Source organism: Salmo salar, chromosome ssa10, assembly GCF_905237065.1.
Source record: "Salmo salar chromosome ssa10, Ssal_v3.1, whole genome shotgun sequence".
Lineage (NCBI taxonomy): Eukaryota > Metazoa > Chordata > Actinopteri > Salmoniformes > Salmonidae > Salmo > Salmo salar.
In genome coordinates, this window is record NC_059451.1 from 83423323 (window position 1) to 83556101 (window position 132779).

Genomic DNA, 132779 nt, shown 5'->3' on the forward strand with positions numbered 1-132779 from the left:
CAAGTTACCACCGGTTAAAGATATGATGTTGAAATGCCTATTTACTCTGTTCCATCTCACTGCGCAATCCACTGTCTCATCAGCCCAGCCAGGCAATTTATAAACTTGATCTCCACTATAAAAAGCATCCAGATATTATCTCCGATTTCTTTTAGACTAGCATTTGATTTAACAGCGGAGATTAATTTAAACCTTGCGGTCTGTCTCTGACATTTGAATTTCAATATTGAAACAATGTTGCAATCTCCAGCTGTCCCACAGTAATGAACGTGTTGGGACGAGACAGACAGGCGGGCAGGAAGCTTTTCTCAGCCAGTCGAAATCTTGAATCAGCTGGCATAATTTTTATGGATATATAGATATATATATACAAAGAAATGTCAATAGAAAACCGTTAAAAAGAAACAAAATGCAGCTAGTTGGCAGTCTTTCCAGCTTCAGTTTAAGGTGATTTGCCAGGTGTGCTCCATCTCCGGCCTCTAGGTCACCAGGCTGCTCCTTATGGCGCACACCTCTCACAATCGTTACGCGGACCTGCGCGTCGTCAGACTCACCTGGGCTCCATCACTTCCCTGATTACCGCCCCAGTTTCATGTCTGTGTGCTGTTAGTGTTTCTTGTTTCGTATTATGTTCCGTTTATTAAAACACTCACTCCCTGAACTTGCTTTCCGACTCTCAGCGCACATTGTTATATGATTGTATTAGCTGTGTTTTGGCTAGCTCCTCTGAACAAGTGTCCTGACGAGAGAGCAAACTTTCTATGCCAGGCAAAATCGTGCATCATTAGCTCAATGTTATTGTCGTATCCAAATAAATGTCACTAGAAAACAGCTTAAACAAACACAAATACAGCTACTTTGCTGTTATACTGTCTGTACTGTTTGACATGACTAAGTTAACTGTAGTTGGCCAGCTAGCAAGCAAGGGATAAGAACATTGCCAGCCAGGATGGCAATGGAACATTTAAAACGAACGACAGGGTCGCGTCTCTGGCATCCGAAACGATAGAACGACCAGCCAGCTTGGGTAGCAACCTTATAGTCCCGACACAAATCTATCTCTTGGAAGGATGAAATAGTATGAATATATTCATCAAAATAACATTTAAATGAAAATATGTCAATCATTATATGAATGTTAACCCATTGTATAAAAGTGATAATGCCCTTGAAGCCGGTGTTTGGGGGATATATTGGCACGGTTTGTCGGCCCAAGACGAACAACACCTGTGCCAATATATCCTCCAAATACCAGCTTCGAGGGCATTATCACTTAACTGTACTGGCTTTGCTGTCAGCATGGTCACTGCCCTTTAAATACATCACTCATTGTTTCAGGTCACACCCACCAAACAGAAAAGGTACCTCAGTCTGTTCAAGAGCATACACTTAATGTTTTGGAGAAATAGTGTCATTCAGTAGAAACCGTTCTGCAAAGTAGCAAACTTTAAAGCGAACTCAACACACCTCTGGTGTGGACTAACAGTGAAATGCTTACTTACTGGCCCTTCCCCACAATTCAGAGAGAAAGAAAATAGAGCAATAATAGAAAAATAAAACACAATAAAAGTAATAATAGATACACAATCAGAAAACAATAACTTGGTTATCTATATGGGTACCAGTACTGAAACGATGTGCAGGGGTACGAAGTTATTGAGGTAGATACTGTATGTACATATAACTAGGAAGAAATCGACAGATAGTAAACAGTAGTGGCAGCGTATGTGATGAGTCAAAGTTAGTGCAAAAAGGATCAATGCAAATTGTCCAGGTAGTTATTTGGTTAACTATTTAACTAACTATTTAGCAGTCTTATGGCTTGGGGGTAGAAGCTGTTCAGGGTCCTGTTTGGTTCATCAGTAACGCTTGCGGCAGCAGAGAGAACAGTCTATGACTTGGGTGGCTGGAGACTGACAATTCTTAAAGCCTTCCAACCTAAGCATAATGAAACTTATATTCAATCAAATAATTCTCACCTATCAAAATAGCAATTAACTTTTAATTTGACCAAAATCGACATTCATTATTGCCCCCATACAAAAAACTTCTCACTTGGTCTGCTTAACGCTATAAGCGTTAAAGAACAACTGCCCCTAAAAAAACAACAACCCATTTAAAAAACAGCCTATGCGGCATCAATATGAGTCAAACCCCAAAGATAGGCTATCCAAATTAAAACCATCTTTGCCACTGTCGCACACCAGCCTTCTAAAGCCAATTGGCGAAATAATTTAGAAACTATTCCCACCTGCGAATATATACGAGACACCCACTTCAAACCAGACCCTGAAACCAACTCAAGTTAGAATTCAGTCATGGTCGCTAGCATTTCTTAATGAACCAAATCTAAAATGAGGCCAAACAGGAAGTGGAGTCGCCCTTTAAGCAGACCAAGTCTGCTTAATCTGTGTGGACAATTCGGCAAAGTCGACCCTCTCACTTTACCTCTTCCTCTCTGTCTTTGTTGTACTTTTCTGAAAGGTGTGTTTTTTTTTTATTACACGATGTCATAATACACTATGAAAATCCAGCCTACTTCCTGGATCATGTCCCGTACTGTTTTTGAATGGAATTCAAGATTATATCATAAAATTCATAAAAATGTGCTAATTTAAGATATGTAAAATTATATTTGTGGATAAATTTACTTCTACCTGATGCCTTTCATTGACGTTTTCGATTGCATTTTCTTTTTCTAATCGAAAACCTTTATAAAAGTAAATTCAAAGTATAAGTAAATTAATCCACAAATACAAATATAATTTTACATACAGTGCCTATTCAGATTCCTTGACTTTTTCCACATTTTGTTATGCTAGCCTTATTTTAAAATGGATTAAATACAAAAGATTCCTCAGCAATCTGCACACAATACCCCATAATGACAAAGCGATGTTTCTGCAACTTGATTGGAAATGATTTAGAAAGGCACACACCTGTCTATATAAGGTCCCATAGTTGACAGTGCATGGCAGAGCAAAAACCAAGCCATGAGGTCAAAGGAATTGTCCATAGAGCTCCGAGACAGGATTCTCTAACCTTCATTTAACAAGGCAAGTCAGTTAAGAACAAATTCTTATTTACACTGATGGCCTACCCCGGCCAAACCCGGACGACGCTGGGCCAATTGTGCGCCACCCTATCGGACTCCCAATCACTACAGTTTTTAGTGTCGATTATGTCGAGGCACAGATCTGGGGAAGGGTACCAAAACATTTCTGCAGCATTGAAGGTCCCCAAGAACACAGTGGCCTCCATCATTCTTAAATGGAAAATGTTTTGAACCACCAAGACTCTTCCTAGAGCTAGCCGCCCAGCCAAACTGAGCAATTGGGGGAGAAGGGCCTTGGTCAGGGAGGTGACCAAGAACCCAATGGTCACTCTGACTGACCTCCAGAGTTCCTCTGTGGAGATGGGAGAAACTTCCAGAAGGACAACAATCTCTACAGCACTCCACCAATCAGGCCTTTATGGTAGAGTGACCAGATGGAAGCCCCTCCTCAGTAAAAGACACATGACAGCCCACTTGGAGTTTGCCAAAAAGCACCAAAAGACACTCAGACAGGGGCGAAAATCTGATATCAACTTTGGAGGGGACAATTACATGAAATTTTCTCAAGAGCAATTCCTGAGGGGGACACCAAAAGTAGTGCTGTAACACATAGCCTACATTGTAATATGGTAAATGTATATTGAGGAACCAAAGAAATAAGGTGTTTGCCGTACTCCTAACTACCGGCACCCAAAACTACACAACTAATCACAACAGCAATACCATTGCCTTTAACAAATCTTAGTTCAGTCACCAGTTTAAGTTGAGAGTGGGGGTATCCATGGCATTTTCCAATTATGTTCCTATTTTACAAGTCAAAAAAATTGAGAACCTTTCATAATGTTGCCAAACAAAGACTCAACAAACTTACCTGAGACTCCCTGTCTCTGCCAGTTTGTCCCTGCATATCTGTCCCAAACTCTGCTGTCTGTGTGCCATCTGTTGCCTGCTCTGCCTAATAACATCATTGTGAAACATTTCCATTAGAATTTCATTTCTTTCTTATGAACATTTTATCAACTAGTCTTTCAGATATTAGGCTACTAGGGTTCTTACTATGCGTTTTGGTGTATTGAAAAATACTCTGATGTCCGTCTTTTATTTTTCTGACATTTTTCTACCTGGCTGGCTGGCTACACACACAGTGTGTAGGTTATTTACAGTAGGAGATGGGCTTCTATCATCTTCAATCATTCTATTTGGGCTTCGATCTAAAAGGTAGCTAGCAAATGTGAAACGGATTAAAATGACAAGAGTTGACAGCTGTATGAGTTCACCATTTACACAACATATGCTGCAACCTTTTGTAATTTTAATAGTTTGTTTCATATTGGCTGGCTTCCAACAATAGCTGAATTTGCAAAGCTAGCGAGCACCAATTCCATTTCAGTGGTGTTTGCTATAATCTTTGCTACCCGGGTTAAATAAAGGTGAAATAAAATAAATAAATAAAAGTTCCCTTGCGACAATTTAGCTTTTGCAACGAGACCATTAAATATATTTAAGACAATGGTAGAAGAGAGTGTAGTTCTGTTCAGTTTGGATTTCAGTTTATCGCTAACCTTATCACAGGGACTTTGAAGCACTAACTTACAGTAGATACGACCTCTCTGTTACCTAGCAAGCTAAGGAACTGGCAGTGGATCAAACCATTGTGAGGCAAAGGGTGGGGGGGGTCGCAATCTTTTGAAACTTAAAAACGCGCTATTAAGTGCCTATAATCAGCACAATTGCTTTCATTGCGTATTATTAATATTATTTAAATTACATAGTTATGTTTCAGTGATATATTGGGGGGGACAAATCATATTTTTCCCAGGATTGGGGGGGTCGTGTGTCCCCCGTCCCCCCCGGGATTTCCGCCCCTGCACTCAGACCACGAGAAACAAGATTTTCTGATCTGATGAAACCAAGATTGAACTCTTTAGCTTCAATGCAAAGCGTCATGTCTGGAGGAAACCTGGCACCATCCCTACGGTGAAGCATGGTGGTGGCAGCATCATGCTGTGGGGATGTTTTTAAGCGGCATGGACTGGGAGACTAGTTAGGATCAAGGAAAAGATGAACAGAGCAAAGTACTGAGAGATCCTTGATGAAAACCTGCTCCAGAGCGCTCAGGACCTCAGACTGGGGAGCAGGTTCACCTTACAACAGGACAACGACCCTAAGCACATAGCCAAGACAACGCAGGAGTGGCTTCGGGACAAGTCTCTGAATGTTCTTGAGTGGCCAGCCAGAGTGCCAAGCTTGTAGCGTCATACCCAAGAAGACTCGATGCCAAAGGTGCTGCAGCAAATTACTGAGTAAAGGGTCTGAATAATTACGTAAATAAGATTTTTTTTATTTTTTATTTTTAAATTAGCAAACATTTCTAAAAACCCGTTTTTGCTTTGTCATTATGGGGTATTGTATGTAGATTGATGAGGGGATTTTTTTAGAATAAGGCGGTAACAGAACAAATGTGGAAAAGGTCAAGGGGTCTGAATACCTTCTGAAAGCACTGTATATCTTAAATTGGCCATCTTCAGTTGCCATATATATTTTTTGGACTTATAAATATGTGCCCGTTGATTATTGAAGAATATAACTTATAAATGCCTCATGGTGAAATTAGTTCAACTCTCATACCTCATCAGAGCCCAAAATATAGCTAATGTTTGTAAACAAAGTAAATGTAAACAAACACTATATAGCCTCAAAACGTACATTTTAATATCATGGATGATCAGTCTTTGCATCCATAGCTCTCTCTATGAATTTGAGTGGTTACATTTCTCCAGCCCCATCCCCTTAGCTTTTTTACCAAAACAAGCGCAGGGGGGACGCTTTGTTATGGTTTTAACTACTGATTTCGCTTTTCCATGAATTTGGTTATATAATCTTGAATCCCAAATAAAACAGTATTGGACATGATCCAGAAATTAGGTTGGGACTTGCAAAGCGCATAACAGCACAATACATCTGGCAGATGCATGCGCTACAATACATGCAGCACATACAGTTGAAGTCGGAGGTTTACATACTTAGGTTGAAGTCATTAAAACTCGTTTTTCAACCACTCCACAAATTTCTTGTTAACAAACTATAGTTTTGGCAAGTCGGTTAGGACACCTACTTTGTGCATGACACAAGTCATTTTTCCAAAAATTGTTTATAGACAGATTTCACTTATAATTCGCTGTATCACAATTCCAGTGGGTCAGAAGTTTACATACACTAAGTTGACTGTGCCTTTAAACAGCTTGGAAAATTCCAGAAAATGATGTCATGGCTTTAGAAGCTTCTGATAGGCTAATTGACATAATTTGAGTCAATTGGAGGTGTACCTGTGGATGTATTTCAAGGCCTACCTTCAAACTCAGTGCCTCTTTGCTTGACATCATGGGAAAATCAACAGAAATCAGCCAAGACCTCAGAAAAAAAATTGTAGACCTCCACAAGTCTGGTTCATCCTTGGGAGCAATTTCCAAACGCCTGAAGGTACCACGTTCATCTGTACAAACAATAGTACGGAAGTATAAACACCATGGGACCACGCAGCCGTCATACCGCTCAAGGAGACGCATTCTGTCTCCTAGAGATGAACGTACTTTGGTGCGAAAAGTGCAAATCAATCCTAGAACAACAGCAAAGGACCTTGTGAAGATGCTGGAGGAAACAGGTACAAAAGTATCTATATCCACAGTAAAACGAGTCCTATATTGACACAACCTATAGATAATTTGTGGGCAGAACTGAAAAAATCATGAGCAAGCAAGGAGGCCTACAAACCTGACTCAGTTACACCAGCTCTGTCAGGAGGAATGGGTCAAAATTCACCCAACTTATTGTGGGAAGCTTGTGAGAGGCTGCCCGAAACGTTTGACCCAAGTTAAACAATTTAAAGGCAATGCTACCAAATACTAATTGAGTGTATGTAAACGTCTGACCCACTGGGAATGTGATGAAAGAAATAAAAGCTGAAATAAATCACTCTTCTATTATTCTGACATTTCACATTCTTAAAATAAAGTGGTGATCCTAACTGACCTTAGACAGGTCATTTTTACTAGGACTAAATGTCAGGAATTGTGAACCTGAGTTTAAATGTATTTGGCTATGGTGTATGTAAACTTCCGACTTCAACTATATGGTAAAATGTACAGTGCTTTGTGTCTATAATAAAAATAGTAGTTTCCAATTGTGGTTGAGCACACAAATGCATCTTTACAAACAGCCCAAGTGTTATTTTCTGATTTAATGTAAATAATTGGATGAGGTTATTTTGCCTAACAGAGGTCTTGCAAATGTTATGCAAACGTTGTATTAGTACTTGACTGAGAATATGTTTAGCTAAAGCTCCTTAGGAATGGCATTATTGTAAACTTGCTTATGGCTTTGCAATTTTGTACTCCATTTAGGAGTGTCACTGACTGGGCTGAGATTACTCTTTTGGACTCTAATCCCTACACAAACACACTCACACACCTTGAATTATAAAATATTCGCTCAGAAAAAAAAAGGTTTTTCCTTGAGTCCTGGGACACCACATTGGAAGTGGAACACACAAAATACTATCTCAAGGTGAGAAGGACATTATGAAACATACTTGCTGTTCTGGAAAACATGGCTGTAAAAGTATCCAGTTGTAAATGCTATATAATGAGGTATTTTCTCCATCTGAACTCTTTATAAAGAACTGTGGCAAAAACAAGACATCACTTATTGTCAAACCAAAACCAAGCAATGAAAGGGCTTCACAGTTAAAAATGTGGTGTATCCAGTACAAAAACTGCAAAGTACTGAAGTTCCAAACACATTCAGTGCCTTCTGAAAGTATTCACACCCCTTGACTTTTTCCACATTTTGTCCCACTGAATTTAAAATGGATTAAACTGAGATTTGTTTGTCACTGGCCTGCACAAAGTGGAATTATGTATTTTCATTGTAAAAAAAATATATATATAAAAAAATGAAAAGCTGAAATATTTTGAGTCAATAAGTATTCAACCCCTTTGTTATGGCAAGCCTAAATAAGTTAAGGACTAAAATGTTGCTTAGTCACAGAATAAGTTGTATGGACATTGTGTGCAATAATAGTGTTTAACATGATTTCTGATCAACTACCTCATCTCTGTACCCCACACATACAATTATCTGTATGGTCCCTCAGTCGAGCAGTGAATTTAAAACACAGATTCAACCACAAAGACCAGGGAGGATTTCCAATGCACAACAATTAAAAAAATAAATTAAAAAATCACCCATTGATGGGTAAAAAATAAATAAAAGCAGACAAGAGAAAATATCCCTTTGAGCATGGTGAACTTATTATTTACACTTTGGATGGTGTATCAATACACCCAGTCACTACAAAGATACAGGTGTCCTTCCTAACTCAGTTGCCGGAGCGGAAGGAAACCGCTCAGGGATTTCACCAAGAGGCCAATGGTGACTTTAAAACAGCTGTAATAGTGGAAAACTGACGATGGATCAACATTGTAGTTACTCCACAAGTTGAGCTAAACACAGGCAAAATCCTGGAGGAAAATCTGGATCAGTCTGCTTTCCACCGGACACTGGGAGATAACGTCACCTTTCAGCAGGACAATAATATAAAACACAAAGCCAAATCTACACTGGATTTGTTTACCATTTTAGTTAGGCAGGACACCCATATCTTTGTGGTGACCGCAGCATACCACTGCTGGCTTCCTCTGAAGCCAAGCAGGGTTGGTTGTGGTTGATCCCTGGAAGGAGGCCAGATGAGGCTGGAAGTGGTGTTGGAGGGCCAGTAAGAGGCACTTTTTCCTCTGGTCTAAAAAAAATAGATATATATCCCAATGCGGCAGTGATTGGGCGCTTTTTCCTAGGTAGGGTACGGTCTTTCGAATGGTTAAATAGGTGTCTTGACTCTGTTGTCACTAAAGTGGTGTCCTAACTAAATTCCCAATCTGGCCCTCAAACCATCATGGCCACCTAATCATCCGCAGCTTACAATTGGCTCATTCACCCCCCTCTCGCCTGTAACAATTCCCCGGGTCGTTACTGTAAATGTGTTCTCAGTCAACTTACCTGGTAAAATATGGGATCAAATAAACCAAGACAGTGAATGTGGACAAATTACAGTTTTGATATAAATATTTCATTTTCAATAAATCTGCACAAATTTCTAAAAACATGTTTTCACTTTGTCATTATGGGGCATTGTGTGTAAATGGGTGAGAAAAAAAGTATATTTAATCAATTTTGAATTCAGGCTGTAATACAACAAAATGTGGAACAAGTCAAGGGTATGAATACTTTAAGGCACTGAATATACAGTACACTGTACTGGCCATCAGTGGTTGCGTTGACACAGGCAGCGCAATTCTGATTTTTTGTATACTAGTAATATGCTAAAGCTTAAGAAAATACGTTTTGGGTCATTAGATCTGTTCGCGTTTATTCTGTCGTTGCCTACTTGGTCCAAAGGGAGGTGTAGGCCTAGTTATGATGGATCAAACTATAAACCACATGAAAGACGAATGTATAAATAAAGTAACAAACATCAGTACAATACATTTTTGCAAGTGGTCAATGGTCAACAATTACAAAGAAAATTCAGTCAATGCTAGACCCAAAGAAATAATTGGGTTTGATTATATATATTTTTTACAATGATCTGGAGGAAATACCATGAAAACATTTGGTATTAAAGGTGCTACACAGGATTTAGGGTGGGGAAATGTTAGCATTGTAATTTCAGAAAATGTCCATCATATACAGTTGAAGTCGGAAGTTTACATACACCTTAGCCAAATACATTTAAACTCAGTTTTTCACAATTCCTGACATTTAATCATAGTAAAAATCCCTTAGGTCAGTTAGGATGAACACTTTATTTTAAGAATGTGAAATGTCAGAATAATAGAAGAGAGCATGATTTATTTCAGCTTATATTTCTTTCATCACATTCCCAGTGGGTCAGAAGTTTACACACTCAATTAGTATTTGGTAGTATTCCCTTTAAATTGTTTAACTTGGGTCAAATGTTTCACGTAGCCTTCCACAAGCTTTCCACAATAAGTTTGGTGAATTTTGGCCCATTCCTTCTGACAGATCAGGTGTAACTGAGTCAGGGTTGGAGGCCTCCTTGCTCGCACACAATTTTTCAGTTCTGCCTACAAATTCTCTATGGGATTGAGGTCAGAGCTTTGTGATGGCAATTCCAATACCTTGACTTTGTTGTCCTTAAGCCATTTTGCCACAACTTTGGGAGTATGCTTGGGGTCATTGTCCATTTGGAAGACCCATTTGCGACCAAGCTTAAACTTCCTGACTGATGTCTTGAGATGTTGCTTCAATATGTCAACATTATTTTCCTACTTCATGATGCTATCTATTTTGTGAAGTGCACCAGTCCCTCCTGCAGCAAAGCACCCCTACAACATGATGCTGCCACTCCCGTGCTTCACGGTTGGGATGGTGTTCTTCAGCTTGCAAGCGTCCCCCTTTTTCCTCCAAACATAATGATGGTCATTATGGCCAAACAGTTCAATTTTTGTTTCATCAGACCAGAGGACATTTCTCAAAAAAGTACAATCTTTGTCCCCATGTGCAGTTGCAAACCATAGTCTGGCTTTTTTATGACGGTTTTGGAGCAGTGGCATTCTTCCTTGCTGAGCGGCCTTTCAGGTTATGTCAATATAGGACTCATTTTACTGTGGATAGATACTTTTGTACCTGTTTCCTCCAGCATCTTCACAAGGTCCTTTGCTGTTGTTCGGGGATTGATTAGCATTTTTCGCACCAAAGTACATTCATCTCTAGGAGACAGAACGCATCTCCTTCCTGATCGGTATGACGGCTATGTGGTCCCATGGTGTTTATACTTGCGTACTATTATTTGTACAGATGAACGTGGTACCTTCAGACATTTTGGAAATTGCTCCCAAGGATGAACCAGACTTGTGGTCTACAATTCTTTTTCTGAGATATTGGCTGATTTCCCCATGATGTCAAGCAAAGAGGCACTGAGTTTGAAGGTAGGCCTTGAAATACATCCACAGGTACACCTCCTAATTGACTCAAATTATGTCAATTAGCCTATCAGAAGCTTCTAAAGCCATGACACCATTTTCTGGAATTTTACAAGCGGTTTAAAGGCACAGTCAACTTAATGTATGTAAACTTCTGACCCACTAGAATTGTGATACAGTGAATTATAAGTGAAATAATCTGTCTGTAAACAATTGTTGGAAAATTACTTGTGTCATGCACAAAGTAGAGGTCCTAACCGACATGCCAAAACTATAGTTTGTTAAGAAATGTGTGGAGTGGTTGAAAAACTAGTTTTAATGACTCCAACCTAAGTGCATGTAAACTTCCGACTAACTGTATCTGCAGTAATAGTGGAATGATAGAGTTTCACAGTATTACTTACTTGCCAGTGTTGTGATATTCACCTATTGATTACTCCCACCAGAGCAGTATCTGTTGTCAGAATGGGAAAGCTAATTTGACTTTGTGGCTGTGTTATCTAGGATGGGTCAATTGGCCAATGTAGAAATCGCTTTTCCAAGTTGCAAAAATTCTACACGGTTCGCTCAATTTCAGTTGATGTGAAAAAACAAGCACGGAATAGTGTAGGGAAGCATTGTACCAACAAAAAAAATATAACTTTTTATAGCTACTTGAAGCTGGTGTACTAAAACCGAAAGTAAAAGCCTCTCAGCTCACAATAGCAGCACCCAGCCATAGCACGTGCTCCAGCAGGTATATGTCACTGGTCACCCCCAAAGCCAATTCTTCCTTTGGCTGCCTTTCCTTCCAGTTCACTGCTGCCAACGACTGGAACGAACTGCAAAAATCATTTAAGCTGGAGACTCATATCCCCCTCACCAGCTGTCATAGCAGCTCACAGATCACTGCACATAGCCCATCTTTAAATAGCCCATCCAACTACCTCATCCCCATACTGTATTTATCTTGCTCCATTGCACCCCAGTATCTCTACTTGCACATTCATCTTCTGCACATCTATCACTCCAGTGTTTAATTGCTATATTGTAATTACTTCGTCACCATGGCCTATTTATTGCTTTACCTCCCTTACCCTACCTCATTTGCACACACTGTATATATACACTTTTTCTACTGTTTGTTTATTCCATGTGTAACTCTTGTTTTAGTATGTGTCGAACTGCTTTGCTTTATCTTAGCCAGGTCGCAGTTGTAAATGAGAACTTGTTCTCAACTAGCCTACCTGGTTAAATAAAAGGTGAAATAAAAAGCACGTTACTAATGCTATGGGGAAATGGGATGCATGGGAGGGGAGATTTGTTTTGAATGCCTATTGCAGTTGCAATTCACCTGCTTCCACATAGGGGACAAATTCTAGCTGTAGCACCTTTTAAAATTTTTCTTTCAGTCCCCCCCCCAAAAAACACACCCGACCTGTGACAAAACAAATACATTTTAAAAAATCGAAAATATTTTATCACAAATAGATTAAATATATCAAACTTTCTACTGTAAACAGTACTCTGACCCCAAATAATAACCAGAAAACTTAAGGTTTGTACATTATTATTTACAAATGTTTGGTAAGAGGAACAGCGTGAAAACAGTTCCCTTCTTCTAATGGGGGGGAGGGGGGGCATGCTAGTCCAGCGCAATGATGTCAATATCATCATCAGCTGAGGGTTGGCTCAGGTGTTGGCGCTTAGCTGAGGCCTCGCCTGTCTCTGCATCATGGAGCTTCCTCTTGTGGCCTCCTGACTCCATTCTGACAGCCATGGTGCTGGAGGACGGCTCCTCCTCGTCTGAATCAACTAGCAGAACGTCATTCTGTTCAGCAGGGGCTAAGAGGTGAAAGGAAAGCAAGAGGAAAACAAAGTCAGATTTACCTGTACCCCTTTAGAGTTTACATTCAGCTACAGAAGAAACATCGCCTCATTCTCAGCACTAAACAAATGGTTTAAGGACCGGACTGATTACTTACGACCAGGATTTGAATGATCAGATGTAGTCTAAAACTGTCCATTTCTGTAGACAATGTCAGTTTTGCTCACCTTTGGAAGAGGTGGACGGTTCTGCAGATTCTTTGTTGCCATTGGTAACGTTCTTTCCCTCTTGTGACCTGGTTGGGGTTGGGGCTTTGTCAGGGGCGTCACCCACCAACTCAAATTCCACATCCTTCTCCAAGTCTTCACTTTTTCAGCAGAAATATATTTACATTAGGGAAATACAAAGGCAAATACAAAGGCCTATACAGCACAGAGAGAAATACATCCTTCTCTTACCTGTGAATCACATTAACCAGGAGTGTGTAATCCTGCAGAAAGTCATCCACTTGCAGACGGCTGCCATTTCGAATCCCAAAGTCAGACAGGAACTTGCAGTTGTTTGCTATGAGAAGAGAATGGTGCATGAAAAGATTTGTATACTGATGATAAGAGAGTATACCGTTTAGGGGTGGGCACAGTTAATCGAATATCCCAACAGACGTTAGTATTGGATTATTTGCAAGAGTATTCATGTTGGTGATCGTGTGCCCACTGGAGCCGCTTGTTTTTAGCTGATAGAAGAAGTGCAACCCGGTGTGATCTGCTGCAATAGCCCTCTACAAGGTGTGCAAAACTTTCCACAGGGATGCTGGCCCATGTTGACTCCCAATGCTTCCCACAGTTGTGTCAAGTTGGCTGGATGTCCTTTGGGTGGTTGACCATTCTTGATACACACGGGAAACTATTGAGCGTGAAAAACCCAGCAGCGTTGCAAGTTCTTGACACAAACCAGTGCGCCTAGGCTGGCACCTGCTACCATACCCCTTTCAAAAGGCACTTAAATATTTTGTCTTGCCCATTCACCCTCTGAATGGCATACATACACAAGCCATGTCTCAATTGTTTCAAGGCTTAAAAAACATTATTTAACCTGTCTTCTCCTTGTTGTTCAGTCTGTTTAGGCTCTAAAGATCATATCACTCACCTATTTTAAGACACATAGGCTGTGAAAACTGGTAAGAACCAGTTTTTGTTTATGTTAATGCTTTAAATGAGTAGAGCTAAGAATCTCATCTCTCATGTAAGCCTCCCTCTTGGAGGGGTAAGCAGTTCAGGGAGTGCCTCAATTAGCCTTGCTAGCTAGCTACTTTGTCGATTTGACATACAGTGGCAAGAAAAAGTATGTGAACGCTTTGGAATTATCTGGATTTCTGCATAAATTGGTAACAAAATTAGATCTGATCTTCATCAAAGTCACAACAGACAAACAGTGTGCTTAAACTAATAACACACAAATTGTATTTCTCTTGTCTATACTGAATACATAATTTAAACATTCACAGTGTAGGTTGGAAAAAGTATGTGAACCCCTAGGCTAATGACTTCTCCAAAAGCTAATTGGAGTCAGGAGTCAGCTAACCTGGAGTCCAATAAATGAGACCAGATTGGAGATATTGGTTAGAGCTGCCCTGCCATATATATATATAAAAAGCTTTCAAAATGTGAGTTTGCTATTCACAAGAAGCATTGCCTGATGTTAACCATGCCTCGAACAAAAGATATCTCAGAAGACCCAAGATTAAGAAATCGCTGACTTGCATAAAGCTGGAAAGGGTTACAAAAGTATCTCTAAAAGCCTTGATGTTCATCAGTCCACAGTAACACAAGTTGTCTAAAGTTGTTGTTTGGAAGGAACACACAATGTGTGGAGAAAAAAAGGCACAGCACACCAACATCAAAACCTCATCCCAACTGTAAAGTATGGTGGAGGGAGCATCATGGTTTGGGTCTGCTTTGCTGCCTCAGGGCCTGGACACCTTGCTATCGTTGACGGAAAGATGAATACCCAAGTTTATCAAGACATTTTGCAGGAGAATGGAAGGCTCTGTCCACCAATTGAAGAAGCTAAACACCGAACTTGGGTGATGTAACAGGACAACGACCCAAAACACAGAAGTAAATCAACAACAGAATGGCTTCAACAGAAGAAAATACACCTTCTGGAGTGGTCCAGTCAGAGTCCTGACCTCAACCCAATTGAGATGCTGTGTCATGACCTCAAGAGAGCAGTTCACACCAGACATCCCAAGAATATTGCCGAACTGAAACTGTTTTGTAAAGAGGAATGGTCCAAAAATCCTCTTGACCGTTGTGCAGGTCTGATCCGCAACTACAGAAAACATTTGCTTGAGGTTATTGCTGCCAAAGTAGGGTCAACCAGTTATTAAAACCAAGGGTTTACATACTTTTCCCACCCTGATCTGTGAATGTTTACATGGTGTGTTCAATAAAGACATGAAAACATATAGTGTGTTATTAGTTTAAGCAGACTGTTTGTCTATTGTTATGACTTAGATCAGATCAAATTTTATGACCAATTTATGCAGAAGTCCAAGTAATTCCAAAGGGTTCACATACTTTTTCTTGCCACTGTAGTTAAAACAGGCACTACCAGATGGTATGATAGATAACCTATAGCAGCAAGTTTGTCAAAACTATGGCTACTTTCACTCTCTGTCTATCCATCTCATCTCACATATACCGGCCCCTGCCCTTCCCCCGCCCTGCTGCAGCTCTCCTGAGTCGCGCAGCAAACGAGCTGTTTTACAAAAAAACATACATTTCGACTATCCGAAAGAATGTCATGATATTATTCAAACAGTACAAATATTTTAAATGCAAACCCTTAACTATTGAGTGCAATATGCAGTCCTCTACTGATCTCCTTTGGGACAGTATGATAATATTCTGTGATTGTCTCATACCTTCTGTTTCACCCTCCTCAGAGGAGATAAGGATTGTCCCTTTCCCATCCTCGATCTGCACATCTGGCGCCACCATCCCAAACTTCTCCTTTAATATCTAACACAAAGAAACAAGAATCTTTAGCTGAACACATGGTTATGGGGCGGCAGGTAGCCTAGTGGTTAGAGCGTTGGACTAGTAACCGAAAGGTTGCAAGATCGAATCCCCGAGTCGACAAGGTAAAAATCTGTTGTTCCGCCCCTGAACAAGAGTTTTGTGCACACCCACTGTTCCTAGGCAGTCATTGAAAATAAGAATTTGTTCTTAACTCAGTTGCCTAGTAAAATAACGGTATTTAAAAATATATATATATGCTGATCACATTTCACTCTGTCATGATGTTTGCAACAACGAAACAAGATTGGTTTTGTTTAGATTTTACATGCAACCCTCTAGTCAATATCTACATTGCTTTATCTCTGCCTCCCTGGTCAAAAATGTCTATCAGTCTGTGCACTTGTCTGGCTTTATCAGTCTGATTGGAAGCATGGTTATATGCAAAAAGGAGACAGAGCCATGCATTACCTTGTCTTGAAGGGCCAGCACAAGAGTTTTGTGCACATTCAGTTTGACTGTGACTTCTGGCTTGCTGGCGCACACATAACAGTTGGCACTGGGTGGGTCCAAAGCACACGGAACCAGCAGCTTTTTCCTGGGGTTGGGCTGCTTGTTCAGGAAGATCTAGAAGACAATACAGGAATGGACAATAGGTTTCAGATCACTTTAGATATACACTAAACAGCCATAAGTTGCAATTAAAATTATTCACAACCACAGGGTATCTGCAGGTTCAATGACGTTACATTTTTAAATGGCACTTGGAATGCAATTTAATACCAACTTGGTGTCTGCAAGCACCACACACGCCAATATTCCTCTCCAGAAATGAGCACATATTAGCAAAAAGTTGTATTTTTGGGGGCTGACTCTTTCACCAAAAGGCTATAGCCTACATGGCTTATATTATCAGGCAGGTGTGCCATTTTAGGCTTACTGATGTAGCAGTGGCTAGGCTATAGATGGGTAAAACATGGAGATGCCCATCTGCATTTGTTTAGGTTACCCCGATGGGCTAATCATTTTTATAACCTTTATTTAACTAGGCAAGTCAGTTAAGAACAAATTCTTATTTACAACGACGGCCTACCCCGGACGACGCTGGGCCAATTGTGTGCCGCCCTATGGGACTCCCAATCACAGCCGATTGCGATACAGCCTAAAATCGAACCAGGGTCTGTAGTGACGCCTCTAGCACTGAGATGCAGTGTCTTAGACCGCTGTGCCACTCAGGAGCCCTTTCATTAGCTAGATCACAAACTAAGTGTTCAGAATTTTGGGTTCGATACCAAAACCAGCCTAGTATAATGATACTCAATATCATAATGATACCACTGTGAAAAAAATGCCTTAAAGTCAAATATCCTGCACTATTACTCTCCATCTGGAGAGCTAGGCCACACAGGAGTCAGATTAACAAGGTCCTGTTGAGCAGTGTGTTAGAGTAGAGCTGGAACAAGTCTACACTCAATAGCTCTCTCTGAGGTATTATGCTATAACAGCCTACAACCAAAAAGTTGAATAAATAATTCCTTCATTCCGTGAATCAGGTATAAATTGGCTATACTTCGAAGCAAGGTAGCTAAGAGAGAGCTCTAGACTGACCTTTTCCAGTGCCAAGTAAGACCTGACAGAAGTTAGATATTTCAACTAACATGTTCAGGGAACACATGACGGATATTTTTATGTGCAGCGTGTCAAAACAGGATCCAGAATAATCACACTTATTTTTGGCTCAGAGAGATTCATTTGCCTGCATTGTTTGTGCATATTGGCCTAGGCCATGCCTATATGCTACATAATTCAAATCAAATGTTATGGTCACATGTGCCAAATACAACAGGTGTAGAATTTACAGTGAAATGCTTGCTTATAATCCCTTTTCAACAATGCAGAGTTAAATTATAAAAATAGTAACAAGAGGAATGATCAATGCCAAGCATCGGCTGGATTGGTGTAAAGTTCACCGCCATTGGACTCTGGAAATGCATTCTCTGGGAGTGATGAATCACGCTCCACCATCCGGCAGTCTGACAGACGAATCTGCGATTGGTGGATGTCAGGAGAACACTACCTGCCGAATGCATCGTGCCAACTGTAAAGTTTGGTGGAGGAGGAATAATGGTCTGGGGCCATTTTCCATGGTTTGGGCTAGGCCCCTTAGTTTCAGTGAATGGAAATCTTAACGCTACTGCATTCAATTACATTCTAGACAATTATGTGCTTCCAACTTTGTGGCAACAGTTTGGGGAAGGCCCTATCCTGTTTCATGAAATTGCCCATGTACAAAGCGAGGTTCACACAGAAATGGTTTGGCGAGATCGGTGTGGAAGAAGTTGACTGGCCTGCCACGCCCTTGACTTTGTAATGACCCACAGTTACACTGCAACCATCACGGCTACTATTACAGGGAATGATACAAAATGACAGGCAGGTAAGAGGGCTACAACAAAACCGTTCCTCCCCAAATGTATTTTGAAATAAATGCTGTGTTGTGTACTTAAAATTATGAGTTTTGAAAATAGTTCTCCATACCTACTGTCAAACTTCCCGTGGTGTATTCATTAGTCGCACACCATATCAAAACGTTTAGCAACGGAAGCGGTTAGATCCAAACGGAAAGCGGTTTGCAACAAACAAGAGTTTCTATTGGACAAGTTCAGGTTTGTCCCGTTTGGTTCCATTTGGTTCCTAGTTAAGGACAAAATGTTTGAAGGCTTAGAACCACCCTTAGCAGAAAGGATCACTCCTGATTTCTCACCGTGCGACACTGCTCCACATCTCCTGAAAGAATCTTCAGTGCCTCCAGCACTATTAGGCCAGCAATGACTGCATTGGTCGTGGCAATTGCTGGGATGATGTTCCCTGCCATGGCTGCAAGGAACAATTTACAACACGTCAAAACAGCTTACTGGGAAACAGACCTAGCAAAATTGTAATCAAAAGTACAATCACTTGTATTAATATTTATTAATAATAAATCAAAATAATACTTAACATTTTTTCTTTAACAAATGCTAGACAGCTTTCACTCAAAAATACCCACACTTGATGTCAAAACGGCTCTTCATGTTCATGCTGAAAATATACATGCGCAGGTTGGCGGCTGCTGTCACAAAGTCCATCGCTGGAGGGTCATCCTAGCAACAAGAGGAGGAAGACAATCAAATGGACTGCCAAAAAACGTGCAATGCACCTTTAAGCTTAAACTATGAGAGCATCATCTTCTCCGGTCTGTTGTACCTTGATAATATATTGTGTTCCAGTTTAGACCCTGCACAGTTACCCATCCAAATCCATTCCCTGTGTGTCCTCACCTTGTCCCACACAAGCTCTGCTCCATCCCCTTTGTCAGCCAGCATGGAGCGCAGGGTTTCCACGCTGCGAGAGAAGAGCTGGCAGTAGCCTGCCACACCCAAAACCTGCTGGTCCTTCAATCCCGTCCCAGTCACCCTCTGGGGACACGCTATCACACAACCAGAGAGAAAGAGAGAATCACAAACATCAAAGCAACTATAACAAGACCAGAAAATGAATCAGAAAATCTTCAAATTCAATACGTAGAAGATTTTCTAATTCAATTTCTTTGAATCAGAGAGAGAGAAAAAAAAAGTCCAATTCAAATTGGAGCAATATAATATAGGATGCTTATATCTTACTAAGTTTCTGATGCTCAAGCCAATCCAGAGGCAGTGGGGCTTTCCTCTTCTTCCACAGCTTGTCCATGGTCAGGAGGTACTGGATGTCATCTTTAAAAAGCTGGAGGACCACAAATATAGTCCTGGACTAGTAGCTATTTCTATACATTTTAATACCCATAGCCTAGGGTAATAAGCTGCTTGACAACAAGACATGGGGCCACATTCAAGCAGTCCTCTAGTAAATGCTTGTTCACCCTTAAGCCTACAGTACCTTGTTGAAGAGTTTGACTGGGTCATAGCCAGTGGAACGTGCCCATTCCTTAGTGGACACACGTTTGATGTCTCCATCCTGGTCAGATGCTGTGGCTCGGGCTTCAGTGTCTGCAGGGTTCCCTGGGAATAGGCAACAAATATCCAATGGCATATATTATTATCCCAACAAAGCCCAGAGTACACACAACTCAGTCTCACTCCTCTGGTTCATGGAGGCCAGGCAGAGTGGCAGTTGGAGAACGTTCAAGTGTTTTGTTATACTCACATGAAAGCTCTGGGTCAGCTGTGTCAGGGGACACCTCTTGATCTGCATCTTCCTCTCCGAAAAGCTGGCTGAGGTGGAGATAGAACTGGATTGTCAATACCATGGACGTCAGCTCAACCAACCTGACAGCAATAACAGATCTCCGCCAGGAATCCCATCATTAACCCCCTATTGGGTAAAATGAAAAATCATGATCTACTTCTCAAATTGTTTACTACCAGAGAGATACAAGCACTTTTACTAGACTTACTTGAAGAGGTACTTGGCCCACACAATGCAATGTATGGGCTCAGATGGGGTGTTGCGAATGGTGCAGCCAGGGAATGTTTTCTGTGTGGGTTTGGGCTGGCACTCATAGCACTCAGTAAGACCCTGTAGTGTGTAAAAGCAAGAAGAGGGAGGTGGTTGTTATTATGTGTTATATTGGTGCTCAACATTAACAAATCGGATGAATGGTACTCACAGGTTGTGGTTGACAACTACGCACATGTGATTCACAATCAAACTGTCACACTCATCCGAGACACTCATCCTTTGAGATGTGTTTTAATCTGTGTCTTACCTTCTTAATAACAGTCACCTGCCCAAGGTAGCCAGCTGTGCCACTCTCAATAAGGGGAATGTCAGCTGCAAGACACATCCTGTTCACATGGTTACGAGCCGCTGCAAGGAAGAAAAGATTCAGCTGGCAGCAATGTTCCATACAATCACTCCCCTATTGCTGACTACAAATTATCTATAACTGGGCTAATAACTCACTACAAAAAAAAAAAAAGATATGAACAAAATGTGCACACCTGGCTACATGCAGCTCTTGCTTTGGTCTCAAAACAAGCGCATCTACTCAGGACCGCTCATGCTGTAAACACAGTTCAGTTTAAAGTAAATGCCACAGATCCATATATGGCATTGATCTATTTGCATATAGGCCTACTGCAGCTCTGATTGGTTATGCCGCACCGGTCTGTGTAGAGTACGGTCTGAGTAGTGTGTCAATGCAATAGAATCCTACTCCGATGCGTTCTGCATACAACAAAATCTCTTGCATAGTTCGTTTTGTTTCAGTGTGTTGCATTGAAAGGGGCTAATATTGCGTTGATTCAATCACAACTGCCAGAGTAATGGGAAACGTTGAGTGTTAACAGGGAAAACTCTAGAAAGTTGTGTGAAGTTCAATCTCGTGCTTCTCTCCATGGGCTTATATTTGTTCTGTGTGGCAGTCTACGGGAGCTGTACGGCAGTCTCGGGCTACTGCGCGCAGCTTAGAGGGAACGTTGGCTGGCGGTAAGACAAGGACCATAATAATTGTGAAAAGATACCAAATATACTCTACAAACAGACAAATTGACTGGGGATCAGTATTGAGGGTTTCATTAGGAAGGCATGAGATTCCACTATACCTCGATTGTCCAAGGCATTCATGACAAGCATGAAGTTCCTGAAGAATTCCACATTGTAATCTGGACTGGGAAGGACAAACAGACCAAGGACATCTCAGTTTTCCCATCAGCAACTCATGGTGACAAAAACACAATAAAATATCATATGCACAAACAACAACAACATGCACATAACTACAGTAGCTAGTTGACTTACTTCATGATGCTGTCATGGTAGGCCGTGATATTGGCAGTAGGACAGAATTGCAGCACACTCTCTTTGGCCACCTGTAAGACAGCCACAAGTTCATATATATAGCAGGGGTTGGCAACAGGCAGCCCCCAAGAGTTTTTAGTAACAAAATAAAAAATATATAATAAATAAAATAAATGTAGATTTGGGTCAAAAAGCTTAAAATCACCAGTTGTTCCGCTTAAAACTATTTTGATTTAGGAAATCTGCTCCCAGGTATTCTCACAAATCAAAAGAGACGTGATTGTGTCTCAATGTAATCAAGGAATAAAATTGTTATTTTCAAATACAATCTATTTTGGGGCTTAAATTGTGGTAATTTGCAATGTGCAAATTCTTACAATTATGTTCCGGCATCGTGACTATCGGCTCTGGGGGGAAACATTTTTAAAATCAGCCTGCGGCTGAATCTAGTTGCCTTCCCCTGACATAGTATTCTGGTTGTATAACTACATAGCCTACAGCAAAAGTGAGACTGGACCAAGAGGATCAAGCGGTAATGCATGTTTGTGAAAAGAAACATTGGGTCCCCTACCTGAGCCTTGGACTTCCCCACATGTTTCTTCTGGAACAGGAACTGTCTGTTCAGGTTGCTCACATCAATAACGTCCAGATCAATCTATAAGAAAACACAGATACAGCCAATTAAAATCCAAATCCAAGTTAACAAGACAATTACTAATAGCTACAAAAAAACATCTTGACAGGTTCACTAAAAGTGTGATTGTATGAAAGAACTTGCTACAAGCAGCAATGTATCTAGCTACCTAACAGAAATGCACATTATAAACACCTGAGGTGTAGAGTACAAAGCAAGATCAATGACTGACCAACCCTACAGCTAAGCTTATTTACACTGAGCTACATATTTTGGAATGGCAGTGTCAGCCAATCAGCTAATTTGTGGTTCAATGCGACATGCCATTCCATAATGGCTGTGGTGGCCACTGCCAGCTAGTAGGAGGACGAAAAGGGCAGTTTTCCAGGAAAAAGCAGTAGTATCTCAAACTTCGACGGAGCAGTGTCGATAAAGATAACATTTGGAGTGCAGGGGTATATCCCATCCCTGCATTGAGGTACGTTTTCAGACCCATATCTCACACCAGGTCTAAGGGTGCATTCGTAAATACTCTCTGGCGCTCTACTCAGACATCAGAGCACTCTCTTCTGAGTGTGCCAGAGTGCAGAATAACTGATGAATTTACAAACACAAAACATCCGTTGAATATGACTGGTGACAATAAACGCAAAAATGTTGAATTAAATTGTTTTCAACAGGACGGTTAATCACTAACAACCTAGATAACATGAACAGCCTAACCAGCTCTGCTAGGGCAAATCAAAATGTATTTGTAACGTCCTGAATACAACAGGTGTAGACCTTACCGTGAAATGCTTACTTACAAGCACTTAACTTTCTTGAACTGCATTGTTGGTTAAGAAAATATTTATTAAATAAAGTAAAAAATAAAAAAGTAACAATAAAATGACATAACAATAACGAGGCTATATGCAGGGGGTACTGATACCAAGTCGACGTGCGGGAGTACAGGTTATTTGAGGCAATTTGCACATTTAGGTAGGTGTAAAGTTACTACGCATCAGGGGCGGAAATCCTGGGGGGGGGCCACACGACCCCCCCATCCTGGGAAAAATATGATTTGTCCCCCCCAATATCACTGAAACATAACTATGTAATTTAAATAATATTAATAATACGCAATGAAAGCAATTCTGCTGATTATAGACACTTAATAGCGCGTTTTTAAGTTTCAAAGATTGCAACCCCCCCACCCTTTGCCTCACAATGGTTTGATCCACTGCCAGTTCCTTAGTTGGCAAGGTAACAGAGGGGTGGTATCCACTGTCTGAAAGGCACTCAATGAACATAACTGACGTGAGGTTAATCCAGTCAATCGCGCACACACACTAGCTGAATATGCAGAGCTAGCGGGCAAATATGAACTATTAAGCTAGCTAGTACCTATTCCATTTATGTGGCCTCGTCAAAGATGGAATCTTTGCTATCGTCAATTTATTCCAAGATCAGCATGCAGATGATGTAAGTTAGTGCTTCAAAGTCCCTGTGATAAGGTTAGCGATAAACTGAAATCCAAACTGAACAGAACTACACTCTCTTCTACCATTGTCTTAAATATATTTAATGGTCTCGTTGCAAAAGCTAAATTGTCGCAAGGTAACTTTTATTTATTTATTTTATTTCACCTTTATTTAACCCGGGTAGCAAAGATTATAGCAAACACCACTGAAACGGAATTGGTGCTCTCTAACTTTGCAAATTCAGCTATTGTTGGAAGCCAGCCAATATGAAACAAACTATTAAAATTACAAAAGGTTACAGCATATGTTGTGTAAATGGTGAACTCATACAGCTGTCAACTCTTGTCATTTTAATCCGTTTCACATTTGCTAGCTACCTTTTAGATCGAAGCCCAAATAGAATGATAAAAGATGATAGAAGCCCATCTCCTACTGTAAATAACCTACATACTGTGTGTGTGTAGCCAACCAGGTAGAAAAATGGCAGAAAAAAGACAGACATCAGAGTATTTTTCAGTACACCAAAACGCAAAGTTAGAACCCTAGTAGCCTAATATCTCAAAGACTAGTTGATAAAATGTTCATAAGAAAGAAATGAAATTCTAATGGAAATGTTTCACAATGATGTCATTAGGCAGAGCAGGCAACAGATGGCACACAGACAGCAGAGTTGGGGACAGATATGCAGGGACAGACTGGCAGAGACAGGGAGTCTCAGGTAAGTTTGTTGAGTCTTTGTTTGGCAACATGAAAGGTTCTCAATTTTTTTGACTTGTAAAATAGGAACATAATTGGAAAATGCCATGGATACCCCCACTCTCAACTTAAACTGGTGACTGAACTAAGATTTGTTAAAGGCAATGGTATTGCTGTTGTGATTAGTTGTGTAGTTTGGGTACCAGTAGTTAGGAGTACAGCAAACACCTTATTTCTTTGGTTCCTCAATATACATTTACCATATTACAATGCAGGCTATGTGTTACAGCACTACTTTTGGTGTCCCCCTCAGGAATTGCTCTTGAGAAAATGTAATGTAATTGTCCCCTCCAAAGTTGATATCAGATTTTCGCCCCTGCTACGCATAGATAATAAACAGCGAGTAGCAGCAGTGTAAAAACAGCCATTTGATTAATTATTCAGCAGTCTCATAGCTTGGGGGTAGAAGCTGTTAAGGAGCCTTTTGGACCTAGACTTGGCACTCCAGTACAGCTTGCCGTGCAGTAGCAGAGAGAACAGTCTATGACTTAGGTGACTGGAGTAATTTTCTTCCTCTGTAAAAATGGTCAGGGTGAAGTGTTCTCTCAATTGTGCCAGGAAGCAGTTGTCTAGCTAGCCAACTCGACAGTTAGCTTGGGTGCTTGTCTACAGTTGTGAGGCCAGAACGCTCAGATCAACCCTACTCCTCGGCCAGAGTCCAGTGTGCGCTCTGAACGCTAAGAGAGCGAGCGAAACGCCCGGAGGGAACTCTGGCACTCCAGATTGAATTTAGGAACGCATCCTTTACTTACGACCCAGAGCGCACTGACACTGGAGATCATTTACGTACCCATGATTGTATTCTGACCCCTGCTGCCAGGTGTAAACAGGCAGCTAACGTTACCTTGCCGAAATATAGCAATAACTTGATTTTTTAGAAAGAAGAGCATGGTATAAAAAACAAAAAACTAGCCTTCAAGCAAACAGGTGTCGTGCCGAAAATCTCCCCCTGCATCACCTTCTAATTTCCTTATTTTTGTGGCTAATGTCAAATACTTTGTGGCCCACATCAGTCAAATACTTTCTATAGAACAAACTTCACGTCAGGATAGGCAACCGAAATGAATAATTAATTGTGTGTTACATTAAACAGAGGGAGTAAAATGTTGGCAAGAAATAAACATTTCAGAACAACTACGGCTGAATTATTATCCTTACACTTTCAAAAATACTAGTCGAATAAGAGATGACGAATTTTGTCAAATATATTTATTTATAGACTAACACAAATCAGTAGCGAATTTAGGTACGGGCAACATGGGTGGCATCTTACCGGAGCGGCACCGGGGGGCATATTGAAACAAATAGCCAAACGGAAAACAGCAGACAAAAATGCTTTCTGCTACTAAGATCAGTGAAATGTAGGCTAAAGTTACAACGGATTGAAGAGCAGAAATCCTAACTAGCAAGCAAATCGCAGCAATGAAGAACGCGAAGGGGGGTAATATTCGGCACAACACCGGGAAAGATTAGAGACTCCTTAGTATTGACTAGCTAACGTTAGCAGACCACAAAGATGTCAGAACATGGCGCGCAATTTACAACTGTTAACTAGGTAGTTTTCTGTTCATTCATGACTATATCCAAAAGAGATAACGTCACCACTTAAATATAGACAGGTCCATATGGACATGTTCGAATATAATTATTTTCAGATGAGCTAAATTTAGCTAGTTAGGCCTTTCATATCACCCTGGCTGTAGCGGCAAGTGTCCGCCCCCTGCACGACTTACCACTTCTATATTTTTGAAACCGGTGAGAACAACATTTTTCAAGAGCTCACAGCCAATTCCTCCAGCTCCGACCACCAGCACCCGGCAAGTGGATAACGAGTCAGCGAGCTCTTTTCGGAGAGACCCCACTAGTTGTAACGGTACCATTGTTGACCGCCTCAAGACAGAAACTGTAGAGGACGAGACAGTAGCTTCTTCCTTTGTGGATTTTATATGGCGGTTGGCAACCAACTTTAGGGTGCATTACCGCCACCAACTGGACAGGAGTGTGGGCCAGAGACAGCGAAGGTCTAAATCCTACCCAATATCGGCCTGAGGACCTCCCTGCCCCCACCTTTTCCTGGATCTTATACAGGTTTCTACCCTTATTCTCCCTGTTCCAAAACTCTTGCCACTTATTTTTAACCACGGTTCTTATTCATCCATTGGCTTCTGCTTTACTGATTTACAATGCCATCTCAACATTAGGATGTTTAAGAGCCTGCTTAGCAATAATATCCACTTTTCTCCCACATGAGCTGGTACCCAGAGGAACATCACAAATACCCCCATCTGTTTCAAATTCAATTGTATTTGTCACATGCTCCGAATACCGTGAAATACCGTGAAATGCTTACTTACGTCACCCTATACAAACACTGCAAAACCTCAAACAATACATCCTGTCTGCTTTGAGACACACTTGAATTTACACTCATCAGTGTAGCACAGGAGTCAGAGCAGATGACTACCCTGTCTGGCCTCACCTCCTCCACTCACGCTGCAGCCAATATTATGGCCAACAACTCCATTGTGTAAACAGATAAATTATTTGTTGCTCTTTTTGTCACTGCCACCTTAAACTCAGGAACACTAAAAGCTGCTCCTGTCCTCCCTGTTTTTAGGGTCCTTAGATTCATCTGTGAATATATTCAAGAAAGTATAGTATTGTGTTCTTAAATGTTCACTTACAACTGAATCTACTCCTTCCTCAACATCTCTTACTCTCTCAAGCAACCCTATATCTATCACTGGTTGAGGGAGAAACCAAGGTGGGATAGCAGGAAGAACCAGAGGGGCTAAACTCCCTCCCAAACCACACCATCTCTCTCACCATCCGCTATCCACCCAAAGCTTGTATTCAGATTTTGTTCATGTTCCCAGCACTCTAGGTGCACCTTTTCTGTAGGATGTGTAACCTTATGTATATCATGGCCAGCTGTTGTCTTCTTAACTTTAACGGCATCTCTACAAACTCTACCTGCATCGCTGCAGGTAATACATTTCATTATTCAAATTATGTTTTGAATATTCAATAAGGGTTGTTGACATCAACCACCTGTATTCAATGGAAAGAGATACTATGCTACTAGCATCATGTCATGAATATGCATAGCCATCTCAAAATATAGTGTTCTTTTCTCAAAGTTACCGGGATGTCACACGTCCTACTTATATCAGTACACCCGTAACAACTTAAGCATTACGAAACTTCTATTCAATCAAATAAATCTCACGTAGCAAATAAGCCACACATTTTTGTTGTAGACCGAAATTTCACACTCATTCACCTCCATACAAAAAGTCCTTGCTTTGTGGGCGAAACAACGAAAAGACGGCACCTGTTGGGCCTCGCTCTTCTTCCTCTGTTGTTGATGACAAGCTAGCTGGTAGCAGGCACCACCTCCTCACTCCAATAGGGGGTGTTCTGACAAAAGCACACAGCGTGATCCAACTAGTGCCGCCTGCTGGAGAGGCGAGGTTTAGTTTACTTCTCCGATAGTGCAGTTCACAACTGCACATCAAAACCATGACCAAAACAGCCTTGGTTGGCTTTCTCACTATGTGGGTGGGAAGATATTGTTGGATACCATTTTTTATTGAAAAGTTCAAGATAGCGCCATGGCAAATTAACTCAATCCAGATGAACAAAAACATCCAGTCAATCGTGTTGTCAAGCTCAAACGAATAGTCATGATGAAAATGATTAAGAGCCAGAATATACTAATATAAAACTAGTTTATTGCTTTGAGTGGTGGTATACCTAATCAAACCAGAGAAATTGAGGAGTGTCAGATTATGGAGTGGGGGAAGGATGTGATTAGAGAGCTGTACGTGACCATGTTTATCATCACAGGTGATTGGCCAATCTGGGGTCTCGTCTCAGTTTTTCATCCAGAGCCAGGTATTTCTGGGGGGCTTTGTCCTTATGCCTGAAACACAACCCAAGTCCTCCTTCACAAATAATCCAACAAAATAACTATTGAAGTATGTAAACGTCTATACTAAAGCCCAGTCATGTGAAATAATTACTATATCGATCGTAAATCAAGGCTTTGAAACTGAAACTTTTCAGTGCTTACCTGCTCAGACGCAGTTTGAGAATATGGATCCTGAACATGGCATCAGAGCAGTAGGCAAGGTATTCATCTTCATCCTCCTTGGTCATAGTGAGCTGGTTCTTCTGGTACCACTGCTGTTTCTGCTGAAGCTCCTGGGTCTCCTAAACATACAGTATGCATTACAATACATGAATAGAGAAACATTACAAAATATAGAGATACCCATCAGAATTAAACCATTATTTTTCTACCAGGAGTATTCCCAAACCTTGAACCTTTGCTTGTTTTGTTTATTTTAACATTATTGTACAGATATTCACAAAACTGTTTGTTCTTTTGATTCCACTTAACCTGTGCTTTGACGTACCCTCTCAAAACGAGCCTGTATGAGGTTGGCCTTATCAATGAGCCGCTGCTTCAGGTCAGCCAGGCAGTCATTCCTCAGCTGTAGAGCAGCCTGTCTGGTCAGGTTCTCTGGGTCACCCAGCTGGGCCAGAAGCGGTGCTAAGAAGTCCAGCTCCTTCTCCTCCTGTTGGAGACGCTCCTCTTTGGCCGTCCGCTCCTGAACATGAGGTAGAGAGGAATTAGGGTAAGGAGGTTCCTGAGGGTCAGTCAGTCTTCTATGATAAGAGAGTGTGATGCTCACCAGTGCCTCTCGGTGGCAGCGTGCTCTCTCATTTCTCGCTGTGTTGTAGATGGAGATGTGGAGCTCAATACTGCTCTCTTCTTGTTCCCTAACACCCAGTATCGCCCTAACCTAAGCAAAAATACAAATGAATATTAGCACTACCAACTACATACTGGGTATTACTTTTCTAATTCTCTCATTTTAAGACGTACTGGAAAAGGTCTATCAATTCATGCCAGAGTACCCACACAACACATGCATACCTCTTTTTCAGACTCCTTGACTCTGAGAGCAACACTCTCCTCCTCCTTCATCATATGGACTAGCATTTCATACAGAAAGAGATTCTTACTGGGCTTCTCAAATGGATCTACCTGAAAGCACAAACATAAAGACAATTGGAAAAACACCCTAGTTCACTCAAACCAATTAACAGAAGAATATGTTATCTCAAATTGATGGTGGCGCCAGTTGTAAATTCATGTGAATTGGTGGTTGTTTAGGTACTGTTTATTGTCCCTGGTGATGTTTGACCTGGAAAGTGGAGGCCATTTGAGGGGTGAAGGAGTGTGGGTTCTGGGAATCGCCTGAATCTCTGGGCTTTATGAAGTTTCTCCAAGCAGGAATAATCCGGTCGTCCTCCCGGTGGTATGTCACTTGGATCCTGTCCTCGGACACTAGAAAGATACGCTCTGCGACGTCCTCTCCGGCTGGCTTGGACCGGTCTCGATTGAATCGTTCCACCACCTTCTTCTCATAGACCATCGGAGATATCGTCAAAGATGTTCAAATGTTTAACCATATCTTTTCCAGTGATACAGACATGTGTATGACACATAATGGCGGTGTTAAGTTTATCCAAACCGAGTTATGTTTGAATGGTAGCGCAACCAGTTATTATCATGTAATGTAAGCAGTATTACCTGTAAAGGGCGTTGCCCCTGGTCAGGTGCCTCAGTATTACTGGGGCCGAACACTTTGACACGTTTGCCAAAAACGACATGACGATGGTACATGAAGTCTGGTCGATCCTCGAAGGTCTCTGTCATCTCAAAGGGCATCTCGACCCGTCTGGCCAGCCCGTCTGCTCGGGCATGGCTGTAGAAGTCCATCTGACGCTCCGTCTCTGGAGTCATGGTAATATACCTGTGGGCTTGACAGCAAAAACACATTTGTCATGTATGCTCTCTTGTCACTTTTGTCTACATGTTTAGTTACGTTATCTGATGTAAATGTTGTAACACGGTTAAGGCAGTAGTCATAAGCTGATACTAGCTGTTATGTCATGATCATGGCAGAGTCATGTAGCCCTTATGGGAGTGGGTTCAAGTTAGTTAGTGTTTTTCCACTTTGTCCAATTTTCTAACAGTTACATTTTAAAGCGTAGCTCCGTCCAGGTCTGAAATGCTCAATAGTGACATTGCTAGTCTTCTTCAGTTCCCGTTCCTCAAGGTGGTCATGCCTGTGTTGGTACCACTCCTTCACAGTGCTGGGCTGGGTACCTACAGAAACACACCAGAGGGAGACAGGAGGGAACGGGAGTCAGTGTCTGAGGTAGGAGATAGATTAATCAGAGACAGACTCAAGTCAGAGTTCAGATACCAGAGAGAGGAGACATTATGGCTGATCATTTATCAGTGTGCTGGCTTTATCAGTCCACATTTAGGACTTTTACTGTAACACATATTAGGCAATCACAGCACCATGACTCAATATGTCAATAATATGCAACTCACAGTCGAGGTCTGAGTAAGAGGTCAAGCGTGTCACAAGACCATCCGGGAGGAGGTAGGGTGCAAACTTTTCCAGCTTGGCCTTCCGATACTGGATAACTTTCATGCCCCCAGGGCAGCGTGTCTCCATGTCTGGACAAAGTCACAAAGGTCACTCAGGCCAGACAGATGGAGCATGTAACATTTGATAAGGATAGGAGACATGAGACTGGGTTAGGCTGGTTAATCCATGCCAGAAGGTCCAGTTAGTTATGTAAGATTATGAGGCTGAGTAAAGCAATGAATGACTTACCTTGTTGTGAGATGTTGATTTGATTCACCCAGGATGGAGGCATTTCAAACACCTTGGGCTCATCCACTTCTTCCTTCAGAAAAACAACAAAGTACACATGCTCATAGTAAATCATAGCACAAATATACACCAATGCATGAACTTCACTATTTATTCCCACACGGTCAATGCCATAGAGGGTGTGCAGAATCAAGGGTAAAGGGCACCAGAGCAAAGTTGAGCAAGAGAGTGAGCGAGTGCGAGATTGGGATGCACCTCTTCATCATCCTCTGCCTCCTGCTGTTTTTTCATGTCAGGGATGAGAAGCAGAGATTGGCCAGTTGTGCCATAGAGCAGATACTCCCACTTCACCGCATCCCCCAGGTCGAAATTCATCTCCTGCAAAAACATCCAGTCATTCCCCAATTTCAAAAACACTTTAAAAACACCTTGTCACTAACTCTGTGAGCAAGATATAATACATGTAGTACATGTATACAGTACAAATCACATTGTCACAGACAAAAGGGCATTACTAACCGCACAGCCGAACCGGCAGTCCTGCATGTTGACCCAGTAGTTCTGATGGTTCCAGATGCTCTCTATGCCCAGGAAGCATTTGTGGGTGGTGGATAAACTCTTCCCTGTGAGTGGGTTAATGAAGAAGTTCTCTGGAACCTCCCGGTTGCCAGACAGAATGAGAACCCAGCAGTGGACCCGCAGGCCCAACAGGGGATCTGGGGGTAGGCGCTCTTGCTCCTTAGGCACATAACAGAGGGACAGTCACAGACATATACCCTGTGCTCAAACAGGAACAATACATTGAAGATTTATTTGTTTCTCGGAGAGTGTTTTTGGAGTTGCCTCCATACCTCTTGGAGTCTCTCTGCCTCCTGCTGTTTCTTCAGGAGGATAGCCTGTGCATCAGCCTGTCTGCGTTCCTCCTGACGCTGCTCAAAGCCACTGCGAAGGTCCCGTGGTGGTTTCACTGAGTACTTCTTCACCTGCCGCTTCTGCCCAGTAGCCTTTCCCTGAAACACACAAACCCGCAGGAAAACCACAAGAGTGATGCAATTGTGCTATAAGGGGCGGATGCAGTGAAATTACATACTGTAATTTGAACATGAAATGAACGCAGATATACCGGTTCAGTGGTACTGGAGGGCAATGTACAGGCCATGTAGCCAGGTTGCTATAGGTCACTCACCTTAACATGTGTAACCAGTAGGGGACATTCCTGGAGGGACTGGTTGAGGAGACACATTTCCTTCACAGCGTATCCACTAACACAGTAGGCGTTGTAGCCTGCACCCAACAACAGGCTACACAGCAGAGTAGAGAAATCAAAGCAGGAGCCTCTCTGAGTCTGCATCAACCAGGTTGGAGAGTAGAGGTGTCTTGGCTAGAGATAAAGAAGAACATTACTCCTTGCGTCTCTTATATACAAAAGCAAATGCACCAAATCTTCTATTAGAATTATATCATTTTTAGGACAAGCGAAGAGATGTTTCTCTCCCTTACCAGGTCAATGGGAGGATCCAGTGGCTCTAAAGACAAGAACTCTGACACAAAGCTTGCACATCCCTCCCAGCTGTACAGCTCCGGGTATGAGAGCAAGGTGGGCCTCAAGGTTGTACTCACAAATTTCTATTTTGGCCGTTAGAAAGGTAAGAGTGACAAAAATGCCCATTTAAAGATGGGATGTTGGAGGAACATAGGAAGGAAGTATGGGTGTCAGTGTGCACAACAAACATGTCACAGAGAAAACAAAGGCAAATGTGAGTGTAATTGTGAATGCTGTGGAGTTTACCTGGACTCCACACTCATTGAGTGGGCTCAGCAGAAGGGGTTTTCGGTCGGGGTAAAGGTGCACATACTGGCAGCAGAAGTTGTCGGCGATGGCAAGCAGCAGCTTTTCCTGTGGGGAGTTTTCTTTATAAGAGGTTGGGTATTGGGACAGGTCAACCTCCTGTGCCCGTTCTGGCCTGTTAGGATTGGATTTGAGCATGAGTGTTGATGCAGCTGTCTAAGCATGTAGTAAGTATGCGAATACAATAAAATGATGTATGTATGTGAGAGCACACTAAATCATTGTGCAAGTAATCATGACATTGAACATAAACATCCTGTATGTTTATAATTTTTGGTAGAAAGCAATATGAATCAATAACCATGTGCCCTAGTTAAACATGACCAAAAGTGTAACAAAAGTAACCTCACAGGGAACATGGTGTTGGGGTTATTTGTATGTTGCAGAGGGTCTCCTCTAGTTTAAGCAGGTCCTCATTAACCTCATCCTGTCGATCCTCTTCAGCTTCATCAATGGCAACCTCTTTGTCAGACTCCACTTTAGGCAATACCTCCATCTAGAAAGAGCTATTTATTTAGGCATATCAATAACTTGCATTCAATAAGTTGCATTTTCTCATAACTAATATAGTGGACTGTTTATGGGTGCGTTCGTAAATTCATTTTGGCTATCTAATCCGATTTCAGAGCACTCGTTTGAGTATGCCAGAGCGCAGAATAACTGATGAATTTACGAACACGCAACGGCCGTTGAATATGACAAGTGTCCGTAAAGGTTGGCAAAAACAATTAATTAAATTGTTGCTAGCAGCAGTTACAGTCATTAACGCTCTAGATAACATTAAAAACAAAATTTCAGACAGTTCTGAACGCTCGGATCAACCCTACTCCTCGGTCCAGTGTGCGCTCCGAGAGCGAAACGCTCTGAATTTAAGAACGAACCAGAGCGCACTCTGACACACTGGGGGAAATTTATGAACGGACAATCTGAAAACACTCTGAATTTAAGAACGAACCAGAGCGCACTCTGACACACTGGGGGAAATTTATGAACGGACAATCTGAAAACACTCTGAATTTAAGAACGAACCAGAGCGCACTCTGACACACTGGGGGAAATTTATGAACGGATAATCTGAAAACGCTCTGAATTTACGAACGGCCCAGAGCACACTCTGACACAATTTACGAACGCACCCTATTTTGACGCTTAGTTGACGTCAACATCCATGTCGAGAGCTAGCTTGCAAAACTAGCAGCGTTTAACGTTAGCTACCAAACAAGTGACAGATCCGCAATCCAGAGAATAACACATTTCCAAACTTCTATGAAGAAATATTGTACATAGCAACTATTACAAGATTAAACAGTTTATTGAGAACGATAAACGTTTCTTTATGCCGGTCACCTTACTTGGATTAGACAAGATGTTGTCGTCTGCCTGTAGTTTACCGTCTATCTCCATAGTAACGGAAATTGTTTGAAGTGTTCGATTCTGGGTTCCTACCCAAAACTTCGCGCAGCTAGAGATGTAATTCCCGGAATCATCGTCGATTAAATAAAGTAACCATGTAGCCAAACATGTAATGAATTATATTTGTTAATGATATTATTCATAGGAAATGTGGAGTTTTGTCACATGTGCCGCTAACAAAAATATATGGAAATGTGTGCTGTATACAAAATTAAACCAACTGATTGAAGCGTTAGACTACCGCAAAAATAGAGGAGGCAAGTTGAAAGGGAGAGGGTAGGAAATGTTTGTCTGCTCTTTATTAAATACCAAAATTGGGTAAACAAATGAATAAAAATCGTCAGAAATAGAAAAATATAGCCTATCAGTTATATGGTTTATACATTTATATTTAGACCTACGTCATTGATCTAGAGCGATTTACAGGAGAGCAATGACAGATTTTTCACCAAATTGGCTCGGGAATTAATCCCAAACCCCTGTCCCCGCAGGGTGCCTTTTGCCTCTTGGTAGGCAAATACGGTACATACGAATTTGTTCTTAATTGGCTTGCCTAGTTAAATAAAGGTTCAATAAAAAAATGTGTGACTAACTGTGTTTTTTTTGTTGCCAATGTTTACCTACTGACACCGGTCACATTCAACAGGTGTTGCTCATGTATCGGCTGCCAATACGCAAAACAACGCTTGATTTAAAACGCAATTTTTCAATTGAATTTTTATAAAAAATTATTGCCACCAACAGAATGTTACACTATATATATACAAAAGTATGTGGACACCCCTTCAAATTTGTGGATTTGGCTATTTCAGCCACACCCGTTGCTAACAGGTGTATACAATCGAGCACACAGCCATGCAATCACCATAGACAAACATTGTCAGTAGCATGGCCTTACTGAAGAGCTCAGTGACTTTCAATGTGTCACTGTCATAGGATGCCACCTTTCCAACAAGTCAGTTTGTAAAATGTCTTCCCTGCTAGAGCTGCCCTGGTCAACTGTAAGTGCTGTTATTGTGAAGTGGAAACGTCTAGGAGCAACAATGGCACAGCCACGAAATGGTAGGCCACACAAGCTCACAGAACAAGTGCTGAAGCACGTGGCGCGTAAAAATCGTCTGTCCTAAGTTGTAACACTCACTAACGAGTTCCAAACTGCCTCTGGAAGCACATCAGTACAATAAGTGTTCGTCGGGAGCTTCGTGAAATGGGTTTCCATGGCCGAGCAGCCGCACACAAGCCTAAGATACGCAATGACAAGCGTTGGCTGGAGTGGTGTAAAGCTCGCTGCCATTAGACTCTGGAGCAGTGGAAACACGTTCTCTAGAGTGATGAATAACGCTTTCACCATCTTGCAGTCCAACGGTAGAATCTGGGTTTGGCAGATGCCAGGAGAACGTTACCTGCCCCAATGCATAGTGCCAACGGTAAAGTTTGGTGGATAAGGAATAATTGTCTAGGGCTGTTTTTCATGGTTCAGGCTAGGCCTCTTAGTTCCAGTGAAGGGAAATCTAAACGCTACAGCAAACAATGACATTCTAGACAATTCTGTGCTTCCAACTTTGTGGCAACAGTTTGGGGAAGGCCCTTTCCTTTTTCAGCATGACAATTGCCCCGTGCACAAAGCAAGGTCCATTCAGAATTTGTCAAGATCGGTGTGGAAGAACTTGACTTGCCTGTACAGAGCCCTGACCTCAACCCCATCGAACACCTTTGGGACAAATTGTAATGCCGACTGCGAGCCAGACCTAATCACCCAACATCAGTGTCTGACCTTACTAATGCTGAATAGAAAGAAGTTGCGCAACAATGTTCCAACATCTAGTGGAAAGCCTTCCAAGAAGATTGGAGGTTGTTATAGCAGCAAAGGGGGACCAACTCCATATTAATGCCCATGATTTTAGAATGAGATGTTCGTCGAGCAGGTGTCCACATACTTTTGGTCATATAGTGTATATATATATATATATATAGGGCATACAACCATCTCAGCTCTGCAAATTTAGCTGCTAAGAGATTTAGATAACTTATTCTGGTATTGCTCCTATGTATTGAGACCCCTTGACTTGTTCCACATTATGTTATGTTACAGCCTTATTCTAAAATGGATCAAACTGTTTTTCCCCCTCATCAATCTACACACAATACCCCATAATGTCAATGCAAAAACAGGTTTCTAGAAATGTTTGCAAATGTATAAAAAATAAAAAACAGAAATATTATATTTTCATAATTATTCAGACCATTTAACCCAGTATTTTGTTGAAGCATCTTGTAACATAGACGCTGGGAGTCGGGAAGCAAGTACAGGAGGTGAGTTTAATAGTAAACGTAACATGGAATAAAACAAGACACACAAGTAGCGTACAGACATGAAACACAGTCAATCCTGCCTGGGGAATGGAACTAAGGGAGTGACAGATATAGGGGAGGTAATCAGTGAAGTGATGGAGTTCAGGTGTGCCTAATGATGAAGCGCAGGTGCGCGTAATGATGAACGCCAGGACTGGTGGTTAGTAAACCGGCGACGCCGAACACTGGAGGGTAGGAGCAGGAGTAGACGTGACACACCTTTGGCAGCGATTACAGCCTTGAGGCTTCTTGGGTATGACGCTTCAAGCTTGGCGCACCTGTATTTGGGGAGTTCATCCAATTCTTCTCTGCAGATCCTCTCAATCTCTGTCAGGTTGGGTGGGGAGCGTCACTGCCAGCTATTTTCAGGTCTCTCCAGAGATGTTCGATCGGGTTCAAGTCCAGGCTCTGGCTGGGCCATTCAAGGACATTGAGACTTGTCCCGAAGCCACTCCTGCCTTGTCCTGTTGAAAGGTCAACCTTCGTCCCAGTCTGAGGTCCTGAGCGCTCTGGAATAGGTTTTCATCAAGGATCTTCTCAGTACTTTGTTCCGTTCATCTTTCCCTCGATCCTGACTAATCTCCCACTCCCTGCTGCTGAAAAACATCCCCACAGCATGATGCTGCCACCACCATGCTTCACCATAGGGATATGGGCCAGGTTTCCTCAAAACGTGGTGCTTGGCATTCAGGCCAAAGAGTTCAATCTTGGTTTCGTCAGACCAGAGAATCCTGTTTCTCATGGTCTGAGAGTCCTTTAGGTGCCTTTTGGAAAACTCCAAGCGGGCTGACGTGTCTTTTACTGAAGAGTGGATCCGTCTGCCCACTCTAACATAAAGGCCTAATTGGTGGAGTGCTGCAGAGATGGTTGTCCTTCTGGAAGGTTGTCCCATCTCCAAAGAGGAACACTGGAGCTCTGTCAGAGTGACCATTGGGTTCTTGGTCACCTCCCTGATGAATCCCCTCCCTTCTCCCCCGTTTGCTCAGTTTGGCTGGGCGGCCAGCTCTAAGGAGAGTCTTGCTGGTTCCAAACTTCTTCCATTTAAAAATGATGGAGGCCACTGTGTTCTTGGGGACCTTCAATGCTGCAGACATTTTTTGGTACCTTTCCCCAGATCTGTGTCTCGACACAATCCTATCTCGGAGCTCACAAACAATTCCTTGAACCTCATGGCTTGGTTTTTGCTCTGTCATGCTCTGTCAACTGTGGAACCTTATATAGACAGGTGGATGTATTCAGACCCCTTGACTTTTTTTCCATATTTTGTTATGTTACAGCCTTATTCTAAAATTGATGAAATAACTTTTGTCCCTCATCAATCTACACACAATGATGAAACTATGAAACGTCATTATGGGGTATTGTGTGTAGATTGATGAGGGAAAAAAGTTATTTAATCAATTTTAGAATAAGGCTGTAACATAACAAAATATGGAAAAAGTCAAGGGGTCTGAATACATCCGAATGCACTGTAAATCTTACCAAATGTTGCTTTTTTTCTGTCAGAAAATAGACATTTCCCTTAAGAGGGTGGCGTTTTCCCACAAGTTACCCAATGTGTTTAAGTACTATCTATCCAGAAGTAATGTACATCAAATAACTCTAATCTTGCTATGGAACTACTGTGGAAAAAATGCAATGTATGTCAAATGTGGGGGGTACAATTTGGGGGGGAGAATGACTGTGAGAAGATCAGTTCAGGTTACTTTTCTGAAGGACATTCTACTCCAAAATGAATAAAAATTAAAATTATGCTGACATCTAAAATATAATTCCCCCTCCAGAAATGAGTCCATTAACATACTGGTCCATATTACCAGGCAGGTGTGCTATTTAACAATACTCATTGTCACCTGATGAAGCATCGTGGTTATAAATAAATAGGCTTGAGGGTTTTCCATCTGCATTTACCCTATTAGGCTAATCATTAGCTAGATAAGAACTCTAAAGTCTAAACCTTAGGCTATCTTGTTGCTAGTTAGCAACATATTGATTACTTGAATGTCCCCCAAAAAATAACGTTCCACTGGCACTCAACCAACCAAGGATCATGAACTGTGAATATAATGTAGGCCTACCTGTTACAGCTGACCCTTGTTACATTTAGCCCTGGTCTTCCATATGCATTCAACGCCATTGGCGAGCGAATCAACCATGCTCCTGCTGAAAAGTCAGGTTCTAAAATTGTGCATTTTAGCCAACTAATTTATTGGATTTAAGAAATAAGTGTTGCCTAGTAACACTAGAAAACTCCGTGATCCTCCTCTTTTAACAGTGGCCTTCAAAACTGCTTTGAAAAGTGTGTTTTCCTGCGACTGCATTAAGAATGTACAATGATGACTGGGGATGCATATTTCTCGCCCTGTGCGGCACTCGCAATTTGAATGCGCCTCGAGATTAATATTATTTTATTTTATTGAATGCGACAGGCGGAACAATTCAATAGTTAAACTATTCCACCGTGGGGTTGTCTAATTGTGATGTTGTTTACTAGGTTTTTTTTGACTGTGGAAAATTTTAATGTGGACAACAATTTTTCATTAGATAATTCAAATAACCAAAGCAGATTCCGGGTCTCAGCTCAGCCTACATGGCTATCATTTGGGTCATATAGGTACCGGTTCTCCGACTCAGGGGGACCCGTCCCAATTTAACCTCTGTGTGTAGGTTATAATAAGGGCTAATTGTAGACGTAGCCTCTATAAAAATGCATTGGCTATATCAACAGGCCTATATTTTATAAAACATTGTAAAAAGCCAAAACATGTATTGCATGATAATCAAAATATGATATTCAGCAAACTAGCTAACTTTTTTTTCTTCTAAATTGTTCGTTTGGTATAATCAATATAAATCTCTAAATACCGGATTGTAATTAATCATTTACCTTGGTACCATAGTGCACACAGCCTTGACGGAATGGGACTTGTACAACAATCAATAGGGCAATGGGTATGTGGTGGGCTAAACGTTGTGTTTGTCCTTCTGTGTGTGTGCTTAAATTTCCATATAAATTCAGTTAAACTATAACCCGTCGGCCTTTTACGTTTACTACACCGTAGAAGCACACAGCTGCTCTTATACAAGGACAGATGCGCATGATGTTGATGTTGTTTATACCTGTTGTGAGAAGCGCTTTGAAAGTGCGGTTCAACGATGGTCGAGTAACTGACCTCACATTTTCCCTCTGATTTCGCGCCCCACCTCTTTCACACACAGCATTAATAGGCCAGTTCTCCTCCTGACCTAGTGAGAGACAAGACAACACTGTCAAGATTTGGACAGAATGGGATATGCACACTGCTGTACCGTGCTCCTTATAGTATTCGTTGCGCTACAGCAATCTGCTGGATTTTGGCTCTTCGATGTGGTGTTCCCACCAAGTGCCAAACCGCAAAACAAAGTGGCAAACAATAGCACTCCGCCGGTTCTTATAGGTAAGCGTTTTTATTTCTTGATTAGTTTGCTGTGATGTGATAGGCCTATTGCACCGTGTTATTTCTCATGGAATTCGATTTCTGTTTTATGTGATTGTAATATCAGTTGGCTGTCTTGCATACTGAGTCCAAAATGTATTTCACAAGACAGGTCGATTTTCTGTCTGGAACTTGAAGCCAGCTCCAGGCCGTTTTCAATGGTATCTGCAGGTGTTGGTGTGAATGCTAAGTGAATCCAATGGTCCTGGGCCAGGGATATATATTTGATTCCTAATGGGATTGGCTGGGGTTTGGATTTGGGTGAAGAAGCAAACCCTAATTCAGCATAATGGGAGGACAGCCAGCCTATATCTGTCTGGAGAGCAAATCATTTTGGGTCTTGGGGTTCAGGAATAGTTCTGGTCATACTTCATTTTAAGGAGTCATTATTACAGTGTAATTATATGCGTAATTACACTGTAACAAGTCTTGTAGTTAATTGTAATAACTCATAGTTACACTGTAATAACAAAATGTAACTGGTGGGAATTGTAGTCTGTAATTACAGAGGTGTAACAGCAAATGCTTGTTACCATGCTTGTTACTAATGCGCAAGTTTCCACTAAATTCACCAAATGTAGTGTTTTGTTTCTTCTGAGTTGCATCTGATTCAGTAATAACTGTCACAAGGTTGTAATCGCTTGTGGACAAATGGGTGTCCAAGATTACATAGGTTGGAGGCTCAATAGGCTCTAATTACCTCCTGTGAATGCGCACTCTTCAAAATGTCCACTCAATGTTGTTGCTGCTAGCACTTGCCCCCAAAAAGTGTAGCATCTGGGTTAACTTGATTTACTTTACAATAACAGATCAGATATAGGCCAGCCTCACTGACTGGAGTCTACCATACGGGTGTCATTCCACATTATAATACAAAAATAACTTGTAATGTATGTGCACGTTATCCATGATGACAACCTGAACCTCGTTGCCATCCAAGTGAGAGGATAAACCCACAAGTACACCACAGAGTACATGTAATATCTGCATAAGTACAATGTAATTACTAGGTGTTACACAGGATATAGCTTGTGTATCTCGAGGGGTACTTACTTGTAATTATTGTGTACTTATATAGTAAATTACTTATCCTGACAATCTGGCCCTTATTTTAAGGCTTCCGAGAGCGCCATCCAAGTGGGAGGTTAAACACACTAGTACCCACAGAGTACATGTAATATCTGCATAAGTACAATGTAATATGTAATATTACAATGTGTAATACAGAATTTAGATAGTTAAAATGAAGTGTAACTTGAGGGTTACTTACTTGTAATGAATGTGTACTTTTATATAGTACATTATCCATCCTGACAACCTGGCCCTTATTTCAAGGCTTCTGGGAAGCACCATCCAAGTGAGAACATAAACACACTAGTACACAACAGAGTACATATAGTATCTACACAAGTACAATGTAATTACTAGGTGTTAGCTAGTTAAAAGTGTATCTTGAGGGGTACTACCTTGTAATTATTGTGTACCTACAAAGCTCGTTACCCAATTTGACAATCTAATTGTCAGCTTCTGAAAGCACCATCCAAGTGAGAAAATAAACACACTAGTACACCACAGAGTATCTGTAATAGCTGCATAAGGACACGGTTGTCGCTAGTTACACTGCAAAATTACCGCAGTACAAAAAACTTTTTTTTGGGATGCAGTATTTTCAGAATACTGGAGTTATACTGCAATCTATTTTCGTAAGGGAAGTGAAGTGTAACTTTATAATTACCCATGAGCAATTTCTATATAATTACTTATTACTCATTACCAAATGAAAATACCTACAGACAAAAGATGAGCTTCTACTTTAGTCAACTTTATTGCAAAAAGACATTACATTTCATACAAATAATAACTTGTTGTATTGTTTGTTTAATCTAATTAGTCAAATGATTAGTCTAAGATATACAGACCTACTCAATAACATAAAAATAACTATTCTAGTGGTGACTAAAATCTGTAGCCTATAGTATGGTGAGTAGCCTAGATAGCTAGCTAATACAAAAAATGGGATTGTCTTTTTATACCCTTTTAACATTACAAGTAATAATGGAAATTGACAACTCTGTCTCTGACTCTGTCTTCATCCGTTTATTTCTTGTAAACATTTTCCGATCCTGGAGTCTGAGATCTTGTGGGAATCAGTGGTAGAGAAGAATAATGTATAACAACTTAGCATTGGCACTATATATTACCCCTATTTCTCATCATAATGATTTCTAGGCATATAGCCAGCTAAGCTTAGCTAGTTGTTGTGTTTTCCAGCTAGCAATAATAGTGCTTGTGTTGACACAAGTAGCGAACTAGCTAGATAATGTTAACATGCTGGGTGTCTCACGTAATACAGTGCATTCGGAAAGTATTCAGACCCCTTGACTTTTTCCACATTTTGTTACGTTACAGCCCTATTCTAAAATTGATTAAATAAAACATTTTCCTCATCACCTATGGTAGTCCACCTGTGGTAGATTCAATTGATTGGACATGATTTGTAGAGGCACACACCTGTCTATATAAGGTCCCACAGTTGACAGTGCATTTCAGAGCAAAAACCTAGCCGTGATGTCGAAGGAATTGTCCATAGAGCTCCAAGACAGGTATGTGTCGAGGCACAGATCTGGGGAAGGGTACCAAAACATTTCTGCAGCATTGAAGGTCCTCAAGAACACAGTGGCCTCCATCATTCTGAAATGGAAGAAGTTTGGAACTACCAAGACACTTCCTAGAGCTGGCCGCCCAGCCAAACTGAGCAATCAGGGGAGAAGGGCCTTGGTCAGGGAGGTGACCAAGAACACGATGGTCACTCTGACAGACCACCAGAGTTCCTCTGTGGAGATGGAATAACCTTTTCTGCAGCACTCCACTAATCAGGCCTTTATTGTAGAGTGGCCAGACAGAATCCACTCCTTAGTAAAAGACACATGACAGCCCACTTGTAGTTTGCTAAAAGGAACCTAAAGACACTGAGACCATGAGAAACCAGATTCTCTGGTCTGATGAAACTAAAATTGAATTCTTTGGCCTGAATGCCAAGTGTCACGTCTGGAAGAAACCTGGAACTATCCCTACGGTGAAGCATGGTGGTGGCAGCATCATGCTGTGGGGATGTTTTTCAGGGACTGGGACATTAGTCAGGATCGAGGGAAAGATGAACGGAGCAAAGTACAGAGAGATCCTTGATGAAAACCAGCTCCAGAACGCTCAGGACCTCAGACTGGGGAGCAGGTTGACCTTCAAACAGGATAATGACCCTAAGCACACAGCCAAGACAACGCAGGAGTGGCTTCGAGAAAAGTATCTGAATGTCCTTGAGTTAGCCAGTCAGAGCCCGGACTTGAACCCGATAGAACATCTCTGGAGAGACCTGAAAATAGCTGTGCAGCTACGCTCCCCATCCAACCTGACAGAGCTTGAGAGGATCTGCAGAGAAGAATGGGAGAAACTCCCAAAATACAGGTGTGCCAAGCTTGTAGCGTCATACCCAAGAAGCCTCGAGGCTGTAATCGCTGCCAAAGGTGCTTCAACAAAGTACTGAGTAAAAGGTCTGAATAGTTATCTAAATGTGATATCAGTTTGTTATATACATTTGCAAAAATGCATTTTTTTTTTTTTTGCTTCGTCATTATGAGGTATTTTGTGTAGATTGATGAGAAGAAAATCTATTTAATCCATTTTAGAATAAGGCACAAAATGTGGAAAGAGTCAAGTGGTCTGAATACTTTATGAACCCTTGGGGTACGGATATCTTGAGAACAAGGTTCAGGGAAGATAAGACCATCGAGCCTAGCTAATGTTAGCTAGTGAGTAGCAACCATAGTATATTTGCCAGCTTTAGGTAGCTAGTTAGCTAGTCAAGGTTAGAAAACTAGCTAGCTAGCTAAAGTGCTAGCTAATTAAAAAAAATGCTAGCTAACTGCCTTTGCTAAAATTTTCCGCAGAATTAATGTATCCAAAAAATGTAAACAAATTGTATGGAAAACTTACTTTCTCTCTCCTGTGTTGACGTTTTTGACCTACAACACTTTGTTTCGTTCACTGAAATCTTTAATGTCTGGATTTTGCACACTGAGTGTGTACTCCAGGGGTCGACAAACTTTTTCACTCAGGCCCCCCTTCCAGCATTTGGGCAAAAAAATGTAGCTAAAAAACATTAGCTGACAATTTATAAATAGCTCTCTAACATATACATATATATATGTATATATATATATATATATATATACAGTGCCTTGCGAAAGTATTCGGCCCCCTTGAACTTTTCGACCTTTTGCCACATTTCAGGCTTCAAACATAAAGATATAAAACTGTAATTTTTTGTGAAGAATCAACAACAAGTGGGACACAATCATGAAGTGGAACGAAATTTATTGGATATTTCAAACTTTTTTAACAAATAAAAAACTGAAAAATTGGGCGCGCAAAATTATTCAGCCCCTTTACTTTCAGTGCAGCAAACTCTCTCCAGAAGTTCAGTGAGGATCTCTGAATGATCCAATGTTGACCTAAATGACTAATGATGATAAATATAATCCACCTGTGTGTAATCAAGTCTCCGTATAAATGCACCTGCTCTGTGATAGTCTCAGAGGTCCGTTTAAAGCGCTGAGAGCATCATGAAGAACAAGGAACACACCAGGCAGGTCAAAGATACTGTTGTGGAGAAGTTTAAAGCCAGATTTGGATACAACAAGATTTCCCAAGCTTTAAACATCCCAAGGAGCACTGTGCAAGCGATAATATTGAAATGGACGGAGTATCAGACCACTGCAAATCTACGAAGACCCGGCCGTCCCTCTAAACTTTCAGCTCATACAAGGAGAAGACTGATCAGAGATGCATCCAAGAGGCCCATGATCACTCTGGATGAACTGCAGAGATCTACAGCTGAGGTGGGAGACTCTGTCCATAGGACAACAATCAGTCGCATACTGCACAAATCTGGCCTTTATGGAAGAGTGGCAAGAAGAAAGCCATTTCTTAAAGATATCCATAAAAAGTGTTGTTTAAAGTTTGCCACTAGCCACCTGGGAGACACACCAAACATGTGGAAGAAGGTGCTCTGGTCAGATGAAACCAAAATCAAACTTTTTGGCAACAATGCAAAACGTTATGTTTGGCGTAAAAGCAACACAGCTCATCACCCTGAACACATCATCCCCACTGTCAAACATGGTGGTGGCAGCATCATGGTTTGGGCCTGCTTTTCTTCAGCAGGGGCAGGGAAGATGGTTAAAATTGATGGGAAGATGGATGGAGCCAAATACAGGACCATTCTGGAAGAAAACCTGATGGAGTCTGCAAAAGACCTGAGACTGGGACGGAGATTTGTCTTCCAACAAGACAATGATCCAAAACATAAAGCAAAATCTACAATGGAATGGTTCACAAATAAACATATCCAGGTGTTAGAATGGCCAAGTCAAAGTCCAGACCTGAATCCAATCGAGAATCTGTGGAAAGAACTGAAAACTGCTGTTCACAAACGCTCTCCATCCAACCTCACTGAGCTCGAGCTGTTTTGCAAGGAGGAATGGGCAAAAATTTCAGTCTCTCGATGTGCAAAACTGATAGAGACATACCCCAAGCGACTTACAGCTGTAATCACAGCAAAAGGTGGCGCTACAAAGTATTAACTTAAGGGGGCTGAATAATTTTGCACGGCCAATTCTTCAGTTTTTTATTTGTTAAAAAAGTTTGAAATATCCAATAAATTTCGTTCCACTTCATAATTGTGTCCCACTTGTTGTTGATTCTTCACAAAAAATTACAGTTTTATATCTTTATGTTTGAAGCCTGAAATGTGGCAAAAGGTCAAAGTTCAAGGGGGCCGAATACTTTCGCAAGGCACTGTATATATTTTAACCTTTATTTAACTAGGCAAGTCAGTGAAGAACAAATTCTTATTTTCAATGACGGCCTAGGAAAAGTGGGTTAACTGCCTCGTTCAGGGGCAGAACGACAGATTTTTACCTTGTCAGCTCGGGGATTTGATCTTGCAACATTCCTGTGCAACCTTCCTTCCAATGCTCCACCACTAGGCTACCCTGCCACCCCAAATGCACTGACCAATTTCGAAATTGCACCTTGTGCATTCTACTATTACATCTTTCTAGAGTAAGTTGAAAGCTGGACTGAGTGCCTTAAATATATACAGTACCAGTCAAAAGTTTGGACACACCTACTCATTCTCGGGTTTTTCTACATTGTAGAATAATAGTGAAGACATCAAAACTGTGGAATAATACATTTAGAATCATGTAGTAACCAAAAAAGTGTTAAACAAATCAAAATATATTTTATATTTGAATTTCTTCAAAGTAGCCACCCTTTCCCTTGATGAAAGTCTTAGGCATTCTCTCAACCAGCTCCATGAAGTAGTCACCAGGAATGCATTTAAAGTAACAGGTATGCCTTGTTAAAAGTTAATTTGTGGAATTTCTTATCTTCTTAAGGCGTTTGAGCCAATCAGTTGTGTTGTTACAAGTTAGGGGTGTATTACAGAAGATAGCCCTATTTGGTAAAAGACCAAGTCCATATTATGGCAAGAACAGGTCAAATAAGCAAAGAGAAATGACAGTCCATCAGTACTTTAAGACATAAAGCTCAGTCAACACGGAAAATTTCAAGAACTTTGAAAGTTTCTTCAAGTGCAGTCGCAAAAACCATCAAGCGCAATGATGAAACTGGTTCTCATGGGGATCGCCACAGGAAAGGAAGACGTAGAGTTACCTCTGCTGCAGAGGATAAGTTCATTATACCCTGACTACAACGCTCGCGTCGCGTGCGGGTTAGAGTTACCAGCCTCAGAAATTGCAGCCCAAATGAATGCTTCACAGAGTTCAAGTAACAGACGCATCTCAACATCAACTGTTCAGAGACTTCGTGAATCAGGCCTTCATGGTCGGATTGCTGCAAAGAAACTACTACTAAAGGACACCAATAATAAGAAGAGACTTGCTTGGGCCAAGAAACATAAGCAATGGACATTAGACCAGTGAAAATCTGTCCTTTGGTCTGATGAGTCCAAATTTGAGATTTTTTGTTGCAACCGCAGTGTATTTGTGAGATGTAAAGTAGGTGAATGGATGAATTCCGCATGTGTGGTTCCCACCGTGAATGGAGGAGGAGGTGTGATGGTGCTTTTCTGGTGACAGTCTGTGAATTATTTAGAAATCAAGGCACACTTAACCAGCATGGCTACCACAGCATTCTGCGGCGATACGCCATCCCATCTGGTTTGAACTGGCCTCCAAAATCACCCGACCTCAACCCAATTGAGATGGTTTGGGATGAGTTGGAACGCAGAGTGAAGGAAAAGCAGCCAAAAAATAAAAAAAAAATTTAAAAAAATTAAAAAAATAAAAAAAATGTATGAAATTGTATGAAATGTATGCATTCACTACTGTAAGTCGCTCTGGATAAGAGCGTCTGCTAAATGACTAAAATGTAAATGTAAAATGTAACAAGTGCTCAGCATATGTGGGAAGTCCTTCAAGACTTTTGGAAAAGCATTCAAGGTGCAGCTGGTTGAGAGAATGCCAAGTGTGCAGAGCTGTCATCAAGGCAAAGGGTGGCTACTTCGAAGAATCTAAAATCTGAAATATATTTAGATGTTTTAATCTTTTTTTTGCTTACTACATGATTCCATATGTGTTATTTCATAGTTTTGATATATTCACTATTATTCTACAATGTAGAAATGAGTAAAAATAAAGAAAAACCCTTGAATGAGTAGGTGTGTCCAAACTTTTGACTGGTACTGTATATATTTTTAAATTATAATAATTGTGTGTGCGGGGGACCCCGCACCCGCCCTGCCGACTCCTTTTTATTTTATGTGAACTGTTTGTAAACCTGTTTTTGTCATTGGGCCAGGGCATCAGACTCCAGCTCTTTATTGCAAAATTGTGTCAATGAATTGGTCGGTGTTCAATTGATTTACACTTATCACGTGGTTTGTGCAGGCTGAAATATGGTGCGTTGGGATGCTATTGGAAACGTTAACATTTGTAACAAACATAGAAACAAGTATTTGTTGTTACACCCCTGTAATTACAGACTCCAATTACCACATGTTGTTATTACAGTGTTACTATTATTACAATGAATTGCCCTTAAATGAAGTGTCACCATTATTTTTATTGGTCAATGTCTTGTGTCTGTTTGATGGGACAAATCACATTGACAGTTGTGAAACAGGGGTGTAATAATTGTAAACTTGCCTCCTGTCTCATCTGGCTTCTAAGTTCTAACATTTTTCAACTTTTGACCAGTACCTGGAAACCTAGGAAACCAGCTTGAGGCCAAGATTGACAAGCCAAGCCTTGTGCATTGGATGTGCTACAAAAAGACAGATGACTTTTTCACACTTTGGATTGACCTGAATATGTTCATGCCAATTGGGATTGACTGTTGGATCGATAATATAAGGTGAGGGGGAGAATGAATATGATCTATGTCAAAATAATTCTGTTTCTATCTTATGATAAATTCAATCATTTCAACTCAATACACTTAGGGAGCATTTGCTAATTGTTCATTGCTGTATTAATAAATAATGCACTGTAATAGAAGAGAGAAGCATACAACTGCAACTCTATTTTCACAAGTTTGATTTCGAGTGCAAGGCATTTTAGTGGTTGGGATCATTTCCTTATGCAATAACATTCTGTACATACTGAATATTTCCTGCTACAGAATTGTATACAATAGGACAACTCGCAAGACCTCCAATTCTGCAGGGGTGACGGTGAGAGTGCCTGGTTTTGGACAGACATATTCTGTTGAGTTCTTGGACACAAACAAGTTGTCAGGTGAGAACAACCATAATGAGAACATTTGTTTCTATAATTGTTTTCTTTTTGATTATGATTTCATTAAATGAAACCTGTCCTTTTCCAGGTTATTTTCACACTATGGTTACACATTTGGTCAACATGGGATATGTCCGTAATGAGACTGTCCGAGCAGCACCATACGACTGGAGGGTAGCTCCAAGTAAGTGACATCATGGACACACACACACACACACACACACACACACACCATCCAACTGACAATCACATTCCTGTAACAACAAAAGTACAACTCATTCATTGTTTATGCATACATGCTTTCTCATCATGTGACTGTGCCTATTTGTCTCTCCTTATCAGACGAGCAGGAGGAATACTTTGCACGGCTGAAGAAGCTGATTGAGGATATGTACGAGCAGTATCAACAACCACTTTACCTCTTGGGACACAGCATGGGAAGCAATTATGTCCTCTACTTCTTATATCAGCAGACCCAGACTTGGAAAGACCAATACATCAAAGGCTTCATTTCACTTGGAGCACCCTGGGGTGGGGCAGTCAAGCCTATTCGAGTGCTAGCATCAGGTACTATATGTCAAAGTCTGGTGGACAGATTGAAACAACCTTACCTATAGTAGAAACATAACCTACCCTAAAAAAAAAAACTGATAACCGGGTTGAAGTAGTTTTTACTGTCCTGTAAATCACATTGACAGTAATCGGTACATATTGCAAAATCATTTTACTTGTGATGATGCCCACATCTTCATTTTCCTGAAAGGGTGGTAGGACTGGTTTGTCTGGATTACTTTGGCAAGTCACACATTGATGAAAGATTGCCAAGAGAAAATAATTGTATGATAACAATTGTTTCTGCAGGTGAAAATGATGGCATCCCTATGGTATCTAACATCAAGATCCGGGAGGAGCAACGCATGACCACAACAAACCCCTGGATGCTTCCATTTGAAGAGGTATGGCCTGCAGACCACGCCTTCATCTCCACACCCTCATTCAACTATACCCACCAGGACTACCAGCGCTTCTTCAAAGACATCGACTTTGAGGATGGCTGGTTCATGTGGGAAGACACCAGAAACCTGACAGCTGGTCTGCCCCCTCCTGGTGTTGAGGTATACTGCTTCTATGGTGTGGGGCTGCCCACACCGGTTACCTATATTTATGACGACCAGTTCCCAAATGTAGACCCTATAGACTATGTGTATGCTGATGGGGATGATACAGTGGACAGTCTTAGCATGGGTTTATGTAAGCGTTGGATAGGAAAGCAAGCACAGCCTGTCCATGTCAAGGAGTTCAGGGCCATGCCCCACTTAGAAATAGTATTCAATAGCAAGGTAATCAACGTAGTCAGGAGTATCCTGGAGGGAAGATATGGGGAAGAAGAGGGTTCTACATTCCATGAGACTGATGAACGTCCCATTGACTCCGCAGTCATGCAAGATCAAGTCCAGGCGGACCAGGCTCCCAAATCTACACTGTAAGCTTTTGGGGAGAAAATAATTCACTCTCCCAATGTACATACTATTACTGATGCAGTAGCTACTGAGTTGGACTTATACACTGAGTGTACAAAACATTAAGAATACCTGCTCTTTTCATGACATAGACTGACCAGGGGAATCCAGGTGAAAGCTATGATCCCTTATTGATGTCACTTGTTAAATCCACTTCAATCAGTGTAGATGAATGGGAGGAGACGGGTTAAAGAAGGATTTTTAAGCCTGGAGACAATTGAGACATGGATTGTGTATGTGTGCAACTCAAATTTAGGAGGTGTTCCTAATGTTTGGTATACTCAGTGTATATGTACACACATCCTAACTAGTGTTACTATTGAGATGTGATATAGTATGCATATGCCTCTTGTTTCATTATGCTTATCATCTTTTCCTCTTAGCATGATAGGAAATAAAAAAATATATATATGTATTTGGTCCGTGTACGTTTCCTTATTTAGATTTTCGAGTCAAAACAGTAGAAAAACAGAAAACAGCTATTTTTTATTTTTGAATTAGAAAAACTAAAATCATACATCGACTTGTTTTCCCATCTATTGTGTCAAAATTGTACATGGAATAATGGCAAACAAATAACAACAAATTGTATTAAATGTTTAGATTCTTTTTTTTTCATACACGGAAGTACACGCCCCCTCATAGAATATTCACAGGGTTGGGGAGGGGGGTGGGATTTAACAGCCTATGTTGACAGCTAAAAGAAAGGATTAGACTGTGAAAAAGAAGATAAAAAATACTAATGTTAGCTAAGATGAAGAACTTATTATGAAGTTAGCATGCCATTGGCACAAACTTAATAACAACTGAACAAAGTTGGCTTGCACTAGCTGGCTATCTTGCACTAGCTGACTATCTTGCACTAGTTGGCTAGCTAGCACTAGCCCTACCTGGTTACTGGATATAGTCATGCTAGATAGTAGTAGCTAGTGGAAGTAAGTTGGTCCCTTCACTTGCAACAAGATGAAGCTGTCCAGTTAGAGCTAACTGCTGCTGAAATGTCAGATTTCTCCAATACTTTCTGTAGCTAGCTCTTCTGTTGGCTAATAGTCAATAAACAGTAAGTAATGATGAACAGCAGTTACTGTAAATGGTTACCTTATCTGGCACATTGCATAGCCAATTTAGCTATTGCTAAATGTGCAAATAGTTAAAGTTCAAAAGGGAAAATAAATAAATATGGGTTGTATTTTACAATGGTGTTGTACTTCACGGGTCGCCCTTTTCTCGTGGCAACAGGTCACAAATCTTGCTGCTGTGATGGCACACTGCGGTACTTCACCCAGTAGATATGGGAGTTTATCAAAATTGGATGTGTGTAATCTGAGGGAAATATGTGTCTCTAATATGGTCATGCATTTGGCAGGAGGTTAGGAAGTGCAGCTCACTTTCCAACTCATTTTGTGGGACGTGTGCACATAGCCTGTCTTCTCTTGAGAGCCAGACTACAGCGGCCTTTCTCAATAGCAAGGCTATGCTCACTGAGTCTGTACATAGTCAAAGCTTTCCTTAAGTTTGGGTCAGTCACAGTGGTCAGGTATTCTGCCACGGTGTATTCTCTGTTAAGGGCCAAATAGCATTCTAGCTTGTTCAGTTTTTTTGTTAATTCTCTATCTCAAGTTGTTTTGCTGTAGACACCAATCCCATGTTGCCAGAACTACTTTATCCCCTAATACTAAACTTTGCTCACTCTTATTAAACTGCCTTTTGATTAAATCGGTTTATTTCAATGTTTAAATTTGCTTCAAGTGTGTTTTTTTACTAAAAGTTGACAGATGGCACTTGTATGGAGGAATGTGGGTGGTGGGAGAGAGTGGATACATGTTTGTAGATGGGTTTGTTTGAAGAAACTCCCTCTCCCCCTACATCCCCTCCTTCTCTTGATGAGTAGTACAAGTAAATGTAATTGCTGCATTTTACCTGTGATCCAAAATCAAATAAAATTGAAGACAAAATGAGAGATTTCATGATATTGCTTTGTCTTTACACATCTATTCCCCACTGGCCAAATGCAGTCACCATCCACTTCAGCTACCATTTCCTGTTTTTAGCTCTGTTTAATTTTAAGGTCAAGCACTTTGGATGAAATGTCAAATGTGACGTACAGTATTATTATGCTTATGCATTTGTTGGTACTGTATGTACAGTAAGGTCTCCAATATTCTTAAATCTCACATGGATTGAAGTTACTATCATTAATCCTGCGTCAAGTCTCAAATATGGCTGAATTGTAGTGTATTTACTGAATAAACCCTATGTTGTACAATTATTCATCCTCTAGACAGCAATGTGCTACCACCTTCAAAGAGGTACAGTGAGGGAAAAAAGTATTTGAACCCCTGCTAATTTTGTACGTTTGCCCACTGACAAAGAAATTATCAGTCTATAATTTTAATGGCAGGTTATTTGAACAGTGAGAGACAGAATAACAACAACAAAAATACAGAAAAACACATGTCAAAAATGTTATAAATTGATTTGCATTTTAATGAGGGAAATAAGTATTTAGAATACACAAGGTGCAATTTCAAAAGCTGGTTGTGCATCAGCCGTTTTTCTCTTTATGTCAGTCACTGACACACTTAATTAGCCCATGTTAGCTAACGTTTTTAAATTGGTCAATTAGTCTAGCGGCCCACTACGAAAACAGCTTTTTAATGTTAAATGTCGGTCAGGATCACCCTAGACCCTATGCACTATGCAGATGAGGAGATCTGAGGTGTGTGTGAGAGAGATGAGAGGAAAGGAAGATTATTTTCACACAGCAGGAAAATAATCCTGCAGCAACAGGAAATGTGAATTAACGGGGTAGATTATAATGAAATTACAAAACTTTAAATGCCTTTTTATACCTTGAATATTCAGAGAAGTAGGCCAATTGTCACAGCAATAGTAGTGTTCACAACTGAAGAGTATAGCCTACGTCTGCCTTTCAGTAAGCAGGAAAGGATGTTGGTGAAGTAGACCCATACCAGTAAAAATGCTCATTTTACTGAATTGGCTGATGTAACTACATGAAGTTCATGAGGATCAGCTAAGATGCCATACTGTGCTTTTCTCCTGCAGGAACATTCAGAACTCACAGGCACACACACACAGAATAGCTCAATTGAACATTGTTGTATGTGTAAGTACTAGCTAAGTCAGCTATTCAAATAGCCAGGTAGGTAACCATTTAGAGTAATTGATGTTCATTATTACTCAGTCAATAAACACCATCAGCTGACAAAAGATGTAGCTAAGCTACAGTAACTACAGAAAGTAATGGAGAAATCTGACCTTTCTGCGGCAGGTAGCTCTGGCTGGGCAGCTTCATCTTGTAGCATGTTGAGGGAATAATTTACTTCCACTAGCTACTACTAGCTAGCATGACTATAGCCAGTAACCAGGTAGGGCTAGCTAGCCAGTTAGTGGAAGCCAACTTCGTTATGTTGTTGTTGAGTTTGTTCTATTGGCATGCTAACTTCATAAAAGGTTCTGCATCTTAGCTAACATGAGTATTTTTATCTTCCTGTCACACTCACACAGTCAAATCCTTTCTTTGTACTGCCAACCTAGGCTGTAAACACCCCCCCCCCCCACCCCCCCTAAACCCAGTGAATATTCTATGAGGAGGCGTGTGGTATGAACATAATGAATTGAATACATTGTTTTTGTTTGTTTTCCGTTATTCCATGTCCAAATTTGACACAATAAATGACAAAAACATGTCGACTTCCGATTTTTGTTTTTTAATTTATAATTTAAAAAAAAGCAGTTTTCCATTTTTCCACTCTCCGTTTTGAGTCCGGATGTGCTCCATTCATGTTTTGTTAACATGGTCTGCGTACCTTTTGGCCAATTTATATTTCCTATTAGATCCTATCCTCCTTTATTTGATTTGAATCTGAAATCAAACAACACAAACGGTTTTGTTTTTTGTTTTAACACGGACCTGATCAGCCTTTGCTGGGTCATTGAAGTTTTAGATTAGATAAGAAAAAGCGTGTCCTCAGAGAGGCAATGCATTCGCAGCATACAAACTATTTTACAAAGTAACAAAGACACAATTGTCTTAATTTGAAAATGTGGATCTATTACATGCGTAACATTTAATTCACAATACAGTATGAAATGTGCCATGTTGAGATTATCACAATTATACCATATATCACTCATTTATTATGGGTGAATGAACTGTTGTAGCACTTCAACATTTGCCCAGTTCTATCCTGCTGTTTATGTTATTCTGAGGGCACAATGTCAACTGATTTTGATTGGGTGTCCAGGGGGTAGAATAAAACAAATATATATTAGTGTATCAAATAGTGTTATGGTTATATACTATTGGGGTTTACTTCTTGATTGTTTTGAGATTAAATGTTTTCTGAATTAAAGTTATTTCAGACTACTGCTGTTTGTCGGCCACTCCGATCGAATTTCGACACTTCACACATCACTACTCTAAACTTGATCTGAGGGATTTTCTTTTTGTTTGATGATTATTATCTGTTGCATCCCTGCGGAGCGTTGTTTTGACCAGTTATGTTTTCATGCTGTGAAACGTGCCAGCAAAGGGATTTCTTTGTGGAGATAAATGTCTCAATTTCCTCATCAGGGGTAACATCACTGACCATGGTAAAGTTGGTTTGAGATTCGATATTCGTCAGACATCTGGACCTTCAAACTTCAATAGCTTGCGAACCTTGTCACAACACAACTGATAGGCTCAAACGCATTAAGAAGAACAAATTAACTTTTAATAAGGCACACCTGTTAACTGAAATGCATTCCAGGTGACTAGCTCATGAAGCTGGTTGAGAGAATACCAAGAGTGTGTAAAGCTGTCATCAAGGCAAAGGGTGGCTATATTTTTATTTGTTTTACACTTTTTTGGTTACACATGATTCCATATGTGTTATTTCATAGTTTTGATGTCCTCACTATTATTCTACAATGTAGAAAATAGTACAAATAAAGAAAACCAAACATTTTGACTGGTACTGTTTGGAAATGAGATATTTCTGTTTTCAATACATTTGCAAACAATTCTAAAAACATGTTTTCAGTTTGTCATTATGGGGTATTATGTGTAGATGGGTGAGAAAAAATATAGATTTAATCCATTTTGAATTCAGGCTGTAACGCAACAATGTGGGAAAAGTCAAGGGGAACCTTTGAAAGGCACTGTGTGCTACCATCCGCTCAGACCCCAGTCTCACACTTCTTGTTAGAGGTTTTGAGCATATTACTCCAGTGCTAGCCTCGCTACACTGGCCTTCTGTTAAGGCTAGGGCTGATTTCAAGGTTTTACTGTTTACCTACAAAGCATTGCATGGACTTTCTCCTTCTTATCGCTTTGATTTGGTCCTACTGTACATAATGTATCTACACGTACACTATGATTACAAGACGCAGGCCTCCTTTTTGTCCCTATAATTTCAAAGGAAACAGCTGGAGGCAGGGCTTTCTCCTATAGAGCTCCTATTTTATGGAATGGTGTGCCGATCCATGTGAGAGAAGCAGACTCGGTCTCAACCTTTAAGTCTTGACCGAAGATTTATCTCTTCAGTAGGTCCTATGATTGAGTGGCTCAGGGGTGCAAAGGTGAATGACATGGCACTTGCAAGAGGAACCACCCTTTCTGTCTCTGCCTGGCCGGCTCCCCACTCTCTCCTAGGATTCTCTGACCCTATTACGGAGGCTGAGTCACTGGCCTGCTGGCGCTCTCCCATGCCGTTCCTATGAGGGCACATCAGATTATGCCAGGCTTTGTTCACTATACTCGACTACCTCGGGTGGGTTGAGTCACTGACGTAATCTTCCTGTCCTGTTTTGCGCCCCCTAGGGGTAGTGGGGTGTGGGAGATCGTCCTCGGTTATACTCAACCTTGCCTCATGGTAGTAAGTTAGTAGTCTGTTGATTTCCCTTGAGTGGTGTGGGGGCTGTGCTTTGGCAAAGATGGGTGTTGCTTATCATGCCTGATTTGCACTGTCCGGGAGTAATTTTGGAAGGGGCCACAGTGTTGCCCAATCCCCCTGTCTCTGTCCCCAGTGTCTATGTTGCAATAGCTTATGTGTCGGGGGATATGGTCAGTCTGTCCTATCTGGTATACTGTGTGATCTTAGGCATGCTCCCTCTGATCATCCTCTATCTCTCTGTCTCTCTGTCTCTCTGTCTCTCTCTCTCACACACACACAGTGATTTTATTGTTGTATATTGTTGTACATTTCTCATTCTAGGTAGAACTGTCTGCAAGGTTTCTACCTAGCACCAAATGTGGTTCCCCTGTAGGGACATGCAGAAGTAGACTATATGTTCTACTTAGTACATGTTTTCCTAAGAGTGTACAACAATAATTCACTCTCATTTGTCATTCAGTTCTTGTGTTGTGATGAGTTCAGTGTGTTGCTTCAATTATGTAATTTGTCATAGCTGGTCAAATGTTTTGTTAAATTAAATTGAATATTTAAATCCAGTTTCTAGTGGTATATTTGTCTTTCTTTTCAAAGTTTCTAATGTGATGATAAATGTGTCCCATGATTTAACTGGCGGGAATAGACCCATCTTTTTTGATGCCAATGAACATCCTGATTTATCAAAACAGTTATTGAAGGATGACTGTTTTGATAAAGTGTGAGTGTTACGAGGGGGAGGGGGGGGGGGGGCAACTGCAAGTGCTAGATCACGAAAGGAGGGGGTGCGGGGAGGGGGGATTATTTAAGATCATTTTTGAAGAGGTAGGGTTTCAGATGTTTTTTTTGGAAGATGGGCAGGGACTCTGCTGTCCTAGATTAAGGGGAATGCTGGTACTACCATTGGGGTGCCAGGACAGAGAAGAGAGTTCCGGATGAGCGGGGTGACATGGGAGAATTTGGTAAGGCTGAATACCAGGCAGGATGCGGCCTTCTGGATAAATTGCAGGGGTTTGATGGCACAAGCAGGGAGCCCAGCCAACAGCGAGTTGCAGTAGTCCAGACGGGAGATGACAAGTGCTTGGATTAGGACCTGCGCTGCTTCCTGTATGAGGTAGGGTCGTACTCTACGGATGTTGTAGAGCATGAACTTGCAGGAGCGAGTCACTGCTTTGGCGTTTGCATAGAACGCCAGGTTGTTGTCCACGGTCACGCCAAGGTTCTTTGCACTCTGGCAGGGGGACACCATGGATTTGTCAACTGTGATGGAGAGCTGGCAGGCCTTACCCGGGAGGAACAGCAGCTCCATCTTGTTAAGGTTGAGCTTGAGGTGTTGGGCCGACATCCAAGCTGAGATATCAGCCAGGCATGCAGAGATGTGTGTTGCCACCTGGATGTCAGAAGGGGGGAAGGAGAAAAGTAGTTGAGTGTCATCCACATAGCAATGTTAGGAGAGACCATGTGTGGATATGACAGAGCTGATTGAGAGAAGAGGATAGGGTCAGAACCGAGCCCTGGGGGACACCAGTAGTGAGAGTAGTTGGTGCAGACACAGATCCTCTCCACGTCACCTGGTAGGACTGCCCTGCAGGGTAGGATGAAATTCAAGAGTGACCAGAGCCTGAGGCGCCCAGCCCAGAGCCTGAGGAGCCCAGCCCTAAGAGGGTGGAGAGGAGGATCTGATGGTTCACGGTGTCAGAGGCAGCGGACAGATTTAGGATGATGAGAACAGAGGAGAGAAAGTCAGCTATGGCAGTGCAGAGAGTCTCCGTGACACAAAGAACAACAGTCTCGGTTGAGTGACCCATCTTCAAGCGTGACTGGTTAGGGTCAAGAAGATCGTTCTGAGAGAGATAGCGAGAGAGTTGGTCACAGACAGCACGGTCAAATGTTTTGGAAAGAAAAGAAAGAAGGGATACCGGCCTGTAGTTTTTGACGTCAGAGTCGAGTGTTGGTTTCTTGAGGAAATATATCCAGAGTCGGACATTTTGACGTCAGAGGGGATTGGCAAAAAGTGGTTGACAAAAAATAAATATAAAAAAAAGAATAGGAATCATTTTATGAGAAAACTAAAGGGTGTGCAACATGTCTCTCTGTATAAGGAATAATGGACAGTTGAAATTAGATTGGTAAATCACATGGTTGAAAAGCTACGGAAATTCTCAATTTGTTTATATTTATATAAAATCTTGTAAGCGCTTTATAGGACAACGAAAGGGTGTACAATGTGTTTCCGTAGCCTGTGAACAATACAAACTTGGTTTAAGGTGCCTAGGTCATGTGATGAAGTAGCTATTGAAATTCTAAGTAAAACATGTAATTAATAAATTAAGGTAAAGGAAAATGTAAATTAAAATCAGAAAACCAAAGAGGGTGTCCCTACCCACTGAACAGTTGGTATGAGGTGTCTAGGTCATGTGATCAAGGAGCTGTTGAAATGTAATTGATATATATATATATATATATATATATATATATATATATTTTTTTTTTTTAATGTAGGAATAATTTGATGAGAAAACTGAAGGGTATGCAACATGCCTCTCTGTATGAGGGATAATGGACAGCTGAAATGAGGTTGGTGGACAGAGAAAATGGGTTTCCAGGAGGTGGACGAGAGGTACCTATGACAGACTGGTCCAATAATGCATTTGTTATTGGACCTCGTTTTTTGGACAAGGAGGTAAATTGGGAAATCCAGTTTTACTATCAAGGGCTGTGAAGAAAGCAGTGGGAAAGGTGGATTCAATCAAGGTGACTAGAAGAAGCCTTGTTTTGGTTAATTGTGTTGATGAAGAATAGAAGAAGCGTGCACTGGATCTGGCCAAATTGCACACATCAGAAGTAACCTGTGTTGATCTTCGGAGCAGGGCGCCTGCCAAAGGAGTTATAGCTGGAGTCTCGTTAGATATAATGTAGATGACGAGTACCTTATTCAGAAAGTGGTCAGTACACGTCACCTGACCTGTATGGTAAATGGAAGGATGGAGAAAAGCTAATATTGTTGTTAAGGGAGATTCTACATGTGAACATATGAAGCTTGGCCATGTGAGGTATGCTGTGAGAGTATTTGTGTCCAAACCACTACAGTGTGGGAATTGTAAAATATATGGTCATGTGTCAAATGTTTGGAGATGGGAGAAATATGGTATTTGAATGGAAAATGTTGCAAATGCGGTGGGGATCTTACTCCAGAGTTCCTTGAGTTAACCTGTTAGGGTGAAAGAGGTTGAGGTGTCAAGGAGCAGGGCTGTACAGCAGATCTACTATGTGGAGGCGATGAAGAGAGTCGAAGGGGCAAGAGGCCACAGTGTTGAAGAAGATATGGAGGTGGATGCATTTCTGGCCACAGTGATTAATTGTACAGCAGTGTCCAAGAAGCTGGACATCATTATATCTGCAGCCGAGAAGTTTTGGGGACTCCAAGACTTCACGGCAGAAGCACTGCAAGGACTATTGTAGCTTGGAAATGTCCTGCCCTCACAGGAGTCTTCTGAGCCTGTGAAGGGACCTGATTATAATTTGTTGTTTTTTGTTACAGAAAAGCAGGTTGATTTTGTTTAGTAAAAAAATAGTTTAATAGTTTGTTTAATATTTTTTTTTAAATGCATCCACATTATTTCCTTTTTGGGATCCTTATTATCCACTAGCACAGTAGGTGGCATAATGCACATTCAATTGTTGCAAACATTATTATATCATAGAAGAAGAAGAAATTAGGTTGCTAAGTCACTTGGTGTAAGAGCTCTTGAAACGTGAATATTGTGATCATGCACTTTGTTGAAGATCCCTAACTAGTTGCATTGACGGGGGTGCCAGGCTGCCTACACCATTGCCATGTGATTATGACACCCAGGTCAGAATCGGTAAAATAAGACCTGTGCAATGTTATACACCCTTTGTACTTCACAAAAGAGACCAATCTGAGGTGTAGCTCAAATCGTTCGCCAGCTATTGAAGTTTGGAGGTCCGAATGTCTGGCGAATAGCGAATCTCAAGCCAACTTTTCCAGGGTGGGGAACTAGTGTTATGAGTGAATGGGAGAAATGGTACCCCGTGGGTTGACTAGACCAGCGCTCTTCCAGCTGTGTTTGTTGTTGATTTTGGTACCATACATCAAAGGCAGAACATTTGAGAAATGTCTCCCGGGGAATACATGTCGATCGGAAAAACCTCCAGTAGTCCTAAGTAAGTGGTCATTGTTTATCCTTGATGTATAACGTTAGCTAGCTAGCTCTTCTATTTTCATCTGTTCATTATTGTGAAACAGATTGTCAGACAGCTAACAAGGCTAGTTAGGATAAACTCGTGCGTCCAAAAAAAAAAGAAACTCATGCGTCATGTTTCTCAATCTTTTATTATTATTTTTTTTAGATGTTCCCGAGTTGAACCGTGTATTCTTTCTTTACATAAAGGGGGTAAAAAAATTAGCTAATATACAAATCAACTAAACTGTTGTTGGTCGATGCATGCTTAATAAGGCTACATTGTTGTCTCCAACTTTACAATGTAGCATCTGTCTCCAATTGTTTCAAATGGAAATTAATTTGACTTGGACATTTTGTTTCTCATGTATCTAGCGACCGGTTTATCTAGCTGCTGTTACTATGTAACAGAAATATAACCACATTGTAGTAATTCTGTTTTCTGTCATTGAGAACAGGACTGATCATTTTCTATCACATTTTTAATTATATTCAGTTATACAGTTAATCATGAAAATAATTATAGCAGCCTATAAATTAGTAGTATGATTTGTATGTTTCAACAAAGGTTGTCTCACTGCCTTATCTAGAGTATGGCAAGTTACAACATTTAACGGTACCCTAGCAGTATTTGTAAGTCTACATGCATGTGATAGCAGTCAGTAAAGTTTGCCCTATGTCAGTGTTTCTCAAAATCTGTGCACGTCTCGGTTTTTGCCCTAGCACTGCTGATACAAATCATCAAGCTTTGATTATTTTAATCAGCTGTGTAGTAATGGGGCATAAACCAAAAGTGGACCTCTTGGGGTCCCAAGGACTGAGTTTGGGAAATGCTGCCCTAGGGTTTCCTTTCTGGGTTCAGCTTTTAACTTGTGGTTGACTCAGGGTCACAAAGGGTTGTATGTAATCACAGACTCACATGTTGAAATTTAAATCTGGCAGGTTTTCAGTGATTGACCACTAATCTCTACATTCCCCCCCCACCAACCATGAGTTTGTTTCAAATAGTTCCAGAAATGGGGTTTAATGAGGGGGGCTGGTAGGAAAAGATGGGGGGGTACACTCAGTGGTTTTTCTAGTACATTGGGCTAATAAATAGTAACTGATCACCTTTATCACACTCTAAATTGATAATGTTTTTGATTGGCCATCCAGTCTTTGATTGGCCATCCTTGTCATATTGTCTTGTCCCACAGTTCCTGGGGACCTGGGGAACCAGCTGGAGGCCAAGCTGGACAAGCCCAGTGTGGTTCACTACATCTGCTACAAAAAGACTGACGTCTACTTCACATTATGGCTCAACCTGGAACTGCTGGTGCCGGTGGCCATTGACTGCTGGATCGACAACATAAGGTTAGTGCTTAGTGTTGCGTGAGGTGGAAAATAGGGTGATTGGTGCAAGGAGGGGTTGGGGGTATCTGATTTAATATGAGCTCTGTATAAAGCTACTGGCAACTTGATATTAATAATAAAATAATTGTAATACTATTATGTAGCTGGCTGGGTAGGCATGAGAGAGAGGGATCTGTTTTTCTAGAGAAAGATCTGTTTTTCTGTAGCCAAGGTTGAATAGGTTATCTTCTGACCATTGAATAAACTGACCTTTGAATCCCCTTTGTAATCAATATGTTTTCAACAATTAGTTGGTCTCTCGGAGCGTATAGTTCATTTAATAGTGAAGCCATAGTTTACAACCAGTTGGGTCTTTTCTCCCCAATTAGGATTAGTTCCTCTTGAAATGCAGAAATTCTACTGAAAAATCATTCAGATGGGTCGCTAACCAAGTAACTACATGTCATTGTGCCGTGGCTTTATTCCAGGAACAACTAATGAATTAAGGGAAGAAGTGAAAGTTTCCAATTCTATCCCATATCATCTTCACAATACTTATATTGTAAACTGTAATATCATTGTAATTAAAGGTAGACTCAGCTAAATGACTGCCATGAGCAACACTGCAGATATTGAGATGAGCGAGATGCAACACTTTGCTCTCACACTATCTGTGCCTGTGCAAGGGTTTGCTTCATGCTATTACAGCACGCTAGCCACGGGACCAAAAACAGCAGAGAAGTTGAGCCTTGCGCGTCAACGCTCTTAGTAGTTTTGGAAATTGACCCACTATGCTGTTTTTCTGCATCCACATCATATCGCCGAGTCTATCTTGAACTTTTCTAATATTCTGGGATGTCTGTCTGCATTAGACTGATTTATAACCGTACAACAAGGCAGACAGAAGCACCTCCGGGGGTAGATGTCAGAGTGCCTGGCTTTGGACAGACCTTCCCTCTGGAATACCTTGACCCTAGCAAGGGCGATGTTGGTGAGTGGACCCATCACCCTAGCGTGCCAAAAGTATCTATTCAACAGTCTCCCTAATAGTGTGCGAGTATGTAGGTCTTTGCTTGTGTCTGGGTTTAACTAAGCTACTATTGTTTTTGTTGCAGGTATGTATTTCTTCACCATAGTGCAGGCACTGGTGGAGTGGGGATACACCAGAGATGACGATGTTCGAGGAGCTCCGTATGACTGGCGTAAAGCTCCAAGTAAATCAGTCTCTTTTCATTCTCTTACACACACACATTTTAATGTAGATGCATGTCTGTCAAATAAACATTTGTGGTCTGATGAACAGAGTTTGGTCTTTGGATGGATTGTATGTCCTTGCAAGGAGCTAGCAATGTTATTGACACCCCCTAGAACTCTCAAACTCAACTCTGGATCTCGAAGCCAGTCCCACTGCTTTTTTTCTTCTTCCATTGGTCCCCTCTAATCAGAGACTCATTTAGACCTGGGACAACAGGTGGGTGCAATTAATTATCAGGTAGAACAGAGAAGCAGCAGGCTCTGGATCTTGTAGGGTATAGGGATAGCCCCCTTTTTTCAATTTTCGCCTAAAATGACATACCCAAATCTAACTGCCTGTAGCTCAGGCCCTGAAGCAAGGATATGCATATTCTTGGTACCATTTGAAAGGAAACACTTTGAAGTTTGTGGAAATGTGAATTGAATGTAGGAGAATATAACAATAGATCTGGTAGAAGAAAATACAAAGAAAGAAACAACCTTTTTTTTTACCACCATCTTTGAAATGCAACAGAAAGGTCCCACATCTAGACATCACTCTGGTTGTAATTCCGATGGTATCCACAAGATGGCAGCAGTGAATGTGAAAAGTTTCCGACGGATAACTTGAAGTATAAGCAAACTACATGACATTTAGTGTGAAGTCACCCAGGTACATTTGGGCAAATTGTGAAGGAGACATTTACATTCACATTACATTTTTCTGCAAGAATATCATCAAATACTTGGACTTTGATTTAGCTTTCCAGTATTAGTAGCCATATTATAAGTTCAACATTTGCAAAACACCCAGTTTTCACAAATTCACAACTCCATATTCTTAATTTTTGTCCAAAAGGAAAAGGCTTGCTGTCGCACAAGGTTAGCAGCTACATTTTGCGACAGACACATGGTTTCCAGATACTCCCGTAAAGCCCAGCTCATTGGCTATCTAGCTAGCTTTGTTGGACCCCGATTGGTGCCAATTTGACAGTCGATCAAATGAAGACCGCCTGCGTCATCGGCGTGCCATGAAGGCGTCGCTCTCTGACCAAATTTGGTGTCCTATAGGATATACTACACCCCTAATGATATAGTGAAGTCTGGTAACATTCTAGGATCTCTGAGGAATAAATATGAACATGATTTGACTGGTTGAAACAACGTTTAGGGTTAGATTTTCACAGATTCCTTTCTTTGCAAATTGAACGAGTGGAAATACAAAGTCGATCGTGCATGCTATATGGACCTTTTTAGGATATGAAAAAGGATTTTATCTAACAAAACAACACTTCATGTTATCTCTGGGACCCTTTGGATGAAAAATCAGAGCAAGATTTCAGAATGTAAGTACACATTTCACCTTCAGAGGTGAATTTATCAAACCTATCGCGGTGAAAAGTGTTTTGTTGTTAGGAGCTCTCCTCAAACAATAACATGGTATTTTTTCGCAGTATTAGTTACTTTAAATTGGACAGTGCGGTTATATTAACAAAAATTTAAGCTTTCAGCTGATATGACACTTATCTGTACCGACATTTGTTGTTTCTCTAAAATCTGCGATTGTGACAAGGCGCTGCATGATTTACAACTGTCCCGTTGACGGGACGCCTATCCCTAAGAAGTAAGAGTTGTAAGAGTTAAATACCCATGCCCTAGAATGGAGTCTAAGGGCCCGTGGCTGGGTTTCTACTAAACTAACATATGGAATTGTTTTAAGATGGTCATACCAAGGATCATTTAGCTATTTGATTTTGAATTTTAGGACCCCTGTAGGAATAAAAAATATATTTTACACACTCTACCGTTCAAAAGTTTGGGGTCACTTAGAAATGTCATTGTTGTTTTTTTAAAGAAAATCATTTTTTTTGTCCAATAAAATAACATCAAATTGATCAGAAATGCAGTGTAGAGACAGGTAAAGAAGCCAGATGTGGAGGTCCTGGGCTGGCTTGGTTACACGTGGTCTGCGGTTGTGTGGCCGGTTGGACATATTGCAAAATTCTCTAAAATAACGTTGGAGGTGACTTATGGTAGAGAAATTAACATTAAATTCTCTGGCAACAGCTCTGGTGGACATTCCTGCAGTCATCATGCCAATTGCACACTCCCTCAAAACTTGAGATTTTAGTGGCCTTTTATTGTCCCCAGCAGAAGGTGCACCTGTGTAATGATCATGCTGTTTAATCAGTTTCTTGTTATGCCACACCTGTCAGGTGGATGGATTATTTTGGCAAAGGATAAATGCTCACTAACAGGGATGTAAACTAATTTGTGCACAAATGAGAGAAATAAGCTTTTTGTGCTTATGGAACATTTCTGTGATCTTTTATTTCAGCTCATGAAACATGGAACCAACACTTTACATGCTGCGTTTTATATTTTTGTTCTGTATATATTATTATAACAATATTTAATCTCAGTAGTTTGGAATGATCAGTCTCATGAATGTTTCCCCCCGTTTTTAACAGATGAGAACAAAGCCTACTTTTTGAGACTGCAACATATGATTGAGGAGATGGCCGTGAAGGCTAGGGGTCCGGTTGTCCTGGTGGCCCACAGCATGGGGAACATGTACACCCTGTATTTCCTGAACCATCAGCCCCAGGCCTGGAAGGATCGCTACATCAAGGCCTTTGTGTCCCTGGGTGCACCTTGGGCTGGTGTGGCTAAAACCCTGAGAGTTGTTGCTACTGGTTAGTGTTTGCATATGCTTTTCTGCATGAATTAAATAGGTGTCAGAACCACAATAGTAAAGTTACCGTGGGCTGCATACTATTTGTAATGTTTAGCAACTATGTATTTTATATCTACACTATTGCATTGGTTTATGTCTCTTTCCTTGCAGGTGATAATAACCGTATCCCAGTCATCAGTTCACTAAAGATCCGCTCACAGCAGCGCTCTGCAGTCTCAACCACATGGCTGTTCCCATACGCACATTCCTGGCCTGCTGACAAGGTGCTAATCCAAACACCCACCACCAACTACACAGTGAAGGACTACCAACGCTTCTTCAAGGATATCGACTTTGAAGATGGCTGGGAGATGCGTCAAGACACTGAATCACTGGTCAGTGCACTGGAGCCCCCTGGGGTGGCCATACACTGTCTTTATGGCAGCGGAGTGCCCACAGCGGAGGGTTTTCTCTACACCAACTTTTCTGATTCAGACCCCACACTGATTCTCGGAGATGGGGATGGGACAGTCAACCTGCTGAGTGCTACCCAGTGCAAGCGTTGGATAGGCCACCAGACTCAGCCTGTCCATATGCTTGAACTGGAGGGTAACGAGCATGTGGCCATGTTGCTCAACTTTACCACAGTAGCCTACATCAAGACTGTGCTCTTTGGCCCTTGAGCGACCTTAACTAACTTCTGCCCCTCGGCTTGCTGTCTTAAGTGACAAATTCAAAGATGAAGAACGGGGATAGTACAAAGAGAGAACTGATAGGCATTTGGACACATGACAGTCTCAGAACCTGAAGAGAAATTGATGACGGCACTGAAAATGTTTTATCCTATTTTATTTTTATCCCCTCAGCAGACGATTGCTGTTTTTCCAAATTTTTACTATGTTAATTGATCATATTTGTAAAGGTCTTTCCCAGTTAACTCAGATTACCAGGTTGTTTCCTGTTGTGCTGAACCAAAAACAGTTTACTAGGTGAATTAGCAGTATGTCCAATATTGAGCTGTGATGAATGAATAAAATCAGGGTCTTGTTGTCGAGGCTGGATTGCTTACAGGACAGGGAGACGTGGTCTGATCAGCTTGATTGTAACTATGCCATTGCGCTATGGTTGGACTTGAACAATTATATTGCTGGAACTATCATGATCTGTGTGTTGTGACGATTAAGTAAAATATGTTAAACATTGCATTAAGCCAGCCTTCTGTGTGAGCTCTTATTAAAGTAAGAAGGGGTGACACTCAATATTAGCCTCATCATAGGTTCCTCTTCCCTAGTCTCTTCTCACATCTGCTGTGGAGCGTGCCTGCAGAGCGCAAAAACTAACTACCTCTTCCCCTCGGTCTTAACACATCTACTTTCATGGATCAAACAGGATCTACCATATGAACATGCAACACTTAAACAGGGTTTCTGTACTCATCAATTCTAGTCATTGCGTCTTATCGTCTGGATTGTAATTTTTGGATTATTCCATCCTATTGTATCTCTTATATATAAAAAAAAAAGTTAATGGGTCTATCCTACTAGTTCACATTAAGTTGAGCTCTTTTTATAGAATGGATTAAGGGCTGTGAAGATTAATGGAACAGATTAAAGCTTTAGTTGACAACTGTTTCATATGTCACATTTCAATAAGATTTAAGATAATTTGAAATACTCTTAATCTCAGTTCTAGGATCAGTGTCTTGTCATACAGGAACTGTAGCAGTAATGCTTGAACACGTGTTTTATCAAAACAAGCCTCACGTACGAAGATGTGCGCAATCTTCAAAGGAAGTTGCTTGATAAATATCGCATCACTGCCGTTTTCTAGATTGAATCAAATAACCTTTCACTCATTTAAAAAAATATATACTTTTGATCGTCACATTTTACTGTTGAGGTATCCTAACATTACAGTTGATCACAGACTGAATTGAGAACTGGTTTCGTCAGTGTAGTGGAATGGAAAAGGTCTTGTTCCCAGCCTTACAGCGCAGCTCTTGACAGTCCAGTCTCAAGAGGAAGGGTCCATCCTCATGGGAGTCAACCAGACCCTGATGGGCGAGAGAACACACAAGGGGTGCATTCAGTTAAATTGAGTGTTTACTATGTGGCATAACAGCTTGTACTGAATGACACATTTCCCCAAAACGTTCAACATTCTTAAACAGACGCTGAGGTATGTTTGCTCTGTTTGGTGGGTGTGGCTTGAAGCAATGAGTGATGTATTTCATATTTAACTAGGCAAGTCAGTGTATGTCCATTATATGAAATCCAAATAAAAATATATTTAAATTACAGGTTGTAATGCAACAAAATAGGAAAAACACCAAGGGGGACGAATACTTTTGCAAGGCACTGTACAGGGATGGGAGAGCTTCCAACTGCCCGAGTGATGATGTTGTAAATTGAGAAGAGCATGGGGCCTAGGATCGAGCCTTGGGGTACTCCCTTGGTGACAGGCAGTGGCTGAGACAGCAGATGTTCTGACTTTATACGCTGCATTATTTGAGAGAGGTAGTTAGCAAACCAGGCCAAAGGCCCCTCAGACACCAATACTTCTTAGTTGGCTCACAAGAATGGAATGGTCTACCGTATCAAAAGCTTTGGCCAAGTCAATAAAAATAGCAGCACAACATTGCTTAGAATCAAGGGCAATGGTGACATAATTTAGGACCTTTAAGGACCTTTAAGGTTGCAGTGACACATCCATAACCTGAGCAGAAACCAGATTGCATACCAGAGAGAATACAAAAGACATCAAAAAAGCCAGTCAGTTGATTATTGACAAGTTTTTCCTAACACTTTTGATAAACAGGGCAAAATACAAATTTGCCTATAACAGTTAGAATCAGCTTGATCTACCCCTTTAAATAAAGGACACACTGTTGCTGCCTTCCAAGCAATAGGAACCTCCCCAGAGAGGAGAGGCAGGTTAAAAAGGTCAGAGATAGGCTTGGCGATGATCGGGGCAGCAACCTTGAAGAAGAAAGGGTCTAAACCATCTGAACCAGATGTTTTTTAGGGGTCAAGTTTAAGGAGCTCCTTTAGCACCTCGGACTCAGTGACCGCCTGTAAGAAGAAACTTTGTAGCGGGGGAAAAAGAGGGAGGAGCATCGGCCTAGTCGCATTAGAAGGGGTGGGAGATGAGGAAATGTTGGACGGGCAAGGAGGCATGGCTGTTTTCCAGAACTTCTTGGGGTTAGACCCATAGAGAGAGAACTGCTCCTTAAAGTAACTAACTTTGGCCTTCCAGATAGCCTGAGTGCACTTATTTCTTATTTGCCTGAACGAGAGCCAGTCAGCCTGAGTATGCGTGTGCCGAGCCTTTCGCCAAATGGAATTCTTGAGGTGGAGTAACTCTGCCAGATCACGATCGAACGAGGGATTGAACCCGTTTTTAATTCTCTCTTTTTTTATGGGGGCATGTTTGTTAACAATACCACTGAAAATATCAAAAAAGAAAGTCCAAGTGTCTTCCATAGAGGGTATCAAGCTGATTCTATACCAATTTATAGGCCAGGTCATGAAGGAAGGCTTGCTCATTCAAGTTTTTTAGCAAATCAGGACAGGTCGTGTCACTGAGCAGCCATTCCAAACACAGGCTGGAAAACAGTGATCACTAAGGTCATTACAGAACACACCAGACTGATTCCTAATCAGGATTATTTGTGAGGATAATTATGAGAGTAGACTTTTCTGGGTGTTTGGAGTCATACCTTGTGGGATTGGTAATAATCTGAGAAAGATTTACAGAGTCCCATTACTTTAGGACTTGGTCAGGTGGTTTAAGCATGTCCCAGTTTAGGTCACCTAGCAGGACAAATTCAGACTTAGTTTAATTGGCCAGGAGAGCGCTTAGGGCAGGTAGGGTGCAGGCCGGTGCTGATGGTGGACGATAACACACAGCAACAGTCAACAAAGAGCTATTTGAAAGTTAAATGCTTAAAACCAGCAAATCAAAATTGTTTGGGGACAAACTTGGTGGAGACAACCGAGCACCTTTGAAAGATCAAATCAAATGTATTTATATAGCCCTTCTTACATCAGCTGATATCTCAAAGTGCTGTACAGAAACACAGCCTAAAACCCCAAACAGCACGCAATGCAGGTGTAGAAGCACGGTGGCTAGGAAACACTCCCTAGAAAAGCCAAAACCTAGGAAGAAACCTAGAGAGGAACCAGGCTATGAGGGGTGGCCAGTCCTCTTCTGGCTGTGCCGGGTAGAGATTATAACAGAACATGGCCAAGATGTTCAAATGTTCATAAATGACCAACATGGTCAAATGATAATAATCTGTCACAAATAATGAAGAACTGTCTCGCCGAAAAAGGTTGTAACCAGAAAGGTTAACATCAGTGTTCAAAACACTCTTTCTTAACCACATCTCAGTAATGACCAACACATCTGGATTGGAGCTGTATTTAAAGGGCAGCGGTGTATTTTGAACCCACAACCCAACTCCTCTGCGTTTTTCAAATTGTCGTTTAGAACAGCACAGCACAGTTTAATTTAATGTTGCATTACGTTTTTTCGTACTGAATGCAGGCCAGGCTTTAGGCTCTGAGTTTCATTCCCCTGATTGGATTAGATAGCCGATGAGATCAACATGGCAGAAACTAGACGAAGTTAGCCTATGGTTTGCGTCTATCAAGTACTCTCAAAACCACAGGTGGAGGAAACAGCCATAGATGTCATTAATTGATGAGATTACCAAATTAAACAGATACATGGACAGAATAAACATATAGCAAGAGGTCATACCTGCAACTCCTGCAGACACTCTTTGCGAATGTGTTCAGTGCAGTCACCAACACACCAGGCCAGACTTATATGGAAGGAAGGATTCTAGAAGAAAAGTGAAAGTTCAGTATTCACTCTTCATCTTATGCAATACTGTTTATCAATTCCTTGCTCAACAGTGCCACTAGTGTCTGAAACATGCTCCTGCAGTGACCAAATCCTATGTCAATGCACCTAACAGATATTTGAGAGATGTCAGAAGAATTGTAAGAGAGATAGAACAGTGATGGGTTGGAAATTGATAGTGTATTTTTAATACGCTAAATTGTTTTGTGTTCAGACCTTGTAAAAAGTGTCAAGGTTGAACTCCCCCATAGTGCTATCCACTGCTTTCACAAGCTCTAGTAGCTGAGCCTGTCCTGTGGAGACTTCCATAGCCAGGAACGTCCTGTCAGGGAGAGCAGAAGACTAGACCATAAGACTAGCTGCAAAATAAACCATAAGTCTAACCACTTTAGAATGCACTTCTTCACTCATGCTGTCAATGATCGTGATAAGAGATCCTACTGTACCTGGTTCTCTCATCATTAGAGTAGACCTTCAGCTTCTCAGCCGAACAAATGAACCTATAAACAAGATCACAATCATTTTACCTCATCCAGACTATTTAGCATAGTATTTGTTTGCTGCCTGCGTACTTCTGGTGACATGCATCCTCTAACCAAAATATAACAACGGAGAATAGTAGCTCCACTTCCACATAAACAAAAGGGACTAAACATAATAGTTGGGTGTACTGAAAAGAATAGCAGACCTCCTGCTATGTGTCAAGCCTGTTCTGAGGGACTGTATGAAAGGCTGGATCCAGTGATGCCTCAGAACCACTGTCTTAGATAAACTGAGGTGAAACTCATCTGTATGAGTGAGGGAGAAGCTATGGGATGCTGCTACTTCAGTCATCTCATCAAGCAGCTCCAAGAACCCTTCCTCTGGGATGTCTAAGGAGGGAAATAAGAAGAAGCGGCAGGATGTTAAAACCGACAGCAAGCAATCCTTCAAGACAAAAACATTGTGTATGCGAGTGTATGCAGCTCTGAAGATAAGGCATTTACATGGAAAGTACACGTAAGTGGCCCAGTTTCCGCTCTCGTGTTTAAATGATCGAATCCGTCCACCATGTTGCATGCTGTCGTCAGTCAGTGGGTCCTCATCTTCCTCTGTGAACATGTCCAGCACACTGCCAGGAACAGGCAGTCTTGACTTGGAGTCATCGTCCTCCCTATGCACAAATACACTTACTGAGATGTGATTGTGATTAAAGATATCAATCAAGGTACAAATCAACTTATAACAATGAGACATACTCGTTTGGGAGATGTCATAGGCTACCTAGCTGATGATAGAGAACAGTTGAAACAATATTTGGGAAAGGAAGTTACCTTGCATTGGGGGTGCGCTCTTCTGATTTGTACTTCTTCCTCAATGAGTTGTCATCTTTGTGCCAACTTTGCTTCCTTTTTGTTACATCCCCTCCTAATCGTAAATGTTCTGTCTCCTCTTCAGAGCTGCTACTATAACTGACTAACATTCTTCTAAGTAAAGCTCATACATCAATTATTATATCAAGTTTCTTGATTCGTGTCTAAAATAAATGTAAAAAAAGAAATATGCACAGTGAAGTTACAGAAACGTTGACTAACGAATTGCTTGCGATATTCTTCCTATTAAAAACAGTTGTTGTGGGTAATTTATGTCCCCCTGAAACAAGAACGTTCAAATAGGTTCCATATTCAGTGTACAGAATTAATTTTGACAGTAGCCTATATTTAATCATAATTTACTTAATGTTAGTATCATTTAACTAGCTACTTATGTGGAGTATTTCAAATTCAATGTGATTGTCTTGTCAGAAGTGATTATTTGAAACATCCTGCCTTTATAGCAGCATGATCTTCTAGATAGCATAGCAAGGCAGCCACACACCCCTACTTAAAATCAAATAACATTATTTGTGAAAATTCACAAGTGTATTACTGTAATGCATACTTATACTCATTGACGAAAGATAAACGCTATTCGTTGCAGGTTCCGGGTATATGTTGTGAGCATGCCAATTAAAACTTGGATCATTCATGTTCCCGTGCCTGGGCAGGATCTCTGAGGCTAGCCAGTTAGCTAGCTAACGTTTTATTCCAAATATTCTCGCCTTTTTAAACGGGAGGAGAATGGCCTTGGCCTAGCTATCACACATTGACAGGGTGTTAACGAAGTTACCCCTCTGGGCTAAATATAATATTAGAAATGTAGTGCGGTCATTTCGAACGACACAAAAGCTCTGAATTCGTCGGCCCTGGAGTGGATCTTGTGGAAAACCCGCCGCGCCAGAGCTTCGACAGACCGAGGCTGCGGAGATGAAGGAACATATTGTTCGGCCTACGAATCATTTGTAATTTCTGGCAAAATTGTCAGACGCTACAAAGGACTTTCAGTGAAACGTTAAAGGTATGTTACCAGTAATACTGTCCTCAATATGTCACAAGTGTCCTGCTTCTGTAGATCAGTTAGCTAACGACGTCAATAGCCAAATATTTTCCTAGCCCAGCATTAGCAAATGCTAACTAGCTACCTCGCCATACAGATTTATGCTGCTGCAATCTGAGACAGACTGTCGCCCGCCACTGTAAAAATTATGGGCCGTATACTTTTCTCCCTTTTGTGGCAAATGGCGTAGTTAGCTAGGTTTGCGTTACTGCGCGAACACCCCCAATGGATGCGTATTGATTGTGTTCACGCTGTGGATGATTTGGATTTGCATACAACCAATACTGTAATCATGGGGGGATGGGGGTGAAGGATTTCTTCAAATGGGATGGCAGAGAAACGGATGGGTCAAATAGTCGTCACTGAAAGCCTGCCAACACAGACAGATCGTTGATCAAACCAATATGATTGACACATTCTGAAAAGGTTAGTGGCGTTCTGCTGACCCGATAGAATGTTGAAAAAATAGACTGGTACTCGGACGCACCAGTTTAGATATGGTCTGCCTCTTTATAATCTGAACGTCTGAAATTAGGGCATTTGTTTGGATATCTTTTAGTGTGTTTGTAGTGATGGATCATTAGGCAGGTAAGCGTGACTGATGTTGCCTATCCCTCTAGAGCTTTAATCTGATGGATGGATGGATGGATAGGGTCATTTCCGTGTAAAACCCATGATCACCAACATGTGAAGTTTATAGGAGCTTACCAAATTTGGTGTTAAACGAAAGCTAAGAGTATGTTTTGGGGAAATGGAGTATGTTTTGGGGAAATGGAGGCATAGATACGTTTTTCAACCATTTTCCATCGTAGATGTAATTAAATGTAGTTAGGAATAAGCAAAAGCTTTGGTCACACAGATGGAAAAGGGGTCTTAAAAAACATCTACTAGGAAAAAGTCTTAAAAAGGATTAGAAATACATCACAACACATTAATGTTAAAGTAAAGGCCCCTGCCAATTAATATTAACATTTAGTTTGACACAAATTATTTACCTTAAATATTGCCTAGTGTCTATTCATTCTTTTACCAAAAACCTACATACAGTTGCATTCGTAAAGTATTCAGACCCCTTGACTTTTTCCACATTTTGTTCCGTTACAGCCTTATTCTAAAATTGATTCAATAGTTTTTTTCCCTAATCAATCTACACACAATGCCCCATAATGAGAAAGCCAAAACTGTTTTTTAGAATTTTTTTCAAATGTATTACGAATTGAAAAGGGAAATCACATTTACATAAGTATTCAGACCCTTTACTCAGTACTTTGTTGAAGCACCTTTGGCAGCGATTACAGCCTCAAGTCTTCTTGGGTACAAGCTTGGCACAACTGTATTTGTGGACTTTCACCCATTCTTCTCTGCAGATCTTCTCAAATTCTGTCAGGTTGGATGGGGAGCGTCGCTGCACAGCTATTTTCAGGTCTCTCCAGAGGGTTCAAGTGTGGGCTCTAGCTGGGCAACTCAAAGACATTGAGACTTGTCCCGAAGGCACTCCTACATTGTCTTGGCTGTGTGCTTAGGGTCTTTGTCCTGTTGGCAGGTGAACCTTCACACCATTCTGAGGTCCTGAGTGCTCTGGAGCAGGTTTTCATCAAAGATCTTTCTGTGCTTTGCTCCGTTCACCTTTCCCGTATGGATGGTGCCAGGTTTCCTCCAGACGTGAGGCTTGGCATTCAGGCCAAAGAGTTCAATCTTGGTTTAATCAGACCAGAGAATCTTGTTTCTCATGGTCTAAGTCCTTTAGGTGCCTTTTGGCAAACTCCAAGCGGGCTGTCATGTGCCTTTTACTGAGGAGTGGCTTCCGTCTGGCCACTCCATACAAGCCTGATTGGTGGAGTGCTGCAGAGATGGTTGTCCTTCTGGAAGGTTCCACCATCTCCACAGAGGAACTCTGGAGCTCTGCCAGAGGGACCATCGGGTTCTTGGTCACCAAGGCCCTTCTCCCCGATTCCTCAGTTTGGCCGGTGGTGGCCAGCTCTAGGAAGAGTCTTGGTGGTTCCAAATTTGTTCCATTTTAGAATGATGGAGGGCACTGTGTTCTTGGACTTTCAATGCTACACTCTTTTTGGTACCCTTCCCCAGATCTGTGCCTCGACACAATCTTGTCTCGGAGCTGTACAGACAATTCCTTCAACCTCATGGCTTGGTTTTTGCTCTGACATGCACTGTCAACCCTGGGACCTTATATAGACAGGTGTGTGCCATTCCAAATCATGTCCAATCAATTGAATTTACCTCGGATGGACTCCAATCAAGTTGTAGAAACATCTCAAGGATCATCAATGGAAACAGGATGCATCAGAGCTCAATTTCTATTCTCTTAGCAAAATGTCTGAATACTTATTTAAATAAGGTATTTCTGGGGTTTTTTGCCAAAAAAAACTTTTCACTTTGTCATTATGGGGTATTGTACTGTTCCTCAAGTAAATGTGTTTTAGTAACATTTTCAGTGGCAATTGTTAAAAGTAGACTTCTACATATTTAACTAGGCAAGTCAGTTAAGAACAAATTGTTATTTACAATGACTGCCAAACCCTCCCCTAACTCGGACGATGCTGGGCCAATTGTGCACCGCCCTATGGGACTCATGATAACGGCCGGTTGTGATACAGCCCTGGATCGAACCCGGGTCTGTAGTGACCTCTCTAGCACTGCGATGCAGTTTCTTAGACCACTGCGTCACTCGGGACTCCCTGTATAGTATGGTTTGTTCAACTTTGCCATACATTTTTGTTGTTGTTGCTTGGCATACATTTTAAAGTGAAAAGTGAGTGCCAGCCTCACTCTGTTACGTGGAATTGCCCATATAGTCGTAGCAGTGTTGTCTTCTGACCTGCTTCCTCTGAAGTCTATACTTTTGGGCTCTGATAATTATTCTGTTGTCTCAGGGGAAGTCTCTGTGAAACGGAGATTTTGCACATCTTCTAGGAAGCCATACCACACACTGTAGTAATGAATAGTTGAATAATAATTGTTTCCTTTTTCTGCAGTTATCAGAAGAGGACTGAAGACGCGTGGAGACGGTGTATTTTATTTTTTCTAAATTTAAATGTCTTTGCAGCAGGTGTTATTCCTCTGCACATTATTTTCAGACACAATCTATTACATCCTAGAAACAAGCCCTTTGTCACATTTTCTAAGTGCTTATGTTCGTCACTGACATGGCAGACTAAGTTACTGAGATTTTCCACCCCATCCACCGATCAATGTACCTTTGATTTTTCTTCATAAAAAGACCCAGTACAATATAAAACTGAATCCCTACACGAGAGCCAGGATGTCCGAGGCGTGGCAGCAGCACGCTGTTGCTCCTCCTCCGGTGGTGCACACCATACCACCAGGGGCGGAGAACGCGTTGGGCTGCGCCGTCTACGGTATCGTCCTGCAGCCTGACCCTGCTCTGCAGCAGTCGCAGCAGCAGCACCAGCATGGCCAGCAGCACAGCCAGCAGCATGGGCAGCAGCAGCAGCAGCAGCAGCACCCTGCCCAGGTACAGCAGCCTTCTCTGCAGGTAGGGGGCGAGGGAGGCCACAAGTGTGGGGCATGCGGCCACGACATCTCCCACCTGGCCAACCCACATGAGCACCAGTGTATGGTGAACCAGGACCGCTCCTTCCAATGCACCCAGTGTATGAAGATCTTCCACCAGGCCACTGATCTGCTGGAGCACCAGTGTGTGCAGGTAGAACAGAAGCCCTTTGTGTGTGGTGTGTGTAAGATGGGCTTCTCACTCCTCACCTCGCTGGCACAGCACCACACCTCACACAATAGCACCAACCCGATGAAATGCTCCATTTGTGAAAAGACCTACCGACCGGGCTCCTCTGGGAACACCACGCCCAGCTCCTCTGCCACCAACCCTCAGCAGCCGTCTGCTGATGGAGCCTCCTCCAGTGGGAGTGCGACAGTGGGGTCCTCTTCCTCAATTACATTTCCATCGGCCCGTGACAGGCCCTACAAGTGTTCTGTCTGCCAGAAGGGCTTCAGGCACCTGTCAGAGCTGGCCCGCCACGAGCGTGTGCACACCGGAGAGAAGCCCTTCAAGTGTGACACGTGTGACAAGAGCTTCAGCCAGTCCTCTCACCTGGCCCATCACCAGCGCACCCACAGCTCTGAGCGCCCATACAAGTGTGCTGTGTGTGACAAGAGCTTTAAGCACCGCTCCCACCTGGTGCGCCACATGTACGCCCATTCCGGAGAGCACCTGTTCAAGTGCAACCTGTGTGAACTGCACTTCAAGGAGTCTTCTGAACTGCTGCATCATCCATGCCACCCACAAGGGGCACGCCCCTTCCGCTGTGCCACCTGTGGAAAGGGCTTCAAGCGTCCATCAGACCTACGGCAGCATGAGCGCACTCACTCTGAGGAGCGTCCCTTCCACTGTGAGGAGTGCCAGATGAGTTTCAAACAGCAGTATGCCCTGGTGCGCCACAGGCGCACACACAAAAACCCATCTGACCGCCCCTTCAAATGCAACCTTTGCGACAAAGGCTTCCTGCAGCCATCCCATCTGCTGTACCACCAGCACGTCCATGGCATGGAGAACCTGTTCAAGTGCGCGTCCTGCCAGAAGGAATTCAGTCAGTCAGGAGAGCTGCTGCGCCACAAGTGCGGTGAGTCGTCCTCTTCATCTAGGGACACAGACAAGCCCTACAAATGTGACGTGTGCGGCAAGGGATACAAAAAGAGTTCGACACTGCAGCGACATCAGAACTCGCACTGTCAAGAGAAGCCCCTGAAGTGCTCCCTTTGTGACCGCCGCTTCCTGTCATCCTCAGAGTTCGTGCAGCACCGCTGCGACCCGTCCCGAGAGAAGCCCCTCAAGTGCCCCGACTGCGAGAAGCGCTTCAAGTACTCGTCTGACCTGAATCGGCACAGGCGCGTCCACACCGGGGAGAAGCCCTACAAGTGTGCTAGCTGTGACAAAGGCTTCAAGCAACGGGAGCACCTGGCCAAGCATCAGAGTGTGCATTCCAGAGATGCCCAGTTCAAGTGTGTTTGGTGTGGAGAGCGCTTTGGAGACCTGGGAGCTTTGCAGGAGCACACAGTCCAGCACACAGCTGAAGGAGGGGGTTACCCTGTGCCACCTTGCATATAGTTATGCCCCTCCATTCTGTACAAGTTCATAGCAAACGTCCCTGTCTACCATTAATTTGCAGCACCCAGCTTAACACACTTGAACTGGGCATCTCTGGAGTGCTCACTCTGGTGCTTTCCAGAGATGCCCAGTTCAAATGCTTTGGAGACCTGGGAGCCTTGCAGGAGCACACAGTCCAGCACACATCTGAAGGAGGGGGTTACCCTATGGTAGGTTACTCTGTGCCACCTTGCATATAGTCACGCCCCTCCCTTATTTTCCAGTTCATAGCAAATGTCCCTGGCTAGCCCTAATTTGCCCCCAGCATATAGAATCCCTAACCTCACTTCCCATCTGAAACTGTTATCAGTCCCCCCTACCCCCAAAATCCCATACAAATGATCATTGTCTCATAAAAATGGAAGTCACAGCTTGTCATTGTACTGCCAAGTGTCACTGCTTTAGGGCTACCATCTGAAGGACAGAGGAGAAGAAACCATCAAGGATATGTCTTTCACTTCAAACTCTAGGGTGGATGTTCTAGTCCAGGGCCCAGTTTCCGAAAAGCATCTTAAGGCTAAGTTAATCGTTAGAACCTTTTGTAGGAGCATCGTTCAATCTCTGAGCTGTTTCCCAAAACCATCGTTCTTAACGTTGCACTTGAAAACGCTCGTAATCTAACTCCTGCCTCAGACCACTCGTAGAACAACGAAGTGCGTCGTTAAATGCATTTTTCGTCTTCCCGCGTCTCTTTATACACACAAAATCTCCACTAAACTTAGAATCACATGGTTTATCCATCTCTGTGAACAAAGTTGACTACAAATGCAAAGTTGCCAATATCTTTGCAATTGATAGAAACAAGCAACGTATAAAAAGATGCTTCGAATGAAAACCGAGATTACTGCATTCAAATATACATGCAGTAGGCTATAGTCCTATTTCAACCATATTGAAATACATTTAATGCTCAGTAAATTCATTTCTATTTTGCTAGCTGTACACTACTGTCTCATTTGTCTCAATATACTGTATTTCATGATGTGTAGCCTAACGTGTGCAGTGATGTGCCAAATCAGTGATTTTATGGTGGTGGGGGGGGCATTTTTATTGGGTAAGCATTAGAATAAGCCACCTCAATATTTTCAGCGGTAGGTAATAATATCTCTCTAGGAACTCATCTGTAGTCAGAAATACTTCTGTTTCGATCCTATCAGTATCGACACATGCTCCAACGATGCACTTAGCGACTGTTCTCTCTGTGTGGTGTTTTGCGTAACACATGTTATGTCTTCGGCCATTGTAGGAAAGATGAATCGTTAAAACACTCAGAAGCCTAAGTTCCACTGCTTTCGGGGAAACTGGGCCCAGCTCAATTACCTTCTCCTCTATCCTTCTTGAATCAACTGCCCAAGAAGGAAAAAAGGAAAGAAATGTACATCACCACATTAGCCTACATTTCTGTCTATGAAAAGCTTTGTATTTGTACATAAGTTACCTTGTAGACTTGTATAGGAAAGGGAATGTGGACCAGTTCCCCTCAACCTGCTCGACAGGTCTGTAAGTGTTAAGGGTTGTACAATGACCCAGAACTCTTCTCTTGCCAAAAGTGGTTGTCACTCTAGAACCCATCTACAGAGTTGCTGCATGCAGTAATGTTCCATACTCTTACCCAGGATAGACTTGAATTATTGCTAAGTTTCAGCAGTTGCTACAGTCTGATGATGGCCTCTTGCTTTTTTTTATTTAGGAATCAATTACGCTGTATCAACGCTGATATAAAATGTTTTTGTTGGGTGGGTCGAGATTATTGTGTATTGGTTACTTTTCCACAACCTCATATCACTGTAGTAGCAGTGTATGTATATACACTAAAATCAGACACCTCTTTACCCTTTGTGCTTTAGTATTTTGAAGCTTTTTATGTATAAGTATCAACTCCACAACTATTAGTGTGTTTGTTTTGTGTTTTTTTTTTAAACATGAGGGTTTATTGTGCTATTGTGAAATATTACATATGCTTGTGAGTGTATTTGGAAGTATATGTTTGTATTAAAACACCATTGTACTGCACCAGAATCCCAAAGGTGTGGAGATTAACCAGCTGAAGTTTCATCTCACTGCTATATAGAAATTGTATAGAAATCTATATTTCACACTAATATACAGTTGATATTCCTACCGAGATCAGTGTAGACTCTATGCTGAAAACATGTAAAACCTGGTCAAGCTTCCTCTTACTGCGTGTGTGTATATAGTACAGTATGTATGTTTACCAGCTCCACTGTCTGTTTCTAAAACTGCATTGGCTGTTTTGTATGTTACTATTTTTTATCATATGGGGACTGAAATGTTTTTTCTTCTTCTTTGAAGTCATAGTTATGATAGATTGTATGTCGCAAGTTTCCAAGGAGAACATTCTGTCTGTAAGCCCTACAAGGATTCTCACCCCCTCGTGCTCCTTTGAATTTTTATAATGAATGATTGTTGAATCATGTCTGTGAAAATGGAATCCTGGCTGTGAAGTAGATTGTATAATACATACATTTGGGGTAGAATTTGGGCAGGTCTGTAGTTTTAGTTAACCCAATTTATGTCAGAGAAACTTATCTGCAGTATATTTGTGCAGGTCATGCTAACTTCTGGTTTTTATAGCCTTTAAAAAAAAAAGCTAGCATCCTTACCAAAATGGGCTGCTACAGCTTAATTGCAAAAATGATGGGTTTACCCTCTAGTCTAAGTAGTAGACTTTTAAGTCAAATTGAATATGGCTCAAATTGACCTCAATTTGGGTTTTTGGTGTGTGCAGGTGTTTTTTTTTAAACATTTTTTGCAAGTGAAGCATTTCAAGTGGTCATGTTTTGTCCCATTTGGTAGTGGATTTGTGGTCTGAGTGCAGTATTGACAGTGTTTTATGATGGGAGAAGGTAATGATCATTTTGAGGAAGGTTCTTTTTATAATCAGATTCAGTTAAGACTGTTTGGCCTTAATCTGGGGTTAGGGTTATTTAGAAACCCATTCTACTCCAGATCTGACTGCCTCCATGTTGTTGATCTGTTCCTTGTACTCTGTTTTCTTTTCTCCATTGGCATCTGATGTAGGCTAACATTTGGTGTCATTTGTCTTTGTCTTTTGTTAAATGTGTTCATGTCTTTCATCTGGCATTAAGACAACATAAAAGAGCAGTTAGGAATTTATTATTTTTGTAAAAGTACTGTATACGTTTTTTTCCACTTCAGTTTATTAATACCAAATTTATATAAACATTGTTTAAAATCTATATAAATATCTATATTCTTGGAAGGAGTTAACAGGGCCTTTGGGATGTAGGGGGGGGTGTTTGTTTGATTGATGAAAGGGTCATTAGGAATGTGATTGACATGAATTTTGATCTTGTGTAGTGCAGAACAGTTAGCCCCTGCCTGTTGACCCTGTTTTCTCTGTTCTGTGCATGCTTGCTGTGTTAGTTCCTGTAATCTGTCCCAGGTATTAGTGCTTCAGATAGTACTTATTCTTCTTATAGCTTTTTTTCAAATTGTAGTATGTGAATGACGTAGTTAAAAAAAAAAGAATTACGTGACAACGTACAGTATGTGTACATTCATGCTAAGATATCTGTATGTAGCATTCAATACACACAGCACTAACAAATAAACTTTTTTCATTTATAAAGGGGGTGTGTTATGCGTGTTTAATTGCAGAGGGAACTGACCGGTATTCTTTTTGAAGTATGTACATTCACTAAAATCACAATGTCCTCATTTGTAATAGAATATAATGCTTGTTAAATGCAGGTTTTGACCTGTCCTTTATGCCACACGGTAGAAAGACTGCACTTACCATTGATAATGTAGTACAGAAATATAACACATTTTCTGGTTAATAGTGAGGTCCACAGTCCAGTTGGTGGTGGTAATGCACCTTAAAGTTGGTTGCCAAGTGCCATAAAAAGTCCACAGAAGAAGACTGAAGGAGGTGCGATTACTGGAAACTAACTTGGATTCCCCTTTTATCTGTATATTAATTGTCGGGAGAAGAGCACACGATTTTGTGTCTCAAAATGGGTAAACATTCTACAAAGATCCGCATAAAAGGACCTTGTACATTTCAGGTAAAATAACAAGCCAATGTGTATATCCCAGGAAAAATTAGCTAGCAACTGCAAGCTAGTTAATTGTCTTTGAATGTTTCATGTGTTTTGACCTGTCCCTAAATTAATATAGTTGGTTCAGTGTTCGTTTTGATGTTTCAACCTGCATGTCCTAATTGCGTCTGGTGTGGATGGCCGCATGCACATGCCCGGTCTAGTCAGCATGTAACAACTGGATTGGTTGTACACAGAGCGGAATGGTGGGCTGTTAAGCTCCTGCCTATTCCTCTCTTTGGATTGGTGGATACATCTCGTTAATATTTTTTGAATATTTGATGAGGGGTGTTGACGTCAACGACCTGTATTCAATGGAGATATATGCTATGCTACTAGCCCCATGGCATGAATATTCATAGGTATCTCGAGACAACAACGATATAGTGTTTTTTTTCTCAAAGTTGTCGGGATGTCACGTGTCCTACAACTTAAGCATTACGAAACTTCTATTCAAATACACCTCACGTAGCATGTGAACCATTACATTTTTTGTTGACCAAATTCGACCCTCTCATTTACCTCCATACGAAAACAGATTTCTGGCCGAGTTATCCCTCTCGTGTGCCCTCTTCCTCTCTGTAAAGGTGCCTTGTGTCTCCGCCCATTCTTTCTCATCAACCAATCAAATTCAAATTGCAGACGGGCCACTTGTGCTTTCTGCCTTTGCTCGATCCTGCCCAAGGAATACAGGTATAGGTAGCTGTGTCCCGGACTGGTCTCGGGAGTAGTGGGTGTGTTAAAAGGAGGGGATGTGTCAAAAGCGCTCTGCCTATAGGACGCTCTTGATTGAATGGCTTTGTCTAGAAAGAGTTCACATTGGTCAATTCCAGACCGTTCCCTATCTGATGTTGCGGAGACTACTGACATGCTGCATTGTTTTGTAGTTAATATATTTCCTTTGCTTTTGCCTATTTCAAAGTCACTTACTGTCCAGAGCAACTGCATCACCAGATTAGTATAAACAGTGGGTAACACTGTAACAATAGCTTTTTCCATGTGATAATCAATGTACCAGTAGTTATAGCACCCGCAGTGACGACCCGTCATTCAGGGTTTTGAGACCCACATTTTTAGCTTACCTGTTTTGCATGTTATTTTGGCATTGATACGTGTCACATATCAGTTTGCAAACAATGTAAAAAAAGAAATAAAAAAAAGTTAATGACTTGATAAAGCCGCATACAAACGTGGTCTCTTTTTTGCATTCTTGAGTAATGCAGGTGTTTCAGCCTAGCTCAGTGTTTTCTGTGGTGGTGGGGCAGCCAGCGGAAAATACGGAGGGTAGGTGTTGGTAATGTTCTCAAGTTGCGCCATGATTAACTCAGTGTCCTGTCACTCGTGGGGACAGTATGTCACTGCCAAGTCTAAGGGTAGACCTCAAATTCAAGCCCCTTGGGTGCTGCCATAGAGTTACATTACAAGTGCCCAATCAAGGTCATTGGCCATAGATAAAACGACGTCAAATCACATATCATTATCTACAGTAGCTTTGATTGGACTGAGCATGTCAACATCATACTTTCAAAATCTTAGCTAGCAGTCATCATCATGAATTTAGAAAAGTTAGAAACCAATATACACAGGCAGTTAGAAAAGCCAAGGCTAGCTTTTTCAAGCAGAAATTTGCTTCTTGCAACACAAACTCAAAAAAGTTCTGGGACACTGTAAAGTCCTTGGAGAATAAGAACACCTCCTCCCAGCTGCCCACCACTGAGGATAGGAAACTCTGTCACCTCTGATAAATCCACTATAATTGAGAATTTCAATAAGTATTTTTCTACGGCTGGCCATGCTTTCCACCTGGCTACCCTTACCGCGGTCAACAGCACTGCACCCCCCACAGCTACTCACCCAAGCCTTCCCCATTTATCCTTCTCCCAAATCCAGTCAGCTGATGTTCTGAAAGAGCTGCAAAATCTGGACCCCTACTAATGAGCCGGGCTAGACAATCTGGACCCTTTCTTTCTAAAATGATCTGCCGAAATTGTTGCAACCCCTATTACTAGCCTGTTCAACCTCTCTTTCTTGTCGTCTGAGATTCCCAAAGATTGGAAAGCAGCTGCTGTCATCCCCCTCTTCAAAGGAGGGGACACTCTTGACCCAAACTGCTACAGACCTATATCTATCCTACCCTGCTTTTCTAAAGCCAAGTCAACAAACAGATTACCGACCATTTCGAATCCCACCGCACCTTCTCCGCTATGCAATCTGGTTTCAGAGCTGGTCATGGGTGCACCTCAGCCACGCTCAAGGTCCTAAACGATATCGTAACCGCCATCGATAAGAAACAATACTGTGCTGCCGTATTCATTGACCTGGCCAAGGCTTTCGACTCTGTCAATCACCACATCCTCATCGGCAGACTCAATAGCCTTGGTTTCTCAAATGATTGCCTCGACTGGTTCACCAACTACTTCTCTGATAGAGTTCCATGTGTCAAATCGGATGGCCTGTTGTCCGGGCCTCTGGTAGTCTCTATGGGGGTGCCACAGGGTTCAATTCTTGGGCCAACTCTTTTCTCTGTATACATCAATGATGTCGCTCTTGCTGCTGGTGAGTCTCTGGTCTCTACGCAGACGACACCATTCTGTATACTTCTGGCCCTTCTTTGGACACTGTGTTAACAACCCTCCAGACGAGCTTCAATGCCATACAACTCTCCTTCCGTGGCTTCCAACTGCTGTTAAATACAAGTAAAACTAAATGCATGCTCTTCAACCGATCGCTGCCTGCACCTGCCCGCCTGTCCAGCATCACTACTCGGGACGGTTCTGACTTAGAATATGTGGACAACTACAAATACCTAGGTGTCTGGTTAGACTGTAAACTCTCCTTCCAGACTCACATCAAACATGTCCAATCCAAAGTTAAATCTAGAATTGGCTTCCTATTTCGCAACAAAGCATCCTTCACTCATGCCCTCGTAAAACTGACCATCCTACCGATCCTCGACTTCGGCGATGTCATTTACAAAATAGCCTCCAATACCCTACTCTATAAACTGGATGCAGTCTATCACAGTGCCATCCGTTTTGTCACCAAAGCCCCATATACCACCCACCACTGCAACCTGTACGCTCTCGTTGGCTGGCCCTCGCTTCATACTCGTCGCCAAACCGACTGGCTCCAGGTCATCTACAAGACCCTGCTAGGTAAAGTCCCCGCTTATCTCCACTCACTTGTCACCATAACAGCACCCACCTGTAGCACGCGCTCCAGCAGGTATATCTCTCTGGTCACCCCCAAAGCCAATTCCTCCTTTGGCCGTCTCTCCTTCCATTTCTCTGCTGCCAATGACTGGAACGAACTACAAAAATCTCTGAAACTGGAAACACTTATCTCCCTCACTAGCTTTAAGCACCAGCTGTCAGAGCAGCTTACAGATCACTGCACCTGTACATAGCCCATCTATAATTTAGCCCAATTTAACTCTTCCCCCACTGTATTTATATATTTATTTTGCTCCTTTACACCCCATTATTTCTACTTTGCACTTTCTTCCACTACAAATCTACTATTCCAGTGTTTTACTTGCTGTATTGTATTTACTTTGCCACCATGGCCTTTTTTGCCTTTACCTCCCTTATCTCACCTCATTTGCTCACATTGTATATAAACTTATTTTTCTACTGTATTATTGACTGTATGTTTGTTTTACTCCATGTGTAACTCTGTGTTGTTGTATATGTCGAACTGCTTGGCTTTATCTTGGCCAGGTCGCAATTGTAAATTAAAACTTGTTCTCAACTTGCCTACCTGGTTAAATAAAGGTGAAATAAAAATAAAAATGAATCAAGTCGACAATCTACTGGCAAATCCTTTTTAATCCTTGTCATATGAAGAGAAATTACAGATAAAACGTATCGGTGCTCATCGGCCATTGGACATAAACATTAAGCAACAAGTTAGAAATCGCAAATTCAACAATGAGTGGTTTGGAAGGAATCAGTGACAGTGGCTAACTGCAAGCATTGCAAAGCAATCACTAGCCTGCTATTCAGTGGAGTGGCTGTGGTCCCAAATCTGGGATTAAGTGTCTCTTTTCCAAGTTTGAAATGATAAACATTCAACATTGGCCATGCTGTCAATGAAGCATGATTTGTGCCGCAATCAAAACAACTGTTAGCTCAAAACAGCGAAAACTTCACTTCAGTGAGTTCAAGACAACTGGGAATTTTGGAAAAAACGAACTACGACTGGGAAATACGATTTGAACGATCGTCCAACTCAGAATTGTAAGTCGGGAACTCGGGCCTCTTTCTAGCGCTACGACCTGAAGATCAATGACGTCATCATGATTCAACCTTGTTTTTTTCCCCGAGTTCCTAGTTGTCTTGAAAGCACCAAAAATCCAGAGGATGCCAGACTTTGATGACAAAAATTTGCCACCTTCCTGTTCAAGTGAGCACAGCACAACAAGGTGAGTCCAGAAGTGTCTTGAATGCTGCTCCATAAATTATGTAATATGCCAGGGAGCTATGTATACTGTAGCTAAGAAAGTAATACTAAGTGTATGTTGTGTAATAAGCTGTTAGTAGTCCATGTGCCTCACACTAATAATTTGGTCTATTTACCCCTCTTAATTTTGATCTACTGTTCTGACTTGGTGGTACACATGTAGCCTATAACGTGTTTTAGAGAAATGTAATCATCACATTTTGGAAGAGCTTTCATTGTCTGCTCATGTGCCTCCTTTATTTATCCTACGGTTCTGACTTGGTGTACAGGGAGAATACATTATGAATGGCCCATTTTCTGAATTCTGTCGCTGTACATTTCAAAAGTGCTAAAGAAATAGTTATATTGACTACGTCCGTCCAAGTTTGCTCATTAATGTCTTAATCGAAATTACGGATTGTCTCTTATCCACTTGTCGCCCCCTTATGCCATAGTTTGTGCATCTCAATTGTCATTAGAAAGCACATTTGTTTAAGCAAGTCATCCATATCAGCTATGTTTTTTTTAAAGGCAGTAAATGAGGCTGAATGAACTGTTTCGCTGCCAGACAAGGCTCTTCTGATAGCCAGGTGTAGCAGTGGTAAAATGTTGGGACTGCTGTTGGGACAGCTTTATGTAGGCCCTAACAGTTTGTGAGCACAATTTGTCACCGTTATAGTGAAATTCATGTATTGTTTAGTGTTGTGTTGTGTAGTGTAGTGGCTTTGCTGGCATGCATCCCACTTTTTGTTTATTTTTCTGCCCCACCAAGATTTACATGCTAAAATCGCTACTGAGTACACGAATAGGTTGCCTAGAGCGGTAGACTGAATATAACATGCACATACACACACACACCTTATAGACAGTTTAATTATAAAATAAACACAGAGTATAAATTATGAATAGATCAGACAGAACATCTACTCATTCAAGGGTTTTTCTTAATTTCTTTTACTATTTTCTACATTGTAAAATAATAGTTAAGACATCAAAACTTTGAAATAACACATATGGAATCATGTAGTAACCAAAAAAGTTAGAAACAAATCTAAATGTATTTTATATTTAGATTATTCAAATAGTCACCCTTTGCCTTGATGACAGTTTTGCACACGCTTGGCATTCTCTTAACCAGCTTCACCTGGAATGCTTTTCCGACAGTGTTTTTTTATTTACATTTTTGTTTTATTTTATTATTTTACCCCTTTTTCTCCCCAATTTCGTCATATCCAATTTGTAGTTACAGTCTTGTCTCATCGCTGCAACTCCTGTATGGACTCGGGAGAGGCGAAGGTCGAGAGCCGTGCGTCCTCCGAAACACGACCCAACCAAGCTTGCACTGCTTCTTGACACAATGCCCACGTAACCCGGAAGCCAGCCACACCAATGTGTCGGAGGAAACACTGTACACCTGGTGACCGTGTTAGCGTGCATACGCCCAACCCGCCACAGGAGTTGCTAGAGTGAGATGGGAGATAGGCATCCCTGCCGGCAAAACCCTCCCCTAACCCGGACAATGCTCGGCCAATTGTGCGCCACCCCATGGGTCTCCCGGTCGCGGCCGGCTGCGGCAGAGCCTGGACTCGAACCAGGATCTCTAGCAGCACAGCTAAAACTGAGATGCAGTGCCTTAGACCACTGCGACACTCAGGAGGCCCCCTTTTCCAAAAGTCTTGAAGGAGTTCTCACATATGCTGAGCACTTGTTGGCTGCTTTTCCTTCACTCTGCGGTCCAACTCATCCCAAACCATCTCATTTGGGTTGAGATCAGGTGATTGTGGAGGCCAGGTCATCCGATGCAGCACTCCATCACTCTCCTTCTTGGTCAAATAGCCCTTACACAGCCTGGAGGTGTGTTGGGTCATTGTTCTGTTGAAAAACAAATTACAGTCCCACTAAGCGCAAACCAGATGGGATGGCGTATCGCTGCAGAATGCTGTGGTAGCCATGCTGGTTAAGTGTGCCTTGAATTCTAAATAAATCACAGACAGTGTCACCAGCAAAGCACCATCACACCTCCTCCTCCATGCTTCACGGTGGGAACCACACGATGCGAGATCATCCGTTCACCTACTCTGCATCTCACAAAGACACGGCGGTTGGAACCAAAAATCTCAAATTTGGACTCATCAGACTAAAGGACAGATTTCCATCGGTCTAATGTCCATTGCTCGTGTTTCTTGTTCCAAGCAAGTCTCTTCTTATTATTGGTGTCCTTTAGTAGTGGTTTATTTGCAGCAATTCAACCATGAAGGCCTGATTCCTGCAGTCTCCTCTGAACAGTTGATGTTGAGATGTGTCTGTTACTTGAACTCTGTGAAGCATTTATTTGGGCTGCAATTTCTGAGGCTGGTAACTCCAATGAACTCAGACGCTACAGAAGAGAACTCTGGGTCTTCCTTTCCTGTGGCGGTCCTCGTGAGAGCCAATTTCATCATAGCGCTTGATGGTGTTTGCGACTGCACTTGAAGAAACTTTCAAAGCTCTTAAAATGTTCCAGATTGACTGACCTTCATGTCTTAAAGTAATGATGGATTATCGTTTCTCATTGCTTATTTGAGCTGCTCTTGCCATAATATGGACTTGGTCTTTTACCAAATAGGGCTATTTTTTGTATACCATCCCTTCCTTGTCACAACACAACTGATTGGCTCAAACGCATTAAAAAATCCACAAATTAACTTTTAACAAGGCACACCTGTTAATTGAAATGCATTCCAGGTGACTACTTCATAAAGCTGGTTGAGAGAATGCCAAGAGTGTTCAAAGCGGTCATCAAGGCAAAGGGTGGCTACTTTGAAGAATCTCAAATGTAAAATATATTTTGATTTGTCAAGTTTTTGTTTCCTAGTTTTCCCGGTTCTGACCATTCTGCCTGTCCTGACCCTGAGCCTGCATGCCCTCCTGTACCTGCCTAACTCTGACCTGATTATGAACCTCTGCCTGTTCTCAACCTTCCCTTTGCCTGCCCCGTGTTATAATAAATTATCTGAGAACTGTACTATCTGCCTCCTGTGTCCGCATCTGGGTCATATCCTGAGTCATGATATTGAATGAGTAGGTGTGTCCAAACTTTTGACTGTTACTGCATTTATTTTTCTTTAACCTTTTATTTTGACAGAGAAGACATATTGAGACCTAGGTTTGTTTTCAAATGTGCCCTGTATAATTACAATATAGTTGTCGAAAGTGTGTCGAAAGCGTTCCACAGGGATATTGGTCCATGTTTACTCCAATGCTTCCCACAGTTGTCAAGTATGCTGAATGTCCTTATAATGTGAAATAATTGTGTAATAGTTTATCAACATTTAAAGGTAAAAGGTCAGCCTCATTGTTTTTAAAAGGTTTGAGAGTGGTTGTATTAATTTGGGATCTATAGCATCCCACAACTGTCCCAGCGTATGTTCGGAATATTTATTTATTGCACAGGACAAGTTGACCAATAGAATAGGTCAATTTTGTACTATGGGGATAATTGATTGACATAGGCTAGTCTTTTGCTGTTCGTCAGGCCTACTCATCTTATTGGCTGAAGGAAAGTAGGCTAAATGTGGACAGTTCTTACATCTTCAATATCGCCTTGGAATTCGATAACAAGGATGCACACAGTTGTATCTGTTTCGATTCACTTGTTGTCTACTACATCTTCTGAATAAATGTTTTTATTTAACCTTTATTTACCTAGGCAAGTCAGTTAAGAACAAATTATTATTTACAATGACGGCTTACCCTGGCCTAACCCGTACGACGCTGGGCCAATTGTGCGCCGCCCTATGGGACTCCCAATCACGGCCAGATGTGATACAGCCTGAAATGCTTGTGAGAAGGACCCGATCACGTGACAGGCATTAGCTACATCTGTGAGAGCCATGTGAGTGAGAGGTACTTCAGAGCCCAGCAGCAATTATAAGGGAATTATAATTAGCCTATTATACTCAGCCCAAGGGGACAACGGCCACTTTGACCACAAAAGGCATGGATTTTTTAGGGGGCATTACGACGACACAAAGGGGATGCTGCCGGGAAATTTGAGGCCTGGTGAGAATATTATCAAATGCTCGTTAAATTGTGAATGAGAGACTGATGAAGTGTGTGCAGATTGTGACTTTTTTCAAATCATCATTGTTGTCCCATCATGCAGCCTTAGAATGTATTAAACATCAAAACATATAGCCCGACGTTTGTATCACAAATAAAGTTGCATAAATAACTCTAAATGAAGCATAAAGGTGGACCAGTTTCTTTCTTAACCGCTCAACACAGAATAGTCGCATGTGCACACTTCCTTTTTGTCTGCTAAATGAACTAGTGTAGCCCACAGCCATATGGCATAGCTATATCATGGATAACATAAGGACAACCCAGAGTATCCTATTCTATTCTTCTGAAAAAGACTACATTTCTTCATTATCATGTTTCTTTAAACCTGTCTAAAATAAATAATGGATTCATTGTGATGGTGTAGGCTATATTACATGGATTTATTACACTTTTTAAAATGTAGATGTTGTAAAGGTCTGCATCAGTGGCTTGTTGGCTATGTGTGGAAACCAGGAAATGCAAAACATGTTTTTGCTAATTAACGGCCAATTACTATGAGGCCGGCAGTTATTTTCTTAAAAATCACCGGCTGACATTTCATGACCTCCACAGCCCTATGCCTGGCACCTGCTACCATACCCCGTTCAAAGGCACTTAAATCCTTTGTCTTGCCCATTCACCCACTGAATGGCACATCTGTCGCATTGTGTTGTGTGACAAAAACTGCACATTTTGGAGTGGCCTCTTATTGTCTCCAGCACAAGGTGCACCTGTGTAATGATCATGCTGTTTAATCAGCTTCTTGATATGCCACACCTGTCAAGTGGATGGATTATCTTGGAGGGATTATCCCTGCTTACTAACAGGGATGTAAACAAATTTGTGCACAAAATCTGAGAAAAATACCTTTTGTGCAGATGAAACATTTCTGGTATATTTTATTTCAGCTCCTGAAAGATGGGACCAACACTTTAGATGTTGCGTTTATATTTTTGTTCAGTGTAGATACGTGCAGCTTCTCTTCTGTCATTACATATTGCCCTAGCAGACTAAATAAACCTTTGCTAACCAGAATAATGTCATAAATTATAGAATGAATGCTTCAATCTAGTTGACATCGGTAAAGTTTTCTCTGTCACCTCTGCTTCTTTCACGGAGCAGGGGAGACAGGGGAGAAAATGCAATTTAAAAAAACTGGAAAGATTTTATGTGCAAAATGTCAAAGTTACATCAGTTTGACCAGTTGTAAGGAAGTAAAAAGCTGTGAAAACGACCCAACATGTTTCTGACACCATATCAGTTTGGCTTGGATGCATATTTTTTGGGTTGAAATACTATCCGTTTTTATAATGCTGATAAAGATAGCACCTCTACAGACAGCATTTAACTGCACGTTCACAAGATGCTGAAAGAAAAAGTCATATTTCTCCACTCCTGTTCCCTAGTCAAAATTTAACCTACATTTGATGTATCATTTTACTGCAGGATATGCATAATTTTGCAGGAGTTAATATTAAGGATATGTGAGATGTTATAGACCTACAGTAAGTGTTCAGATTTCAGTTTCCATTTACAGTGCCTTGCAAAAGTATTCATCCCCCTTGGCGTTTTTCCTATTTTGTTGCATTACAACCTGTAATTTAAATGGATTTTTATTTGGATTTTAAGTAGACATACACAAAATAGTCCAAATTGGTGAAGTGAAATTTAAAAAATCACTTGTTGAAATGTATTTTTTAAAACGGAAAAGTGGTGCGTGCATATGTACTCATCCCCTTTGCTTTGAAGTCCCTAAATAAGATCTGGTGCAACCAACTACCTTCAGAAGTCACATAATTAGTTAAATAAAGTCCACCTGTGTGCAATCTCAGTGTCACATGATCTGTCACATGATCTCAGTATATATACACTTGTTCTGAAAGGCCCCAGAGTCTGCAACACCACTAAGCAAGGGGCACCACCAAGCAAGGGTCACCATGAAGACCAAGGAGCTCTCCAAACAGGTCAGGGACAAAGTTGTGGAGAAGTACAGATCAGGGTTGGGTTATAAAAAAATCCCACGGAGCACCATTAAACCCATTATAAAACATGGAAAGAATACGGCACCACAACAAACCTGCCATGAGAAGGCCACCCACCAAAACTTACGGACTAGGGAGGGCATTAATCAGAGAGGCCACAAAGAGACCAAAGATAACCCTAAAGGAGCTGCAAAGCTCCACAGCGGAGATTGGAGTTTCTGTCCACAGGACCACTTTAAGCCGTACACTCCACAGAGCTGAGCTTTACGGAAGATTGGCCAATAAAAAGCCATTGCTTAAAGAAAAAAATAAGCAAACACATTTGGTGTTTGCCAAAAGGCATGTGGGAGACTCCCCAAACATATGGAAGAAGGTACTCTGGTCAGATGAGACTAAAATTGAGCTTTTTGGCCATCAAGGAAAACGCTAAGTCTGGAGCAAACCCAACACCTCTCATCACCCCGAGAACATCATCCCCACAGTGAAGCATGGTGGTGGTGGCATCATGCTGTGGGGATGTTTGTCATTGGCAGGGACTGGGAAAATGGTCAGGATTTAAGGAATGATGGATGATGCTAAATACAGGGAAATTCTTGAGGTTATCCTGTTTCAATCTTCCAGAGATTTGAGACTGGGACGGATGTTCACCTTCCAGCAGGACAATGACCCTAAGCATACTGCTAAAGCAACACTCGAGTGGTTTAAGGGGAAACATTTAAATGTCTTGGAATGGCCTAGTCAAAGCCCAGACTTCAATCCAATTGAGAATCTGTGGTATGACTTAAAGATTGTTGTACAACAGTGGAACCCATCCCATCCAGCAGTTTTGTCTTGAAGAATGGGCAAAAGTCCCAGTGGCTAGATGTGCCAAGCTTATAGAGACATACCCCAAGAGACTTGCAGCTGTAACTGCTGCAAAAGGTGGCTCTACAAAGTATTGACTTAGGGGAGGGGTGAATAGTTATGCACGCTCAAGTTCTGTTTTTTTTGTCTTATATCTTGTTTGTTTCACAACAAAAACATATTTAGCATCTTTAAAGTGGTAGGCATGTTGTGTAAATCAAATGATACAAACCCCCAATAAATCAATTTTAATTCCAGGTTGTAAGGCAACAAAATGGGAAAAATGCCAAAGGGGGTGAATACTTTCACAAGCCACTGTAACCCATCTGAACAGTAGGCTAACGTTCCATTGATGTGCCATAGGCCTATTTGAAGTCTCTGTCTTGTAACTGTCTAATTTGTATAGCGCTTCACAATCATCACAAATAACATACAGTGACAAGAAAAAGTATGTGAAATCTTTGGAATTACCTGGATTTATGCATAAATTGGTTATTATCCTACACCACCACAACAGTAGACAAACACAGGTTGCTTAAATTAATAACACACAAACAATTATACATTTTAATGTCTTTATTGAACACACTATGTGAACATTCACAGTGCAGGGTGGGAAAGTATGTAAACCCTTGGATTTAATAACTGGTTGACCCTCCTTTGGCAGCAATAACCTCAACCAAACGTTTTCTGTAGTTGCGGATCAGACCTGCACAACGGTCAGGAGGAATTTTGGACCATTCCGCTTTACAAAACTGTTTCAGTTCAGCAATATTCTTGGGATGTCTGGTGTGAACCGCTCTCAAATCGGGATGAGATCAGGACTCTGACTGGGCCTCTCCAGAAGTCATATTTCCTTCTCTTGAAGCCATTTTGTTGTTGATTTACTTCTGTTTTGGGTCGTTGCCCTGTTGTATCACCCAGCTTCTTTTGAGCTACAATTGGCCGCCTGATCGCCTTACATTCTCCTGCAAAATGTCTTGATAAACTTGGGAATTCATTTTATCTGTCGATTATAGCAAGCTGTCCAGGCCCTGAGGCAGCAAAGCAGACCCAAACCATGATGCTCCCTCCACCATACTTTACAGTTGGGATGAGGTTTTGATGTTGGTGTGCTGTGCCTTTTTTTCTCCACACATAGTGTTGTGTGTTCCTTCCAAACAACTGAACTTTAGATTAATCTGTCCACAGAATATTTTGCCAGTAGCACTGTAGAACATCCAGACTGGCTTTCCTTGGCATGCATGCCACTTGGTCTACTTTAACCACTTCACCAAAATTTTGCCAAACATTACTTTTCTGGCCCTCCCTTCTTCATTTTCAACTCTCCATTTAGCAGCTTTTCTCTTATTGAATTAAACTCCGACATTGTCCTTTTCCCTCTGTGGATCAACGTTAACTTTTTCTGCCTGTCCCCAACAGCATTTGGCAATTTGCATGTAGACTATCTGTTAGGCCCTAAAGTTTAGGTTAGGCCCTAAAGTTTAGGTTTATGCACTAATGCTGAAATAATGAATGAAAAAAATGACATGTAGCCGATATATACTGCTCAAAGAAATAAAGGGAACACTTAAACAACACATCCTAGATCTGAATGAAAGAAATAATCTTATTAAATACTTTTTTCTTTACATAGTTGAATGTGCTGACAACAAAATCACACAAAAATAATCAATGGAAATCCAATTTATCAACCCATGGAGGTCTGGATTTGGAGTCACACTCAAAATTAAAGTGGAAAACCACACTATAGGCTGATCCAACTTTGATGTAATGTCCTTAAAACAAGTCAAAATGAGGCTCAGTAGTGTGTGTGGCCTCCACGTGCCTGTATGACCTTCCTACAACGCCTGGGCATGCTCCTGATGAGGTGGCGGATGGTCTCCTGAGGGATCTCCTCCCAGACCTGGACTAAAGCATCCAACTCCTAGACAGTCTGTGGTGCAACGTGGCGTTGGTGGATGGAGCGAGACATGATGTCCCAGATGTGCTCAATTGGATTCAGGTCTGGGGAACGGGCGGGCCAGTCCATAGCATCAATGCCTTCCTCTTGCAGGAACTGCTGACACACTCCAGACACATGAGGTCTAGCATTGTCTTGCATTAGGAGGAACCCAGGGCCAACCGCACCAGCATATGGTCTCACAAGGGGTCTGAGGATCTCATCTCGGTACCTAATGGCAGTCAGGCTACCTCTGGCGAGCACATGGAGGGCTGTGCGGCCCCCAAAGAAATGCCACCCCACACCATGACTGACCCACCGCCAAACCGGTCATGCTGGAGGATGTTGCAGGCAGCAGAACGTTCTCCACGGCGTCTCCAGACTCTGTCACGTCTGTCACATGTGCTCAGTGTGAACCTGCTTTCATCTGTGAAGAGCACAGGGCGCCAGTGGCGAATTTGCCAATCTTGGTGTTCTCTGGCAAATGCCAAACGTCCTGCACGGTGTTGGGCTGTAAGCACAACCCCCACCTGTGGACGCCGGGCCCTCATACCACCCTCATGGAGTCTGTTTCTGACCGTTTGAGCAGACACATGCACATTTGTGGCCTGCTGGAGGTCATTTTGCAGGGCTCTGGCAGTGCTTCTCCTGCTCCTCCTTGCGCAAAGGCGGAGGTAGCGGTCCTGCTGCTGGGTTGTTGCCCTCCTACGCCTCCTCCACGTCTCCTGATGTACTGGCCTGTCTCCTGGTAGCGCATCCATGCTCTGGACACTACGCTGACAGACACAGCAAACCTTCTTGCCACAGCTCGCATTGATGTGACATCCTGGATGAGCTGCACTACCTGAGCCACTTGTGTGGGTTGTAGACTCCGTCTCATGCTACCACTAGAGTGAAAGCACCGCCAGCATTCAAAAGTGACCAAAACATCAGCCAGGAAGCATAGGAACTGAGAAGTGGTCTGTGGTCCCCACCTGCAGAACCACTCCTTTATTGGGGGTGTCTTGCTAATTGCCTATAATTTCCACCTGTTGTCTATTCCATTTGCACAACAGCATGTGACATTTATTGTCAATCAGTGTTGCTTCCTAAATGGACAGTTTGATTTCACAGAAGTGTGATTGACTTGGAGTTACAATGTGTTGTTTAAGTGTTCCCTTTATTTTTTTGAGCAGTGTATATATAAATTGCACAATAATTATACAGCCTCTGTGTCTGTGAATCCTTTCCCCTTAATGTATTTTCCATGTCAGCCAGGCCCATCTTTTCAAAGAAACACTATGTATTTCAACCTCTAGTTGAGTAAAATAAGTAGTTTTGTTTACATCACAAGAAAATCTTAACAAATTAGCAAAAAAATCAGAAAGTTCATCATAAAGTGGGGACAATTAGTTTCCCTGGCTGATATATGGTTTGTAATTAGAAATACTAATACAGTAAATTAACAGATGACATTCACTCTTATAAACCTGTCTCCAATATAATCATATAGTTTACACAGACCCACGGTGGACCTTTGACAAATACAAAATAAAATCTTGATAATCAGTCACCTTTTTTTATATTATTTTTCTTTAAAAACAAGGCAATATTTCTAGCAACTAAATTACATTTCCCATTATTTATGAATAAGTATATCTTCCTAGTCTCTAGACAAATGTTAGTGCTTTGATATCATGAAATGGTCAATGATCAATGATGGGAGTAATTATCTGCAATGCATTGTCACACTAGAGGGCGCTGCAGCCTTGGCTAAACCTGGAGCCATATGGCCGTTCCACAAATGTATCCAGAGATATTAGAGAAAAGAGGAGACAGAAATCCCATTACGAAAAGAATGGAGGCACGTATAACGCCCCACCCAGCAGACTGTTGACTAATCGGATTCACGTTGTCATGCTGCGTCACGCCGTTGCTAAGATAATTCTTCATTCTCAAATTCGGGGATGGTGTTCGTAAATTCAGAGCATTGTCAGATTGTCCGTGCGTTTCGCTCTCAGAGCGCACACTGGACGCTCTGGCCAAGGAGTAGGGTTGATCTTAGCATTCTGACCTCAACGGCAGTCAAGCACCCAAACTAACTGGCTAAAGTTGGCTAGCAACTTCCATACACACATGAGAGAACACCTCACTGACCATTTTATTCGCCCAAGCAAAGCTGGTTAGGATGTTTTCATGTTATCTATAGAGTTGGTGACTGCAACAGTGCTGCTGGCAACAATTTAATTACGTTTTGCAAACATTTAATGACACTGGTCATATTCAACTGGTGTTGTGCATTCGTAAATGAATCAGTTATTCTGCGCTCTGGCACACCCAGACGAGAGCGCATTGAAATCGGAGTAGATAACCAGAGGGAATTTACGAACGACCCCTACTCGGAATTAGGAAAATCGAACATTTTCGACTTGCTTTTTCGTTTAACGCGGCACGTGTATAATTACAATGAGTTCGCATGTCCGAGTAATATAGTTTTCTAGTTCCGACTGGCATGTTGACGCGGCATAAATCGAGAAACCTGCCTATTTTCCTCGAAAACATGTCATGTCACGATTCCACAACCACACGATATTACAGAGAGCAAGTTAATTATCTCACATCTCAGAAAATATTTGTAATGTTTTATTTTTATTTTAACCTTTGTTTAACTAGGCAAGTCAGTGAAGAATAAAATATTATTTACAGTGACGGCCTCCTATATAAATACAAGACAAAACACACATCACTACAAGAGAGACAACATTACATAAAGAGAGACCTAAGACAACAACATATACTTATTGTTCACGAAATGCATACTAATGTTGTGTTGTTTTTGATCTAGCGCCGAATTGACTCCCATTCATTCGTTGAAGGAGAGCGCTCCTTGTTCCAGAATAACCCATAATGCACCGGGTGATTGGCAACGTACACAATGGGCGTTAATACGATTCCAATGGAGTTTCCCATCTCTTCAAAAGTATATTTGGTTTATCCAGATGTTCGTTTCCGGGTGCACTTTCTATCGCAATCCGGTTCGGAATAAGGACCGGGGGGCGGGGGGTTCTACAAGAAAGCCCCAAAACCCGACCTCCAACAGGTTTTTCAAGCGATTTTTTAAGTGGTCTTCACTCCGATTGCATATGCCACGGGCCCCCGCGTGGGTGCACTGCACCGCGCTCAACGGTGGCGCGATTCTGACTGAGTTAGCATGCTAGCTAGCAAAATGTATTTATACTCCACCCCTCTCCAACCGGCTGTCAATACCCCATAGTTAGGGGTGAGCTGTAAAAACCAACTTCTCTATTGGACTTTTCCGTTGAAAATCCTCCCCATCATCTCCATCCACCCCGCTGGAAGATTGTTGCATTGGGAGGGCCATAACAAGAAGAGTGTATTCTGGTAGGATCCCAGTTTCGGATTCGGGATTTAAGGCCCACAAGGGGGTTGGGGTGTTAAACCACAATCATTTGATCCCTAAACCACCCATGCCTGGCATCTCGGTCAGTGTTTTGGTCATTTTTAATACAAATGATTGCCTTTTATTTTATGTAAATAGTGCCAGTTCCTGATTTTAGCTATCTACCTCAACACTCCATTTTCATTCTCCTCCCAGACGTCTTAACACTAGCAGTATCTGACGGCCCCTCGTCTCCCCTTATCCATCATCAACCTCGGTGCGCAGCGCACTGTGGTCATCTCTCGCGGGGGGAAATATCAGATAACAGGAACCTCCTTACTCGGACAAAGCGAGACCCACAGGCTCCGACAAGAGGACGGTGATCTGTGTTCCCTTTCCAAGTAGCAATCGAATCCTCAAAACAGACCGGGCTCCGGTGCTCGCCATGCCCGGCCCGGCGGCCGGCAGTAAATCTCGGGTGTACGCCGATGTCAACACTTTGAAGAGCAGGGAATATTGGGACTACGAAACCCACGTGCCTAACTGGAGGTAAAGTGTTTTATTTTTTTGCCGGGCTGGAATTTCTAAACATCATAATGCATTATTTAGTATTTTATTGCCAAATGCTTTATCAAATATATGATCTCCATATATGTTTTCTATTTTAGTTTTTGTTTTACGTCCTTCATAGTTTATTGCTGCAGGCTATTCATATTTGCTCTCCACTCAACACGATGTACAGGCAGCTACCACAACAGAATCTTCGACTACTACCATGGATTATCATTATGGTCGAATGAGTGGCCGTATATTGTCCCATTGCATTGGTTCTGTGTGGACCGGTGCAATATCAGACTAGATAGCTAGCTATCATAATTAATACATAATACGAACGTATTTTGAATACTATATTTGGAAAATAATGTATTTTGGAGATTTAGCTTGGTAAACAAGGTTTTGTTGGGAACGTTCATGGCTTGAGTAAGTGAGTCTGCGCGTTGCAAATTCAGATTGGCGTGGGATGGGAAAATCATCAATCTGTGAGATCGAGCAGGCCTTGCTGGCAGCTGACGCCGAGGCAGCACCAAATGATGCTTGTGAATCGTACAACAGTAGATGCCTAGTTTCCCACATTTCATAAAACTTACATAGCCAGATCACATTATCATTCCTTTAAGTGGCATATATAGATTTTTCTTTCAGATATAGCTGATTTGGTTACATTTACACAAGCTGTTAATGAGACACAACCTTTAAATGACTGAATTAAATGTCTGTACAGTTGCAGCCTTTTATTGAAGATTCACTAGGCCTTGAATTTAATCTGTTTCCATTAGACCACTAGTTTAATATATTCAGTTCGATGCACAAAATAAGGTTGTCCCAGCACCACTGGTCTTATTCATTAGTATAATCAAGGGCCCTCAAAAAGATGGATACTCGGAATGTCCCCTCTCTGTGGTTGAAATGGCACGCTCGCTTTCATTGACTGGGAAAATGAGTCTTGTTTATAAAAGATTCAACCTCTTTCCATCTAGGCCTATTCTATACCTTGAGTGTCGTGATGGGAAGGAAGGATGTGGAATAAAATGCTGACTAATCTGTTTTCTCATTTACATTTTTTAAATGTAATTTTATTTATTCATTATTTAACTAGGAAATTCAGTTAAGAACAAATTCTTATGTACAATGATGGCCAACCAGAAGGCAAAAGGCCTCCTGCGGGGACGGGGTCTGTGATTAAAAATGTAGGACAAAACACACATCACGGCAAGATAGACACCACAACACTACATAAAGAGAGACCTAAGACAACAACAACAGCATGGCAGCAACACATGATAACCCAGCATGGTAGCAGCACAACATGACAACAACATGGCAGCAGCACAACATAGTAGCAGCACAACACAGTGTACAAACATTATTGGGCACAAACAACAGCACAAAGGGCAAGAAGGTAGAGACAACAATACATCACGCGAAGCAGCCACAACTGTCAGTAAGAAATCAAATCAAATGTTATTTGTCACATGCGCCGAATACAACAGGTGTAAACCTTACAGTGAAACGCTTACTTACAAGCCCTTAACCAACAATGCAGTTTTAAGAAAAATAAGTGTTAAGTAAAAAATAAGAATAAAAGTAACAAATAATTAGAGCAGCAGTAAAGTAACAGTAGTGAGGCTATATACAGGGGGTACCGGTACAGAGTCAATCAATGTGCGGGGGCAACGGTTAGTTGAGGTAATTGAGCTAATATGTACATGTAGGTAGACTTAAAGTGACTATGCATAGATAATAACAGAGAGTAGCAGCAGTGTAAAAGACAGTCTGGGTAGCCATTTGATTAGCTGTTCAGGAGTCTTATGGCTTGGGGGTAGAAGCTGTTGAGAAGTCTTTTGGACCTAGAGTGTCCATGATTGAGTCTTTTGAATGAAGAGATGGAGATAAACACTCAAACTGGACTGTTTTTGCAGTTCGTTCCAGTCGCTAGCTGCAGTGAACTGAAAAGAGGAGCGACCCAGGGATGTGTGTGCTTTGGGGACCTTTAACAGAATGTGACTGGCAGAATGGGTGTTGTATGTGGAGGATGAGAGCTGCAGTAAGTATCTCAGATGGGGGGAGCGAGGCTTATGAGGGTTTTATAAATAAGCATCAACCAGTGGGTCTTGCGACGGGTATGCAGAGATGAACAGTTTACAGAGGAGTATTGAGTGCAGTGATGTGTTCTATAAGGAGCATTGGTGGCAAATCTGATGGCCGAATGGTAAAGAACAGCTAGCCACTCGAGAGCACCCTTACCTGCCGATCTATAAATGATGTCTCCATAATCTAGCATGGGTAGGATGGTCATCTGAATCAGGGTTAGTTTGGCAGCTGGGGTAAAAGAGGAGCGATTAGAATAGAGGAAACCAAGTCTAGATTTAATCTTAGCCTGCAGCTTTGATATGTGCTGACTAATCTCTTTTCCATCTTCCCTCTAGTAACCAGGAAGACTACCAGTTGGTGCGGAAGCTTGGCAGAGGGAAGTACAGTGAGGTCTTTGAGGCCATCAACAACAATGAGAAGGTGGTGGTCAAGATCCTCAAGGTAACCTGCTTTGCTCTTCTGTATGCTCCAGCAGCGATGAAAGAGTGGTCTGTTTTATTTAAACATATACAGTGGAGTCCAAAATTATTTGCACCCTTGATAAAGATGATCAAAAAATACTGTATAAAATAAATAATACAAATACTGAGCATTATTGTATGCTCCAAAAAATTGGGAAATTATTTTATACTAATACAATTGCTCAGACGTATATAATTTAGTTTAACAAGTAATAAAAAACATCTAAATAAGATAGAGGTCAAAATTATTGGCAATCTGATAAAACATTTTAGAAAAAGGCTGTGCCGTTATCATCGCAAAAAGAGAGTGCTACAGTATTGACAACAGGGGTGCCAATTATTTTGAGTCCTATCTTAAAAAAAAAAAAATCTTACTTGTTAAAATGTCTTTCTCTGTATTAGTATACAATTATATAATTTCCCTTTTTACTTTAGCATACAATATAGCTTCCCTCTAGTAACCAGGAAGAAAGACTACCACTTTGTGCGGAAGCTTGGCAGAAGGAAGTAAAGTGCGGTGCTAAAAACAAAACTAACACAGTTGCTCAGAGAAAGACAACTTGTTTAGAGACAGCAGGAGCGGTAGAGAAACTCTCAAAGATCGGCTATGAAAAAGCCAACTGACACTTACTCTTGTGTTACTGACTTGTTTCACCCTCGACAACTACTATGATTATTATTATTTGACCATGCTGGTCATTTATGAACAACAACAAAATCCAGAAAAATGTATGTCAAAAATGTTATAAATTGATTTGCATTTTAATGAGGGAAATAAGTATTTGACCCCCCTCTTAATCAGAAAGATTTCTGGCTCCCAGGTGTCTTTTATACAGGTAACGAGCTGAGATTAGGAGCACACTCTTAAAGGGAGTGCTCCTAATCTCAGTTTGTTACCTGTGTAAAAGACACCTGTCCACAGAAGCAATCAGTCAGTCAGATTCCAAACTCTCCACCATGGCCAAGACCAAAGAGCTCTCCAAGGATGTCAGGGATAAGATTGTAGACCTACACAAGGCTGGAATGGGCTACAAGACCATCGCCAAGCAGCTTGGTGAGAAGGTGACAACAGTTGGTGTGATTATTCGCAAATGGAAGAAACACAAAAGAACTGTCAATCTCCCTCGGCCTGGGGCTCCATGCAAGATCTCACCTCGTGGAGTTGCAATGATCATGAGAACGGTGAGGAATCAGCCCAGAACTACACGGGAGGATCTTGTCAATGATCTCAAGGCAGCTGGGACCATAGTCACCAAGAAAACAATTTGTAACACATTACGCCGTGAAGGACTGAAATCCTGCAGCGCCCGCAAGGCCCCCCTGTTCAAGAAAGCACATATACATGCCCGTCTGAAGTTTGCCAATGAACAGAGGACAACTGGGTGAAAGTGTTGTGGTCAGATGAGACCAAAATTGAGCTCTTTGGCATCAACTCAACTCGCCGTGTTTGGAGGAGGAGGAATGCTGCCTATGACCCCAAGAACACCATCCCCACTGTCAAACATGGAGGTGGAAACATTATGCTTTGGGGGTGTCTTTCTGCTAAGGGGACAGGACAACTTCACCGCATCAAAGGGACGATGAACGGGGCCATGTACCGTCAAATCTTGGGTAAGAACCTCCTTCCCTCAGCCAGGGCATTGAAAATGGGTCGTGGATGGGTATTCCAGCATGACAATGACCCAAAACACACGGCCAAGGCAACAAAGGAGTGGCTCAAGAAGAAGCACATTAAGGTCCTGGAGTGGCCTAGCCAGTCTCCAGACCTTAATCCCATAGAAAATATGTGGAGGGAGCTGAAGGTTCGAGTTGCCAAACGTCAGCCTCGAAACCTTAATGACTTGGAGAAGATCTGCAAAGAGGAGTGGGACAAAATCCCTCCTGAGATGTGTACAGACCTGGTGGCCAACTACAAGAAACATCTAACGTGATTGCCAACAAGGGTTTTGCCACCAAGTACTAAGTCATGTTTTGTAGAGGGGTCAAATACTTATTTCCCTCATTAAAATGCAAATCAGTTTATAACATTTTTGACATGCGTTTTTCAGGATTTTTTTGTTGTTATTCTGTCTCTCACTGTTCAAATAAACCTACCATTAAAATTATAGACTGATCATTTCTTTGTCAGTGGGCAAACGTACAAATTCAGCAGGGGATCAAATACTTTTTTCCCTCACTGTAATACAAAAAAATTATAAAAAAAGATGGGGCTCAAAATTATTAGCACCCCTGTTTTCAATACATGTAGCACTCTCCTCTTGAGAGGATAACGACCCTGAGCCTTTTTCTGAAATGTTTTATCAGATTGCCAATAATTTTGACTCCTATCTTTAGATGTTTTTTTATTAGTTGTTTAACAACATCTATTTCTCTGAGAAATTGCATTAGTATAAAGTAATTTTAGATGTTTTTTGACCATACAATATAGCTCAGTATTTGTCTTATTTATTTTATACAGTCTTTTTTTTCTTCTCATCTTTATCAAGGTTGCCAATAATTATGGACCCCACTGTACCACATCACATTGTCCAAGTAATATTCAGACAGGATAACAGAGGGAAATATGGTGACATGGGAGGAAAAGTAGAGGGAGGAAAAGTGGACATCTTGCAGACATCTTGCTATTACATTACCACTGTTGTTAATGAGATCACATCCTGCATAATCAAACGTTTAGGCTACATCCTGGTTTAATTGGATGTCTCTGTTATTATAATCCTAATTAGCCTGTCAAGAAGAAGAAAATCAAGCGTGAAATCAAGATCCTGGAGAATTTGCGAGGTGGAGCCAACATCATCCGATTGGTGGACACAGTGAAAGACCCTGTGGTATGTCTTACAGCTCTACTTTCTTCTAGCTATGGGCTAGTTCTTAGTCACTTGAGGTCAGATTTGTTTACATTGTAAATCAATTTTGTCAGTGTTCCTATACATATTATAGCTGTTGAATTGAAGGTCCATTGTTGTCAGTACACCTTTTATGCTTGCAAAGAGAACAAATGTTAGTTATCCTCACAAAATTAAGATTTGACGAACGAAGGGGAAAGACCACACCTTATCAACATTCTTACAGTTCCATCCTTTCTAATATCAGCACATTATACTTTACTTATTGTGAATGTGTTTGATATTCTTTTAGTGATGTTCACTTTAAACTGTTTGAAAGTTCTGCGATCTAGTCATCTTACTCACAGATGAAGTCTTAAGCTAATTAACTGACAGATGATCTGAAAGCAGGTACATCATGTGGTTCTTGCATGGCAGCCTTGATATTAACTGTATGTGGGGAAACGGGACTCTGTCTTTTTTTACATTTTGTCAGGGTTATTTTGAGAATAATGTTTATGGATGCAAGGAAGATACCCAACCGATAACATTACCTCCTCAAATAATTGCTTACTGCAATTCTTCATCACCTATTCGCTATGCTGCTGCCTACAATAACAGTAATGGGAATTACTGAGGCTAATATTAACATGGCTTATCTTTAATTACAAAATTATTGCAATTGCAACCGGGACCAAATTGGGATGTGATTGCTATTATATTATTTTATGTTTTATCTATGTTGATGTGCTTGTGCTGTGTGGTGGGTGTTAAGCCACTTGTTGCTCTACCTTTCCTTCGCAGTGTACATTTGAAGTCGGAAGTTTACACACACTTAGGTTGGAGTCATTAAAACTTGTTTTTCAACCACTCCACAAATTTCTTGTTAACAAACTATAGTTTTGGCAAGTCGGTTAGGACATCTACTTTGTGCATGACACAAGTAATTTTTCCAACAATTGTTTACAGACAGATTATTTCACTTATAATTCACTGTATAACAATTCTAGTGGGTCAGAAGTTTACATACACTAAGTTGACTGTGCCTTTAAACAGCTTGGAAAATTCCAGAAAATATGTCATGGCTTTAGAAGCTTCTGATAGGCTAATTGACATCATTTGAGTCAATTGGAGGTGTAGCTGTGGATGTATTTCAAGGCCTACGTTCAAACTTAGTGACTCTTTGCTTGACAACAGTGGGAAGATCAAAAGAAATCAGCCAAGACCTCAGAAAAAAAATTGTAGACCTCCACAAGTTTGGTTCATCCTTGGGAGCAATTTCCAAACGCCTGAAGGTACCACGTTCATCTGTACAAACAATAGTACGCAAGTATAAAAACAATGGGACCACGCAGCCGTCATACCGCTCAGGAAGGAGACGCGTTCTGTCTCCTAGAGATGAATGTACTTTAGTGCGAAAAGTGCAAATCAATCCCAGAACAACAGCAAAGGACCTTGTGAAGATGCTGGAGGAAACCGGTACAGAAGTATCTATATCCACAGTAAAACGAGTCCTATATCGACATGACCTGAAAGGCCGCTCAGCAAGGAAGAGGCCACTGCTCCAAAGCTGCCATTAAAAACGCCAGACTATGGTTTGCGACTGCACATGGGGACAAATAGCGTACCTTTTGGAGAAATGTCCTCTGGTCTGATGAAACAAAAATAGAACTGTTTGGCCATAATGACCATCGTTGTGTTTGGAGGAAAAGGGGGGATGCTTGCAAGCCGAAGAACACCATCCCAACCGTGAAGCACAGGGGTGGCAGCATCATGTTGTGGGGGTGCTTTGCTGCAGGAGGTACTGGTGCACTTCACAAAATAGATGGCATCATGAGCAAGGAAAATTATGTGGATATATTGAAGCAACATCTCAAGACATCAGTCAGGAAGTTTAAGCTTAGTCACAAATGTGTTTTCCAAATCGAAAATGACCCCAAACATACTTCCAAAGTTGTGGCAAAATGGCTTAAGGACAACAAAGTCAAGGTATTGGAGTGGCCATCACAAAGCCCTGACCTCAATCCTATAGAAAATTAGTGGGCAGAACTGAAAAAGCGTGTGCGAGCAAGGAGGCCTACAAACCTGACTCAGTAACACCAGCTCTGTCAGGAGGAATGGGCCAAAATTCACCCAACTTATTGTGGGGAAGCTTGTGGAAGGCTACCCAAAACATCTGACCCAAGTTCGAACAATTTAAAGGCAATGCTATACTAATTGAGTGTATGTATACTTCTAACCCACTGGGAATGTGATGAAAGAAATAAAAGCTGAAATAAATAATTCTCTCTACTATTATTCTGACATTTCACATTCTTTAAAATAAAGTGGTGATCCTAACTGACCTAAAACAGGGAATCTTTACTTGGATTAAATGTCAGGAATTGTGAAAAACTGAGTTTAAATGTATTTGGCTAAGGTGTATGTAAACTTCAGACTTCAACTGTATATGGCTCATAGCGTAATGTCATTTTTAATGTTTGCTTTATCAATTAATGTGATTTGAATATTTCCACCTTTTCTCAGATTTTTTTCCTCTATTTGTCCTCTCTCTCAAACCTCTCTACAGTCCCGAACGCCTGCGCTTGTCTTTGAATGCATCAATAACACAGATTTTAAGGTAGAATCATCTCTAGGCATGGGGTTTCACTGGTATGGGATGGTGTAATGAGTGGGAATCTTGATCATTTCACCCATAATGCTTTTTTAAATAGCCTATTAGGCTATACAGTTTCAGATACCATGTTGGTAGCAATGACTTATCATTGAATTGTTCAGAGAATTTTTCGCTCAATATGTCTGTCCTGTCTGTCTGTCTCTTTTTTTTGGTTGGTTGAAAGTGTTTAGGCAAATTGTGTTTGTTTCATCATGGATGCATGCATAACATACTTACTTTCTGCAAATTAAATCTAAAACTTTATTTTCTTCTCTGCCCAGGAGCTCTACCAGAAGTTAACAGATTTTGATATCCGTTTTTACATGTATGAACTACTTAAGGTGAGCCTTACAGTTTGACCATGTGTGTTTTCACATCCTAGTCCTACCTTCACACCTTCCTAACTGTGGGGTTAGTTTGTGGTGTCTAGCCAATATGTCTGTCTCTGACATGATTTGGGTCTTTGTGCTCTCAGGCTCTGGACTACTGCCACAGTATGGGGATAATGCACCGTGATGTCAAGCCCCACAATGTGATGATTGACCACCAGATGAGGAAGGTAGGGGGAGCTCTTCACCTTTCTTATGAGATGTTGGGTCCTTAGAAAGCTCTAGGAGTTGGATGTTGTGAATGATGTCTTGTCCAAAAGTTATTCTCTTAATTAAGCTGTTTGAAAAGTCTACAACGCTTACAGAAATGTGTCAGAGATTTGTCTAAAGTGACTATTTCTCCACCATTATAATGGGTGTTGAACTCTTTTAGTCTTCATCAAATACAGTATTCTAATGGCATCAGATTGCATAAGGACACATACAGGACTGCAAAAATGATGAGGCTTTTTCCAGTAGCAATTTCCCTCGCGCGGTTTGTATTGTAACGCGGCCCGTTTTCTATTGTAACGCGGCGTGGTGTGTATTGTAATGCGTCACGGTTTGTATTGTAACGCGGCGCGGTTTGTATTTGTGCTGCAGCTACGTCTAATAGACTGGGGCCTTGCAGAGTTCTACCATCCTGCACAGGAATACAACGTCAGAGTAGCGTCTCGCTACTTTAAGGGACCTGAGTTACTGGTGGATTACCAGGTAAATCCCCAGCACATGCAAGCAAACACATAGACACAATTGGTGATTCTATACATTTGCCATGTTATTGTGTACCGATTGTGAACATGTAAGTCATGTTATTGTGTACCGATTTCATTGTTATTGCTAACTGTATGTGTATTGATGTATGGCAGTAACTGATGCATTCTGTGATTTCCTGTCAGATGTACGACTACAGTTTGGACATGTGGAGTCTTGGCTGCATGCTGGCCAGTATGATCTTTCAGAAAGAGCCCTTCTTCCATGGCCAGGACAATTATGACCAGGTATCCCACTAACTATAACCACTCAACAGACGTTCCCTTTCTATTGTCACCACCCAACTTTAGTCTCACTACAACCCAACTTATTCAACCCAATGTTACTACTAACTTGTGTAATCTCAACCTCTCTCATAGTATGATAACACTGACTCGGTGTTTCCCCTATATTTATTTAGCAACGGCGGGCCACTACTGTTAAATCGTTGCCAGCACTCCAATTTTTTATTTTATTTCTCATTTTTCGAAAATACTTTTCGGGATGGTAAACTGTTTCAGTGTAAACTTAAAACCAGGTATAACAACTAGACAGGCATTGGTCCCATTGATACATTTTCTCTCAGCCCCATGACAACATGTTGCAGGAAACTAACTTTGACACCGCTCCGTAAAAGAATCCTAGGGGAAAAACTGACTGCTACAGTCTATTAGAGTAGATAACACATTCAGTACCTGATGATAACATGTACTAACCAAATTAGCTTGTACATGGAAAAATATTCCCTAAGACAAACCCAAACACTTGTGTGAAATTGTCACTGTTCTATTTTCAGCTGGTCCGAATTGCCAAAGTCCTGGGGACAGATGAACTTTTTGGTTACCTGCGCAAATACCACATTGAACTGGACCCACGCTTCAAGGACCTTCTTGGCCAGTGAGTACCAAAAGGGAGTGCTGTTGAGACATGGAAATAATGGTTACTCCTGGTATTTACCTGGTAATGAGGAAGCATATTTTAATTAGTTGTAGGATATCAATTATTTCAACATGCCCCACTACAAGTTTGATTATATTAGTGATATATTTAAGCAATAACGCACAAGGAGATGTGGTATATGGCCAATATACCACAGCTAAGGGCTGTTCTTATGCACGGCACAATCTTTAATAGCTGCCAGACAGTGGCCCACTAGTTCCAGAAAAGGAAACATAATTTCCCAGGCGACGATAATGTTGTACAGTGCCTTCAGAAAGTATTCATACCCCTTGACTTATTACACATTTTGTTGTGTTACAGCCTGAATTCAAAATGAATACAATGAAATAAAAATCTCACCCATCTACACACAATACCCCATAATGACAAAGTGAAAACATGTTTCTTGAAATGTTTGCAAATTTATTGAAAATGAAATACAGATAACTCTCTTACATAAGTATTTACACCCCTGAGTCAATACTTTGTAGAAGCAACTTTGGCGGTGATTACACCTGTGAGTCTTTCTGGGTAAGTCTCTTAAGAGCTTTGCACACCTAAATTGTACAATATTTGCCCTTTTCTTAAAAAAAAAATATTTAAGCTCTGTCAAGTTGATTGTTGATCATTGCTAGACAGCCATTTCCAAGTCTTGCCATAGATCTTAAAGCCGATTTAAGGCAAAACTGTAACTAGACCACTCAGGAACATTCAATGTAGTCTTGGTAAGCAATTTCAGTGTAGATTTGGCCTTGTGTGTTAGGTTATTGTCCTGCTGAAAGGTGAATTGGTATCCCAGTGTCTGAACCAGGTTTTCCTCTAGGATTTTGCCTGTGCTTAAAGCTGTATTCCATTTATTTTTATCCTAAAAAAAACTCCCTAGTCCTTGCCGATAACAAGCATACCCATAACACGATGCAGCCACCACCATGGTAGAAAATATGAAGAGTGGTACTCTGTGTTGTTGGATTTGCCCCAAACATATCACTTTGTATTCAGGACAAAAAGTTAATGTCTTTGGCACATTTTTTGCAGTATTAATTAAGTGCCTTGTTGCAAACAGGACTATTTGCATTGACGCAATACTGCTACTCACTGTTTGTTTAGGGGCTCCCGAGTGGCGCAGCGGTATAAGGCACTGCATCTCAGTGCTAGAGGCGTCACTACAGACACCCTGGTTTCATTCCAGGCTGTATCACAACCGGCCGTGATTGGGAGTCCCATAGGCCGGCGAACAATTGGTCCAGCGTCGTCCGGATTTGGCCATTGTAAATAAGAATTTGTTCTTAACTGTCTTGCCTAGTTAAATAGAAAATCAAATGTTAATATTTGTTATTTTTATTATGTGTAGCCTACCTACATGTACAAATTACCTAGACTAACCTGTACACCTGCACATTGACTCGGTACCGGTATATAGCCTCATTATTGTTATTTTATTTGTATTATGCACATGCTTCCTCGTTTTCACTCTTTAGGTTAGTATTGTGGAGTAACTACAATGTTGTTGATCCAGCCTCAGTTTTCTTATATCACAACCATTCAAATCTGTAACTGTTTTAAAATCACCATTGGCTTCATGTTGAAATCCCTGGTTTTTTTTTTACACTTCTACCAATCGGTGCCCTTTGTGAGGCATTGAAAAACCTCCCTGGTCTTTGTGGTTAAATTTGTGCTTGAAATTCATTACTCGATTGAGGGACCTTACAGATAATTTAATGTGTGGGGTACAGAGATGGGGTAATCATTCAGAAATGATGTTAACCACTATTATTGAACACGGAATGAGTCCATGCAACTTATAATGCTATGTGTTAAGCACTTTCTTTACTCCTACACTTATTTAGGCTTGCCATAACCAAGGGGTTGAATACTTATTGACTCAAGACATTTCAGCTTTTCATTTTGTATTAATTTCTAAAATGTTCTATAAACCAAATTCCACATTGACAATATGGGGTATTGTATGTAGATCAGTAACACAAAATCTCAATTCAATAAATTTTCAATTCGGGCTGTAACACAACAAAATGTGGAAAAAGTAAAGGGGTGTGAATACTTTCTGATGGCACTGTATGTGACTGGAGGTATTAAAGTTGGCTCTCTGTCGTCGTCGTCGTTGCCCCCCCCCAGACAGACGCGGAAACGCTGGGAGCAATTTGTCCAGACCGAGAACCAGCACCTGGTGAGCCCTGAGGCTCTGGACCTGCTGGATAAGCTGCTGCGCTACGACCATCAGCAGAGACTGACGGCCACAGAGGCCATGGAGCATCCCTACTTCTGTGAGTAGCTCAACCTGAACCACGCCTGCTGACTAACTCTGCTGCGTAGTGGAGTGTCAGTGATTGTGCATTGATGAAAGGTGATGTGATCTTTAACATGTTGACTCCTCTACACAGATCCTGTGCTGAAGGAACAGTCTCTCTCTAATGCGGATGTCAATATGGTGTCCAGTGGATCCGCTACGGCTCGATGAAAGCAGGTGAGTGAGAGAATCAAAAAACTTGTTCTAAATTGTTCCGTTGTTTTAAATTATTCTAAGACCGTACGAATTTGATTTACTGTTAAACAGATGCCCCATTTCTCCAAAAATAAATAATAATAATTACAGCGATTTAATTTGATTCTCATTAATATATTTCTTTCAATGATTCCTTTTGACAAATCGTATGAGTCACTTCGCCATTGTAGTGGTTGGGATTCGGTTCAATCACGGTGAATTGAATCATGAGAATCAAAAACAAATCAGTTATACTGTAAATCAAATTTGTAGGGCCTAATGCTCTGTGTTAGTTTCTATTTAAAACTTTTAAAATAAAATCACTTTGTAATATTCTATAAAATGAATGCGCATAAACAGTATAATTTCTCTTCCCTTTTTGTCTTTCAGAAGAACATTTGTTACCTCGACTTTTTAGCCCTTTGTGGCAGAAACTTCAAGTGTACAGTGAAAATGGATCAGAGCAACACCAGACACACACCCTCCTTCTCTTTGTCAGTGTAAGGTTGGCTTGCCCCAGTTTCATGTCAAGCAGCCAGACCAATGAGCTTGGTGTCTCACTGCTGCCCCTGTCCTGCTCTGCCCCTACTCTTATCATGAGGTAAACAGAAAATGTTCAAAGACAAGAAAAAAAGGATCCTTCCCTGTCATTATCCCCCCCCTTTGGCCCCCCTCCCTCGTTTAACTAAGCATGGAGAATGAAAAGGAACGTGAGCCTGCCCCCCCCCTCCTTGGTCAGTCTGTCTGTTCATCTATCTGTTCAGTATTCAGCCACTTGGCAGGCCTACGCTCAGCCTCCACACACTGTAGTACCAAAGTGTTATGGTGGACCTTTTCTCTGCTCTAGGTAGAATGATAATATGATTAAAAACAATAATTTTTTTATATTAATGTGTTTGTGTCATGAATTGGTCATATTTCGCCATAGCATATTGTTATTCATCCTGTCTTACAGTATATTTGAAAGGGGTAATTCATCAGACAGAACTACAAATACTACCTGTATCTGGTGGTCAAAGAACCGTTGTCATCAATGCCATTAATAGCTGAGGAAGGTGAAAAATGTGACAATAGCTGAGGAAGTTGCCACCACAACCGTTAATGGGCTTGGCTTCAAGATGTGCACAACCTAGATATGGCCATAATGTTTTGATAGACCATCCATTGTGAACCATCAGTGCTCGTCCACTGAACCAGTGTAATCTGTTCGGGTTTGTGCACTTATCTGTTGAACGACGGCCCTCAGGAAACCAGATGAGACGATACCCTGCGACGCTGTGCAACTTTTATGCAACGTGATACCTGAAAACCTCCGACAAATGAGTGTCTGGTTCACACCTTGCTACCACTCTCAGGACAGTAGTGTGACTACTAGGAAGGGCACTCGGAGGGTGTCACATCGCAGCATGAAGACCTATTATTTGTCTGTGTTTTGACCCTTGGTTACATTCAGGCAGACTTCAATCTATGCGGTGTTGCTCTCTGATCACCTCAGGAACTGACACAGTTCCTCCACAACACTTCCCTTCTGCTAAAATGTCCACCTATCAGCGCTCAGCAATGGCACACATTGGTTTATCACATATTTGCACGAGGCAGATGTATCCCAAGCACCAAAACAACAACCACACAATTTTAACCTATGGGTTAACTGTTGATTACTGATTTATCAACTCATTTTTAAAAGTCTATAAACTTCTATTACCTCCTTAACAAACCAATTTTATACCCTTTTTAAATAGTAACTGACTGTAAAGTGGTGCCCATCTAACAAAGCACTGTTTCTAAAATAAAACTTGACCGGTATATAGAATTAACCTAATTGACCTGACATCACTGGAGGAAGTTATCCGAATCAGAGTCCCTGATTCTTTTGCACGTCTGTAGTGATGAGGCAAACTTGATGCATGTAGGCTAATGGTATTGTCGTGTAATCTTGGTAAGAGTTACAGTCACCATGCAGTACACATTGTGTTGAAATTGTACCTGTACATACGAATTGGCTCCTTAATTGTTTGACCTTGATATCAGAATACAGGAGTAAACATTTGGTGAGGTGGAAAAGGTGTGTTGTGTCCAGTACAGTGCGATCTGATATCACGCTCAGGGTACATAAATCAACCTGGAACCTTTTTCAGTCAGTTGTCTCTCTCACCCCCACCTTGGGTAACTAGACTTGCTTATGTAATGAACTACATTGACATGTACTGTATAGGGGATCCATTGGCCATTAGTATGTCTCCACCCAAGGAACCGGAGGACAATTGTAAATAACTACTGTAAATGGTGCTGAAGCCCAGGAGCCAAACAGCCACTGTTGAGGGGCATTGTTATTGATAGTGTATCCAGTGTATAAATACATCATAGGAGTTTTTGACACTATAAGTTTAGCAATGCCATCAGGCCTTATTTTTGATTTTGAGTGTGCAGCTTTGAGTGTGTATCTTGTTTTTGTAAATGTGTGTAATTCTAGGGTAGCTTGGCTGAAATATCAACTTCCTCCTTAAGAGGAAACCTGAGAGCGAGCTTTTTGTCCTACAACCGGACTCCTCTGCTCCTCACGTTCAGAAAACATCTCTCCCAATCAAAGTTTGAGCAGGGGCCTTGTCAGATCAGCAGGCGTCCGTATCCGGTCAGCTATGGTCAGCTCTGCATGGCTTTAGTCAAGCAGGAGAACAGGAGTCGGTGTTTACAGCGGTGTGAATCAGATGTTCCATGTCATTTAACAACCATATGAATCTTTTGGAATTGATGGGAGGACTTATTTTAGGTCTCTTGTGTCCAGTGTTGTTTTTAGTGTCCAGTGTCTTATATTATTTTAAGTGTGTCTACTTGTTACCTATTCTTCCCCTTTCTTTGTGTCTCTCTGCCTTTCATTTCTCTGCCTCTATATGAAAGAGGATCATTCATATGTGTCTTTTGGATTAATTTACTCAATTAAACAATGGAACCACAACTGCATAACAATTCATCATGCATTCCCCACTATTATGTTTGTTCCTGAACTTCCCTCCAGCTCTATCCTGGAACCCTTAAGGAAAATGGAAAACAGGGCACCCATGAAATACCCGGATACGGGAGCTAGCAGCAGATACCAAAAGATGTGGCATGGGGTGGAACGTGATAGACAAGAACTTAGTAAGTAGAACTTCCTCCAAGCCAGTAATAACTGTAATGTTTCCATTTGGAATTAACTGGCAAATGCTTGAAATGATGTCTGCCACAAACAGGTATGCAAGTACTATGTGTCTTCCATTGTAACTACTGTCTGTCTTTGTAACCACCATGTAACCCAGAGTCTACACATCAATGGACAGTAATCTATTTGATTACATTTACACAACAAACAAACATGTAATATTACATCAGCACAATACGTCAGACGAGGAGTTAAGTTGATTGAAATAGTCAAAACTTTAATAAAGAAACCACGGTTGAAATCCATTACAGGTTTTCACAGTGCCAATGTCAGTCAATTACACTTTCCGTTTAGCAATGTACACCCAGAATTAAACACCTAAAAAAATAAAACAACCCAAACCCCCAAAACAGTTTGGTCCCCATCCATGACCCCTGGAAACATTCCACAGGTTCAATTACTGACTGACCTTTGCAGTGAGCAGAGTTTCACCTGTTGAAATTACACACAAGACAAAATAAATCAGTGTGGTCGAAGCTGAGTCTGTCAGTCACTGGTACACAAAATACATGTTTTCTTTGTCTCAGGAGTGCCCTCCCTACCCCCAACAAACAAAGCATGGGGACATGGAGTCTGTATTTCTCTGTACTGGTTTGTGTGGAAACGTGAAGGGAACTCACTCCCATCGGCTGGGTAAGGATTGTTGGAAGGGCAGGGGGTGGGCTTTTTGGGATCCATTATCATCCAAATCTCTTTATGTTAGTAGTATTACGTCTGTGGCGAAAGCAGGAAGGCAGACATCTCCTGTTTGACTTGGCCGGAGAGCTAGGTGGTGGAGGAGGAGAAGATGCTTGCTTCCTGAAACCCAAAGAGATGAACTATCATTTAGTGATATATACAGTATATTGAAGTATTAATTTACTATTATCAAATATTCAGAACGTGATTTTTTTAACATTTATTTAATTGATCATTTCAGACCATATCCCTTTTCCCCAATATAACACATTTTGACAGTGCTAGATTATATATATTCTACCTACACACACAGGGCTTGAAGATAAATAAGACTGACAACAATCCATCTAGAGTCATGACACAATGCATTTAGAGTGATCTTGCAGGGCAGTGCAGCATGGGGATTTGGCCTCACCTGTTGTTGCCTGCAGCAGCAGCCTCAAAACGCATCACACGCAGCATTCTGCAGATCTGACATAGAGTCAATTTAGGGGCATTGCATGCCAGATGCGGGCGGGGGACATTACGAGGGCTACGGTAGGCGATGAGGGACATGTAGCCACACTTAGGGCCCTTCCCAAAGAGTTGGAGAGGCTGATGGAGAGTGCTGTTTCCATAACAGGACGCAAACTGGAGGATAAATGTCGAGAGAAAAATAAATACATTTTTTAGTAGTCTAGTATTCTGAAACAACACAGAATGTCAAGTCTATTTGTCTGATTTTAGTGCGAAAAAATGAATGAAATCAATGAAAACTACTATGTTTTCAAAAACACAAAAATAAAAAAAATGGCATTATTTGTTAAGTTTTGTTCATTTTAGTTTCTAACAATGAACATTGTTTTAACAATTTCATCGTACTCACACAGTGCTAAATGTTTTGTCTCTACCCAGAATTTCAGTAAACAGTTCAGGAAAAAACAGGCCACGTGAACAAGAGATATAAATACAGAACACTAACACTGTCAGATCACACCCAATTCATTTGCATACGAGCCGTCGCTGGCCTCTTAATCACCCTCTCCATCAGAAACCCAAGCCCAGCACACACTCACAGGCTCCATCTATCACCGGATCTATCCATCTACCTCCACCTTGTAATCTCCCACATTTCTCCATTAACTTTACATAACAACCATCATTTCATCAAAACTCTTCTGCTGATCCAGTTCTGTTGAGGATCATCCATCAATTCCCCACATCCCAAAACCATTATTATTACCCAAACACAGAAATACTCACAGGCACTACAGTTGCCATGGACTGAGATGGAGAGATGAAGAGACTGCTCTATCTGTTCAAAGTGCTGTGGTTCAGGTGGGAGGGTAACTTTGAGCCACTGTGCAGACATGCCACCTTCGTATAGCTTCTGAGACAGTGAAGCTGAATAGGGTACGGACAGTTACATTACAGCCAATACAAAACAGACCTGCCCACTTCTGACATCACCGACTGAGCTCACTGCTCCCTATGAACCTCCACTACACACACGGAACACAGCAAAGAGGAGGCCTCATGTTTCAAAAACCCACAAACAAGCTCTTAATTATTAACAAGGCTTTTGTCCCTGTGTGTAAATTTAGAAGCAGAGGGGTGGGAACCAGTGGTTGGAACCAAAATTATTTTCCAATAATTTAGTTCTGAATAGAACCATTTTTTAAAATCCGTTCCACAGTTACGACCAGCAAAATAAAGTTCTGAACCAGGTCAAAACCCCAAAAAGTACTGTTTTATATCGTTCCTTTCTGTTCCTTTTTAAACCTCTGTAATCATGTTTTTTTTATTTTTAAATTTAGCTCAACATTACATTAAATTAAGCATCCCCATAGCATGATGCTGCCACCACCATGCTTCACGATAGGGAGGGTGTTAAATGGGTGATGAGCTGTTCCTGGTTTTCTCCAGATATAGCACTTTGCATTTAGGCCAAAGAGTTCAATTTTTGTCTCATCAGACCACAGAATATGTTCCCCTATACTCTTAGTCTTTCACAGGCCTTTTTACAAACTTCAGGAGTGGCTTCTGTCTGGCCACTCTCCCATAAAGCCCAGATTGGTGAAGTGCTGTAGAGACTGTTGTCCTTCTCTTCTTAGGTTCTCCCATCTCAGCCAAGGAACTCTGTAGTTCTGTCAGTGTGGTCGTTGGGTTTTTGGTCACCTCCCTGACCAAAGCATATTCCAAAAAGCCCCTCAATCCCTAACAGGTACCATATACCCACACATGTATAAATCAGGAATGTACAGCAAACTTGTACACATTGTAAAATATAAAAATAGAATTCAGTATTCAGAACATTTTCATACTGGGGAGACCTGACGTTCACAATCTCCCCCGATCTGCAAGCGGTGCCAATAACAACACGCCTTATTGTCATCGGAATTTAACCAACCAATAAGAGTGCTTGAACATTAAATACACATTTCTTTAGAAGCAAGTGGAAACATAACCAACCCTGTTACATATGCCTCATCACAATTCTCTCAGAGATCTACAGATAGTTCCTTGGACCTCATGGTATAGTTTCTGCTCTGACATGCACTGTCAACTGTTAACCTTATATAGACAGGTGTGTTTCTTTCTTTCTTTTTTGTTTATTTTTTTTTAACCCTTTTTTCTCCCCAATTTTGTGATATCCAATTGGTAGTTACAGTCTTGTCCCATCGCTGCAACTCCCGTACGGACTCGGGAGAGGCGAAGGTCGAGAGCCATGCATCCTCCGAAACATGACGCCGCAAAGCCACACTACTTCTTGATACACTGCTTGCTCAACCAAGAAGTCAGCAGCACTAATGTGTCGGAGGAAACATCGAACAGCTAGCGACCAAAGTCAGCGTGCGTGTGCCCGGCCCGCCACAAGGAGTCGCTAGAGTGCGATGGGACAAGGACATCTCAGCTGGCCAAACCCTCCCCTTACCCGGGCGATGCTGGGCCAATTGTGCGCCGCCTCATGTGTCTCCCGGTCGCGGCCGGCTGCAACACAGCCAGTTGTGTTTCTTTCTAAATCATGTCCAAATAATTGAATTGGCCATATGTGGATTGCAATCAAGTTGTAGTGACATCTCAAGGATGATCAAAGGAAATTGGATTCACCTGAGCTCAATTTGGAGTGTCATCGCAAAAGAGTGTGAACTTATGTAAATAAAATATTTATGTATTTCATTTTCAATAAATTTGCAAACATTTCTAAAGACATGTTTTAACTTTGTAATTATGTGGTATTTTGTGTAGATGAGTGAGGAAAAAAAAATATTTAATTAATTTGGAATTCAGGCTGTAACACAACAAAATGTGGAATAAGTCAAGGGGTATGAATACTTTCTGAAGGCACTGTATTTGATAAGAATGCACCTAGTCACCCATTAATCTATTTATATTTTCTTTCTTTCTTTTTAATCCCAGCCCCCGTCCCCGCAGGAGGCCTTTTGGTAGGCCATCATTGTAAATAAGAATTTGTTCTTAACTGACTTGCCTAGTTAAAGGTTTATATATATATATATATATATATATATATATATATATATATATATATATATACTTTTAAATCAGGTCAAACATCTGAACTCCAATAATTACATTGTTTTAAAGAAATCAAAATAGTAAAGAAATGCATACATATGCCTTTTATACATAACATATAAACATCTGACTTTGAAGTAAAGATGAAATGATGTATTCACCAATGCCACAAACCTGGGACATCAAAGAGCACCATATGAACTTTTATCACTTTCCAAGAGCGCACAGACTTCTGTTTTTCCATTTCAGGAATTAGACCTGCACACACAACACAACATGTAAAGCAGCATAGTGTGATGTTTGGTGGGTGAGTTACAAATGGAGAGACAACTGGATGTGTAAGGTAGGGTTGATTATAAAATACTAGGTCAACTAGATTGAATTCAAAGTTGACAAATTATAAACTAAGCAATGCGATGCAACAAATGGCTAAACATATGAAAGACTGTACCACACTGGCCAGTACAATAGCCTACACATAGAGAGGAACCTAAAGGTGCATACAGTACCAACCAATACTACTCACCAGACAGACATGCAGGTGTGGACCAGTGCTGCCTTGGCTGCAGTCTTCTGGTCCGCAGCTGCTCCTTTCTTTTTCTTAACAACAAAGTGCATATAAATGTAACAATTCAAAACGAATACAATCTGAACAACATAATAATAGAATATTGCTCCATATCAAAGAAAAATAAATAACAATGTGCAAAACTTCAGCATCCCACTTAAAACATTAAACTGGTCCCTCTTTTCTCTCTCTTCTATACTGCCATGTTATAACCAGCAGCACACAGCAATGCTGACCATATTTTGCTTTTATGAGAGATTTGCATTCAGAAATACAAGCTGCCTCACTTTCGAGGGGCTGATGCGGTTTCTTCTCTCAGTAATTATTTGTCCCGTTTCGAGAAGACCCTCTCAGAGGGAACGGATGTGGCCACTATGCAGAGTCTCCCTGTCATGACTTTAGTAAACCGTGGGTAGACAGAGGCCTTGTTCTTCCACCAGCTCAGAGGATCTGCAGATCTTTGGAGGAGTGGCTCCTCCAAATAGGATCGGACCTCCATTATGGCATCTGCTGAGGGATTCCTTTGTGCTGCATCCCCAGTTGCTCTCTCGTCAAACAGCATCCCCAGCAGACGTTTGTGGCACTACTGCTGGTGCTTCTGCTCCATCTGATCCCTCTTCTTCCTGTTGCCCTGGTGCCTGAGCACGCTGACTGCTGGGGCTGTCCCTCCCTGCTGCAAAGGTTATTCTTTGAAGAGCCTCATCAATCGCTCTGGCATCACTGAAGGCTAACTTCTTAAACTTGGGGTCAAGTGCAGCTGTTTCTGATAGCACGTGATTATATTCCATTCTGTGGAACTTTCTGTCCATTGATGAACATAGGGTGTCCATCAACTGTGTCACATGTCCTGTGGTTACATTTGCTTCTCTCTGGCGGCTGGCTGTGATTCGCTGCAGACCCTTACACAGGAGTATCATTTTTGAGGCTGTCACATAGCTGAAAAGAGAGAACAGTAACTTATTAGTTCAGGTTCATGTTTTGTCTACTGATACTACATTTTCATCTACTGCTTATATACATATATAATACTGGATTAAATAATGATGTAGTAATAACTGCTTACTGTACCTCTCTCCACTGATCTCCACAGTGACCTGCTCAAAGGGTTCCAGGACTCTGCACACCTCCTCCAACACCTCCCATTCTTCTTGGGTCAGAGCATCAACAGGTGCATGGACAATGGCCAGGGTAGAGATGATGAGATCCTTCAAGAAACTCAAGAACTCAAGAAACCGCTTCAACATATAAAATGTTGAATTCCACCTTGTAGTGCAGTCTTGTTTAGGCCTCAGCTCAGGCATCCCCATCTGGCATTGTGTAGACTTTCGTTTTTCAGCACCTACTGTGCTCCTGTGGAAGTATTCCACAGCTGCTTTCACTTTGTCCGCAGTGGACTTCATCACCTTCAGAGCATCTCTTACAATCAAGTTGATTGTGTGGGCAAGACATGGATGATGGGTCCATTTAAACATTTTCATGGCTTTGGTTATGCTAGCTGCATTGTCGCTAACACAACAGACCACTTTCCCATCTACTTGCCATTCTCTGGCCACTCTCAACAGTTCCTCTGCCAAGTTCTCTTAGGTGTGTCTGTTGCTGAACTCAAAGCAGTCCAGAAGACAGCTAGACATCAAAACATCTTCAATGAAGTGACATGTAACCAACATGTAAGAAGTGGTTACCCTTGACGTCCAGCAGTCAGCGGTAAGGCAAACTGCAGTAGCTTTTTGGACTCTTTCCCACACTGAAGCCTGTGTGCTCTCGTACAGTTGTGGAATAAGTGATTTTGAAAGGGTTTTCCTGCTTGGAATTGTGTACATTGGATTTAGACTATTGCTATAATTTCTAAAACCTCTGTCCTCCACGATTGAAAATGGCTGGAAATCGGTGGCAATCATTTTAGCCAATGCAATATCAATTTGGCCTTGTTTTGCTACAGGTATAGACTTTGGCATAAACTGGTCCATAGAAGACTGCGTTGCTGTGGGTCGCAAAGTAGGCCTACTTGACTGAGTTGATAGGTGCTGGCTCCACCACCTTCACTAGCAGGCCCGCTAGTTTCTCGAAGCTCTGCTACAGCTAGCTTCACAGTTGGGTGCACAGTTCGCATATGCCGGTGTAGGTTGTGCGTAGAACCGGCTTTATATGAGATTTTGTTTTGGCAAATTCTACACTGTGCTCTAACATTGTCTACATTATTAAAATGCATCCAAATGCTACTGTGCTTCCGACTCATTTTCCAGCTGTTGTTTTCACAGCTGTCCTTCCTCTCTTTCCTCGGCTGCTAAGTGTCACGTCCTGACCAGTAAAAGGGGTTGTTTGTTATTGTAGTTTGGTCAGGGCGTGGCAGGGGGTGTTTGTTTTGTGTGTTTCGGGGTTTTTGGTGTATGTTCTATATTTTCTATTTCTATGTGTTGTTCTGGTTTTTCTATTTCTATGTTGGGGTTTGGAACGACCTCCAATTAGAGGCAGCTGGTTGTCGTTGCCTCTAATTGGATGCCATATTTAAGTGGGTTTATTTTCTCTTGTGTTTGTGGGTGGTTGTTTCCGTGTATAGTCTGAGCACCTTACAGGACTGTTTTTCGTTGTTTGTTTTGCTTTTTCTTCAATAAAAGAAGATGATAAATATACCCGCTGTGTTTTGGTCCACTCCATACGACGACTGTTACACTAAGTGTGTGACTGTGAGTGAGTTGGCTCGGCCCTCCCTCACACATCTTTGGTTCATTGGTTGACACTGCGTGTCTGATTGACAGGACAACAGGTGAGGCTGTTAGTCTGAGCAAACAGTCCGAATGAATGTGTGTACTTGAGCATTTAGGCCTATATTATTTTTTTTATTTTTTCGTTCTTCGAATTAGTTAATTCTATTCATTTAAATCTTTTCATTATCTTAGTTTTTAAAATATTTTTATAAATAGATTCGGCTCTCCTGATATGTGAGCCGGTTCCCAACGTTCACCTACAAGAGCCGGCTCTTAGAGCCGACTCGTTCGCGAAAGACCCATCACTACTACTTTGAAGTATCTCAAATATAAAATATATTTTTATTTGTTTAACACTTTTTTGGTTACTACAACTCTTGAATGAGTAGGTGTGTCCAAACTTTTGACTGGTACTGTACATCAATACCATCAAAATTAATTTCTAAGACTCAGGCACACCCACTGGTTATGGAATAGACAAGGTGTAAGTAAATACATTAAGCAATTTAGCATCAATAACATGACACTCATTCTACCTTAAAAACAAATGTGTGAATACCAATGAATGTGTAAAACCCACCATAGCAGGTAGGACCAAAGAAGGTTACGTAACCTTGCTTACTAGCTATACTAATGATATGCTGTTCAGAGGGTAACAACAAACAGATGAATGTCTTCTCGCAGTAAAGTAATCACACTGTTGACTCAAGAAAGGATGCTAATCAGTCCATCTATGAAACCTCTCACAAATCCAGACCAAAATAATACAGCTAGCTAGGGTAGCTACAAGTCAAGTAGTTACTTGAAATAGACTACCCACCTCTCACACACAGATACAAACAAACAAACAAACATTATCAAGAACACCTAGCTTCACCATCTAAGTTAGCTAGCTAGTTAACTAGCAAGCTAGACTGTTGGTTTATAAAATGCATGCATTTCCCATGCATTTAAATGGCTGGACAACAGGTTTCGTGCACATTTTTAACTTGCCCGAGACAGTTCACAGAATTCTCAATATAAGCAAGTTGATCCTTCAGATGTCGTTGAACTCCAGAGTCGGCTTAACGTTGGACTAGAGAAGCCAGCCAACACGCTTGTGTGTGCAGAGCGGCACCAGAATTAAAAACGTCTGACCTTTTTGTAGTTAATGAATTAGAAGTGATAAATATAGCATCCCTAACTAACATAGAAAAAGTTAATCCGTTCTTCTCTAATAAAACATCTCTCTCTCTATCTTCTGAATCATGCTTGTAATGTTAGTAGACACTGGAAGAAGATCCTGATTGACAGAGGGAGGGTTTTGCATAGGCGCTTTGTTGTGTTTTTTTGTGGGACTGGAGAAAATTTGCCCGGTACGTAAAATAATGTTATTAACCAGTTCCCAACAGTATAGATCACTTTCATTCCAGTTTAAAATCAAATCAAACTTTATTTATCACATGCGCCGAATACAACAAGTGTAGACCTTACCGTGAAAGCTTACTTACAAGCCCTTAACCAACAGTGCAGTTCAAAAAGAGTTAAGAAAATATTTACCAAATAAACTGAAGTAAAAAATTATAAAAAGTAACACAATAACATAACAATAATGAGGCTATATACAGGGGGTACAGGTTAGAGTAGTTTGTACATGTAGGTAGGGGTGAAGTGACTATGGATAGATAATAAATAGCGAGTAGCAGCAGTGTACAAAACAAATGGGGGGGGGGGTCATGTAACAGTCTGGTGGCCATTTGATTAATTGTTCAGCAGTCTTATGGCTTGGGGGTAGAAGCTGTAAAGGAGCCTTTTGGTCCTAGACTTGGCGCTCCGGGACCACTTGGCGCTCCAGTACCGCTTGCCGTGCGGTAGCAGAGAAAACATTCTATTACTTGGGTGACTGGAGTCTCTGACAATTTAGCATCCTATTATACAGGTCCTGGATGGCAGAAAGCTTGGCCCCAGTGATGTACTGGGCCGTACGCACTACCCTCTGTAGCGCCTTACGGCCAGATGCCAAGCAGTTGCCATACCAGGCGGTGATACAACCAGCCAGGATGATGTCGATGGTGCAGCTGTATAACTTTTTGAGGATCTGGGGACCCATGACAAATCTTTTCAGTCCCTCTTCACGACTGTCTTGGTGTGTTTAGACCATGATAGTTCGTTGGTGATGTGGACACCAAGGAATTTTAAACTCTCAACCCGCTCCACTACAGCCCCATTGATGTTAATGGGGGCCTGTTCGGCCCGCCTTTTCCTGTAGTCCACGATCAGCTCCTTTGTCTTGCTCACATTGAGGGAGAGGTTGTTGTCTTGGCACCACACTCTGACCTCCTCCCTATAGGCTGTCTCATCGTTGTCGGTGTGTGTCATCAGCAAACTTAATGATGGTGTTGGAGTTGTGTTTGGCCACGCAGTCATGGGTGAACAGGGAGTACAGAAGGGGACTAAGTACACACCGCTAAGGGGCCCCAGTGTTGAGGATCAGCTTGGCAGACGTGTTGTTGCCTACCCTTACCACCTGGGGGCGACCCGTCAGGAATTCCAGGATCCAGTTGCAGAGGAAGGTGTTTAGTCCCAGGGTCCTTAGCATAGTGATGAGCTTCGTGTGCACTATAGTGTTGGACGCTGAGCTATAGTCAATGAACAGCATTCTCACATTTCTTTTCTGGGTTTCAGTTCTGTTCGCTGAACCAGTTCCAACCCCTAGTGGGAACATAAGTGTAATTCTGGGAATGAAGAGGGAAAATAATAAGATGAGTTAGGTTAGAGGGATGCATTGTGTCATCATTTCATTGTTTGAATTGGGCCCTTGGTGCTCATGCTTGACTTAGACCACTTGAGAGGACTACTCTGTACCCAGAGGAGCGCTTCCATTGAGCATAAAGGTGAGCTGCTGTATGAAAGTATGCCTTATCTATGCTATGCTTCACGTCATTGCCAGTTGAAGCTACAGTATGTATGTTACATCCTATTCACAGCACTATTCATATACCGGAGCGCACACACACACACACACACACACACACACACACACACACACTCACACTCACATTGACAAATGGGACACCTCATTTTAGGTTAAAAAAGCCCTGCTCTTTACAATTCATCATGATTATATATAGGCCAGGTTATAATAACTTTATTTTGCCCCAATTTTGCCGGGGGAAAAGAAACAGGGGCGACCCAGAAACACTTGAAGGAGAGATGTCCAAGCAGAAATGACTGAGAGCAGTCTCAACTGGTGTGTCCTGAAAAAACTTGCCCATAACTGAGTAACATGGAGGACATTCGTCAATGCCCTATGCTCCTATTGTAGGAGCCGAGGGTTTAAGTAACATTTTGCCATCAGAGGTGGTGTTGAATTACTGAGTTGAATCCAGTTTGATTCCAGTCTTATGATATGAAGCTCAATTAACTAATGGAAAAGTCCTCCAAGAAAATGGCAGGTTATTTTCCATCCTAATGCATGCTACTTTATGGGTGAGGAAAATACTCTCCTCTGTTCTTCTGCCACCTATGGGGAGACTCTTGAATTGTTATAAACCTGACTGCATGGATGAGTGTTTTTAGAACGCTATAGACCGTTCATGTTTGTAGTTAGTTATCACAGCTCCTCTTAGAATCAAAAAGAAAATCATTGTGAAAATTGAATAGTCGTGACATGCCTTTTGTGTTGTGTTGTCGAGCTGGACTATGTGTCTTACTGTTCCACCAAGCATAATGATGTGTGAAAGTGACTGTTTTATGGAAGCTGTGCATGCCATTTTGAGTACTGCAGGCTTGGACCATGTGAGCCCCCTAGCAATTCCAGGTTTAGCCAATGAGGCTCAGCCCCTTGCCATTTGAGTGAAAGCTAGCAAGAGGCCTGTCCCACGTTATCCAATGAGATTGCAGGGCGGGCCAAAGGGTTCAGCGCACACAGCAGTGAGAGAGAGAAAGTAATGATGTGGTGCACATATCGAAACATATGTGACATGGTATGCAATTTACGGGGACCACTTTTGTCTCGTGAGCGCTACTTTCAGAACTACTGGCTGAAAAGTATAGAGTACTGGAGAATATAGTTCTGGAGAATATCTTTAATATCTAGGCTACCTGGAACTGCACTGATGCCATCTTTCTCCAACAAAGAGTGCTCCAGGTGGATTGCCAATAACACCTCTCCAGAAATGGACCTGAAAACTTGGCCATGGTAAACTTGGCCTCATTAACGTATATTACGAGCAGGTAGTCTGCATTTGCATAAAAAGAAAGTCACACTCTATATACAGTGCATTCGGAAAGTATTCCGACCCCTTCCCATTTTTCCACATTTTGTTACAGCCTTATTCTAAAATTGATTAAATCATTTTAGAATACCCCATAATGACAAAGGGAAAACAGGTTTTATACATTTTTGCAAATGTATAAATGAAAAAAAGGCATTATTTACATAAGTATTCAGATCCTTCGCTATGAGACTTGAAATTGAGCTCAGGTGCATCCTGTTTCCATTGATCATCCTTGAGATGTTTCTACAACTTGATTGGAGTCCACCTGTGGTAAATTCAATTGATTGGACATGATTTGGAAAGGCACACACACGTGTCTATATAACGTCCCACAGTTGACAGTGCATGTCAGAACAAAAACCAAGCCATGAGGTTGAAGGAATTGTCCGTAGAGCTCCAAGACAGAATTGTGTCGGAGTTACCCGGAGTTATTTACATAAGTATTCACACCCCTGAGTCAATACTTTGTAGAAACACTTTTGGGGGCGATTACAGCTGTGAGTCTTTTTGAATGTCTCTAACAGCTTTACACACGTGGATTGTACAACATTTGCTCATTATTCTTTTAAAAATTATTGATTGATTGTTTATCATTGCTAGACAACCATGTTCAAGTCTTGCCATATATTTTCAAGCCGATTTAAGTCAAAACTGTAGCCAAGCCACTCAGGAACATTCAATGTCATCTTGGTAAGCAACTCCAGTGTAGATTTGGCCTTGTGTTATAGGTTATTGTCTTGCTGAAAGGTGAATTCGTCTCCCAGTGTCCGTTGGAAAGCAGACTAAACCAGGTTTTTCTCTAGGATTTTGCTTGTGCTTAAAGCTGTATACCGTTTCTTTGTATCTAAAAAACTCCGTAGTCCTTGCCGATGACAAGCATACCCATAATATGATGCAGCCACCACTATGCTTGAAAATATGAAAAGTGGTACTGTGATATGGTGTGTTGGATTTGCCCCAAACATAACGCTTTGTATTCAGGACAAAAAGTTAATTTTTAGCCACATTTTTTGCAGTATTACTTGTGCCTTGTTGCTAACAGGATGCATGTTTTGGAATATTTTTATATGGTAGAGGTTTACTTATGTTGTTGATCCAGCCTCAGTTTTCTCATATCACAACCATTAAACTCTGTAACTGTTTTAAAATCACCATTGTCCTCATGGTGAAATCCCTGAGCAAGTTCCTTCCTCTCCGGCAACTGAGTTAGGAAGGACGTTTGTATCTTTGTAGTGACTGGGTGTATCGACACACAACCCGAAGCCTAATTAATAACTTCACAATGGTCAAAACGATATTCAGTGTCTGCTTTTCATTTTTATCTACCAATAGATGCATGTCTTTGTGAGGCATTGAAAAACCTCCCTGGTCTTTGTGGTTGAATCTGTGCTTGAAATTCACTGGTTGTTTGAGGGACTTTACAGATAATTGTATGTGTGGGGAACAGAGATGGGGTAGTTATTTAAAAAATCATGTTATCCACCAATATTAAACACAGAATGAATCCATGCAACTTAATGCGATTTGTTAAGCACATTTGTATTCTTTCACTTATTTATGATTACCATAACAAAGGGGTTGAATAATTATTGACTCAAGATGTTTCAGCCTTAAAAATGTCACGTTCTGACCAGTAAAAGGGTTATTCGTTATTGTAGTTTGGTCAGGACGTGGCAGGGGGTGTTTGTTTTATGTGGTTTGGGGTTTGTTGGGTTATGTTATTATGTAAGAGGGGTGTTTGTTTAGTGTTTCGGGGTTTGTTGGGCTATGTTCTATGTTAGTATATTTCTATGCTAGTTCTAGTCGTTCTATGTCTATGTTTAGTTAATGGGGTTGACCTTCAATTGGAAGCAGCTGCTCCTCGTTGCTTCTAATTGAAGGTCTTATTTAAGAGGGGTGTTTGTTCTATGGTATTTGTGGGTAGTTGTCTCCTGTTTAGTGTCTGAGCACCTGATAGGACTGTTAGTGTCGGTCGTTTGTTTTTGTATACGTGTTTGTTTAGTTTTTTCTTCTTTACATTAAAAAGAAGATGAGTATACACATTCCCACTGCGTTTTGGTCTGATCTTTACGACACCCGTTACAAAAAAATGTATTAATAAAAAAACAAATGTACAAACAAAATTATATTTTGACATTATGGCCTATTACTGTGGGGGGAAAAAAGTATATGATCCCCTGCTGATTTTGTACGTTTGCCCACTGATAAAGAAAGGATCAGTCTATAATTTTAATGGTAGGTTTATTTCAACAGTGAGAGACAGAATAACAACAAAAATATCCAGAAAAAACGCATGTCAAAAATGTTATAAATTGATTTGCATTTTAATGAGGGAAATAAGTATTTGACCCCCTCTCAATCAGAAAGATTTCTGGCTCCCAGGTGTCTTTTATACAGGTAACGAGCTGAGATTAGGAGCACACTCTTAAAGGGAGTGCTCCTAACCACAGCTTGTTACCTGTAAAAAAAGACACATGTCCACAGAAGCAATCAATCAGATTCCAAACTCTCCACCATGGCCAAGACCAAAGAGCTCTCCAAGGATGTCAGGGACAAGATTGTAGACCTACACAAGCCTGGAATGGGCTACAAGACCATCGCCAAGCAGCTTGGTGAGAAGGTGACAACATTTGGTGTGATTATTCGTAAATGGAAGAAACAGAAAAGAACTGTCAATATCCTGGGCCTGGGGCTCCATGCAAGATCTCACCTCGTGGAGTTGCAATGATCATGAGAACGGTGAGGAATCATCCCAGAACTACACGGGAGGATCTTGTCAATGATCTCAAGGCAGCTGGGACCATTGTCACCAAGAAAACAATTGGTAACACACTACGCTGTGAAGGACTGAAATCCTGCAGCGCCCGCAAGGTCCCCCTGCTCAAGAATACATATACATGCCCGTCTGAAGTTTGCCAATGAACATCTGAATGATTCAGAGGACAACTGGTGAAAGTGTTGTGGTTAGATGAGACCAAAATGGAGTTCTTTGGCATCAACTCAACTCGCCGTGTTTGGAGGAGGAGGAATGCTGCCTATGACCCCAAGAACACCATCTCCACCGTCAAACATGGAGGTGGAAACATTATGCTTTGGGGGTGTTTTTCTGCTAAGGGGACAGGACAACTTCACTGCATCATTTGACGGGGCCATGTACTGTCAAATCTTGGGTGAGAACCTCCTTCCCTCAGCCAGGGCATTGAAAATGGGTCGTGGATGGGTATTCCAGCATGACAATAACCCAAAACACACAGCCAAGGCAACAAAGGAGTGGCTCAAGAAGAAGCACATTAAGGTCCTGGAGTGGCCTAGCCAGTCTCCAGACCTTAATCCCATAGAAAATCTGTGGAGAGAGCTGAAGGTTTGAGTTGCCATATGTCAGCCTCGAAACCTTAATGACTTGGAGAAGATCTGCAAAGAGGAGTGGGACAAAATCCCTCCTGAGATGTGTGCAAACCTGGTGGCCAACTACAAGAAACGTCTGACCTCTGTGATTGCCAACAAGGGTTTTGCCACCAAGTACTAAGTCATGTTTTGCAGAGGGGTCAAATACTTATTTCCCTCATTAAAATGGAAATCATTTTATAACATTTTTGACATGCGTTTTTCTGGATTTTTTTGTTGTTATTCTGTCTCTCACTGTTCAAATAAACCTACCATTAAAATTATAGACTGATCATTTCTTTGTAAGTGGGCAAACATACAAAATCAGCAGGGGATCAAATACTTTTTTCCCCCACTGTATGTGTAGATCAGTGACACAAAATCTTAATGTAATTAATTTTAAATTCATACATTATTTTAATAGCAGGTCATTGTAAAGTCCATTATCCCTAGGAATTTGTCAATCCTCAGGAGAAGACCCAGATGCAGACAGTTTCGAAGTAACAAAAGTTTACTACAAAAACAGGGGGGCAGGCAAACGACAGGTCAAAGGCAGGCAGAGGTCAGTAATCCAGAGCAGAGTCCAAAAGGTACAGAACGGCAGGCAGGCTCAGTGCAGGCAGAATGGTAAAAACACGGAAAACTAGAAAACAGGGACTAGAGAAAGACAGGAGCACAGGAAAAACACTAGTAGGCTTGATGAAACAAAACAAACTGACAACAGAGAACACAGGTATAAATACACTGGGGATAATGGGGAAGATGGGCGACACCTGGAGGGGGGTGGAGACATGCACAAAGACAGGTGAAGCAAATCAGGGTGTGACAGAATTAGGCTGTTTGAATCCTAAACAACCTGCCTACTTATTGTTGGAAGTACAATAGACCAACATAACCACTGTAGTAAGTCAAAGCTGTGTGCTGGAAAACCTTGGTAGAGCATGGGTACACCTTGTGGCGCTGGTGAATTTCCTTTATTTTTCAGCTTCAGACCAATGCCTACTTCTCACTTAAAACAGTTTTTTGTTTTTAATTTCCATGGTTTTTACACCGGTAGGTGATTATACAACATAATACAGCAAAACATAGCAATAAAAGTAAAGTAAAAGTACACAATAACAAATGGCAAAATAAATACTGCATTTATGAGTATTTATTTAATATTAACAGCTGATTTTCCAGAGGGAAGTGAAAAACCAGAAACCCATTTAAACCAATATAGATTAAACTAGAAACATTTCCCCTGATCTCTTTAAACAAGATAAGCTCCTGGAAAATGCACAAAATAATCAACATGCACCGATTAACTATTTACATGTAAATGTACTTTAAAGTTGAATAAATGGCAGTATATATATGAAAACAGGAGTACTCACAGATTTGGAACAGAACATACATAAGTGCTACTAATGCTGTGCAATGTACTGTACTGTGTGCATATCAATAAACGTACATTGTTAGCTCCATGTAACCGATGTGAAATGGCTAGTTAGTTAGCGGTGGTGCGCGCTAATAGCGTTTCAATCGGTGACGTCACTCGCTCTGAGACCTGAAGTGGTTGTTCCCCTTGGCGCTATGGGTAACGATGTTTCTTGGGTGTCAGTTGTTGATGTGTGCAAGGGTCCCTGGTTCGAGCCCAGGTTGGGGCGAAGAGAGGGACGGAACCTACACTGTTACATCCACGTGGGCCAGTTTGACGAATTTCTTAGCTTCTCAAATGAAAGAAAGTGGCCCCTGAAAATGAGAAACGTTTACAACCTGTGCAACTTATCGAGTGCATTTGTGCTATACTACGGAAGAGGATAACGACATCTTCCTTCAGAGTTTGAGAGCTGGTCCCTCCAACTTTCTCTCCTCGGTAGTAGCAAGACGCACGCACAATACTAGTAAACGTCACACTGTCCCTTGCCTCTCAACGATGCCCAACCAACCCCAAGGCCCTTTTAGGAGAGACCTAATAAATGACAGTAAGCATGAGTGCCGGTGTGTGTGTGTGTGTGTGTGTGTGTGTGTGTGTGTGTATCGGGAAAGGGATGTCAAAAACTATACACGAAAGAGAATGGTCAAAATCTTCCCTCAGGTAGGCAGGCCTCGAGTCGCACTGCATTATTTCCGCCTCATGCAGAAATTCATGTTGCTCATTTGACC

The 132779-nt window shown here is 41.5% G+C and overlaps 7 protein-coding genes and 1 long non-coding RNA gene across 15 annotated transcripts; 4 read left to right on the top strand and 4 right to left on the bottom strand.

Moving 5' to 3' along the window:
• Nucleotides 1-12487: 12487 nt before the first annotated feature.
• On the bottom strand, nt 12488-26455 carry LOC106560931 (SUMO-activating enzyme subunit 2). Its single transcript, XM_014124397.2, has 17 exons — nt 26247-26455; nt 22232-22315; nt 21661-21731; nt 21465-21529; nt 20627-20727; nt 20315-20436; nt 20065-20132; nt 19798-19919; nt 19545-19644; nt 19203-19351; nt 18932-19025; nt 18647-18759; nt 16354-16509; nt 15789-15885; nt 13321-13426; nt 13090-13229; nt 12488-12879 (listed from the first exon to the last, which is right to left on the bottom strand). The coding sequence occupies exons 1-17, from the start codon at nt 26391-26393 to the stop codon at nt 12680-12682; spliced, it is 1935 nt and encodes a 644-aa protein (XP_013979872.2). The 5' UTR covers nt 26394-26455; the 3' UTR covers nt 12488-12679.
• Nucleotides 26456-28227: 1772 nt separating this feature from the next.
• On the bottom strand, nt 28228-54190 carry ccdc135 (coiled-coil domain containing 135). Of its 5 annotated transcripts, none has more exons than XM_014124391.2 (18): nt 53929-54190; nt 33420-33575; nt 33010-33184; nt 32721-32846; nt 32407-32601; nt 32072-32230; nt 31740-31958; nt 31476-31598; nt 31221-31293; nt 30932-31060; nt 30569-30697; nt 30119-30348; nt 29730-29945; nt 29459-29569; nt 29214-29324; nt 28935-29129; nt 28589-28728; nt 28228-28438 (listed from the first exon to the last, which is right to left on the bottom strand). In XM_014124391.2, exons 2-18 carry the CDS (start codon nt 33563-33565, stop codon nt 28357-28359), a joined length of 2559 nt encoding a protein of 852 aa, XP_013979866.2. In that variant the 5' UTR covers nt 33566-33575; nt 53929-54190; the 3' UTR covers nt 28228-28356. The 5 variants fall into 5 exon arrangements, with proteins under 5 accessions (XP_013979866.2, XP_013979867.2, XP_013979865.2 ...); XM_014124392.2 differs by having other exon boundaries at nt 33420-33565; nt 53929-54185; XM_014124390.2 differs by lacking the exon at nt 53929-54190 and adding an exon at nt 34422-34630 and having other exon boundaries at nt 33420-33565.
• On the top strand, nt 39862-52609 carry lcat (lecithin-cholesterol acyltransferase). Its single transcript, XM_014124396.2, has 6 exons — nt 39862-40271; nt 48590-48746; nt 49014-49129; nt 49218-49313; nt 49472-49696; nt 49991-52609. The coding sequence occupies exons 1-6, from the start codon at nt 40121-40123 to the stop codon at nt 50614-50616; spliced, it is 1371 nt and encodes a 456-aa protein (XP_013979871.1). The 5' UTR covers nt 39862-40120; the 3' UTR covers nt 50617-52609.
• Nucleotides 54191-60359: 6169 nt separating the features above from the next.
• On the top strand, nt 60360-67199 carry pla2g15 (phospholipase A2, group XV). Its single transcript, NM_001139846.1, is given in 6 exon segments — nt 60360-60731; nt 61945-62101; nt 62953-63071; nt 63196-63294; nt 65785-66009; nt 66162-67199. Coding segments are annotated over 6 exon segments (1263 nt in total). The 5' UTR covers nt 60360-60580; the 3' UTR covers nt 66674-67199.
• Nucleotides 67200-67859: 660 nt separating this feature from the next.
• usb1 (U6 snRNA biogenesis 1) lies at nt 67860-72773 on the bottom strand. Its single transcript, XM_014124388.2, has 7 exons — nt 72173-72773; nt 71846-72012; nt 71548-71731; nt 71306-71359; nt 71076-71181; nt 70755-70838; nt 67860-68043 (listed from the first exon to the last, which is right to left on the bottom strand). Exons 1-7 carry the CDS (start codon nt 72319-72321, stop codon nt 67939-67941), a joined length of 849 nt encoding a protein of 282 aa, XP_013979863.1. The 5' UTR covers nt 72322-72773; the 3' UTR covers nt 67860-67938.
• Nucleotides 72774-72895: 122 nt separating this feature from the next.
• On the top strand, nt 72896-82027 carry LOC106560927 (zinc finger protein 319). Of its 3 annotated transcripts, none has more exons than XM_014124386.2 (3): nt 72896-73235; nt 76268-78232; nt 78462-82027. In XM_014124386.2, exons 2-3 carry the CDS (start codon nt 76555-76557, stop codon nt 78563-78565), a joined length of 1782 nt encoding a protein of 593 aa, XP_013979861.1. In that variant the 5' UTR covers nt 72896-73235; nt 76268-76554; the 3' UTR covers nt 78566-82027. The 3 variants fall into 3 exon arrangements, with proteins under 3 accessions (XP_013979861.1, XP_013979862.1, XP_013979860.1); XM_014124387.2 differs by having other exon boundaries at nt 76268-77890; nt 78056-82027; XM_014124385.2 differs by having other exon boundaries at nt 76268-82027.
• A 16674-nt stretch (nt 82028-98701) lies between these two features.
• Nucleotides 98702-113207, top strand: csnk2a2b (casein kinase 2, alpha prime polypeptide b). 2 transcript variants are annotated; one of them, XM_014124383.2, is made up of 13 exons: nt 98703-99271; nt 99385-99717; nt 102156-102261; nt 105008-105109; nt 107676-107726; nt 108044-108103; nt 108238-108321; nt 108734-108844; nt 109030-109131; nt 109680-109780; nt 111956-112104; nt 112222-112304; nt 112713-113207. In XM_014124383.2, exons 2-12 carry the CDS (start codon nt 99614-99616, stop codon nt 112296-112298), a joined length of 1047 nt encoding a protein of 348 aa, XP_013979858.1. In that variant the 5' UTR covers nt 98703-99271; nt 99385-99613; the 3' UTR covers nt 112299-112304; nt 112713-113207. The 2 variants fall into 2 exon arrangements, with proteins under 2 accessions (XP_013979859.1, XP_013979858.1); XM_014124384.2 differs by lacking the exon at nt 107676-107726 and having other exon boundaries at nt 98702-99717.
• A 2510-nt stretch (nt 113208-115717) lies between these two features.
• On the bottom strand, nt 115718-116943 carry LOC123724609 (uncharacterized). Its single transcript, XR_006757152.1, has 2 exons — nt 116615-116943; nt 115718-116319 (listed from the first exon to the last, which is right to left on the bottom strand). It is a non-coding gene; the product is annotated as an uncharacterized lncRNA (long non-coding RNA).
• Nucleotides 116944-132779: the final 15836 nt, after the last annotated feature.

What these genes read in the sequence shown, in the direction of transcription:
- LOC106560927 (XM_014124385.2), top strand. Translation starts at nt 76,555, where the DNA reads ATGTCCGAGGCGTGGCAGCAGCACGCTGTTGCTCCTCCTCCGGTGGTG.
- csnk2a2b (XM_014124383.2), top strand. Translation starts at nt 99,614, where the DNA reads ATGCCCGGCCCGGCGGCCGGCAGTAAATCTCGGGTGTACGCCGATGTC. An exon ending in ACATGTATGAACTACTTAAG is followed by an intron (nt 108,104 to 108,237) that starts GTGAGCCTTACA and finishes TTGTGCTCTCAG; the next exon opens with GCTCTGGACTACTGCCACAG. An exon ending in TTGACCACCAGATGAGGAAG is followed by an intron (nt 108,322 to 108,733) that starts GTAGGGGGAGCT and finishes TTTGTGCTGCAG; the next exon opens with CTACGTCTAATAGACTGGGG.
- usb1 (XM_014124388.2), bottom strand. Translation starts at nt 72,321, where the DNA reads ATGTTAGTCAGTTATAGTAGCAGCTCTGAAGAGGAGACAGAACATTTA. An exon ending in ACCTTGACACTTTTTACAAG is followed by an intron (nt 70,839 to 71,075) that starts GTCTGAACACAA and finishes CTTTTCTTCTAG; the next exon opens with AATCCTTCCTTCCATATAAG. An exon ending in AGTGTCTGCAGGAGTTGCAG is followed by an intron (nt 68,044 to 70,754) that starts GTATGACCTCTT and finishes CTCGCCCATCAG; the next exon opens with GGTCTGGTTGACTCCCATGA.
- ccdc135 (XM_014124391.2), bottom strand. Translation starts at nt 33,565, where the DNA reads ATGGAGGTATTGCCTAAAGTGGAGTCTGACAAAGAGGTTGCCATTGAT. An exon ending in TGGATCCTCCCATTGACCTG is followed by an intron (nt 32,602 to 32,720) that starts GTAAGGGAGAGA and finishes CTTTATCTCTAG; the next exon opens with CCAAGACACCTCTACTCTCC. An exon ending in AAATGGCCTCCACTTTCCAG is followed by an intron (nt 29,570 to 29,729) that starts GTCAAACATCAC and finishes TTGTGCTTTCAG; the next exon opens with GTAGATCCATTTGAGAAGCC.
- LOC106560931 (XM_014124397.2), bottom strand. Translation starts at nt 26,393, where the DNA reads ATGGTACCGTTACAACTAGTGGGGTCTCTCCGAAAAGAGCTCGCTGAC. An exon ending in AGGTGACTGTTATTAAGAAG is followed by an intron (nt 20,437 to 20,626) that starts GTAAGACACAGA and finishes TACACACTACAG; the next exon opens with GGTCTTACTGAGTGCTATGA. An exon ending in TGGGCCAAGTACCTCTTCAA is followed by an intron (nt 20,133 to 20,314) that starts GTAAGTCTAGTA and finishes TCTCCACCTCAG; the next exon opens with CCAGCTTTTCGGAGAGGAAG.
- lcat (XM_014124396.2), top strand. Translation starts at nt 40,121, where the DNA reads ATGGGATATGCACACTGCTGTACCGTGCTCCTTATAGTATTCGTTGCG. An exon ending in TGTTGGATCGATAATATAAG is followed by an intron (nt 48,747 to 49,013) that starts GTGAGGGGGAGA and finishes TTCCTGCTACAG; the next exon opens with AATTGTATACAATAGGACAA. An exon ending in GGACACAAACAAGTTGTCAG is followed by an intron (nt 49,130 to 49,217) that starts GTGAGAACAACC and finishes GTCCTTTTCCAG; the next exon opens with GTTATTTTCACACTATGGTT.